The 139910-nt window shown below is 53.6% G+C and overlaps 5 protein-coding genes across 24 annotated transcripts; 3 read left to right on the top strand and 2 right to left on the bottom strand.

Moving 5' to 3' along the window:
* The first annotated feature begins 11566 nt into the window (after nt 1-11566).
* Nucleotides 11567-14849, top strand: MFAP4 (microfibril associated protein 4). Its single transcript, XM_081028321.1, has 6 exons — nt 11567-11811; nt 12108-12186; nt 12455-12609; nt 13098-13194; nt 13269-13451; nt 13799-14849. The coding sequence occupies exons 1-6, from the start codon at nt 11806-11808 to the stop codon at nt 14044-14046; spliced, it is 768 nt and encodes a 255-aa protein (XP_080884447.1). The 5' UTR covers nt 11567-11805; the 3' UTR covers nt 14047-14849.
* A 180-nt stretch (nt 14850-15029) lies between these two features.
* On the bottom strand, nt 15030-20641 carry MAPK7 (mitogen-activated protein kinase 7). Of its 6 annotated transcripts, none has more exons than XM_081028317.1 (7): nt 20186-20641; nt 19429-19665; nt 18632-18797; nt 16908-17989; nt 16142-16800; nt 15575-15708; nt 15030-15446 (listed from the first exon to the last, which is right to left on the bottom strand). In XM_081028317.1, exons 2-7 carry the CDS (start codon nt 19658-19660, stop codon nt 15293-15295), a joined length of 2427 nt encoding a protein of 808 aa, XP_080884443.1. In that variant the 5' UTR covers nt 19661-19665; nt 20186-20641; the 3' UTR covers nt 15030-15292. The 6 variants fall into 6 exon arrangements, with proteins under 6 accessions (XP_080884443.1, XP_080884441.1, XP_080884446.1 ...); XM_081028315.1 differs by having other exon boundaries at nt 19493-19665; XM_081028320.1 differs by lacking the exon at nt 20186-20641 and adding an exon at nt 20057-20124 and having other exon boundaries at nt 19493-19665.
* Nucleotides 20642-36978: 16337 nt separating this feature from the next.
* On the top strand, nt 36979-40132 carry LOC308488645 (tryptase gamma-like). Of its 2 annotated transcripts, none has more exons than XM_081028557.1 (5): nt 36979-37060; nt 37856-38000; nt 38081-38340; nt 38868-39034; nt 39654-40132. In XM_081028557.1, exons 1-5 carry the CDS (start codon nt 37030-37032, stop codon nt 39879-39881), a joined length of 831 nt encoding a protein of 276 aa, XP_080884683.1. In that variant the 5' UTR covers nt 36979-37029; the 3' UTR covers nt 39882-40132. The 2 variants fall into 2 exon arrangements, with proteins under 2 accessions (XP_080884683.1, XP_080884682.1); XM_081028556.1 differs by having other exon boundaries at nt 36999-37060; nt 37850-38000; nt 39654-40128.
* Nucleotides 40133-41012: 880 nt separating this feature from the next.
* B9D1 (B9 domain containing 1) lies at nt 41013-62387 on the top strand. Of its 12 annotated transcripts, XR_013991845.1 has the most exons (11): nt 41013-41235; nt 42835-42903; nt 45227-45338; nt 49897-49993; nt 51542-51604; nt 55281-55348; nt 55681-56334; nt 56986-57131; nt 58214-58458; nt 58878-59122; nt 60414-62387. XR_013991845.1 is itself a non-coding variant. In XM_081027383.1 (7 exons), exons 1-7 carry the CDS (start codon nt 41173-41175, stop codon nt 58246-58248), a joined length of 507 nt encoding a protein of 168 aa, XP_080883509.1. In that variant the 5' UTR covers nt 41013-41172; the 3' UTR covers nt 58249-58458. The 12 variants fall into 12 exon arrangements, 3 of the variants coding, with proteins under 3 accessions (XP_080883509.1, XP_080883510.1, XP_080883508.1); XR_013991846.1 differs by lacking the exon at nt 60414-62387 and having other exon boundaries at nt 55681-58126; nt 58878-59976; XR_013991848.1 differs by lacking the exons at nt 58878-59122; nt 60414-62387 and adding an exon at nt 58005-58126 and having other exon boundaries at nt 55681-57924; nt 58214-58318.
* EPN2 (epsin 2) lies at nt 60921-137948 on the bottom strand. Of its 3 annotated transcripts, XM_081027378.1 has the most exons (10): nt 137822-137948; nt 105656-106419; nt 103622-103792; nt 85980-86092; nt 83672-83764; nt 82559-82733; nt 68573-68731; nt 67983-68069; nt 65786-66001; nt 60921-63658 (listed from the first exon to the last, which is right to left on the bottom strand). In XM_081027378.1, exons 2-10 carry the CDS (start codon nt 106248-106250, stop codon nt 63360-63362), a joined length of 1908 nt encoding a protein of 635 aa, XP_080883504.1. In that variant the 5' UTR covers nt 106251-106419; nt 137822-137948; the 3' UTR covers nt 60921-63359. The 3 variants fall into 3 exon arrangements, with proteins under 3 accessions (XP_080883504.1, XP_080883505.1, XP_080883506.1); XM_081027379.1 differs by lacking the exon at nt 103622-103792; XM_081027380.1 differs by lacking the exons at nt 103622-103792; nt 105656-106419 and having other exon boundaries at nt 137822-137931.
* Between the last annotated feature and the right edge of the window lie 1962 nt (nt 137949-139910).

Here is a 139910-nt window from a genome sequence, read left to right as displayed (position 1 = left end):
TTAAAAGGAACATTTCAAACATCGTTTTATCAATTTATTTAAAGTAACAATAACAAATCCATTACATGTTTACAGAAATAACATGTTTTTATGAAAAAACCATATTTCCTAACACAAAAACACAATACTGAGAAGAACGGCATTGACGGTACACTTTTGCAAATCTCTGTTACCCGGCTTCACCAAGAGCAGCAGGCTCTCCTGCTCCTTTGTTCAGTCTGTTGAGGAGACACACGTCATGCAGCCTCTGGAAAGCTCCACGGCACACTCATGACAAAACCAGAGTGGACAAGGTAAGTGGTGTTTTAGTACTATTGTGAAAATCACTGTCATCTCTCAGACACCCTGATAGGGCCTGGGAGACCCACAGAGGCCCCAGATGACACTTTGAGAACCACTACACAAAGTAATGTTTATTTAAAAAAAAACAAAAAAAGCTGTTCTGTTAAGCAAAAAAAACACAGATCCCCAAGAGTATATACTGAATTATTCCATTAATAGGAAGTTCAACACCCACCTAAACAAATGTAAGATGAGAGGAGTCAGAATAGGGGCAACCTCAGGCAGGCATTGGGGCATATAGACTTGGAGGGGCACAAAGGAAACCTTCTGGGTGTTGGAAATGTTCTATTTCTTGACCAAGGGTGGTGGCGGGCACAGCTGTTTACCCATGTGATAATTCCCCTAGCTGCACACTTGACTTAATACACCCTGTCCCCTTTCCCATACCATTGTTACACCCCAACAAAACAGAAACATAATAAGATCAGGCTGACCTTGGCTTCAGCTGCATTAGAAATGCCAGGATGCACTTGCCCTTTAGCTTGTGAGGATCAGAGGTCATTTGTGGGGGTCCCAGCCGCCAAGGGCATGAGCACTCCCCATAAGAGCCGAGATTACCCTCATTCAGCAAGGGCAGACCTCAGAGGTCACAGGACACCCACCTGCAATGCCACTGCTGGATCAGAGAGACTCAGGCCCTGCGGGACGTATCCCCCACTCCTGCCCCGGGCCCACTCTGTTAGGTCCTGAGCAGGGGTGTGTGCCCTGTGACCCTACCAGGTCTGAAGGGTGGAAGAGGGCATTAACACTGGCTTTGGTTTTTCTCATGCTGCTGAATCTCTTCTTTGACTCGTGACCAACTCTCTTGGCAGGAAAAAGAACCTGTTCTTAGTTCTACCTCAGGCAGGAACTAGACATTTAGTCTTGGTATACGAGATGAACACAGCTATGCATGGGCCTTGGACTCCCCCACAGCCCTTCCTGCCCACAGTTCACAGTTACACAAGCCAAAGTCCTTCCTACATTGAGAAGACTCTGAAGAATCTGCCCCATCTTCTCATGACCTTTCCTACTATTCTCCTACCTTTGTCTCCTCTGCTCCAACCCTGCTAGCTGAATCATTGTCCCTCAAACATATTGGCACACTCCCGTCTCAGGGCTTTTGCTCAAACTGTTTTTTTACTTAGAGATCTTCATGGTCCCCTGTCTCATTTCCCTTAGGTCTTTATTCCACAGATGGAATACAACGATGGACCACATCAGCCCCCCACCCATTATTTGTGGGTAACACTCTACTGGAACACAGCCATACTCAGGTGCTTGTGGATTGTCTAGGGCTGCTTTGGGGCCAGTGGCAGAGCTGAAGAGCTGCAACAGAGGCTGTATGGCTCCCAAAGCTTAAAATAAGGCACTTTACAGAAAAAGTGTGCGGACCCCTGCTTTAATCCCATCTTACAGTCTCACTGAGCCGTCCTTGGATCAAACTAGGTAAAATTTCAGTCTGTTTCAATCAATTCCACTTGCACTTTTGTTTTCCCTTCATTACGCTCATCACCACCCAGCAAGCTATGGAAGTGACCTATGTGTCTTGTTTATTGTCTGTCCTCCAACCCAAATGCCAGCTCCAAGAGGGCAGGTGATTTCATCTGTTTTGTTTCTTGGTCTATTCCCGTCACCACAAGAAGGGCGATTTGTCAGGGCTCGGTAAAATGAATGACGGAGGATATGCATGTGCAGGACTGTTTCTTTCATTTCTGTCTTCCTAACTGTCAGCATCATAAGCACGTTTCAGCGCTGTAACCCCACTGTTTGCACAGTGACATCGCAGGTGCTCCATATACTGAAGGGTTGAAGAATGAGGGGATAAGTGTGCAGGCGAATGTGCGTGTGCATGTACTTACACAGTTTGGTGATGAGAGGACTTGTTGGAAATAGAATTCTGAGCCCTTTAGTCCTTTATATCAGTAGGAATTACACTTGGAACTTGAGTTCAGGATTCCCAAATGCATGCTCTTCCATTCTATTGTTTCTTTCTAAAAGATCTCCAGGAAGAAACCCTTGAATACGTAGGGCACTTTACAGTTTACAAAGCCACGTAACTTTCCTTCCAGTCTTCCAGCCTCCCTGAGCTATGGGCCAAGCCCTGCACTTGCTCTTTCCTTCTTCACCCTCCCTTCCGCTAAGCCCCTGGACCTCCATCCCCTCCATTGCACTGCTCCTTTCTTTTCCTCGGGGTCCCACAACCCAGGCTTCTTTCCTTCAACAGGTGCATCTGGTCACAGAGCTGCTCCCACCCAACCATGAGCACCTCAGGGTGGCTCCCTGGTGTGTGCCAAGTGCTGGGGAACAGGCTCAGAGCCAGCGGCTGCCCTCAGGAGCTGACAGGCAGGCAGGTGCAGGAAACAAGGCAACAGAATCCAGAACCTGGCCAACTGGGAGTCAGGGAGGGGCACTGCGGGGCAGGCACCACAGAGAGCACCATGAGTACCCACCCACATGGGCCTGTGACATGTCAGTCATCCAGCACCCTCAAGAATCCTCCCACAACGTGGGCTGGGGGCCCTTGCTCTCCTTCCTGCTTGGATCTCCCTCTAACTGTGTCCTCACTGTATGTGGCCTGCTGAGCTCCCATAAGCGTCCCCAAGGACCTGTTGTTCTCCTGTCCCATGGGATCAGAAGGCTCTTAGGGCTCCCAGGAATGTGGAAAAAGAACGAGCTTCAGGTTCTAATCCCGCTTCTGCTGCCTCTTGGAACATCAGTTTCCTCATTTATAAAAGGCAGAACATTGTGCCTACAACAGGAAATTATTTAGAACAAGATTAAGTGTTTAAATAACCCAGGGGGTTAAATCTGGTGGATTCATCGCTCATATTTATTTCCTCTTCATTCTAAAACCCACTAAAAAAGACAGTAAGGAAGTGAATAAAGATATAAATTCTCTTCCCATTTCTGTGTTTTGTTTATTGTGTGAAAATAAAAACAAAACACCTGTGGGGACAAAGCCCCAAAAAGCAGTTTCCAGGCTCTCGGCCTCACATAGAAAGGTGCTGGCTCGGGTAGTAAATGGCCATCAACTGTGATCAGATGGCCATCAGCTGTGGCTAGTTGGCCTTCAGCTGTAACCCGTAAGCCATTGGCCACTAATATAACGGCTGTGGCTACGCTAGCAAAAAAGAATGGGGGCTAGCAAAAAGATGGTGGCTGGCAAGCGCGGACTGCTGTTAGGCAGATTATGTAGATCCTGCTTCCTGTGTCAACAGCCCAGCCGCCAGCGAGAATATATTGGTTTGACTCCCCTATCTATGGCTCCGTGGGTGTTCCTGTTTGGCCTCACCGTGTCCTGCGTTCTTATGTGGGGAGCGGGAGCAGAGACCCCGCTTGACGCCCCGCATGACAAATGGCGCAGCGAGCAGGGTCCCTGCAAGACAACACCTCCATCTGGTCACACTACAGGTTTTCTGTTCTGTGAATAACACGCTTCTGACCCATCAGCGACAGTGTGGCTCAGCCTCACCCGAGTCCCTACCAGGTTCCAGAGCCTCCTCCGAAGTCTGAACAAATAAGCAGCAGGCATTCGAAGAAAGCCTCAAACACAAATCAAACAAACAAAGCAAAGAGAGACAATGCAGGAAACAGAAGACAAATTCAGATTATAATTTATATCCATAAAGAAATAAATGACATGCATGCGTAAGACAAAACAAATGAAAAATACTGCGTGGTCTGAGGAAGGAGCAATTGAGTGAGCAACAAGAACGTGATTTAAAAATGTGTGGATAATGATCTGAACAGACACCTAACCCAAAAAGATATGCAGGTGGGGAAGAAGCACACGAAAAGATGCCCCACATCATCTCATTAAGGAATTGCAAATTAAAGCAATGAAACTGTACCGGTATTAGAATTGTCCACTGATGGTTGTTGGTGCCAATTCAACACCAACAGAAATCCCCAATTTGGGGTGTGGCGAAGAGAGAAACTACTCTGTGTAAACAGCTCAAGTGGGATAGAGCAAAGCTGTGGAAGAGCTCAGTAGTGTCACCGCTCAATCACGAAGCAGCTTGGCTGTGAGGTGGCCCCAGGGCGAGCACCCTCGCCAGCTACACAGCTCAGCCCTGCCCTGCCCTGCCCTGTGCCAGCCTGCTCTGCGGAGACAGCGTCAGTGTCTCGTCTTCAGTGTTTTCAGCTCCACTGGGGAAACACAGTCTGGGGAAAACATGCTCTCCCAGCCACAGGGGAGTTGCCTTATAGAGAAGTCCCTACCCCTGGTCCCTGACTAGTCCATCCTCGTGCAAATGAAGACGCCAAATCCTTGCCGTTTCATCAATCCTGACTGGTCAGAAGGGAGCCACTCTGACTGACCAATGAAGATGCGGCTAGGCAATAGCTGCACAGCTCCGATCGGACAGGGAGAGTCTCAGTCCTCTTGGTCAAAATCCGATTCCAGAACCCCTTTATAAGGGCAGGCTCCGAGGGCAGGAGCACAGTGCGGGCTTCTTCCCTGAAGTGTGGTTTGCGGGAGAGGCCTCTGGGTAGAAATGGCTGCTAGGCTCTGTTTTTATTTGTTTGTTGTTTGTTTGTTTGTTTGTTTGTTTAATTTGAGCCCAGTTAGCCACCAGGAAGCCTTCTTAGTAGGTATCTTCTTTCTCAGGGTACACAGAATGTTGAAAACTCAGAACACTGACAACGCCTAATGCAGACAAGAATGTGGAGCAATAGGAACCCTCGTTCATTGCTGGTGAGGATGCAAAATGGAACAGCCACTTGGGAAGACAGTTTGGCCGTTTCCTACAAAACGAAACGTACTCTTCCCACACAATTCAGCAATCACACTCCTTGGTATTTACCCAAATATAGCAGCTTCATGATTCCAAAAACGTGGAAGCGTCCAAGACGTCCTTCAGTAGGTGACTAGATAAACTGTGGTCCATATAGACAATGGAATAGTATTCAGTGCTAAAAACAAATGAGCTATCGAGCCACGAAAAGACATGGAGGAGACTTAAATGCATGTTACTAACAGAAAGCAGCCAAGCTGAAAAGGCGGCATAGTGCATGATTCCAATCACACCATACTCTGGAAAAGGTGAACTATGTAGGTTCATTTATTGTAGCAAATGTCCCCCTCTGGGGAAGGATGTTGATAGTGCGGGTTGGCTGTGCCTGTGTGGGTGCAGGGGGGTAAATGGGAGTACAAGGTCTGACAATTAAGTTCGCAAACTCATCCCAGCAAAAGTGCTACATACCTCATTGCTGACTATCACTATGGTGACCTTCGAAGTCCTCCCCTTGGCAAGCTATGTACCGACACCAGAGCCTAGTCCACCCTTCAAAGCAGTGTTGGAACTCTTTTTCTGGAATGGCCATCAGAGCTGTCGTCGTATTACCCTTGATGTCCTGAATGTCATCAAAATGTCTTCCTTTCAACATTTCCTTTATCCTCGGGTAAAGAAAGAAGTCACTGGGGGCCAGATCAGGTGAGTAGGGAGGGTGTTCCAATACAGTTACTTGTTTACTGGCTAAAAACTCCCTCCCAGACAGTGCCCTGTGAGCTGCTGCATTGTCGTGACGCAAGAGCCATGAATTGTTGGCGAAAAGTTCAGGTTGTCTAACTTTTCCATGCAGCCTTTTCAGCACTTCTATATAGTAAACTTGGTGAACTGTTTGTCCAGTTGGTTCAAATTCATAATGAATAATCCCTCAGATATCAAAAAAGGTTATTAGCAATATCGTTGCAACAAGTTTGCAAACTTAATTGTCAGACCGTGTACCTTCTCAGATTTGCTGTGAATCTAAAACCTTCTCAGATTTGCTGTGAATCTAAAAGTACTCTAAAAAATAAAGTCTATTTGTTTCAAGGAGCAATTTTTGAATTGTACGCTTACAGTGGGTAGATTTTACAGTATGTAAATCATACCCCCAATAAAGCCTTAAAACAAGGAAGAATGGGAAAATGAAAATAATAAAACAGCCAATTTTTTACATCAATAGGAGTGTTGGACGTAAAGTGTGTGCTCCAGAAATTAGATTTAAAAACACAGAGACGGGAAATGTCAGAGAAGAGAACAAACAAAGGTTTAATTTGGAAGGTCCAGCACCCAACTAGTAAAACTATCAGACAGAGAACAGAGAAAATGGAGGAAAAGAAGGCAGCTAAGAAAGTGGTAATAGAAAAGAATTTCTCAGAATGAGGACACAAGCCTCCATCGTGCCAGGGTCACCAAGTGCCACACAATGGAATGGAAAAGACCCCCCCAGGCCTCCTCAAACACCAGGCAGGGAACTGCTGTTTTTCATAATAGGACCTTTCAGTACCCTTTTTTCCCCAACTCTGTTCCTGCATTCATTTGATTACTTAAAAAACAAAAAACAAAAACCTTTCATCTGTATGTTTTCTCCCCAGTATGCAGCATCTACAGATCTCACACATCAAAATAAAATCAAGCACGTATGTGACATAAATCCCAGATGGTAAACGGGATGGGAGTTCATATCTCAATATGTCCTAATCCCAAAGGCCTTTAAGGTCGACTCCAAACGTCCTAGCCTGCCATTCCATGCCCTCCCCATCACCAACCTGGTGCTTCTCTCAGCCACACTCTGAGCTCCGTCAACTGAACTTTCCCCAAACTACAAAAAGAAGTGGAGAGAGACACCAAATCCCTCCCGATCTCCCTTTTACAAAGAAGGAAAACATTGGGAGGGAATGTGTTCCCCACCACGAAACACCCTATGCCGGGCCTTGGACCCCTGTCAGCCCCTACCTCTGCTCACCATGGTCCCTCCCACTCCACCCACTGTCCCTTTCGTTTTCACAGCCCTTGTCATCACTTTATTTTCCCTCTCTAGCTCCAGGAGGGCGGAAAGCTGCGTCTGCCTGTTCACTACTGCCGGTAAAGGGGTTAGCATGCCTTATACGTCCTGGTAGGTGCTTATTATGGGCTGACACATGTCCCCAAAAGCCACATGTCAAAGCCCTAATGCCTAGCACCTCAGAACGTGACTCTGTTTGAAGACAGGGCCTTTAAAGAGCTGAGGTCGTTAAAATGAGGCCACGAGGGTGGGCCCTAATCCAACCTGTCCTGATGTCGTGCAGCAGCCACTGGGCCCCACGGAAAGCCCTCCGTGTCCTGCCGGCGACTGCACAGGCAGACCCCTGCCCTCCACAAGGCAGCTGGGTTCATGCCTGTCTGTTTTCCTCATGGCCCCTCTCACCTGTTACAGCAGCCGCCTCTAGGGAACAGCCTGGGTTTCGGGAGCTCAGCCAGCCTCTCCCCCTGGCAGACAGCCCTGTCTCTCTTGGAGCCCCCTCACTGGCCTGGGTTGGGGGACACACCCTCTCCCCTCCTTGAGTGCTCTCTGCTCCTAGGAGTTCCCTCCAGAACGCCCCCCCTCAGCGCCCTCCAGCTCAAGCTGAAGGTGGGGTGATCATCAGAGGAGTACTTTGAGGTCTTGTCCTTAGCTGTTGTTCCAGACATTCCACAGGCTGCTGGGCTTTTAGAAGAAAACCAAAGACCTTGTATTAATCAGGGTCCTGGCAGGAAACAAAGGCAGACTCAGCTGTTTTGTTTGTTTTTAAGAGAATTTAGTGAAGGGACTGTTTATTTGGGGGTGGGTGTTAAGGAAGCAGCATGAGTTGCTGAGGCACCCTGGTACTGGTGATGGCGGGAGCCTTGACCATCCCAGGCTACAGGGGAAAGGGGAGGAAATGGGGTTATCAGAGCCAGTGAAGGGGGTTACAGCAGGAGCTATAATGGGGGGGGGGGCACAGCCATTGCCAAAACTGCAGTCCTGGGCAGGTGGGAGCCAGGGAGAAATATACCCCAACCTCCCTATTCTCCCATCTCCTGCCGGGGCCTCCCACTGGCCAAATCCAGGGCCATGGGAACCCAGGCACGCCCTGGGACAGAGCAGGACAGAGAAAGGTGGAGTGGAGCGGGAAACGCCAAAGCGGTGGGCAAGTGCCCCAAGCAAGGCCAAGGCGGTGCGTGCTCTCAGCGCCTGGAATCTGGCTCTTGACCAGACAAAGGCCCGGCCCACGCAGTGCACAGCAGCACCCTGAAACTGGGCCAGGACAAGCCACTCCTGAGGGCTTCCCAGAGCCCTGCAGCAGCCTCAGCTGCCCACCCACCCTGCTCAAGCAAGTTCTCCAGTCTCGCAGCAACTCCGAGGCCTTGAAAGCCTCCAGAGAAAGCGAGTCAGAATCGGTAAACATCTTCACCCATGTGATTTGGGGGTCTTTTTCAGAGAACAGGCAGAGCAAACCAGTTACCAGGAGGGCTGAGCACCCAGCTCAGGGCTGTGCAGCCAAAGCCGGAGCCAGAATCACTCATCAGTGCACTTGCAAAGTCACTGCACTACCAACCAACCAGAGATCCTAGAACCCAGACACCCCTGGAGTTACTACTACCCCAAGAATGGATTCTTCGTGTTCCTGCTTCTCAAATCAACATCTCCCAAAACGATGCCCAAGGCAGTGCATTTGATTGGCTAAACCATGTGCCTCCAACCAAACTGCAAAGAAGCCTGGAAAAGTGAACACCCCCACATTCCAAATAGGGGGAAACCCCTAGACATGGGAGGAAACGTCACATGCTGGGCAGCCAACAATGTCCACTAATACATGCACTTTTTCGATACTGGAGTGTTTCCTTCAGACGCTGTCTCCAAAGTCAGTGTCCACCGACTGGACTCTTGGTATGTAACGCCAAGTTTCTTTCCCTAAAGAGTTAAACTCCTTCACAACCGCATCCGGGAACAGTGTCTACTTTGCGCAACCACATACATTAAGTTGTTTTTAAAAACTAATAGACAAAATATGATTGATACTTTATTGCTTTTTTTTTTTGCTTCCTATGTTTGTTTGTTAGTTGTAGTCTGCAAAAGACTTTGATACTTGAGTTAGAACACATTTTATTATTTGTTTTGACGACTGACTTTTCATTATTTTCCTTTTTGCAGCCTGTGCTAAAATTAGCTGGCATTTGCGAAAAGATGTATTAGGATTAGATTCAGCTGTAACAGGAAAAACAACAGAGGCTTAAACTAGATGGACACTTCTTTCTCTTCCAAATAAAAGAGATCTAAGAGGCAGTCCAGAACTGGCCGTGGGCCCATCCCATGAAGTTATGAGGGACCCATATCCTCCCTGGTCACCCCTCTACCATCTCCTCATGGGGTCTCTTCCTCCCCGTCTAAGGTGGAAGCTGGAGCTCCAGCCGCCATGCCCAACAAAAGGACAGAGGGCAAGAAGAGGGAACAGCTGGGAACCAGGGAACACTTGTTTGCATCTTACCGGCCAAAATTCAGACATGTGGCCTCACCAAGGGAGGCTGGACAATTAGTCTAGCTAAAGATCAGGACCCTACTACTCAGGACTAAGGTAAGACTGGCTATTTAGAGGCAGGCAACCGTCTCTTCCATAGACAAGTATAAAAATCACGTTGAAGACAATCCACTCACGTAAGAGCAATCATTGTTTGTGACGAAGATAGCTTATATTCAGCAAAGTTACCAGCTGCGGGCACGTGATAAGATTACGTACTCCTTACCACGGCCCTTTGAAGGAAACACTATTAATATCCTCAGTTTTCACGGTGGAAACAGGCACAGAGCGGCTAGGTAATGTGTCCCGGGTCACCCACAAATAGATTTGAATGCAGGCAGCTTGGCTCCAGAACCCCCCAGGACACAACGCTACCACGAAGAGAGGCAACTCTGACCAGCAACTATAGATCCAACCCACGAAGAGAGGCAACTCTGACCAGCAACTATAGATCCAACCCAAGGAGGCCGGCGAGGCTTCTCTAAGGGGCTGATGGACTCAGGAGTGAGGAGAGGAGACCTGAGCAAGAGCTGCTTTCCCACTGTGGGCCTCTGAATGTTTCACTTTTCCATCCGTTCAACAAAGTTTCTTTCATAACACGTAGCACATTTGCAATGAACTAACACCTGCGTTTGCCACTCCTTGGGGGCACAGAGTAGGTGCTCAGAAGATATTTCTGAGTGAGGGCATGGCTAGGCCTACTCTGTGCTGGGCTCTGTGATGTTTGCCACTCCTTGGGGGCACAGAGTAGGTTCTCAGAAGATATTTCTGAGTGAGGGCATGGCTAGGCCTACTCTGTGCTGGGCTCTGTGATGGCTGCCGAGAGTCCAGGAATGTGACACAGCCCTGCTGTCGGCACTTAGGGCCAAGCAGAGCCCAACAGGTGGACCTCACAGAGAACAGAGCAGGCAAAGGCCAGGGGAAGGTCTGGTGTGGATAGATTGTACTTTATGAGTCACAAGCAATAAGGGATAAGGTTCCTAAGGTATGTTAGACTTAAAATTCCTCTCAAGCTCAAGGTGAGACATTTAGCCTCAGCTCTGAGGTGACAGGGAGCCAAAGAAGGCTTTCAGCAAGTGGTGAGAGAGCAGCCATCTGGAAAGACTCTTCTGGCAGCCCGTGCAGAGGATGGGAGGTGGGGGAGACCGGAAGCAGGGAGACCCACCAGGATGCTGGATGAGCACCCTCGTTAGAGGGCCCCAAGGAGGGATGTGACCTGAGTGAAGAAAGGCACAGACGGGCTTCAGGGACGGTTGGGAGGTGGGCAGGTTAACACCTCGGCTCAATGGAGGCAAGAAGGGAAGAGGTGGGCTTTCAAGGCTGGGGAAATGGGACGCTGGTTGAGAGGGGTTTGGAGGGGAGAGTCTGAGGTTGGGTGGAGGCCAAAGTGAGGGGTTTGGAAGAAGGAAGGGGGTGGGGTGAAGAAAAACAAAAGAGGCCCTGTGCTTGCCAGACAGATCCCCAGGGGAGTCTGGGAAGAGAACGAAGGGGGCCTGAGGAAGCCAGAGCAAGGGGGGCTGGAAGGGGCTGGAGAGGGGCCCTGGCTGGAGCAGGGGCTGGGGCAGACGGCGGTTGGACGCCTGCAGACTGTGCTCATGGCTCAGAAATGTCCCAGCGCTGCCAGGAGCCTGCCTGGCCCCTGCTGCCTCTTCACCCCCGCAACCCCAGCCTAGCCCTGACACCAGGAGCTCTGAAGCTGTGCCCCCCCCCCCCAGAATGGGCCTCCCCACCCAGAACCCAGGCATACTCACACCCTCCCCACCAACCCTCAGCTTTCTCCCAGTGGCCGATGGCACAGGCCAGGGGAGGAGGGGGAGAAAATAAACACACATCTGCGGGTGGGGTGGGGTGGGGTGGGGTGGGGGGTCAGGAAGCAGGGTCTGGGCTGCTGGTGCCACGGGGCGGGCGCACAAGTCCAGGGGGCGGATGGGGAAGGGGGTCCAGGGAGCGGTCTGAGCCAGCCGGTTAACGTCTACAGTCCTTTGCCCCTGACAGGCCTAATGAGACACAGGTGGTGCCCTGGCCCCAGCAGACGCTGGTTCAGTGCCTGGGAGGGGGCGGAGGGGGGGAGGTTCTGCTGCTCCAGGGGGTGGGGCTGGAGCGGCTGGCCGGGGGCCCAGCACATAACTCTGGGCGGTTGCAGTCTGGGGCAGCAGACACTCGGCGGACACCGGGCCACTCGGAGCTGAACTGGCAGCATGAAGGTACCGGGCGGGGCACTCATGGCATTAGGGGACTGAGCCCACTCTGTGGAGAGGGCACTGACCAGAGAGGGGGCTAGGAAGGCACAGGGGGTTCTCGTGATCCAGTAGAAATTCTTTAGCTATGAGGGTGCTGACCCTCCCAGAGTGGGGTTTCTTGGGAGAGGAAAGAAGGCACGCAAGGGGTTTCTGCAGGGGGTCGTTTGTGTGTCCGGGTGAGTGCAGAGAAAGTAGTGGGGGGGGGCTGTCGGGCTGGAGAGAGGGGCTGTGCTAAGGTCACCCTGTTTTCCTATCACCAGGCCCTCCTGGCCCTGCCGCTGCTGCTTCTTTTCTCTACTCCCCCCTGCGCCCCCCAGGTCTCCGGGATCCGGGGAGATGGTAAGCAGCCCACGTTTGAAAATGTGGCCTGGCCAATAGGCTGGGCAAGCTGTCCTGAGCCCCCTTTTCTGGGAGTCAGGGCTGAGCCCCAGCTTGGCAGGACTCAGTCTCCTGCTCTTTAAAATGGGGCAGGTGAATTAAACGACCTTCAAGCATCACCCCTGTAAACGACACCTTACAAGTTCCTATGACAGAGACAAACTGTGGGGTGCTGAGGTGTGTGGTGTGCCTTAGCCCCCTTCTCCTCACCCTCCCCACCCTCCCCCAGCTCTGGAGAAGTCTTGCCTTCAGCAGCCCCTGGACTGCGACGACATCTACACGCAGGGCTACCAGGCAGACGGCGTGTACCTCATCTACCCCTTGGGCCCCAGCGTGCCCGTGCCTGTCTTCTGTGACATGACCACCGAAGGGGGGAAGTGGACGGTGAGTGGGAGGAAGGGAACACAGGCCCAGTTCTAGTCCCAGCCGTGTGCCCAAGCTTCACCTCTGGGAAGCTCAGTTTCTTCATCTCTCAAATGGGGTAATACCCACAGCATAGTTCGTGAGCTTCTGCCAACACTGAATTCTAGGCGCTTAAGACACATTAGTGCATATAATGCTCACTAACCCTGGGAGGAAAGTACATTTCACAGACGAGGAACTGAAGCCAACAGGTGAAGTCACTCTCCCAAGGTCACAAACCAGCACAAGAAACCCCCACCCCCTTACCCCCGGCCCCCAGCATTTGACCTCAAGAACGCCTTCTTTCCCTCTTCCCGCACTCAGCGGCTGCTCAGGGGGGTGCCCTGTGAGCCAGTCTAGGACTCCAGCTCAGTCCTGTAACAAACCGCCTAGCATCACAGGGTCCACGCCTGGGTGAAGCCCCTGCCCACTGGACCCTCGATCGTCCAGGCTCGTTCTCTCTGCTCCAGGTTTTCCAGAAGCGATTCAATGGCTCAGTGAGTTTCTTCCGGGGCTGGAATGACTATAAGCTAGGCTTCGGCCGCGCCGACGGGGAGTACTGGCTGGGTAAGGCGGGGCCCAGGTGGGCTGGGGGCGGCCGCAGAGCCAGGTCCTGGCTGACCAGCGGCCCTGCTCCCCAGGGCTGCAGAACCTGCACCTCCTGACGCTGAAGCAGAAGTACGAGCTGCGAGTAGACTTGGAGGACTTTGAGAACAACACAGCCTACGCCAAGTACATCGACTTCTCCATCTCGCCCAATGCCATCAGCGCTGAGGAGGACGGCTACACCCTCTACGTGGCAGGCTTCGAGGACGGCGGGGCAGGTAACGGCCTCCTGCCAGCCTGAGGAGGGGCCGTGGGGGGAGAAGGCAGGGCAGGCACTGCCCAGTGGGACCCGGACCCCCTTCAGGCCCCTCCTTTCCCCTCCTGGCTCCCAACCAGCTTGGCCTCGGCCCCGGCCACTCCACTGCAGGCCGCCCTGTGAGGAGCAGCTGTTTCTCTTCATCGCAGCACAGCTACCCAACATCTGGCGCAGGGAGGGTGCCTCATGCCAGCAGACTGACACGTGGTGTCTCTCACACACCACTCATTACTGCTGTCACCTCCCACCCGCCAGGCGAGGGGCTCAGCTCTCCGCCTCAGCGACCCCATCCCTCTTCCTCTCCACCAGGTGACTCCCTGTCTTACCACAGCGGCCAGAAATTCTCCACCTTCGACCGGGACCAGGACCTCTTCGTGCAGAACTGCGCGGCCCTCTCCTCGGGAGCCTTCTGGTTCCGCAGCTGTCATTTCGCCAACCTCAATGGCTTCTACCTGGGTGGCTCCCACCTTTCCTACGCCAATGGCATCAACTGGGCCCAATGGAAGGGCTTCTACTACTCCCTCAAGCGCACTGAGATGAAAATCCGCCGGGCCTGAGGGGCTGGCCCCATCAGACCCTAACGCTGCCCTGGCTGCTCGGGGTCTGAGTGCTCCCTCTGCTGTGCCTGTCCCCCCCACCCCCACCGCCCAGGTCAGTTCTGCTGCTCTCTTAACACCTGCTTCTCACAGGGGGCCTATGGCTCTAGCCCCACCGGATCCTGTCACACCCACCTCGAAGCCAGGCCTCTGCTCCCCTCCACCTGAGGCTACGCTGCCAGCAGCTTCCCAGGCCTCCTCTGAAGGGCACAGCCGGCCTGGACCCGGCTGGACGCCACGTGACTTAGTAGCCTGCACCCTATCCCAGAGGCTGAGAACCAGGAGCTTCAGGCTTTGTGATCCACCTCAGTCAGCTTCCTTCCTGTGCGCTGCTCCATCTGGGGCCACCCTAGCATGCTACTCTGAGCTGGCATGGTCTGACCAACACCCAGAGCATGTGGCCACCACTGCCACACCCCAGCAGCACCCCCGCCCCTGCCGGCTGTCCTCACAATGTCTCTCACACTTCACCTCTCCCCCACCAACTTATTCTCTGGCGGTGAGCACCATGGACTCCTGAGCCCCACCTCACTGTCATACTGTTTCCTCGACCTGCCTGCCCCAGGCCCTCAAAGCTCAATGCCAAAACTGTATTCTACCACAGCTACTGCATGCCACCCGTAAATAGCCACAATCAAGGTAGGCATAGATACCTCCCACCCACCCCAGGGTTGAGGTCTGACCATGTGAGGGGGCAGAGGACACCTTCTGTGGGGCTGGACGCAGGTGGGGAGTGGAGGTCTCAATAAACCTCAGGACCTGAATGAACTGGCTTTGGCTATTATGCACGCAAATGTGTTTGCTTGGCCCCAAATGTGGGGACCTGGCTCCGCCCTGCTCCCCTACTGACAGCACCTTGCCCTCCACTGCACAGACACCTGGAGTTAGGTGCTACAGGGAACGTGATATGTCATAGACCTCATTTTGATGGCAACAAGACCGACTAGTAATAAAATTATGTAATACCAATAATACCAACAATAAGAAGTACAATACAAGGATCACTTGGGAGGAGGGGTTTTCCGATCCGGCTGTGGCTCAGCGGTGGCTCAGGTGGCTACTTAAGGCTGAAGAGTGGGTCTGAGATGAACCTGCAGAGTAATCCAAGCTGAGCTTCCCCTGCTGGGCCCAAGGCTCCAGCCCGGAGAACGCTCATGAGAGCCGTGGAGCTGGGTCTGCCCCTGGCAGAAGGCACAGGCTGTGGGCCTCAGGGCTCCTGGAGGTCAGGCAGGTCAGCCAGCAGCATTGGGGAGTCCATCTGGATCTCACGCTGCAGGGACTCGATGTCCGCAGGGTTCATGCCGTGGCCCTCGAGCCAGTCAGCAAGAAAGGAGGCTGAGAGCGAGGCTGAGTCTGCCTGGCTGCAGGGGAAAGGGCAGCAGGGAGAGCTGTTAGCCTAGGCCGGCTCCTCGCCTACCCTCTGAGCTCCTCCCGCATGAGGAACCACTACCCACAGCCCCATTCTACAAAGTCAGTCCAGCCGTCTCACCTGTCCTGAGGCCCGTCAGCCACACCCATGTCGAAAGACTGGTTTAGAAATTCCTCCAGGTCAAAGCCGACACCATAGCCAGCCCCACTGCCCTTTGGAGTGCCTGAGAACACGGGGGGCAAGGGGTCCTCCACCTGTAGGGGATAGCAGCAGGTTACTACGCAGGCACCACCGAGAGCACGCTGAGGTGTGCCGGGCACGCCCCCAGCCCCATCGCGCGATCGTCCAGCTTCCCCGCCGAGTATGCTGCGGGTGAGTCTCCTGGGTACCCGTGGTTCGGGGCCAGCCACGACGATCGCAGATCAGCTGGGGCCCATCTCCAGGCCAGGCACTTCCCAGGAGGCATCCTATTTATCTCCCCACCACCTGCTTATCAGAATTATGCTCCTTCCACGCGCAAGGGGGCAAGTTCAGAGATAAAGCCCTACCTGCGGCTCAGTTTTCATGGAATAAGGGCACACCAAAGCCGCTCTCATCCCCGTCCCCACGAAACGGCAAGGACTTCCCAAACCCATTATTCCTGGGCCCAGATTCAGGTATCCTCCCAGCCTAGGCCTCTTCTCTCACCTGAGACTTGGACAGCCGCTGGGTCACCAGGTTGACATCGGGTGACTCTGAGGTGGAGGGCTGAGGAGTCCCCCTGAGATCTGAAGCGGGTGGGCCAGATGGGAAATAAGGCAAAATACCCTGGGTGCTGGGGTCAGGCAGCCCCGCGGGTGGCACAAGCGCCTGAGGGGCCAGGAGGCTGGAGGAGATGGCAGTTTGGAGTGGGGTAGGGCCAGGGACCGGCCCAGGAGGGACGGCAGGGCGGGGAGCAGGACCGGCGGGTGCACAGGCAGGCTGTGGGGCGGGACCAGCGGTGGAGCCTGCAGGCTGCAGTGGGGGGCCGGTGGGAGGACTGGTGGGCTGGGCTGGAGGGGGTGTTGGTGCCGGGGCCGGGGTGGGAACTGGGGCCGGGGTCGGGGCCGGGGGCCGGGCCATGCGAGTCCAGCGCTCCAACAGGCTGCGGTCATTGTCACTGAGCACCAGCCCAGCCAGGGGATCGGTAGACGGGACCCCAGAGGCCCCAGCCCCCCGCTCCTTGCGCTCCCGCTCCTGCCGCCGCTTCTCACGCTCCTTGGCTCGTTCCTGCCGCCGCCGCCGCTTCTCCTCCCGCTCCCGCTGGCGCTCCTGAGCTGTCACGGGCTTCCGAGGCTCAGGTGCTTCCAGTGGGACGCTGGGGCCATCTGCAGGGAAGTTGAACAGGGGGAAGGTAAAGGTCTGTGGTCCTGTCCAAGCCCGCAGGCCCCCTTGTGCCAGCCCGTTCCCGTCAGTGGCGGCCTCCGCAAGGCACCTCTGAGCCGGCTCCGCAAGGACTTGAGCAGGGCAGCTTTGAGGGCCGCCTTGGTGTTGTCTGAGATGGCACCCTCCCTCTTTGGAGGGGCGGGTTCACTCGCCGGTGGGGGCGGAGGCTGCAGAGTCAGATCAATGGTGTCAGGTACAGGGCCCGGGCACGGCGGTGGGGCTGGCGGAGGTGACTCCATGGCACAGTCCCCACTGGGAGCCCAGGGACTGGGCATTTCAACGTCGGGGCAGCTGGGCTCACTGGCCACAGGCTGCAGGGAAGGCTGGAAGCGTATCTGCTGGCGGATGCCCTCACGCCGCGCGTGGAAATCCTCGATCTCGGCCACAATGGCCTCCTTGATCCGCTCCCGGGTGAGGGCTTCCCGGTCAAAGGCGAAGTCAAAGGGTGGAGCACAGTCAGGCTCATCATCAGGGTCATGGTACTTGGCCAAGAAGGGGTGGCGAAGGGCGGCAGCCGCGGAGACGCGGGCACTGGGCTCAAAACGCAGCATTCGCCCCAGCAGTGAGAGGGCCTGGCGGTCAGCACCTGGGTACACTGTCTCCCAGGGCACAGGCTGGCGAGGGGGCAGGCTCTCGATGTACGCCCGCACCCTCTCAGCCCCCACAGCTTGAATCACAGCTGGCGATGGGGTGCCCAACACCATCATGATCAACTGCAGCTGGTGTACATAGTTTTTGCCTGGGAAGAGCTGACGCCTCGCCAGCATCTCACCAAAAATGCAGCCCACAGACCACAGATCAATAGCCTGCGTGTACTCATGCAGTGAGAGCATGAGCTCAGGGGCACGGTACCAGCGCGTGGCCACATATTCGGTCATGAAGTACTGGTGCTCAGCAGGCGAGGTGCACAGGCCACGTGCCATGCCAAAATCACCGATCTTGAGCTCACAGTTCTCATTCACCAGCAGGTTTGAGGGCTTGAGGTCGCGGTGGATGACCTGAGCTGAGTGCATGTACTTGAGGCCCCGCAGCAGCTGGTACAGGAAATAGCGTACGTGCTCCAGTGTGAGGGGCTGCGAGGAATGGATGATTTGATGCAGGTCGCTCTCCATCAGGTCCAGGACCACATAGCTACGAGGGACAGGGAGAGAGATATGGGCTGTCCTGTCTCATCCACACTCCAGCCCCACCCTCACCACACCCACCTGGCTCCAGACAGGGAGCGGCCTTACCCTCAGAGCCTGGAAGGGCCAAGAGCATGGTATGAAGGGTCTAGATGCTCTACAACTTTTCCATAAACTTAAGTGAAGTTACATCACTTTTCTCTCCAGATCTAGTTCCCCGTCAGAGCAAAAATGAGGGTGGACCAAATCAGGACTAGCGAACAGCTACAGTTTGGGGGCTGTCTCCATTGTTTGGTAATGGCCACTTGAACAACTGCTGAACACTGTGGCGGTTTGCCCAGTGTCTGTCGGTAAGCGTTCTGTGATTGCTTAGTGATGACGGCTATGGGAACAGGCAGCTGTGGTTATCGTGTGTGAGCGGTGCTTACCATCCTCTGCACTGACATTCTATGAAGTTGTAACATCTGTACTCTTCTCCAGAACCAGCTGTCCCTGGCAAAACCCTAAGGGAGCACCGGTCCTGGAATTATGGGAATTTCCCCCGTGGGCCTTACATTAGGTTCAGCGGTCCTTCCAGAACTTCAGCAATACGGTCCTAACCTCCAGAAAACTCCCATCTCTGCCTGCCTCTCCCATTCCCATTTCTTACACGGATTTGAACTCGCCATAGGGCACAGTGGGCCTCAGGATGTCCTTGATGGCGATGATGTTGTCATGCTTGAAGTGTTTGAGGATCTTCAGCTCCCTGAGGGTCCGCTTGGCATTGGTCACCACATCAAAAGCATTAGGGATCTTCTTAATGGCCACCTGTTGGCCTGCGGGGCAGAGAAAAGCCAGACACCATGGGGGACCTTGCCGCAGCTGCAGAGTGGCACAAGGCCCCTTTCAACATCTCCCGTCTGGGATGCAAATACTAGCTGCCACGTACTGAACGACAACAGCTACTGTGTGCTGAGTACCTACCGCGTGCCAACCCCTGTGCTAAGCACGTTACATGCACTTCACACCTGTCCCGAGACAGGTACTAAGAGCTGCAAGACGGAGATGCGGACCCCGTGGCGATAGCTTACGGGGGTCGCACAGCTCGCTGGTAGAATCGAGACTGCAGGCAGGCCACCTCCCGACCTTCTCCGTCCGGCTCAGAGCTTACCCATCCCAGCCCCAGTCCTTTGTGCTGGGCTGTGGCTGCGGAACACCCTTCTGTCACACACACAGACAGGCTCTCCAGCTGGGCTCCCTGGACTGTCACTTTTCTAAGGGGGAAGCGGGCGGACGTGCCGGCCACACCCCGTGCCCGAGTTTCCGAGCGCCGTGCACGACACTGCCCGGCGCCGCAATGCACACAGCGGCGTGTGCCGACTCGGGCCAGGACGCGCGCGCGCGGGGGTCTGTCCCCCTGGGGGACCCGGTTCCCACACCTGCGCGCGGCCACGCGGGCAAGCTCACCCGTGAGACGGCGGCGCGCAGAGGACACCACCCCGTAGGCCCCATTGCCTATGGTCTCAATGACCTCGTACTCGTCCCCCACGTCGAAGGTCACGTCGAAGGACCGGGCTTGGAGCAGGGCTAGGTTCTTGGCCGCCACCGACGCCGCGGTGCTGACGGGCTCCGCCTTCGCCCGCCCCGGGGGCTCTCCGGAGCCGTCCTCGCCGTCTTCCTCCTTCAGGGGCTCGGCCATGGCGCCTGCGCGGAAACGCTGGTGAGCGGGGGCCCGCCCCGCCCCGCCCCAGGCCTCAGTTTCCCCTTTGGGAGGCGGGAGCAGGACCCCGCGATTCCAAGTTCCCGAAGCCCATGGGGACCAGGCGGGGGGCAGAAGCCGGCGGCCGGCACGCAGTACACGCGCCACCCCAGGGAACCGGAGCCCCAAGCTCAGGTCGCCGTGCAGCGCAGGGTCGGAGGTGGGGGAGGTGCGGCGAGGCCGGTTCAGGAAGGAGGGGGCGGGGCACTCCGCGGCCCTCGGTCTGCACTCACCGAACCGCGCCCCGCCCCGACGTCCCGTCGGGGCTTCCGAGGGTCCCCGGGGCCCCTGGCCTCCCGGCCCCAGCGGAGGGGGCGCCCGGAGCCACCCGCTCACGTGTTCAAGGCCGCCGCCTCCACCTCGGCACAGAGCTCAGCCCCGCGGGTCCCCTCTGCCCCGCCTCCCAAGACCACGCCCCTCTCAGCCTCCGGCCAATCGCTGGGCGGCCTCGGAGGTGGTTCTCACCCCTTGTGCTCGCGTCGTCCAATCCGAGCCCACCTGCAGAGGAAGCCACGCCCGTGTCCTGCGCGCGCCCGCGCGCGCCACTGCCCAGTTCGCCCGCGGGAGCCGCCCGAAGTGCGCCCAGCGCTTCTCAGGGGTGCGGTCGGCACCCCGCGCCGTCTCCCGACGCATGCGCGCCGGCTGCCCCGGGCGCCGCCTGCAGGGAAGGCAACGCCCCCGCGCGTGCTCGCGCGCATCTCCATTGATCGGCTGCTTCTCCTCCCGCAAATCGCCGCGGGTCCTGGCAGCTCCGAGGGGCTCACGTACCTGGCACTTTTAGCTTGGCGGCCGGCTGGCGAAGTCCCCCCCCTTCAGGCCCCTCTCCCCTTTTCAGTCCCTGTCGCTGGGAGAGCGTGCCCGCCATGTTCCCGCTTGGTGCCGGGAGCCCGGCTCCGGGAAGGCATCGTCCCGGACGAGGGCGATCCGTCACGTCCAACCACAGAGTTCCCGGTCCTCCCGGATCCTAGAGCGTCACGCCTGAAGCCGCGGACGGGCCATGGCTCGGCCTCTCTGCCCAGCTTCCGGCGTCTCGCCGCCTCCGCCTGCTGTCAAGACCAGAAATGAGTTTTGGTAAGCCGACACGCTGCTTACAATTCTTGTTCTGTGTACGTTCCCCACGGTTGTGGCTTTGGCTTTTTTGCTGTTTACTGAAGCATGCATAAAGCTGCACCGATTTTCACCAACTTAGTACAGCAGGGGGTCGGAGTCAGGTGAGAGGCATCAGCAGCACTTCCGAAGAACCTTCTCTTCTGCAAGGCTGACAGTCCTTTCTGCTAACTCTTTTCCGTGCTTTTTTTGTGTTTCCTGCAGTGATTTTTAAGAGATCAGTCGGGATCCGGACATTGTGATACTCCGTCTTTAAAGACTCAGCATAAGGAAAAACACGTGTAAGGGTCTTAGGTCAATATTAGGACAAGTAGATTCCGTGCGTAGACGCATACAAACCACATGTGCCGCCTGATGAAGGCCGAACTATAACACGTGTTCCTGGTTTTCCCGAGAGCATGATAAAAAGCCAAATTATCGGTTGCATGGTTTGCATTCAACGTGAACAAAGAAATCATATTCGTGGGAAGAGAACGTGTTTTTCTATCGGTGAGATGGGGTAGCCTTCAGGTGAGTTTTCCCTGACTCTGAAATACATGCTAGAAGGCCTTCGGTGTCCCCCGCTGTAAATAGAGGGCATACAACAGCGGGACACATGGCACGTCTTTTTAGGGGACGTCTGGGGGGGTCCTGTCTGGTCCAGGAATAAATAAAACAAAGGACCAGAAGAAACTCAGAAACTGTCTTCTTTAAATTCCCTATGAATATTTCAGCTAGGCCGGGGACGCACATTACAGACTGCCACATTCTCTGCAAAAGCTTGCTAATTCGCTTCATTTTCCACCCACCAGGAGCTGCGTTGCCCTTCCCCCACTAGGCCTTTATTCTGCCCTGGAAAAGTCATCAATGCTCTAACTATATTAAACACAACAGACACCCTTCAGTCCTTGCCTTCCTGTGCTCTGTTGCATATGGCACAACTGACCGCTTCTTCAAGAAAAAAATTGTTTCACGTGATTCCAAAGGTTTAAATGAAAAATCTTGGTCCCACCCCCAGGTGGCCACTTGCATAATGTCTTACCAGAAGTATCAATAACCAGAGAGGTCCCTCTTTATTTTTTTTATTTTTTTTTTTAGTAACAGCTCTTTTGACATAACTCATATTCTAAAACTTTTTTTTTCTCCCCTTTTTCCACTTCCCCCCCACTCCGGTTCAAGCCGTTGTTTCTCAGTCTAGTTGTGTAGGACACAGCTCCCTGGCCCTGGCTGGTGTTATGAGCCGTGTGTGCCCCCGGCTGAGGCAGTCGGTCGGTCACCGGTTGTTGGTGGCTGCTCATGGTAGCTCTTGCCGGCTCGGCGGCTGGCCGCTCACGCTGGCTGCCAGCCACACGCTGGCCACCGGCTGTTCATGGCAGCACACAGTAGCCTGAAACTGCACAGCAGCCCGTGGCAGCTCACACCAACCTCCAGCTGCTCAAGGCAACCCAGCTCCAGGGAGAGCTGTTGTTCACAATCAGCTGTAGAAAGAGCAGCTCACTGGCCTATGGGGGAATCGAACTGGCGACTTCCGCTTTAGGAGGAGTACAACGCTCCAACCACCTGGGCCTCCAGGCTGGCCCCTAAAACTTCTAGTGTGCAATTCAGTGTTTTTCTGTTATGGACAGAGTTGTGCAACCATCACCACTACCTAATTTTAGGACCTTTTCATCACCCCAAAAAAGACACCCGTTTGTAATCCTCATTTCCCCTCACCCTGCCCCCAGAAACCACTGACATACTTCTGTCTGTGGATTTACCTATTCTGGACATTCCGTAGAAATGGAATCTTACAATATGTGACCTTTTGTGTCTGTTCTTTCACAGCATATTTTCAATGTTTATCCTGGTAGCATGTAGCAGAACTTCATTTCTTTTTACTACCAGATGGATTTGGATACACATTTTGTTCATCCACTCATCAGTGGATGGACATTTGGGTGTTCCACTTTTTGGCTGTTATAAGTAATGATGCTGTGAACATTTATGTACAAGTTATCACATGGACATGTTTTCGTTTCTCTTGGTGTACCTAAGAGTGGGATCGCTGGGTCATGTGGTAAACTTTATATTTAACTTTTTGAGGAACTGCCAAACTTCCCAGTGGTTGCACCATTTTACAACCTGACTAGCAATATTTGAGGGTTCAATTTTTCCACATCTTCACCACCAATTGTTATTCCCCCCCCCCTTTTTTTTAATTATAGCCATCCTAGTGGGTGTGAAGTGGTATGTCATTGCGGTTCTGATTTGCATTTTCCTAATGATTAGTGCCGCTGAGCATCTTTTCATGTGCTTATTGGCTATTTGTCTTTTGGGGGAATGTCTATTTAAAGCCTTTGTTCATTTTTAATTGGATTATTTGTCTTTTTGTTGAGTTGTAAGAGTTCTTCATATATTCTCGATGTAAGTTTCATCAAATACATGATTTACAAATATTTATTCCCATTCTGTGGGTTGCCTTTTCACTTCCTTGATGGTATCATTTGCAGCACAAAATTTTCAAAATTTAGAACTATTTAATTGCAATGAATTCCACTTTATTTTATCTTTTGTCACTTGTGCCTTCGATGTCATATCTAAGAAACCACCACATTCTTTTTTACAGCTGTCCCTTTATGAATGTAATCTAACCAGCACTGTGTAGGTGGATATTTACGTTAGTTCAGAATTTTTGCTGTTGCAAACAATGCTGCAATAAATGATCTTGAACACATCATGTTGCAAACTGCAAATATATTTGCAGGATAAATATCCAGAAGTGGAAGTGCCAAGTGCCAAGTTGAAGAATATTGAACTTGTCATTTTAATAGTTAATGTCAAATTTCTGTCCTTAGAGATTGTACCAGTTTAGACCCCCACCAGCAGCCTGGGAGAATGATTCACACAAGCCTTTTTTAAAAGCTTGGAATTATTTGCCTATGTTAAAAACGGGGAGAGAGCTCGTAAAAGTCTGATTGCTGGTTTCTTTCAGAAAATTGGAAAAATCTGTCAACATCAGCCTTCCATTCCCACACAGCAGTAACGGGCTGTAACAGCAGCAGCCCTGCATTGGAAGGGCGTGGGCTCTGCAGTTCACCGCTGTCCCTTCCCCTCCCTCAGGGCTCCCCAGCACGCTCCAAGTGTCAGATGCCATTTGTCATTGTACTTACACCACTGCTTTCTAAATGTTATTAAAAGCAAGGAAACAAAAGAGGCTGAGAGGACATGGGTCTCAAAAAGAGAGGGTGGAGCACAAGTACATCTCTGTGGGAATGAAGACTTTTCCGTGTGTTACACACAAATATTCGGCTGTCTAGGCTCCTGTCTCCTGCCTGACCACTGTGGCTCCTGGGAACCTCTGACGATTTTTGAATAGGAAAACACCCTTCAGAATTGACTTCCTGAAAAATAATTTTGGCAAACAGTGTGGAGGGTGTACTTGAGGGAGAGAGACTGGAGGCAAGCAAATGATGGTGACAGTCCGAGGGACAGCGCTGCTAGGGGCCTGGACGAGGCTGTGGCAGCAGGACTACGGAGCGTGGAAGTGTGGGTGGTGTCACAATTTCTGGGGTGACAATGGAGATGTCACCAAGATGGGGACCTCAAAAGAGAACCAGGTTGGGCGATGGGTGATGAGCTCAGTGTTCGATGCTTTGAGGTTTGTTTAGTCACCCTGGAAGCCTTCATGAGCTTATTAACCCTCATCATCTCAGGAGCTTGGGGAGCTCTCAATGTCAGACTCCTTCAAACAGCCGAGCCAGGGCCCCCTCGTCAATCATTCCAGCAAAGATGCCCTCTTATTGGACACGCTCAGCCAAGGGGAGGGAGTATGCTGATTGGCCAGACCTGAGTCACCTATCCTCTTCTGGAAAGGCGGGGGACTCCAAGCCCAGCCAAGCTCTGCAGATGGAATGGCTGAGGGCCATTTTCCCGATGGAAACCTGGGCTTTACGGACAGTGGGATGGATACAGGGCCAGTGGAAATAGCAGATGTGTGTATTGGCTTTGGCAGCACATGTACTAACATTGGAACGATACAGAGTTTAGCATGGCCCCTGCTCCAGATGACATGCAAATTCGTGAAGCGTTCCATTTTTTTAAAATAGGAAGTGCTCCAAATGGAAGAGATTAAAAGCAAATATCTATCGGTACTGGCAAGCTATGAGATCATTTTTTAAATGGAATCTCAAATAATTTAAAACTTTGTTGTATATCCATTACCCATTAACGTATAGAAATGATTTTTTATTGCCAGAGTTTCAGAAAAGTTATAATGCATTTTTAACGTTCTCAGTGAATATATGTAAGAACAGTGCAATGGCCCTTTCAAGTACCATATCTACTTTTTAATTTCATGATGAAAAAAGAAAGAGAAGAAATGGCAGACGTGCCCTACACATCGGCACCCCTCTGCTACCAGAGGAGCTGTAGTTAAAGTCTGAGGACCACAAGGTGGGTCTCCATCTGGGGAAGCTGCTATGGTGATGTTACCGCATCCCCGCCATCCCAAAGCTCCTTTGTTTGAAGAAGACACAAGTTGGAGTCGGAAACCCCTGGGTTTGAATCCTGCTCTGCCACATTGCGGCCAAGGCATGCTTTCCTGTCTGTGCTGTGTGCTGGGGTCACGCATGAACGTGCAGGCCCAGCCCACTCACAAGGGACACCCACTCTTACCCAGGCAGCTACTGGCCCCTGTGGTAGGTGCCAAGGTGGGAGGTGTGCAGGCACTGAGCAGCCAGGGAGGTCAAGAACGGACATCTAAATCAGGACCTAAAGGACAAGCACGTGCCAGCCAGGGGAAGAAGCCAGGAGAGGGGAGGAGGGAAGGGGCTGGAGAGGTAGGCAGAGGCCTGATGGTGCATGACCCTGCGACGGGACAACCCTGATCTCAATACCCTCATCTGCGAAGTGGGGGTATCCCTGGTTTGGTTGTTCTATGGATTCGAGAAATGATAGGAAAGCACCTAGCACAGGGCCTGGCCCTTTGGAGGTGCTGGACCAGCCGTCACATCCACTCATGTGGACTTGCCCCACACACCTGGAGGCGTTTGAGTAGCGTCTTGGGTGTTTAAACACTTCCACCTTCACCTTCTAGAGAGTCATTGTCATGGTTTGCAGCTGAGAACACAGGCTCATCCAGGAGAGGGAGAGAGTGAGAGACCCAAGGCCTGGGTGTGGGGATGGGTTGCCTCTGCCCCCAGCACTCGCTGTACCCAGTGCCCATTTTTTACACAAAGACACACCTCTCTATCATCGGCAGCCATGAGTAATCTGGTTCAGTCACCCAGTGAGTGGCTGGGGCACCCAGTGGAGGCGGGGTAAGCCCGTGTGGCCAGACCGCAGCTCTGCAGAGGTCTGCAAGCTCTGACCACGTCTGCAGAGGTCGACAAGCTGCTCCCACGACCTCAGTCTTTCGAGGACAGGCAATTGTCAGTGTACAGGGCCCCTTTCCTTCTTCTCTGCTTTCCTTGGTGGGCCTTCCCACTCCTGCTCCTGGTGCCACCTGTCAGACAGGTGGCCCTTCCCAAGAAGGGGCCAGTTTCACGGATGAATCTGCAAAGGACACTGCCTGTTCTCTACAGGGGCACATTAGATGCCAGTGGAACAGGTTGGCAAGGGGTTTGGGAACGGGAACTCCCTCCATGCGCCCGTAGAACTCGCCGGAGGCAAGGACTGGGTTGTGCTTCCCTCAGGTGACCTTAGGCAAACCTCAGCCCTCTCTGAGCCTTGGTCTCTTCTGTGAAATGAAGGTAGCGATGTGTTACCCGTCATACAGGAAAGAGTCTCCTCAAGACTGGAAATAGGGCGTCAGTGAACGTGACTGGTTCCAGGCCTGATTTGCACATGGATCCCGCTGTTAACCACCCAGATGGCAGGGGCTGGGGAAGGAGCCCGTGGCCGTGGGGGCGGGGAGGGCAGGTCCTGGCGACCTATTCTCCCTGCCCTCCACCTGGAGCGATAAGTTAGGACTGCCTCCGCCTGCAACTACCAAACCCGCCAACCATGGCTTAAACACATGAAGGCTTATTTCTATTTCATCATCAGAATTCCAAAGGACTCCATTGACTTCGATTTAGCTGCTCAATGATGCTTGTCATGGACGAAGGCTCTATCTTTCTGCTTTGCCATTATCCTAATGACGTTTGGCCTCTCTTAACTCATGGCTGCAAGATGGCTACAGCACTCCAGCCATCACATTCATGCTCCAGATAGGATAAAGGAGGGAGAAAAAAACATGGTGCTATATCCGCCCCCTATCATTACAAGAGCAAACCTCCCTGGCAGCTCCCAGCAGACATGTACTTACCTCTCCTTAGAAGCATGTCATGTGGCCGCCCTCAGCTGCAAGAGAAATCCAGAATATGCTTGTATAGGCATATTGCACCCCAAATCAGGGTGTTAGGAAGAAGTGGAGAACAGATATTAAGTAGGTGGCTCACGGGTAAAAGGCAAAGCCAGATCTACTGGTCAGAGGGCAGCTGGGAGGTGCCCTCGTGCCCAAGGCCAACACAGGCCTCCTATGGGGGACCCTGAAGGCTGGCAGCCCTTGGTGGGGGCCTAGATTCCCCAGCTCAGAGTCCATCTCCCCAGTGCAACCACCTTCCTCACCTCTCCCAGCCCTGGGGGCTCCCATGCTCTTTCCAAAAGGTGGTGGGTGCCAAGGCCTCACTCAGCCCAGAGCCTGGTGTCTCCCAGGTGACAACAGCCTGGCCAGGATTGGCTGTGAAGCAGGTACCGGCTGGCAGCTTCAGCCCGCCCCTCCACTCTCCACCCAGCCCTGCCCAGCCCAGCAGGCCACACAGTCACCTCGTGACAACCTGCCCACTGTGCAGTCACACTACAATGTCACGTGCACACAGTCCACTTAGGTTCATAGACACAAGGACACGCTATGTCCACACCACACGGGGATACACGAAATACTGGCGCCGCTATGCACACACAGTCACATGCACAGGGCTGCAGGCACACACAGATGACACTCTCACTTTCACACAAACGTGCACAGAGGTTTGCATGGGCGTGCACACGGGCACACAGGAACAACACACACAGGGACACGTACACGCAGAGATACACACTGCCTGTTCTCAGCTGTTGGGACATGCACTCTGCAACACACACAACCTCTCCTCCCCCCCTCCATTGCTTCTACTTGTTCTGTTTTTGCCTCAGCACACAGAGTGGCCGTAACAAGTTCATCCCCGCAGCGCTGAGGAAAAGGAGGAGGAACGATTTCTGCCTGAAGGTGCCTAACAGGCAGGAGACAGCGCATGGGCCATGCTTGGCCTAGGTCGCCTAGCGAGATCAAGGCCTGCTGAGAGGGACGGGGCTTAAACTCCCAGACTCGGGGAGTCGGGAGGGGGCTCCGGGGACTGCTGCCTGAGACCCAGCAGCCAAGCGGTGTGGTGTGACGGCAGGACAGACCCGCCCACAAGACACAGGGCGTGGCAGAGCCAGGCCTCCCTGCACTCAGACCCGTGGTGGCTCAGTCCGGCCAGCAGCATTTGCGTGCCAGTGTCCCCACAGGAAAGCGACTACCGCAAAGCCAGCCTGTGGGTTGAGTGTGGTTTTGGTGGAGGGGACAGCAGGAAGCCTGCTGGGAAGTGGCTGTCACTGGCTGCCAGAGGCCTGGGTGGGTGGGCTGACCTCACGGCCAGAAGGCTCCAGCTTGGGACCACTTGTGGTTTTTCGGGAAGCCTCTCACCGCTGCTTCCACAATCCAGCACACCAGGCCCACAGCGAACCTGGGTGGGGAGGTCGGTCATGTTCTGTGACAGCGCCTGGACGTCCACCATTGGCGCTGCAGCCTTTCGTGGTCCCAGCAGCTGAGCAAACACACTGAGGTTGATATTGCCCTTCCCCGAATATTGCTGAGGCCTGCTCGTACTCGCCTGGGGTGTGAGGATGGAGACTGACATCTGCTCTCTGTCCTCAGAAGGATCCCAGGTCTGCAAGGGAGACTGACACAGGATGAACGGCATCTGGGGTGCCAGCCACATGGCCCCAGCCTCTCCTGGTCTTCTGCCCTTCCCTGGAATGTCAATACCTCGAGGCACGACCAGGGACCCTCTCCTCACTCTGCTCCTCCTCCCCCAGTTTGCACTGACCACTTTCAATCCTGCTCCAGCCTGGCCCTTTCCCGAGATCCAGACCCAACACCGAGTGCTCCTCAGACATCTCCTGGTGGACACCCCACCTGGCGCTCCAACTCCTGTGACAAATCCCACGGTCACAGCTTCCCCCACCTCAGGCCCCATCTCAGTAAATGGCACCTCCATCGCAGCCAGGCACCTGGGACTCACGCTCGTCTGACATGCCACTGCAACCTACTCCTCCAAAGCAGGCCCCAAGTCCAAATCTTTAGTTCACCCAACAATACTGATGAACTGTGTACCAGGTACTGTTCCAGGGCTGGGCATTCGGCAGTGAAATAAACACACAAATACCCACCCTGGAGGAACTGAGATTTTGGTTGGGAAAGAGCAACAAGAGAAATCACTCAATTACACAGTGTCTTAGAAGGCGACAGGCACCGTGCAGGAAACTAAAGCAGGGAATGGAGGTGGGAAGTGCTGATGGGGGTGGGGGGACAGTGATTCTCATCCTAAATAGAATGATCAGGAAAGGACAACAGAGCTGGGGACATTGGAGCAAGGACTTGACAGAGGAGGAGAGGACGTGAGCTCTGTGGAGAGATTTGAGAGTCAGAGCATTTTGGGCGAGGGAACGGCAAGCGCAAAGGCCCTGAGGCCAGGAGTGCGCCTGGCGTGTCTGAGAAACAGCGATGAGGCTGTGGCTGGAGTGGAGTGAGTCTGGGAAACGGGGCCGTTAGTCCCAGCCAGCACTGGGACTAACTGCCTAGTCCCAGCCTCCATCATTTCTCACCAGGACCGTCACAGTTGCCTCCTACATCCTCTCAACTTCTTCTCTTGCTCCTATAACCTGTTCTCTGCACAGTGATCTTTCAAAAAACACAAATCAGATCGTCTCCCTGCAATCACAGCCCCATCTCATGGAATAAAGGCCATCACCCAGGCCTGCAAGGCCTCGAGCGTGAAGAATGAAAAGGAGATGAAGGAGGTGTCAGTCAGTGAAGGGACCAGCCTCTCTGATGCTTGGTGCAGGGTGTGACCACAAGTCCAGCTAATCTGGTTTCCTGTGAAATCATCCTTTTCACCCATCTGTGGTCTGCCCCCTGCGTGGCTTCCTCTCCCAGAGGACACGGCTGAGGGGCGTTTGCACGTCCAGGCTCAGCTGAGGTGTGGGCTGGGTGGTGAGGGTGGGGTTGGTATGTATCCTGCTCTGAACACCCCAGGGACAGGGAGTGGCCATGGGGGGGGCTCCCTCCCAAGCACTGGGGGTGGGCGGTGGCAGAATCACGCAGCAAGCCTTCCAGAAACACTTACGGACCTCACCTTCTCTCCCCTGGCACCTATAGGTAGGGTTGCCAGATAATATGCAGGACACCTAGTTAAATTTGAATTTCAGATAAACATAATTATTTCATTATTATGTCTCAAATATCGCATGCATCTAATATTTCCATTTGCTAAATCTGGCAACCCTACCCGGATAACCACATCTGCTTCCTCACTGGCCTCCCAGCTTTCCCCTGGCCCCACACGGTGGCCAAAGAGACCCTGTGAGAACCCTGTTGCTTCACATCCCTCCTCAGCTAAAAACACTCCAGCCACTCTGAGGCCCTAGGTGATGTGGGCCTGGTCAGTTTTCTAACCCTGTCTCATACTCCCAGTCTCCTTCCCCCATGGTCTGTCTGCTGGTAAAGTGGCTCTCTTAGGAAAAACAAACAAACTGTATTTATATTTATATGTATATTTATTATATTTATATTTATATTTATGAGGTTTGACAATTAAGTTTGCGAACTCATCCTACAGAAGGTGCTACATTCCTCATTGCTGAATATCACTACGGTCACCTTCGAAGTCCTCCCCTTGGAAGCTATGCACTGACGCCAGCACCTAGTCCACCCTTCAAAGCAGTTTTGGAACTCTTTCTGGAATGGCCATCAGAGATGTCCTATTACCCTTGATGTCCTGAGTGTTATCAAAATGACTTCCTTTCAATATTTCCTTTATTTTCGGGTAAAAAAGAAGTCACTGGGGGCCAGATCAGGTGAGTATGGAGGGTGTTCCAATACAGTTATTTATTTATTGGCTAAAAACTCCCTCACAGACAGCGCCGTGTGAGCTGGTGCATTGTCGTGATGCAGGAGGCATGAACTGTTGGCAAAAAGTTCAGGTCGTCTAACTTTTCCATGCAGCCTTTTCAGCACTTCCAAATTGTAAACTTGGTTACCTGTTTGTCCAGTTGGTACAAATTCATCACGAATAATCCCGCTGATATCAAAAAAGGCTAGCAACAAGTTCACAAAGTTAATTGTCAGACCTCGTATACACACAGAGAGTACCAAAAAAAGTATACACATTTTAAGAAAGGAAAAAACTATTAAAATTGTAATACTCAATATATACCGATAACAAAAGATGAAAACAAGTCACATCTGACTTCTGCAATGACAAGAAGTGCTCAAGGGGTTACCATCAATGGTGTAGATGTCTGCCCACTGCACTGTGCACCTGGAGCTGAAGCTGAATAATACTGTATGTCGCCTATAATTTAATGTACATATAGTCATTGGATGTGGAGTGTAGTATAGGGAATAGAGTCAGTGGAATTGGAACAGCTGTACATGATGAGGGGTAGTAGATTGGGGGAGGGGTTCTCACTTTATGAGGGGTGTAAATGTCTAACTACATTGTCTAACTACATTGTTTGGGACACCTAAAACTAATTTTTAAAAAAAGTGGTTACCATCAGCATCCAAACACTTCTGATTACGGGGAACTACCACTTTGAGCAACGTTGACCAAAGTGTCCACTTGTATACATTTTTTGGCACCCCTAGTGTATATGTGTGTGTGTTTGTGTGTGTGTGTGTGTGTGTGTGTGTGTGTGTATTCAAAAGCCCTGATTTTAGCTGATTTCCATGGTGTAAATCTCTCCATGACTGATGCAAGCCCCCAACATGACATGACTGAAGGCAGAGTTGTGCACAGTTGCCTGCTGAGGGCCAGTGTGCAAGCCAGTGTGAGCAGGTTCCAGCCTGCCCCTCTGTTCCAGCATGTTCCTCCTCAGGGCCTTTGCATTTACTGTGCTCGGTGTTCGGAAGAGCTCACCACAGATCCTTGCCTGAGTCACCCCTTCGCTTCTTTTGGAGCTTTGCTTAAAGCCTCCTCAGAGAGATCTCTGTGCACCCGTCTATAATAACCCTCCCCACCCCCATCATTCTCCAGCCCTTTTTCCCACTTTCATTTTTTTCTTCGTAGCACTTATCACGATCTCAAATCATTTTGAACACCTGTTTACTTGTCTGTCTACTTCACCAGGAAGTCAGCTTCATGAGGGCAGGGGCTGTGTCCGTCTTGTTCTCAGCTTTGTCCTGAGCACCTACACAGTGACTGGCACACAGTAGGTGCTCAATAAATACCTGTCGAGTGATAACTCTAGGCTCAGTAAGCTTGGCTCTCATGATCTTGATGTTCATTTTTTATTCTTGATTGGAGCAATTCAGTACACCTACGAGAGTCCCATCTGAGGTGTCTCGGACGAGGTGTCCCATTCTTTCTACTCGCGTCCCCCACCAAGGCCACTCTCCCCACAGAAGCCAGCCTGACACAGACCCAGATTCCAATCCAGCTCCATTCCTGCTTTGCTGTGCAACTTTGGTGAGGCTCTGTCCACCTCTGAGCCTTGTGGTTTTGACCCCTGTGAGAGAAGTATTAACTTCCACCCCCCTGGGTTATTGTGGGGACCATGTAGCTGAATAGATGAGAAAGCACTTTGCATTATCTATAGCCCCAAAATGTAGCACCAGGAACCTCATCCACCCCACCATTTCTCAGAGGGAAAAAACTTTTTATAGCTATTAGAAATATCCTAGAACTGTCAAAAGTATTTATAATCAGCTACGTACGGTGTAAAAACATAACACGGTATTGGGCTTTTTCCGCCCTTTCAATTCATTTAATTTCAACAATCTGTCAAAAGAGCCAATAAACAAATATTGAATTACATTTTGTTGGGTTTAGTCTATAACAACATTTTGAAAATATCACAAATGTTCATCAAGTAGAAAAGAAAACTGAGGAAGTCACGTTGATGACACAATCTTCATTTAGATTCTTCTTGGCCAACATTTAAGTGGCTTTGTCTCATCTGTGACACTGAAAAAAAATCATCTTTCTGTTGTCCCTTTTCCCAGCTTTGGTGACTTCAGTCCGTTTAAAAATTATGTCATTCTCAAAGGATTGGTGGTTTGGGGGTGGGGAAGGGTGAAATGCATAAAGGAGGTCAGTTGTATGCTGACGATGGAACTAGACCTTTGGGAGTGACCACACTATAGAGCACATAAAGTTGTCAAATTATAATATTGAACACCTGAACCTTATATAATGTTATAAACCAATGTCACCTCAATTTTTCAAAATGTCATTCTAATTCTCCTACTTCTCAGCAGCCTCTCTTCCACTATCTCCTGACCCCTTTCTCCCTTCCCCTCACCACCTGTTTCTCTCCTGGGCTGGAACTCCCAAGAGAGACAGAGAAGGAGGGGTGTCTCAGAGGAAGAGAACCATCTATCCAGGACCATGGAGAGTGGCCAGCATGTGTGGTCCCCTCCCAGCCCCGAGTCAGGCCACGCCTACACCACCCCGACCCAAAGATAAGGGATTAAACATCAACAGCCACTAATGGGCTTTCTTTGACCTACAGAGTGTCATCAAAAAATTCAACCAACACGAGAAAATTAGGAGAGCTCAAGAAAAATGGAGATTTCCCAGCCATCTTTTAAGAAGCAGAAGTTCAGGCAACTGTGCACTCAAATGCCTACAACCAGGGCTGGTATTCTGCCGGTCCATGCCAGCAGACTGCTAATGGCAGTCCAGCCCATTAGCAGGCATCCATGAGGATTGGTTGGGCATATGTTTTGATCAACTGGCCATCTTATCAGGTTGGTTGGTGCCTGTGCCACGTGAATTATTCAGTATTTTAAATACCACTCATATCCTCACCAATTGCCTAGGGCTAAGCTTGCCCAATCGTTCCCTTGATAATTTTCATCCCTGAACTGTTGTGTTTTCTTAAGGCAGAGACACACTTCTGGTAGCTATGTCTTTCAACAGAGGAGGGAAGCTAAAGCTAGATGTGGAAATGTGCTTATTAAGGTTAACAGAAGTGGGGCATCCCTGATGGCTCAGGTGGTTAGAGCGGGAGCGCTTAACAACAAGGTTGCTGGTTCAATTCCTGCATGGGATGGTGGGCTGTGCCCCCTGTAACTAAGACTGAAAATGGCGACTGGACTTGGAGCTGAGCTGTGCCCTCCATGGCTAGATTGAAGGACAATAACTTAGAGCTGATGGGCCCGGAAGAAACAGACTGTGGGGACAAAGTCCCAGAGGGCAGTTTCCAGGCTCTCGGCCTCATGTGGAAAGGTGCTGGCTCGGGTAGTAGATGGCCATCAGCTGTGACTAGATGGCCATCAGCTATTACCGGTTAGCCATTAGCCACTGATATAACTGCCGTGGCCCAGCTAGCAAGCGCGGATTGCCGTTAGCAAGTGAGGTTGGTTAGCAGAGAAGCAGACGGCAGGTTGCAGATCGTGTGGCTCTTGCTTCCTGTGTCTCCGACCCAGCCACCAGCGAGACTATAGTGGTATGACTCCCCCATCTGTGGCTCCGTGGGTGTTCCTTTTGGGCCTAGCCATGTCCTGCATTCTTGTACCGGGAGCGGGAGCTGACACCTTGCATGACACACACTTTTCTCCAATACTCCCCAACAACAAAAAAATTAAAAAAAAAAAAAAGATTAACAGAAGCAAATAAGAAAAGGTGGAAAGGATATTCCAGGTATGAAGGAACAACATGTGCAAAGATGATGTGATGTACTGAGTGCCACTGAATTAAGCACTTAAAAACGGAAATGAAGAACTGGTTAACTCAACTCTCATTCTAACTGCCTTTTTCCATGTTGTTTCATCCTATGGAATCTGGGAAGAAAAATGCTCAAGTTCCCAGACTCCCTTGCAGTTAGAAGTGGCCCCGTGACTCAGTTCTGGTTAATGGGTTGTGTATGAAAGTCCCCATTTAGTCAATGGATTGTGTAGGGTATCCCGTCCTAGAGGAAGTCTTGCTTTCTCCTGCCTTCTTCTGTCTGGGAAGTGGCACACACAACCGCCTTGTGATTATGAGCCCTAATTGGGTTTTCTGTCACATGCAGCCTAATTGCCATGCCATGTGCCCAACATGTGAACTCTTGGCATGCTTCACTTATCTGCCTGGCTTTGGCTGACACTGAATGTGTGTCCTCTGGATTAAAGATGAATGGTTTTTAAAGACCTACAGTATCTTCCAGAATTTGGCCAGCAATTCAACTAGCCTGTCTGCAAACAAAGACTCTAATCACATCGTCATCTTCACTGTGGTGACCGTTGCTACCATTTATTGAGCCCTGTTACGTCGGGGTTTCCTAGAAGCTGAGACTAAGAAAAGTTAAGCCATTGGCCCAAGGTCACACAGGCAGAGAGCCTGGGTTGGAACCTAGGGTTGTCCGACTCACTTCTCTACAGCTCCCTCTACTGGTTAAGTCCTGGAAGAAGCTGCTCTACTAGGGGTTTCCTCCCTTGAACTTCAGGAGTAGAGAGATGTAGAGTCCGGTTTGGAGAGGCCAGACATTCCCCCAGACCTTCAATGACTTACTGGGAAAATGACATGGTCCAGGCAATGCCTTCCTCTGCCTAATGTAGACGTTGAGGCCAGAGCCAGGCAATGCCTTGCCCAGGGTCACACTGCAAATCGGACACAAGCTGGGGATGGAAACCGTGGGCCCTTCCCCCTATCTTGGGCTCTGCCCCAGACCCAGACCCGGTTATTCTGTTGTACTGCTGGAGGCTGGGGAGGCTGGAGTCCCCGATTCTTCTTCTCTCCCTCCTCAACTCTAGACCCTCCCCCTGGCTGGAATCTGAGGGCACGGGAGACTCAACCCCCCAAGTGTCTCCCAAAGACCCCCACTCACTCATTCACTCACTCATGCTGTCATTCGATGAGCATTTGAGCATTTAGCGAGTGGCTCCAACATGCCTTCCCTCCGTGGGTGCCCAGGGAGTTGAGTGTGGTTTGGTAGAGTTGTGACTGGGGGGCTGAGGGGCTCAGAGAAAGGTCCTGGACCAACGTGAGGGGAGGAGGCGGAAAAAAAGCGGTCTGGCGGAGGGGATACTTACCTTGATCTTGCAGTTCCATAAGAAGCTTTCAGGCAGTGAAAGTGGAAGTGATCTTCCAGGTGCGAAGGAAGAGTGTGTGTAAAGGCAACATGATGTACTGAATACCACTGGATTGTACACATAAACATGGTTTTAGGCCATGTGAATTCCACCCCAACAAAAACAAACGCGTACGGTTTTTAATCGGCCGGTGTGTGTGCAGGCATTTAGTACTGCCAGGCTGAGGGGCAGGGAGGTGGGGCAGCAGCAGGAGGGTCCCGAGGGACCCAGCAGGCCACAGAGGGTCTTGGCTTTGTGTCACTTGTGAAATTCAGCTGTGGGCCTGGCCTGTGCCCCATTCCACAGGGAACCAACAGGCATTCCTGCCGTGGCCCCAGCTCTCTCTGCTGGAGAGCTGAGAGGTTGAGCCAGGAAGAAAGACCTGGAAGGGCTGTGAGAGGAATAATCTGGGGACTTAGAGTCACAGCAGCCGTGCTTTGAATCCCAACTCTGGTTCCAACTCATTGTGATCTCGGGAAGTCACTTCACTTCCCTGAGCCTCGACTTCCCTATCTGTAAAAGGGGGTGGTAGCACTGCTTTAGGTGTTATGTAGGATTGTTGTAAGGAGCCCCGTCCTATGGATGCTACAGAGCTTTGTGGGATGGGAAGAGGTGGGGGGAGAATTATTATTGTTGCTGTCGACACTCACCTGAGACAGAAAGCAGGCCAGGGCTAGGAGGCCCCTGGCCCCAAACCAGGAGGGGTCAAGGTCTGTAAGCAGGATGTGTGCACCGTGGTTCAGGCCCTGCCTGGCGGCTTCCTCTTCCCCAGGCCAGTTCCCCTGTGCCCCATGACGTGGGCCGCATGGGGACGGTAGGGAGGGGGCATTGGCTGGTTAAATTTCCTGGGCTGACAGGGAGGAGGCCACACCCAGTGGAGTCAAGACTCGGGCCTCCTCTACAAATGCTGCCACTGCTTCTGCTCCTGCTGTTTGGTAAGGAGCTGTGGGTAGGGAGCCCGGGGAGTAGAGGGGGAAGGCATCCATCCCTTGAGGGCTGAGAATCCAGGTCTCCTGGGTGCCTGACAGGGCAGGTGACAGGTAGTGGGGGTGTCTGGCCTGCAAGGAAGAGCTCCATGTAAATGGGGCCTGACCTTCTAGATTAACAAGGTGTGGGGAGGCCCAGCAGCCTTAGCAATGATCCCGTGAGAGAAAAGCAAGGAGAGCTGGACCCCCACCTATAACGAGCTCCTGGGCAAGAAGGGGAGGAAATCCTCCCAGAGGGCGGATTGTGGGAGGATGGGGAGAGATCAAGAAAGACTTCACAAAGGTGGGGTTTGAAGGCTGAATAGGAGTTGTCTGGGGGAGCAGGTGGGGGTGACACGCTAGGTGGAAGGGACAGCATGTGGACACCTGGAGGCATTAAAAGGCATGAGTAGTCCAAGAACTACCTTTACTAAGAAAAACAGCTAAAAACGTATGGAACTTCAGCTTGTTTTAAATATTGGACATATATTATCTAACCCTCACCACAGCCCTGGGGGTGTGACGAAGAAACTGAGACTCTGGGCGCTTACTAGCCTGCTCTAAGTCACACGGCATCCCATTGCAGGCAGTGTGATTTCAAACAGGGGCGGGGGGGGGGAGGGCAAGAGGTGGGAGCTGGGGCTGCAGAGGTTAGCAGAGGCCTGGATGGAAAGATGGGGGACAGAGAGGAAAGAGATGAATGGTAGGCGTCCAAAATGCCAGGCCCCAGAGCTGAGCTATGAGCCTCATTCTCCCAAGGTGCAGGGCCAAGGCTGGCTGAGAGCCACAGCAGAAAGGGCCCAGACACGTGGCCTTGGCAGGCAAGCGTCTTCCTGGATACCCGGTACCGCTGCGAGGGGGCCCTCATCTCCCGAGAGTGGGTCCTCACGGGAGCCAACTGCTTTGGCAGGTGTGTGCAGGGTCGGGGAGGTGGTGGAGCGGGTCTCCAGGAGGGAGGACCCTAGCCTCATTGCCTCCCGCTCTCCACAGCTGGCCTCTGTCCCACTACAGTGTGACCCTGGGCACAGATCGACTGGCACTGGACACTTGCAAGAGCAAGTCCAGAGTGGAGGAGCTGCTGCTGTCCCCAGGAGGGCCCAAGGGCTCTGGGTCGGGTGGCCTGGCGCTGGCCCGGCTGGCGAGGCCCCCATCTCTCAGCAGCGCTGTGCAGCCTGTGCCTCTGGCCACCTGGCCTCAACCTTTACTCAAGTGGCAGCTCTGCTGGGCCCAAGGGTTCGAGCCTGATTTCGGTAAGGATGGGAGCAGGAGATTGGGAGGGTGGAGGGCGGTGGGCGAGGCTGGACTGGATGAGGAGCACTGCTAGCGTGTTGCTGGGACCCTGCAGAGGTAGTACTCCTGAGTCCCTGAGCCCCGGAGGACAACCTTGCCCGGGCCAGCCGCTGTCAGCATCACAGACACAGACCTGCGAGGGCGAGGCGGGGCCCTGACACCCTGCTTCGCGAGTCAGCTTCCAGCTCCCCCCAGCCCAAGTGGCTGGCACTGGGCACTGTCCCCATCCGCTCCCCAGGCCGAAGTGTGTCCCAGATCTCAGTGGGCTTGAAGCTTTCCTGAGGGGACTGTGAGAGTCTAAGAGAGGACTGTTTAAGAGAGAGGCGGGGCTGAGGAGTGTCGAGAGGACTGGAAGCCTAGGAGGGTGTGTGGGGGTGGAGACGAGGCAGGTAGGGAAGTTTTGCAGTGTTAACAACTGCTGGGCAGGACTGCTGCAATCCTGCTGGATATCAATCAGGGCTGAGGGTCTGTGCCCACCCCCCTACAGATCCCTACGTGCCACCCCAAGAACTGCACAGTGTCCCCTTGAGACCGCTCCACATCAGAACCTGCAAAGATGCCTTTCGCCTCCGACCTGACTGCCCTGAGCTGAACGTCGGCCTGTCCAAAGGCTCCCAGTGCTCCAGGCCCCTGCCCAGGGCCCTCAAACTGGTGGTGAGGATCCCCGCCTGGCACTAGCTGGTCCCGAGGTGCCCCCCCACACACAGTCCCTTCTAGTCCCACTCGACTTGATTGAGCTAGGCCTGGTTACCCTCTCATTCCACCTGGGGTCTCCCATTCCACAAAACCCAGGGAACCGGCTTATCTGCACCCCTGATGGCCACCCCAGAGCTTCCCACCCTTGGGGTGTGTCCCCCGTTAGGTCCCATTCAAATGTGAGGCAGCCTTTGACATAGCCACGCTGTAAACTACTGGGAGCCCCCGGGTATTTGATAATCACAAGCATTTTGTTGAAAAGTGACTTTTGTGTAATACTGAGCCTCAAAAGCCACAAGGAGGAAAAAGTTGGGCGACAGTGGTAGAATTTGTGGGGGAAAGCATTTTACCTGGGAAGAGACAGTGAAGGACGGGGAAAGGGAATACGCGAGTCCCCGGGAGCAGAAATCCCTGCCGGAGAGCCTTGTGGTGCACAGGAGCCCCACTCATTCCGCCTCTCCCGACGCAGGCAGGAACACGGGCTGCCCACGCTCCCCCTGATCAGGTCCTCGCTCACGTGGAGGGAGGGGTCAGTGGGTCTGGCTGTGTGTAACCTGCCCGTTCCTCTCCCGCACAGGTGTCTGATGGGACTCCCCTAATCTGCTCCCAAAACAGCAGCTGGTTGCTGCAGGGCGTAATGACCTGGAGCCCCTGCATGGGGCCTGGACTCCCCGAGGTCTACAGTCCTGTGCATCCTTTCGTTCCCTGGATCCAGGACAAGGTCCCTAAGGCCACCTCACCGGCTTCTACAGCTCAGCCAGGAGGCGCCCTTGGGCCTGGCTCAGGCCCAGGAAGGGGCACTTAGGGCCTTTACCTGTGGAGCCCTGGGTTTGACTCCTAAACTTACCTGCCCACTGTGTCCCAGTCGCCTCCTCTCCTGACTGCTTCCTTCTTGCTGTAATGGAGAGGGATTCAGGTGTTCCCCTAGCTAACGAGCTGCTACACGACGTGCCACGGAGCCACAGATCAGGGTGGCCCCGAGTGGGGGGCGGGGGAGGCGAGCCTCAGTCCGAGTTATGACAATAACAATAAATGTGCCAATACAAAGCATGAGAGTAAGAGCAATCGGATCAATGTGTTAATAGTAGCTGCCACCCACTCAGGGCAGCCGCGGAGTGACTATCATTTGCACAACGTCCTGACAGAGCCGTGGGTTCCGCACTCCGTGGGCTTCAGTTTCCCGCCTCACACTGAGGAACGGGGACTTGTTTTTAAGTATTCTCTGAGGTTCCTCCATCTTTGTTTAATAAACGTTCTGGAGCCGGCGGTCTTCAAAGCCCCACGGGAGCACCCCCCACCCCCAGCGGACGCGGGAGCCGCCTGGCCCAGCCGGGGCCTCTGCGGAGCCGGCCGCTCAGAGCCTGGCGCCGCCGCGCCCGCCCGCGCCCCCACCCCCCCCCGGAGGCCCCCCCCCGCCCGTGCCTACCCCTGCCAGCCCCCCCCGCGCCCCGCCCCCCCGCACGTCCCTCCCCCGCCCCGCAGGCTCGTCCCCCCCCCCCCCGCGTACCCCCCGCCCCGCAGGCCCGCCCCCCGCACGGCTCCCCCCCGCGCCCCGCAGGCCCGTTCCCCCCGCCCCGCGTACCCCCCCGCCCCGCAGGCCCGCCCCCCCCGCACGTCCCTCTCCCCGCACGTCCCCCCCCCGCAGGCCCGCCCCCCCGCACGCCCCCCCCGCGCCCCGCAGGCCCGCCCCCCCGCACGCCCCCCCCGCCCCGCAGGCCCGCCCCCGCCCCCCCCACCCCGCCCCCGCCGCCGTCTGCAGACGAAGCCGCAGCGCCGCCCCCCGGCCGAGCGCTTCCGAGGGCCCGAGTCAGGGGCGCGCCCCACGCTCGGGCGGGGCCGGGCTGCGGGGGTCACGGGACCGGGCGGCGGGCGGGCTTCCGCATCCCGGCCCCCACTCCCGCCCCCGCCCCGCGTGGACTCTCCCAGCATTCCCGGAGAAGGGGGGGCCGCTGACTGCGCCTGCGCACCGCTGGCCGTCGCGACGGTCGGGCTTTCAAGGAGCAGTTCCGCGCGCCACGCCATCCGTTTCCAGGGCAACCGCGGCGCCTCCGAGCAATCGCGCGCGGCCCCTGGGGGGTCTCCGTGCGCCCCCTGCCATGGCGGCCGCGGGCCCCAGCGTCTTCCTACTCATGGTGACCGGGCAGGTGGAGAGCGCCCAGGTGAGCGGCCGTGGACCCGCCGCGGCCCGGCCCCCACGCTCCCCGGGGCCCCGGTCCGCAACCTCCTGGGCCGCTGTGTAGCCCCGAAGAGGCTTGTCGTTCCTCTTCTGCGGGGGAGGGAGCCAGCACGTGGGCGTCTCGGCGCGAGGTTGCTGGGAGCCCTGCACCCCGATGCAGGGGCGCAGACACGGGCGCGGGGGCGCTCGCGCTCGGCCCGGCCTGCGTGGGGCCTGCGTGCGCGTGGGGCCTGCGTGCGCGTCCTGTGAGTCGCAGCGGGCCCACGCGGGTTTCAGCGCAGGAGCGGGGCCGCGGCCAGCACGCTGGGCCTGGTCCTCTCGTAACGCAGCTCCCGCGCGCGGCGGGTGCCCCGCGTGCCCCGCACTCGGAACCCTCAGGTCCTTGAACTTGGGTTGGAATGGAGATGATTAGGTTAATTAATCCAACGATGGTGGTGGCCTGGAATGACCCAGGGAGGGTGTGCCTGTCAGACGCTACGGATGCTGCTCGCCTTTATCCATCCTCCTACATTTTACGAGAACCATTTGTGTGTGTGTTTGTGTGGCGTATAAAGTTTACTAAGTACGTGTTCATTGTGTGCCATACTCGAAGCTCAGCATTGCTCATTCAGTGCTCACAACCCTGTGAAGTAGATCTTACTTCATTTTACTTCCCCATTTTACAGATGGGAAAACTTGCCCAAATGAAGTGGCAAAGCTGGAAACTTGAATCCAGGTCTTTCTGACGCCAAAGCTTTGTTTGCTACACTGCCCTTCCAGGCTGTTTGTTATTTTATTATTGTGAGGATTAATGCAGATGGTTTAGATACAGTTCTGCCAGGGCCTGTTAGGTAGGTGCCTTGCTGCCTTCCCGTTTCGTCAGGGATGCTCCTCAGTATTCCCACCCTGTCCACCTGCTCCTTGGCCTAATGCCCCAGACCATCGTCCCCTATTCTGTCTCAATTGGGGCTCTCAGCTGCACTGGGTCAGATGTGTGCATTCTCAGCACCCGGCCCACTCCCACTCTGCCTCCCCCTCTCAGAGCTCTGGGCCCCTCCCATTCTTCAGGCCTACGCTGGGTGTCCTGATAGCACCCTGGATTGTCAGACCTTTCACTTCAGCACCATTCCCTTAGACCTCTGTGTCAGGTGCTGGGGACACAGAAAGGCATCAGACTTGTTCCTTGCTCACAGTCCAATGGGGTTGACAGGAATAAACACAGGCAAGTGCTTTGCTGGAAGGAAGCACCAGGGATTGAAGGAGCTGGGAGGTGACCCTTAAGACAGCCTGGAAGTTAGGGCAGGCTCCCCGAAGGGTAAGTTTTGAAGGATGAGCAGGAGTTTGCCAGAGGAAGGAATGGGAAGGGCATGTCAGACAAAAGGCGGAGGCTAAGCTGAGGCCCAGGGGCGGTAGAGTTCGGGACCATGGAACTCCCACATCTCGAGCCCCAGTGCTGAATTCCATGTCCACATCCCTGGTTGTCGCTTAGGTCCCAGCCCAGGGGTCTCACGTTCAGAATTATTATTGGGTACACCTGCCTAGCTAACACGTTGGCCTCCCACAAGTTCCCATAAACAGACCCTGTGTGTGCTTGTTTCCACAGTTCCCTGAGTATGATGATCTCTACTGCAAGTACTGCTTTGTATATGGCCACGACTGGGCCCCCACAGCGGTAAGCTGGGCCGTAGGCCTCCTTTACAGCCTTCATGACGGTTGGGGTTTCTGAAGATGTCAGTCGTACCCCTTCTCTTCCCAGTTTAGAACCCAGTTCAGGGGGGACCCATACATGAGTTGGTTCCTGGTAAAGCTGGAGTGGAAGACACAAACATTGCTGGGCTCACTGATCTGTGATCTGAGGCTGTGCTCCCTCACGGGCCCTCCTGCACATGGCAGCAATCAGGAATGCATGGGTCGTGCAGGCAGGCCCCAGACAGCCATCCTGGAAGCGGCGGAGCTAATAGACACTGCCAGTCCATTCATTGTTTGGCTTCTCCTCAGCTTGTGGGGAGGACGCAGGAGCTCTCCTTTTCAGACGTCCCAAGGAACACTCTGTCTCCACCAGGAGCAGGACTGTGGGGACAACTTCGGCTGCATCACATTTTATGGTTTGCAGAGCTCTTATTTAATCCTCACAGCAGTTGAGGAAACGGAAACCCAACTCATTTAACCTCTCTGTTTCCTCATCTGTGCCACTGAGATGACGGTTCTTATTTTCTGTACACCCATTTGACTGAATAATTATTAAAAGTCTTCTGGGTGCTGGGGATACAGTGGGGAACAAAGTCAGACAAAAGTCTCTATCTTCCTGGAGTGCACATTCTTGTTGGGGGAAGACAGACACATTCCAGTATGTTAGCTAGTAGTAAGTGCTGAGGAGGAAGTAGTCAGGAAGGGAAGGTGTGATGGGTAGATAGGTGGTCAGGTAAGGCCTTGCTGAGAAGGTAGCTTTTGAGTAAAGACCTGAAGGAAAGGACGGAATAAGCCATGTGGAAATCTGGGGAAAGAATTTGTCAGGTAGAAGGAGCAGAGAGTGCAAGGGCCCTGAGGCAGGAGTGTGCCTGGCACGTCTGAGGAATAGCCAGGAGGCCAGAGTGGCCGGTGTCCAGAGTGAGCAAGGAGAGTAGTTGGGGATAAAGCAGGGAGGTCACAGACAGGCAGGTCTCAGACGGTGTGGTAGGTCAGAGTCAGGGTCATGACCTTTACTGGGGGCGGGATGGCACTCCCTCAGAGAGTTTTGAACAGAGAGAAGAGGTAATCTGACTTGTGTTTTTAAAAGATCCCTCTGGCTTCTTTATTCAGAGTAGACTGTGGGGGAGCAGGATCAAAGCAGGGAGCCATCGACTGTTACATTAAACAGATGGGACAAGGGACAGCAGTAGGTTGGTGAGAGCTGGCTGAATTTCAAGTATATTTTGGAGATGGAGCCAGTAGATTTTCCTGTTGGACAAATGTGGGGACTGAGAGAAAGTGGAGGTAAGAATTTAATGCCAGGCTTTTTAGCCTGAGCACTTGGGAGTAGAGTTGCTATTTAGTGAGAAGATTGTGGATAGAGCAGATTTGGGCGAACTCCCCAGAGCTTGGCCTGGCATATGTTAAGGTCGAGGTTCCTACTAGATAGCCACGTGAAGACACGGAGTTGGCAGTGCTGCTCTGGAGTTCAGAAGTGGGGAACAGGCTGGAGATACAAGTTTGGGAATTGTCAACACAGACCACATTGAAAGCCCGGAGACTGATGAGATCCCAAGTGCAGATAGCAAAGCATCCAAAGACAGCTTCAGGTGCTTCTGCGTGAAGGAGAATGTGCAAGAGCTACAGAGTGGGAGCCACTGGGAGGAGGAAAGACCCAAAGATGTGAGGTCCCCCAGAAACCAGGCGGAGGAGGGATGTCAGGAAGTGGTCAGCTGTGGGAGATGCTGCTGGTGGGCCAAGGAAAATGAGGCTGGAGAAGTGACCATAGACATAGCAATGCCGAGGTCACTGGTGTTATATACAGAAATGCTTTGGTAGAGTGGGGGCCAGTAATTAGCTTGGAGTGGGTTCATGGAAGAAGAAGGAACTGGAGCCGGTGAGTATTGACAGCTCTTTCAAGGAGCTTTGCTCTAAAGGGGAGCAAGCATGGGTTGATGGGGGCAGGAAGAAGTAGAGCCCAGAGATAGAATGTTGTAGTAGAGAAAATAACATACACATAGATGCCGATAGCAAGGATCGAAAAAACTGGTGCTAGAGGAGAGAGTAAGAACCTGTGGGCGCCGTTTCCTTCAGTGAGGCGAGAGGAGACGAGGCCTCAGAAACAGGTAGAGGTTGGCTCTTGAAGGTGCCAATCTCTAATGAAGGAAAACATTAAAAGACCCAAGAGCTGCTCCGGTATCTCTTAGTTCCCTTTGTTTTGGAGAAGGTAGTGAAGGAAACGGTCCTCTTAACTGCATGCCCAGGTAAGGGGAAAGCATGGCACCCTGGAGTTTGGACACGAGCTGTCTGTGTCATTGTCCTCACAGGGTCTGGAGGAGGGGATCTCACAGATCACATCCAAGAGCCAAGATGTGCGGCAAGCGCTGGTGTGGAACTTCCCCATTGATGTCACCTTTAAAAGCACCAACCCTTATGGCTGTGAGTCTGTGGGCCCCTACAGGGATGGGGGGAGCAGGCACCCCAGGTCGGTCTCAGCCTCGTCCTGCCCAGCACCGGCTGCACTCACATCTTCATTGCCCATCACCTGGGCCCCTGCACCAGCCTTGTAGTGGGCTCTCACCACCGGGCCATGTCCCTCCACTGCTTCTCCTACCCCAGTTCATCTCCATGCTGTGCAGTTAACCTTTTGGGAATCAAGAGTGGATCAGGTGAGCCCCGGCCTGAAGCCTTGGACAGCCCCGTGCCTGTGAAGGGCAGAGCCTGGTGTCCAGGGCTGCAGATCTGGAGAGCTGGTCCTGATGTCTCAACTTTTCATCACCTGTTGTGCCAACCCCCAACCACCTGTTCCTCCTGTGCAAGTCCTTCACACCCATCCCTCCTCTGAACAGCGGCTCATGCCATTCCCCGCCCAGGACGCCCGTCCCACATCCTACCTCTGACCTCCTTCCCAAAGCTTTCCTTGCTTGCAGTATTTACTTTCTACCATGTCTGGTAGTTATTCTTCACACGCACTTAATAAGCACCTACTGTATGCAACACCTGGGATTACCTCCATAGGGGCTATGAATACTCTTCCTATGTGGGCTTGTCCAAGCTCCTTAATCCTGTCCGGTGGAGATGTCTTTCCATTTCTTTCCATATTAGGAAACTAAGACTGAAAAAAAAAAAGGCATCACTTGCCTTCAGCTTTACACCTAGTAGCTGAGCATGGAGTTGATTTCAGGATCATCTGATTTCACAGTCCTGGCCTTTCTGCTGCACATGGTCAGGCCTAGGCTTCCTGGGGGCACAGAGTCTGGAGCAGGCGTGATCTGGCTGTCTTCCTGGGCAGGGACTGCCATGCTACTGTCATCCTCCACGAGTAAGAACCTTCCACAGGCCTCCTGGAATGGGCCACTAGATAATAACCAACTTCCTTCTGCTGAGGACGTCTAGGAGAGGCAAATAAAATATTAAAAGGTTAAAACAAAAACAACTACTTGAGGGTATCAGAGAACTAGCAAAGTAGTCATTTAGCAGGCCAGGATCCAGGGAAAAAAACAATCCAGAAAAACCAATTCAACAGGTGGCTGAGACGAGGATCAGGACCTTTGTTAGCCTCTCTGGGTTCAGCACGAGAGTTGGTGTTCAGAACTCTGGGAGGGGTTGGTGGAGGCCCTCGGGTAAATCCTCGCAACTTGGGCTCAGACCTCAAGGAGCTATGCCATGGGAGTGCGGGACAAGTAGAGATTGCAGCGCGGCTCCTGACCATCCCAGAGCCTGAACGTGACTGCAGAACTCCCAAAATATTTGCAAACTGAATCAAGGAGGACGCAAAAAAAATGGTAATACATCATGAGCAAGTAGTGTTTATTTCAGAAATTCCCCATGACTACTCATAAGGAATATTCATAATATTCATAAGGAATATTGTCAATAATAATATAACTATGCATGGTGTCAGATGGGTACTAGATTTATTGGAACAACAGATGGGAGGGGTTGGGGACAGGGTGAAAAGGTGAAGGGATTTAAAAATACAAAATGATAGTTACAAAATAGTCATGGGGATGTAAAGTAAAACAGGGAATATAGTTAATATGTATGTATGAATGTAGTATGTATGTATGTAATATGTATTAATATAGTAATAACTGTGTAGTGCCAGGAGGGTACTGCACTAATCAGGGGGATCACTTCATAAATTATATAGCTGTCTAACCATATCAGACGGTTGCTGGACTTATCTACACTTCTTCAGGTATATAAATGTTGAATAACTGTGATGTACTCCTGAAACTAATACGATGTCTGACAATTAAGTTTGAGAACTCATCCTTAAAAAAGTGCTACATGCCTCATTGCTAAATATCACTACAGTCACCTTCGAAGTACTCCCCTTGGGAAGCTATGCACCAACGTCCACCCTTCAAAGCCATTTTGGAACTCTTTTTCTAGAATGGCCATCAGAGCTGTCATCATATTACCCTTGATGTCCTGAATATCATCCAAATGTCTTTATTTCAATATTTCCTTTATCTTCGGGTAAAGAAAGAAGTCATTGGGGGCCAGATCAGGTGAGTAGGGAAGGTGTTCCAATACAGTTATTTGTTTCCTGGCTAAAAACTCCCTCAGAGACAGGACGTGTGAGCTGGTGCATTGTCGTGATGCAAGAGCCATGCATTGTGGGCGAAAAGTTCAGGTCGTCTAACTTTTTCACGCAGCCTTTTCAGCACTTCCAAATCGTAAACTTGGTTAACTGTTTGTCCAGCTGGTACAAATTCATCATAAATAATCCCTCTGATATCAAAAAAGATTCACAACATCGTTGCAACAAGTTCGCGAACTTAATTGTATAATCTTGTATGTTAGCTATGTTTTAGCAAATTCTTTTTTAAAAAATCAACATCCATTCATGACAAATACTTAGCAAACTAGGACTAGAAGGAAACTTCCTTTATTTGATAAAGTCTATCTACAAAACACTTAGAGCAAACCATTTTCTTTTATTGAACTGTCAGAAGATTTCCCTCTGAGATCAGGATGCTTGTTATCACCACCAACATTGTACACATAAATGTATAAAAATTAGAAAGGAAGAACAAAACTCATTGTTCATAGGTGACATGATTATGTAGCATTTTCCAAAATTACCTACAGATAAAGTATTAGAATTAATACATTGGCATGAGCGCTGGATATAAGATTCATATATAAAAATCAGTTGCTTTCTGTATAAGAGTAAATAGAATATTTATGTATTATGTATAAAAGGTAAATAGAAAATGGTATTTTAAAAATAAATTCTTATAATATCAAAATATAAGTTCTTTTGATATTATAAAATATAATATAAAATATATAAAATATAAGGCCTTTTTGATAAATGGTGCTGGGACAATCGGAGATGCACAAGGGAGCACTATCAGAGTGCTTCGTGTCGACCACACACAAGTCCGTTCCAAATGGGTGTCTAAAAGCAACTGATAAAGTTTCAGGAGGACTGCACGGGAGACTAGAGCCATAGCAGCATAAGGGAAGACTTCTTAAAGGTGAAGATTCACAGATTTGACTATGTTAAAATTAAGGGCTATTTATCAGAAGATACTAAGAGTGAAAAGACAAGCCACAAAATTCACACACACTACAAATCCATGAGAAAGAGACCATCCTGTAGAAAAAGGGTCAAGAGACTTGAGCAACCACTTCAAAAGAGAGGACCTCAAAGTGACCAAGAAACAGGACAAGGTCTCAACCTGATTTTATAATAGTAAGAACAATTATAATCAAGGAAAGCGCAAATGAAACCTAAAGTGAGCCGCCCTAGTCCCCAGCATAACTGAGGTTAGACCGGGACAGCGAGCTTTGGTGAGGACTCAGGTAACACGGGCAGCCAGGTGGCTGCCGCCCCTTTGGAACACAGCGTGGCATTGCCTTTGAAGCTGAGCGTGTGTGTGCCTGGGGCAGTTCCCTCCTTGGATGTGTGCTCAACAGACCTGGGCACCTGTGTGGCAAGAGCTTGTACAAGAGCAGCAACGTGCCCCCGGCCTCCCCACCTGTGAAAGCCCCAAAGGAGAAACAGTGCAGGTGTCCACCAGCCATGTTCCTGTGGCCTCTCCACAGGTCTGATGTCCAGCACTGAAACGGGCAAACCCTGTATGTGAAACGATTTGAAGGACTCTCACAAACGTTGAATTAGAGTAGCTGGATACAAAAATACATGTACTGTGTGATTCCATTTATATAAAGTTCAAAAAATGGGTAGAACCAAAGTACCCATTTGTTTGGGATGCATTCTTTAGCAGTGAAACCTTAAAACAAGTGGTTTCATAAAATCCAGAGTAGTGGTTACCTTTGGAGGGATGGCGACAGGGAAGGTACGTACCTCTCCCTAACACTTACTGAGCACTTACTCTGTGTCAGGCCCTATTCCAAGGGACTTAGAGATGGAGAAACTGAGGCGCAGAGAGGTGAGGCCAGTGCTCGTGGCTGCAGCCCTGCCGGGACCTTACCGCTTCATGCGTCACCTGGGCCAGGTGACAAGTGTACTGAGGTGCCTGGATGGGAGCAGGGAACAGGTGCCATTGTTACTAGCTTAAAGGAAGGTGCCTGGAAGGCCTTTGCCTTCTCCCACAGACACCCCAAAGCAGCCCTGTGGCCCGAGAGCCACGTGTTAGGCACTTGAGTCTGACTGCTTCCATCAGAAAGGAAGCTCCCAGAGCAGGCCCTTGGCGCAGCTGCCAGCTGGGTCCTGTCCCTTGATGAGAGCCTGTGGAGGTGCTGCCTGGGTTTGTCCAGTGACACAATTGGTGCAGCACCCTGGCTCTGGGACTGCCAGACATCCAGGCCGAGCACAGGGCCTGGCCAGCAGGTTCTGGCTCTCCCCCACTTCCTCCTCCCCCAGCTCCCTGGACTCTGGGCGGAAGCCCTCGGTACAGAGGGGGTCCGATGTCCCCACCTGTCCTCTGTCAAGCCCCTACCCCTAGGGCTTTGAGCCCCCGCCTCCATTCCCTGCCCTGAGTTTCCCACATGCTGACTCCTGCCTGTCCTTCCCCAGGGCCACAGATTGTGCTCAGTGTGTATGGACCGGACGTGTTTGGCAATGATGTGGTCCGAGGCTACGGGGCCGTGCATGTGCCTTTCTCACCTGGCAGGTAAGGTGCTGACTGACCTGCTCCCGGGGCCACGCTGGCATGGGGCCTGGGCATCCTCAGCAGGGCTTTTCCTCTAGGAAAAGACACTTCACCTCTAGGCCAGGACTGTGCTGGGGTCTCCAGGGGCCCGGGCAGCTTGGCTTGGGTGGGAGACCCAGTGGATGAGGTTTGTACTGCCACCCAAACACCAGGTGGGTGGGAAGGAGTCCAGCGCCAGGGGGTCCCACAGGGAACTTGGGGGCATCCTGAGCGGGGTGTCCGCTGCAGTCCTGGGCAGTTAGGGTCTGAGTTTGGACACGCCTGCCTTCACCTCTTCCCTCCCTTGATGCCCTAGACGTCCTCACCAGTGCCTCTTCTGTGCCCGGCTCTGCTGGCATCAGGACACAGACGTGTCACACACATCTTTGACTCTGTGGGCCCTGCCCCCAAAAGCCCCCAGAATAGTGGACACAGATGGAGAGACGCAGCTCTTTGTTAAGCATGGTTGACAGGGTGCAGACATGGTGTTCTGGGGCACAGAGGAGGGCCTGGGTCAGCTGGCCCTTAAAGGATGGGAATCCATTGAGAGAAGGCAGAGGGAGGAGCAGGAGCAGCAGTGGGCTGAATGCTCTGAGTATTGTTGAAGCAGAAAATGCGGGGCCAGCCCAGTGGCTCAGGTGATTGGAGCGCCGTGCTAACACCGAGGTCACTGGTTCGATTCCCACATGGGCCAGTGAGCTGCGCCCTCTACAGCTAAGACTGTGAACAACGGCTCTCCCTGGAGCTGTGAGCAGCCGGAAGTTGGCGTGGGCTGCCCTGTGCTGCCAGGAGCAGCCGGTGGCCAGTGTGAGTGGCTGGGAGCCGCCGTGAGCTGCTGTGAGTGGCCGACTGACGCCCTGGTCACGGTCTGCCTCAGCCAGGGTTGGGGGGAGCTCAAGGCCCATGGGCCAGGGAACTGGGTCCTAGACTGAGAAACGACGGCTTGAACCGGAGTTGGAGGATGGGGGGTTGAAAGAAAGGGGAAAAAAAGGAAAGAAAGAAAATGCCAGATGCCAGGGGCGGGAGTGGGGAGGGGAGGAAGGGTGGAGGTGGGGTGAGGGGAGGGTAGGTAGGACCCCAGGCTCTGAGGGGAGACTGGACTGGAATGGGTGACCGCAGCAGGGGTGAGGGCCAGGGATTTGTCGTGGGCTTCCTGGAGGAAGGGCAGCCACGCTGGGCCTTGAAGATGACAGAGCATTTGGACATGTGGAGAAGGACGCGGGCTCTCTGAGGAGCACACCGGGAGCCCGGACCTCAGGTGTGAGGTTCATAACCCTCAGCACCCTCCTGACCCTGTCAAACAAACAAAAGTCTCACAGGACTCTGACAATGGGCCTGGTCTGCTGCGTCCACCACGCCCCCCAGCGCGTAGCCGCAGCCCAGGCGCGGCAGCTCGGTCAGGCGGCTGGCCTGCTTGGCCTCTGACGGCACCACCTGGTCTGAGCTTGCCTGCCCCTGCTTGCTGGCGACGTGGGGACTTCTGTCACTTCGGTTACGCAGCATATCTGTCTGTGAAAACATTTGTTTCAGGCACAAAAGGACCATTCCCATGTTTGTCCCCGAGTCTGCATCTACGCTGCAGAAGTTTACAAGGTGAGTTTTCTGCACGTCACCCCAACCCCTCCTTCTGACCTGGGTCGTTGGAGAGGAGGGCGAGATGTCACATTCACCCTCCTGGTGCCAGCTAACCTCGCCAGACCTTCAAGCTGCGCCATCTTTGGGGACAGGTGGGTTGCTGAGGGGTCACGGGGCTCCCTTCACCCAGGGTTCCAGGGGCGTCAGGCTGTGCTCTTTTACTCCGTGCCCTAGAAGTCTGTGTGTCAGACAGAATGCAGGAAGCACTCGTCAGATGGGAAAATGCTCGTGACGTTGTATGACGTTAAAATGGTAAGATATAAGAGGATAGGTACATCAGTGAGAGCCAAACAACTTAAAACAGTAGTAAGAATCATAGTATGTAACGCCCGTCAGTTGCTAACTGCCATGGAGATGACATCTGAGCAGCGTAGAGCCGAGGTAAGGGACCAGCATGGGCGATTTGGGAGAAGAACATTCCAGGCACAGGGTACAGCACGTGCAAGGCCGGAGGAGCGTGAACTTGTCCTGTTAGGAGCAGCCAGGAGGTGGGCGTGGCTTATAAGTGGGGAGCAAGGGGGAACGTGGGGTGGTGGGAGCCAGCAGGGAGCAAGGGGACCAGGACACCGGCTAACAGGGAGTGTGTGGCCAGATGAAAGCGGACACTGAGTCAGCAGTACAGTTGGGCCCTGGCTGGCTGACTGGGGGTTGGGGACAGAAGCCGCCATCAGCTCCACTCCAGGCCACCGCTTCTCTCCAGCAGGTCAGCCAGCAATGGGCCCTGCACCCTGTTCACAGCCAGGACAAGGGGAAAATGGAGGTTCCAGGGGGAGCTGGCAAGCAGCCCCCTGCCGGCCTGACCCATGTCGGGGTGACCTGGGCATAGGGACAGTGTTGGGCCTGAACAAAGGAAGCCTCACGGAGGCCCGGGGAGGGGAGAATCTGAGTGCCCGCTGCTCTAGAGGCGGCTGGAGGCCACCCTGACAGGAAGGGGTTTATCAGCCAGATGCCCTGGGCCGATGGAAGCTGGAGGTGACAACACCCACCCCACGGGGCTGTCGGGGACGGGGGCAGTGCCCGTCAGTGGGCACAGGGGAAGTCAAGGGCTGGCAGTCCACACGCCGCCCCGACCGGGGTATCTGTGCTGAACATGCCACAGCTGAGGGCAGAGTTGGGGCCCCACAGGGCCCTGCGGAAAGGGTTCTGTTGCTGAAGAAATTAGACCTTACAGCTTGCAAAGCAGTCGCCGTCCTTGCCAGTGCCCTTTGCAGGGGCTCTCCACTGGGTACGGCCGTACGTGCCTGGATTCCCGACACTGGGGAAAGGTCTGTTAGTGAAGGCAGTTTGAGCAACAAACTTTTCCCAGACAAGGGGTCCATGGAGGCCGCTGTGTAACTGGCTCCGGGAGCCCCCTTTGCTCGTCAGGTCAGAGACCTGGGGTCACTGCAGCCCCTCCCTCCATGCCAGGCGTCCTTCTCTGCTCTCCCACTGCCTCCCCTGTTCTCCTCAGCCTAACCGGCCTGCCCATTTCCACTCTCGCCTGTGTTAGTTTCCTGTGGCTGCTGTACCAAATTACCACAAAACTGATGGCTTAAAACAATAGAAACTTATTTTCTGACGGTTCTGAAGGCCAAAGCCCGAAGTCAGCATAGCTGGGTGGTAACAAGGCTGTCATAGGGCTGCGCGCCTCCCCATGCTCTGAGGGAGACCCCGTCCCCGCCTGGTCCTGCTGCTGGCCGTGGCGCAGGCCCGCGTCGCGCCATCTCTGTCTCTGTGGTCTCAGGGCCTCCCCTGCGTGTGCCAAACCACACTTGGGATAGCATGGAGGCCCCACCTGGATAACCCAGGGCCATCCTCTTCATCTTAATCACATTTTCTAAATAAGGTCAGCCACCGGCCCCAGGACCCAGGACCTGCTGCCTTCGGGGACGTTACTCAGCCCGCGGCAGCACCTGAAGTCTAGTCTTCACATAACAACAAAACAGGTTTTGCTAAAACAGCTTGAGGAACTCCTCAGGCCCGTCCCTGCTTTAGGATTCAGTCCAGCTAGAAGGCTTCCAGGCCCGTGTCCTCTGGCCCCACTGACCGCAGGCCCTCGCCCCTGCTCGCCGCTCCCTGCCTGCTGGGTCCTTCCCTGCCTTGGGCCCTTGCCTGGAATACTGGCCTCTGAATAGTCTGCCGCTTCCGCCGTGGTCCACAAGCAAACAGCCCTCGCGGGCCTCGGAGAGAGACGCAGCGGCTGTGGTCGCTGTGTGTACTCACACTTGGGGTGTGCAGGCTGCTGGGGGCTGCTCCCCTGCCTCAGTCATCACAGCAACCTGGGAGGGGTGTGCTGTTAAAGCCCCACTCCTCAGATGAGGTAGAGCATAGGCAGTGACTCCCCATCCAGCCCCGGCTGCAACCTGGGCTCCCCCTGCCCTCCCTGTCTCCTTCCTCGGGGCTGGGAGTCCGGGAGCCCCTCACTGTGTCTCCATGCAGCTTGTGGACAGACTGGGTGTTTTGTCCAGCAGCCGGGGCCAGCAAACGGGTGGGTGCTGATGCCCTCCTCGAAGGGGGCCTGGCACGTCAGGGTGGGCTGGGCCCGGGGGAGACCCACCCAACCTCCTGCAGGTCAGCTGCTCTTCCAGGAGGGTGCTTGTGGCGCTCCCAGCTGCAGAAGCCAGGCTGCGCCACGGCGCAGGAATCTCTGCGGCTCATGCACCTTGCTGCTTCTACCTGGGTGGTCCCGAGGCCACCCAGCGCCTGCACTGCCCCGGTGATCCCTGAGTAGCCCGAGAGGTGGTTCTGGGACGACGCCGAGTCTGCCTGACCCACCCAGCGGGGCGTAGAGTATCATGTTTGTTTCAGGCTCAGTGGGTGTGTAGGAGGCGAGGCGGCTGCTGGAAGGAGCTGCCCTGCTCAGGGGTAGGGCCTGGAGCCAGGAGGACAGGCTCCAGGACAGTGGAGGCGGGGTCATGTCCGGCTGGGCTGCCCCCTACGGGCCTTGGCAAGTGTCTGCGGGATGTCAGGGCCCCTTGCTGAGTGCTGCACCCCTCACCAGAGGACGGGTTAGAGGACGGGGCTTCTCAGCACAGAGCAAGGGGTCAGAGAGGTTCGGTTCCCCATGGCGGTTGGCAGTGCCTTCACCTCCGAGTCCCACGGGGTAGGTACCATGACCATCCCCGTTACAGTTGAGAATATTGGGGTTCACACATGGGAAGTGACTTGTGCTAGATGCCACACTGTTATGAGGACAGTGGGTAGCTCAGATCTGGCCTCCTTTTGCAGGACTCTGAGATGGGGCCCTCCTTCCTGGGTCACAGCGGCCTCAGGTGCCCACCCCTCTCCCCCCTCAGCTGCTGTCACCTTTCTGGGATTTGTCCTGGGTTCAGGACAAGCCCCATCCTGACTCCAGCCCAGAGTCTCCCTCCGCTTTCATCACCAGAGAATCAAACCCATGGATGACTGATGGGAATGGGGTTGCAGAGTCCTGCAGGTCTGGCGGACACCCCGCCAGCCCTCATGGGCGCCAGGGCCGTGGCACCAGGCCTCACCTTTCCGACTGGCCGAAGGCGTGGTGTGGGAGCCGCTGCTCAGGGCCTGGCCCTGGGGAGGACTGCTGGTTTTTGAAGCCCGGAGAGAGTCCACGGCTCGTGTTTGTCTGGCGGACACTAGGCCAAGACCTCACTCACCTGCTCTTGTCCTGTCTTCCCAGCTGGTTCATGGGACGGCGGCCCGAGTACACAGACCCCAAGGTGGTGGCTCAGGGTGAAGGCCGAGAAGGTAAAGCTGGATTCCCCAACCCTACCTGCCATCCCACAGGCAGGTTGCAGCCTGGGAGGGACTAGGTGGGCCCCTGGAAACAGACGGGGTGGGCGCCAGGGCCTGCCAGGCGTGCAGACACCTGTGCTGTGGGAGCGTCTCCCAGACATGGACGGGCCTGGTTGCTATGACACGGAGGGTTTGCCATGTCCATCTGTCCCCACTGCAGTGAGGGATACGGGCCAGGCACTAGCATCCCCATTTTACAGGAGAGAACACTGAGACTGAGAGATTCCCAGAGGAGCCAGGCTCTGGCTCTGCCCAGCCCAGCTGACAATGCCTTCTGTCCCCAGTGACCCGTGTCCGCTCCCAGGGCTTTGTCACTCTCCTCTTCAATGTGGTGACCAAGGACATGAGGAAACTGGGCTACGACACTGGACCCCTGGATACGCAGGTTGTCTCGGGGCCCAGCCCACCCCAGGGCCTCCCCAGGTGAAGGTACCGGCCGCTCCGCCATCCAGCAAGACGCTGAACAGCCGTGCAGGCCACGTGGCTGCCCACATGCCAGGAGTTGCCCACCGATTCCTCGGCTTGACTGAAGTACACTTGGGGGTGGGGAGAGTATTTTCATAAAATAAAAATGTCGCCTTTTCACAGAGCACAGGCCTGGGGCTGCCTCCTCTCCCTTTAGCACCGCCCCTGTTGGAGCGGGCCACCACCGGGCCCCTAGCCTTCCCTGAGCTGGGCCAGGCCCTGCCCTTGTTCCACGCTGCTACTGCCAGCACCGCCTGGCGCATGGAAGCACTTGTCACGTCAGCCGTGCTCCGTGACCGGCAGCCTCCCTTCACAGAGAATATCCTGTTGCCAGGAGCTGGATGGAGAGGCCCCAGCCAGCCCTCTGCTTGCCCCCAACCTGCACAGCCCAGGGGACAGGGCTGAAAACCCCCTAGCCCAGGGAAGCCGCGGGAATTCCAGCTTCCTAACAAGTCTCTGAGCGGGAGAGGAAGGTGAGCCTTGTGGCCAACACCCTGCACTCAGTCCCATGGCGCTGCTGTGGTGGGGTCACTGCCTCAGCCCAAGGTGGGGCCGCCTTCTTACCTTCTCCCCACGCGCACCCTGGGTTGGGCAGAGGTGAGGTCCCCCCACCTGTAGCTTCAGGTGAACCCTCGGGATGGAACACAGAGCTTGCCCATTCTCCTCTCCAACCTGCACATGACTTAAGGGAAGCCACCAAGCACCTGCCCTGGGCCCCTGGTCAGCCCAGCCACGACACGGCCCCAGCTCTAACCGGAAGTTGCTCTGAGACCATAGGAGCTAACCCTGTTCTGCCGTTTATCTCAGCTCTCTCAGCGCCAGAAGTTTAGCTGCTCAGGGTGCCCCCCGAAACCCCTGCCCCCAACTCACTGCACGCTCTGGAACTCATGGTCTGTTGTCAGCAAAATCCGGGATTCCAACCCTCTCCGGCTGGAAAGTTCCCTCGACCTCTGGCCCTTATAAAACTCTCCCCTGCAGCCGTGGCTGCCACATGCCATCGCCGTGGGCCTAGAGCTGGCGCCCACGAGCATTTCCTCCTTTCCCGTCCAGCTCCCTGATGCCCGGGCACCACACTCTACCTTGTAAGGCCACCAGACCCTTGACTGCCTCGTCTCCTCCCCTAGCTGTTCGCGGCGACCTCGCCACCCGCCCCACGACCTGGCTGCTTCCTTCTCCCTTGCAATGCGTGTGACCTGTGCCCCTCAACAGCCGCCAGCTCGCATGGTCAGAGCCTGTTTCTTGTGACCAATGACAACAGCATCTCCAAAATGTGCGTCCAAGCGTCCTCCCCCAGACCACTCGTCCCCGCGAGCAGTTCCTTCGCTGCGGTCCCCACTCCACCAGTCCTTCATTCCATCCAGCTCCTCCCGGCCGCTGACCGGCCCCTTCTAACCGGCAGGCGTTACCTTTCCTTCCTGCCCAGTTTACAACTCAGCAGTCATTGATGCACCTGCTCCACAGTCACCGTCAGCTCCTGTGCCCAGTCCCTTGCTTTTCCTACGTCTGGTCAAGCTCGGCCCTGGGGAAACCTCGCCATCTGCTGAGGCCCAGGGCCCGGTCTGTGTGCAGCCCATGACCAGGTCTCCCCCAATGCTGCCACGCAGTCCCCCTTATTTCCTTACTCAACCCCCTCATACGTTCTCAGAAAACTCACAGCTTTCCTCCGCTCAAACCTCCAGTCCCCTGTGCCCCTCACCTGAAGTGCTCATGAGGAAATGGAAATGACCAGAGCGCCCAAGGTCCCACCACATCTGGCCGCAACCAACAGTTGCTCCAGACACCCAGGTGCTACCTGAGGCCACCTGACGTGTGTACGTGATGCCACGCCCTCTGCCTTCTCCTGGGCGCCACCCCACAGCCCCCCGGCGTGCTCTTGTATTACGGACACCCCTCCCCTCCCACATCCCCGCCACATGCTTCTCTCCTGCCTCTTCTATCGCAGCTCCCCGAGCGGCTGAATTCTCTGCCCACTTCCTCACCTCCCCGTGCCTAGCGGCCTTCTTCCCTGTCACAGCTCGGAAACCCCCATCCTGTGAAGTCCACACACAAGTCTCAGGTTGCAGGTACCCCGTCTGTCAGCACCTTTGTTTAAGTTTCTATTCTTCGTTAAAACAAGCAGAGAAAATCTGAAATAATTTTACAGTGAACACCCCACATGCCAACCACCTGGAGTCTACCACCTGGAGTCTGCCAACCAGCCGCTCCCGTTACCACCTCCCGTGTTTTCAATCTGAGCGACTCTACCGCGCCTTCAAGCCGGCTACTGTTAGTGCATTTCAGCATGAAACGCAGATGTCAGCACGCCTCCGTGCTCCGCATGCCTACCCTTCACTAGAGTTTGTTTGTTTTTAGGTGGTTTTCTTCTGCGGGACCTTTACATGCAGTGAAACGCATAAATCTTACGTGTACCGCACCCTGAGTTTTCATGCTGCATGGCCAAGCCCCAGGACGGTGCGAGAACGCTTTCATCGCCTCGGCAGCTCCCTCTGCCTCTTCCCGTCGGAGCAACAGGACATACCGTGTCTCCCCGAAAATAAGACCCAGCCGGACCATCAGCTCGAATGCGTCTTTTGGAGCAAACATTCATATAAGACCTGGTATGTTATTATATTAATTATATCACATACCCAGCCTTATAGTAAAATAAGACCGGGTCTTATATGAATGTTGGCTCCAAAAGACGCATTGGAGCTGATGGTCCGGCTGGGTCTTATTTCGGTAGTCAGGAACTTTGGAGGTTGATGGCGGCTGTTCCTGGGAAGCAGGCCGCAGGGTGGGGCCCCATGAGCATCTCCTTGAAGAACAGTTAGGGCATACAGCCCCCAAGCCCACCCTTCCCTGGTTCATTCTGTCCTCCACTGTGACAAAGCTGCGTCACAGGCCACCTCCTTTTTCTCCCAGGCTTGCAGAAAGACTGCATTTGCCCGCCCCCCTGTATCTCAGTGGGTCCATGTGACTAGCTGCTTAAGGAAATGTGGGTTGAAACATGATCCTTCTTGCTCTGCCTTCCCCACAGCACAGGAGGCCAGGTGGCGCAGACCGCCCATCGTAAGGGACATTCTAGGAACATCCCCATTGGGCATTTTGTGAGAGACTTCCTACGTTCAGCCAGAGCTGGGGTTGGTGCCTGTGGAACCCAGTCTGTTCTGATGTGGAAGTTGGTATCAGAAGTGTTTGTGCGTTGGCTGAGCGGCTGGGTGGCAGGCAGGAAGAATACAGATAAAAGGCTGGACAGCAAGACAGCCGTGACGTGAGCTGCAGGTGAGACACTTGTGCTAACCTGGGGAAGCCTCGTGCCCGCCGAGCCATCAGCTCCAGGGAACAGGGACAGCTGCTGGGAGGGGTGGGGTCTGTCATCTACCGTTGGCTGCCATGTGGAACGCTATCGCAGTCAAGAGATGAGTTTAGGAAAGAACTGGCCAGTCTGCAAGCAGAAGGGACAGGAAATGGAGAATCCAAAAATACTGGGCATCTAAAGGCTGGAAAAAGAAACTTTCTAAAACTCATATGGAAAGGGATATGATTGAAGAATGGTTTGAGCCATAAAGGACCATTAAAACATCTCATTTTGACAGGCAGCTCAGCCTTTTGGTAAGTATCAGATGAAAAGGGTGGCCTTCCCGCCATGATTCCAGATGGCCTCACAGGAGCTACCATTAAGGTGAAAGAAGCATGGAGATAGGGCAGCAAGGAAATAAAGCAGGCTTCTCCAGAGAATTGTGTGTGTGTGTGCGCGCTCATTACCTATTGCTCTGTAAGAAACTACCCCAAGACTTTGTAGCTTAACCATCATTTACTATCTCCTATGATTCTATAGATGACTGAATGGGACTCCATGGATGTGTCCCGTGGGGCTTGGGTATATGGTCTGTGTGTGGGGAAGAGAGTGAAATCAGTATTTGGTGACTTCAGGGCAGCTGTGACAGAGACTGGCCATGTGTTAAGCAAACCCACTTCCCGTCCCCCTGGGCACAAAGGAAGCCTGCCATCCTCATTCCCCTGGGCACCTAGCTGGAGCTACGGGACGAGTTCTGGCACTGGGACGAGGGTGGAAGTCATGCCCTTCCAGGCCTGGCCCCTAAGAAATCTCACACACTAACTACTCTGCTCACTTGTTCCCTTTCACAGCAACTTACAAAGCTCTGTGTTGAACGTGGCAGTGTCACAAGATTAAAGCAGCTGGGGACCCCGGTCACTGCTTGGAGAGCTGCCTGACCAGTATAAATACCCTACATCACCCTAATACACACCCCACCTGACCTGAAAGGAGGCCCCTGGCTGCTCCAGTCTCTGGCAAACCCTCCCCAGCCCGCGCTAAGCCCTGATCCCTGAGTGGGCACCAGGAGGCCAGGAGTTCAGCACAGAAAGATGGGCGGCGGGGCAGCCCCCGAGTAGCGGCTGGCGCTCGGGCCTCACAGGACAAGCTGCAGGCCTGCCTCCCGTCTCCCTCTGCCTTTGTTGTACCTGCTCCTAGTCAGAACAGCGTTCCCACCTCTGCCTGCAAAGGAACTTCTGCTGTCCTTCAGCTGTGATCTACACTCCCTGATCACAGGTTCCGAGGGGACGCGGACCCGTCAGATGTCGCCACAGTAAAGATGCACGAGCCACCCAAGGAGCAGCGGCTGTGACAATCACTACGCTGACAATATGCAGGACGGCCAGGGAGCTTCCCAAGGAGCAGCTCTCCTGGGGGCACGGACCCAGGACAGGAAGCAGCACTCAGCAGCCCGCACACCTCACGCAAAGCACGTCTGTGGCTGGGGTAAGCCCAAAGCACACAGGTGGGGACATGCACCCACCAGCGACACAGCAAGGGGCACGGGGCTGCGGCCAGCACCCCCACGCCCTGCGCCCAGCGGGCACGGCACCGTGAAGGCTGTCCCCGGCCCGTCCTTCCCTGACATTCAGAGGCTCACTCAGGCTCCAGGACCAAGCCAGTGGCCTCGTCGACCACAGGCCAAGCTGGGTTCCAGGCAGGACGCAGCTCCCTTGCTGGCCCACCCCTCTCGTGTCGTGGGACTGAAAGACAGGGTGGGGAAGGACACAGCCAGAGACCGCATCATGATACAAATGATAAATTATATTTACACAGTAAATAAGTATCAATAGTCAACACAAGTTCAAAACCAGCCACCGGCCCCTGGGACTGAGAAAATGGGTGGGTGACACCCCCTACCACAGCGCCCATAGGAGGGAGCACGGTGGCATGTGTACAACGCGCGTGGCAGTGGCCGGTGGCTTTATGATCAGTGCAGCGGGCAACAGGGATGAGGCACCTGGGGACGGGCCTGTGCTGGGGAGTGGGCCGGGGGTCTTCTTGAGCCTCTGTGGCCCTATGGCTGTCACATTGCGGCCGCAAAGTCATGGCAGGAAAGACTGTTACAAAAGAATCACTGACCCAAGAAGTCGAGTTTGGTCCGACCAGGAGGTGGCCGGGCCACATGGGCTGAGTGAAAGCACCTCCCTGGGCAAGCACCACTGGCCCCCAGGCCGGGAGAGGTGGGCCGCAGCCTTCGGAGCCCAGTGCTGCCCCAGGTCTCGGCTCTGGCAGAGGCAGGTGGCTCCTGGGGCCAGAGGATGACTCCGGGCAAGCACTGTGAAGTAGGAAAAGGAGAAGGGCCTGGGCGGCATGCCTCCTGGCATTTTCTCTCTCTCCTGTGCCCAGTGCTAAGGGGCAGTTCTCCTCCTAGAACCAGAGAGGGGCCCTGTCCCCCGCTCCGCCCAGGGACTTCTCGGGGGTCAGCTGCTCTTGGGGTGAGAATTGAGAAGTCCACGGTGAAACGAGAGGCGAGCTGACTGGACACAAGGTTCAGGGGAAATGTCCCTTCCCTAGGGAGAAGCTAGTCTTTTCTGGTCTTTGATTAGCGACCTAATACTTTCTTTATAGTGGGAGGGGAGGAAAGCAGGAGGTGGGGGGAGGAAGGTAATATTAGTGCATGTTTGTTAAAATCTGTTCCCTGTGAGAATTTTTCTCTTTCTCTCCAAAGTAAGAGAAGATTTTTGTGTCTGCTGTGTGTGTCTGGAGTTAGCAGGAGGGCGGGCCAGGGCCAGCCCTGGTCCCTCCCCCTTCTCAGCCAGGAGAGCCCCAGGCTCCAGGGGCACAGACGTGCCATGGCCCCCAAGACAACTGCCATATCCACGCTGTCCCCAGCTTTACCCTGAGCGTGGATTAAGACAGAGGAGATTACAGACACACTAGGTCTAAGGTGTCTCTTCCATTTCAGATTCCATCGTAAACAGAAGTCCTGGTTACTCCGTGCATGCCTTCAGTTGCAAAAAGGAATTAGCTGATAAAAACTGGTGGGACGCATTCATACATTAGATTTTTTTCTTCAACTTTCTTGAGGTTGGTGTTATCAGTAAGAAAAAATAGCCTCTCTCTTAGGTTCTAGCCAAAAAGGCTAAAAGTTGATCAGTTTGGTAATTCACCAAAAAAGGGAGTTAAAGAAAGGAAAAGGCAACTGAAGGCTAGGGTTTTTTTTTTTTGTTCCTGTTGTGTTTTTTTTAAATAAACATCATTTATGTGTAATCAAATTCCCATATTTTTTCTATAAAGAATTTGCTTCGGTTTTTCCATAAGGCATTTTTTTGTCTATTCTTATTTAAATTTTCTTACAGAGTTAAAACCATAAATAAGAGAATTTAAACTACTAACATGACATGTGCCAATATCTTAATTCATCCAGACCTGGTAAATTCTATCAAAACTAGACAGTTAAATAAGAACCACGTTATAAAAATATTAGCCAAAAAAAGACTATTAGATAATTCTGCAAACTCAAATATGAAACTGTACTAAACAAAATATGTGCAAACGTATACAATCATAGAGCCACGTGGCAGGGTTATGCTCAGATTAGTTTAAAGCTTGCTCTAGTGGATTTAATTCAAGAGTTGTTCCACGGCGGTAGTGTTCACTTTGAACTCATACACGAGTCAAAGAAAAATAAAATATGCACAACTCCTTCCCCAGAAGGTCAGTGTCATGGAGCCAGCACTTCATTCTGTCCACAGCTGGGACTGCTTGGGGGACACCAGGGCTGGGGATGAAAGGAAGCGACGAGGCAGGCACGCCAAGTCCTGGGCGAGGCAGTGACCCCAGCTCAGGCTGAGGCTTGGGGCAAGGGCAACACTGAGGGTTCCGCCTCCTCGTCCAAGGCCCCTGAGAACCGGCTGCTCCCACAGAGGCCAGGACCCTGCCCTTGGGAGGAGGCGGCCAGGCCGGGGCGGGTGCTCCCTCGAGACACGGAGCTACAGGCTGGGGACAGGCGGGCGGCCGGGCGGCCGGAAGGCTCGGAGAGCCACGTGCTGGGTGTGCGGTGGCAGCAAGGCGGCCCGGCTCCAGTCTGAGGGCTGGGCTGGGCAGACAACTCCTGCTCAGGAAGTCGGAACTGGAAAGCGCTAATGCCCACCCCGGCTCTCAGACACCATTGCACCGACGAGCGTCCCTGCTCGGCATCCTCGGGCGCACGCTCAGGGTCCCCCGCAGGCCCAGGCACTAGAGGAGGAAGGGGTTGGTGGCGCCGGTGGCCTGAGCTGCCGGTGGAGGCATGGCCACGCTGCCCACCACACTCATTGTGGCGGGGCCCAGTGGGGTCAGGGAGGCACTGCTGGCCCCCAGAGCGGCGTGCGCGGCTGTGGAGGTCACGGAGGCCATCGCCATGGGCTCCGCACCCGGGCCAGGCCCGCAGGACGTGCTGGCCCCCAGCACTGGGCTCCCCCGTAGCTGGTTCAGTGTCAGTGGCTGGGGCTGGTTCACCTGGAAGGGGTTCACAGGGGCCGAGGCCGCGGCTGCACCTGCGGAGAGAGCAGGAGGGCCGTGGGGTCACCACCACCTCCACCCCACGTCCCAGGCTGGCAGACCACAGCCACCAGGGGCGTGGCCCCCCGGGACTCGCGCATCCTGACCCCCGCTGTGCCACAGCCCACGGCAGCGCCAACCAGCACGCGCCGGACACGTCTGCTGACTCAGATCTCCACTGTGTGGTGGATGAGACTAAGGCTGTGACTCGGAAAAGCCAGGTGACGTGCGCAGGGTCACAAAGCCTGAGCAAGGCAATGCCCGGAACGTGCCAGGCTCGTGGGGCTCCCGCCCCTCCTCAGGGCTGGCACCCCAGGACTCCTTTGGCAGCCAACAACCGACTGTGCTCCCACATTCTGTGAACACGGGTGCCTGGGAGAGAGGAGAGCAAAGGGGGAGGTGGGAGCTGCAGTGTGTGGCTTGAGTGGCAGTGTCCACGCTGCATGCTGGGACCCTAAAGGCGCTGAGAAGTCCTGCCGTCAAGAAGCAAATGCAGCGCTGCCTTACACGGTACCCCAGAATGTGTCACATCAGAAAGGCTTTACCCCTCTGTGCAAACACACCTATTAGTACTGTGCTGAAAAATAAAAACCGGGAGCCGCCAGCACTGAGTGTCCAATGCAGCCCGGCCCCGGCTCACAGGCTGCCGGCAAGGGCGCCCTCGGCCAGGAGGCGCTGTGCTGTTCGCACCCCACTGCCGAGGGCACACACGACACGCTTCCATCAGCCCCTCCTCCTCAGGCAAACCTAGGAGGCAGGCTCTGAAGGTCACCCCCCCAGTGAGAATGACCAAACTGAGACCACGGAGCAGGGCAGTGACTAGCCTGAGGCCTCCAGCCTGGAAGGGTCAGAGCCAGGACCCCATGAATAAAGACAGCACGGAGCCACCCGTGAGGCCCGCCTGAGCCTCGTCTTGGCTGCAGTCCCCAGGGACCAGGACCTGTTTGCAGACAGAACAGCGGCCCCGGGGCCTTGACATGCCCCCGGCCCCGAAGCCTGGAGGAGGCTGCCGGTGGGGACAGCCTGCCCGTGGGACTCCTGCAGGGCCCCTGGGTTCTCGGGCAGAGGCGGCAGGAGCTGCCTGGGCGAGGGACAGGGCTCCACACTGGTTTAGGGACCTGGGTTTTGATCCAAGTCCCACCCGGGGAGCAAGGAACCATGGAGCCAACCTCCCTGGGGGTGACCTCATCCCCACCCATCTCAAGACTGTAAGGTTCAGCAGGACCCAGGCACTCCACACGCCCCACTTCTGCCTGAGGGCCCCCCCAAGTCCTTAGGTCCTATGGGGCAACAGTCCAGATGACACCCCTTCGTCGTGGGGCAGGTCTGCAGCTGCACACTGAATGTCACACGTTCCCACTCTTGGAGAGACTAGGACCCTGCTGGGAAACCTGTGAGGAAGGAAGGAGGTCGTCTGGGCCGTTCTGAAGGACGGATACCATTTCCCAGGAGGGAGGACGTTCCCGGCAGAGGGGACAGAATGTGGAATGCTGCATTCCCAGCATGAAGAATGCTGGGAGCTCGGTGCAGCTGAGGGAGAGAGGGGGCAGGCGGGGCGGGCCACAACGCCACAGACACTAAAGCCGGGCTGGGGCTTGTCCCACAGTCCAGTGAAGCCGGAGGGTGGAGAGCAGGTCTCTGGGCAGAGCCCAGCCGCAGGAAGGACGGAGTTCCGGCCCCGGGAAAGGCCGAATCTGGCACCAGAGGCAAAGTGAGGGTCCTTGGGTCCCTGCAGGACGGCACAGCCCGGGGCCGTCACACTCCATGTGACAGTGTCTGGGACATGGAGCAGCACAGCCCGCCGCCCCACACCCCTCCAGCTGGCCCAGGACTGGCGCTCACTCGAGGGTCTCCCGGCCGAGGGACCAAGTCGGGCAACCTGGCTCAGTGGTCTCAGCGGAGAGAAGAGCTGCTCTCCATCCTCCCCCCAAACGGAACAGCAGCTCTCTCGCCCCACCCCAGGCACTGTTCAGCATCCCAGCCGGCTCCCGGAGGCCGGGCACCCCTCAGGCAGGATGCTCGTGAGAGCGGCACAGTGGGCGAGAGCTCAGGGCCCAGAGCGCGGCACAAACCCCCTCTGAGGAAGAGCAGCCAGGCGAGGCAGCCCTGAGAGACGAGCATACCTGGTGCCAGGAAAGGGTTGAGGGACTGCGCCGGCGGCGCTGGCCTGGTCACCAGCGAGTCCAGGTTCACCAGGGCCGCGTTGGGGCCCAGGAAGGACTCCGGCGTTTTCCGGGCGCCGCTGGGCTTGCTCGAGGGCACGGTCAGGGGCTGAGACTCAAAGGGGTCAGGGCTTGTAGTTCCATTGTTCTGGGGTGGCGGGGAGGCCACCACCTCGGCTAAAAGACAAGGACACACATGGGCATGGCGAGCGTGTCGGGCGGCCCCGAGACTAGTGCGTCCAGCGCTGCCAGCCAACCCCCGAGCATCCCAAGCAAAACACAGACATTCCCGGACCCCTGAGCCCCCCACCACCCCCCGAGGCTGCAGAGGGTGGGGATGTTCATTGCAGTGTCGTTTCAAACAGCCCCAAACTGGAGACTGGCAGTCAGCCATTAGGCAGGGGACATAATCCACTGTCCATACTACCCCCGAGTACAAGGGCAGACACTAGCTGAGGAGGAAAGGGCTGTATCCATGTATCAGATGAGAAAAGCAGGGACTAAACCGTATGTCCAGCACAATCCTTCAAACATAGTAAGACGTTATTTTGGGTTGGTGGCTAGGCACGGGTAATTCCCATTTTTTTTAATGTTTTCATTTTTCTATATTTTCTACAATGAACATGAATGTCTTGATAGTAAGAAGAAAGCAAATTATTTTTAAAAATTCAGCCAACAGAGGGTGTGCTGAGACAGGCAGGTGGGAATGTGTCTGCTCTGCCAAGATGCAAAGCGGCGACTGGCACAGAGGTTCTTAAAAATGGTCATACTCTGCACTCGGTAAGCCCATTTCTAGGAATCCAGTCTCGGGAAACAATGCAAAACATGAACGGGATTTAAGCACAAAGATGTACGCCACAGCATTATTACTGTAGCAAAACTTGAAATCAACCTAAAATGTCCTCCCAAAATTAGAGTCATTGTTGCTGAGCTACAGAGACACTATATAGCTCTGACATATTTTCTAAAGAATTTTTAATGTCATGACAAAATGTTTTCAATCTGTTATTCCATAAAAGGGCGGGGGGAGGTGGTGGGTCAGGATTCAACTCGGACAGTATGAGCTGAACGGTAAGAGCTCAGAAAAAATACGGGAAGCAAACAGTGGCTCACAGCAGGTGGAAGGATTATCAATGATTTTGGTTTCCGACTAGAGCTTTCCCAATTTTTCTACAATGGGAATACTTCTAGACTTGGGGAAAAACACTGTGCAAATCCACAGAAAGCTGTTCACGTAACAAGCCAAGCTGCCTTCTCCCTGAGGCACGGAGGGTGGGCAAGGACAGTTAGGTTGTACTTTGGCCTACAGGGGACACACCTGGAAACCTGTTGCTTTTTTAATGCAGCAAAAGAAAGACCCCGAGAAGCAGCACGTTCTAAGTTGCCTCTGAAACCCTGAGCTGAGAAAGGGGGCCAGGCTGCTCGTACCTTTTGACCAGGGCCAGCAAGGCCAGTAGCTGCAGCTGCGGGGGGAGGCAGATGATGGGGGGGAAGGAGGTGGTGGGAATGGGGGGGGCAGAGAGAAGCCGAGAGAGGAAAGAAAGGAGAGAAGTTGCTCTGTGTGACTGGGAGGTGCAACTCTGAGATGGACAGAGGCTGCCTGGCTGTCCCCGGCTCCACTTAGGGGTATATAAAGAATGCGTCCCAGGCCGCCTCCCTTTGCTCCCTCCAGGCTGTCTCTCTGAGCCCCACCCTGACAGCCTCCCAGTCTGGGGGCTCTGATGAGCCAGGCAGGAGCCGCTACCTGGGGTGAGAAAACGGGACAGAGATGCCCTGTCCATGCCCAAAGCCGGGGTCTGGAAAAGGTGGCAACTTGGGGAGTGGGAAGTTGGGAACATGAAGGTGAGCAGAAATCATGGCTCAGACCTGGGGGTCCACGCTGGGGCTGGGGGCCCAGGGCAGCCACGGGCCCTGCGGGGAATGAGGCCAAGACACAGAAGTGACCCAGACAAGAAACACAGGCCCAACGGTGTGGAGAAGGTGAAAGGAAACTCAGCCGAATGACTTCACTGGTAACATGTGATTCCTGCCATTAGACGCTTACGCTTCCAAGTGCAAAATGCAAAGAAAATACATGAAAGTGCTAGATTCTGAAAGCTGATTATTGTTTCTGCAATCACTGGGCTGGTCAAACACATACAGTCCCATCTTTACGTACCTGTTTGTTTTGAAGTTCGGAGGTTGTCAAATTCAGAAAAGTCATCTTTTATTGTCCCATTCAAATTACTGAAGAGCTCAAAGGCGCCTGGGTGAACATGAGAGCCAGTGACCAGGGGCGGGGCGCATCACGACCGCCCCACGCTCCTACTCCCCGTCCACAACCGCGGGGGTGGCACGAGCAGGAGGCCAGATCCCGATCCCACGTCCTGGGGAGAATGCTGAGAGCCGGGGGACAGCGTGGGCTCGGAGCCCCCTGGGGGGCGGTGAGGGGACCTCGGCCTCCCTGTGCAGAGAGGAGTGCTAGGCTCCCACTGCTCCCACCATCCCCACCCCAAACTGGAGGAGCTAACGGTGGTAGAGACGCACCTGAGCTGGGTCTAGAAACTAGGGTACGGCCACAGGAAGTGACCTGAGGAATGTGCAGAGGGCAGCCTGCCCAGGGGCCCTGGGGACACTTCCTCTGGAGGCGCGTGAGCTCAGCCCCCACACTGGGTACGTGGCACGGGGAGCTGGGGGCAAAGGGCGGCCAAGTGCAGGCAAAGCAGGCCGGAGGGACAGTGGCGGGAGCCGGGGAGTGTGAGGTCTCACCGGAGGTGGGCACGGGCTTGCTGGCCAAGGCTGCTGCCCAGGCGTCACTGGGGGCAGGCTGCTGCGGGGCTGCCCAGGGATCTGAGCTCCTGGAGACGGAGTGTGTGCTGGCTGCAGGGGGAGCTCCCCACGGGTCGACAGAGGCAGCTGGCTGGGCACCTGTAGGAAGGCAGGGGAGGGCTCACAGATGCCCTCAGAAAGTTCTGGGCAGCTGGGGTGAGAAGGGAAAAGACACTGTGGGCCATGTATGCCCTGCGTCAGGAGAGGCGGCCCCCCAAAGGGTGCTGTCCCACAGCGGCAAAGCCGCACAGAGCTGGAGCCCAGGGCCCACAGCCACTGGGACCTTCCGCCTGGGAGAGCACTAGATGGGGCGTGGCTGCGTCGGGGCCAGAGGACACAGCACACGCAGGCCTTGCAAAGAGCTCCCCAGGCTAAGCCCCAGCCCACAGGCTTCCGCCTCACGCAGCAGTTTCCCTGAGCTGCATCCACAGGCTTCGAGTGGTTTCTGCTTTGGACAGAAGGATGGCTAACGCAGCTGGACGCAGCATACACAGTGATAATAACGTAAGCACCTGTGTGCTGACCTCCCAGCGTAAGCAATAAACGCCTTCGAAGTAGGAGTGACCCATCCATTACGTAGGTTACCCAGCACGGGCTTTTGGGTTTTTTTAAGGATCATACCTGGGCGAGCTAACGTTAAGGTGCCCCCCCTGTCGTGTGAATCTTCCACTTCAGGTAATGCAGACACACGTGCATTTGTGGACTTGTGCGTGCACAGGTAACGCCTCGCACATCTCCTTTCTTCCGGGGGCATCACAGGAAATGTTTAAGAGCTGCTTTTCAGGGAGAAGTGCCTTCCCAGTGGCACCCGACCCCCATCACTGTGGACGCTGCTGGCCCTGCCCTTGGTTTTCCTTCTGGTTTTGCCATGTGGAGGTACCTTTAAACAACAGTGGTTAGATGTGCCTGTTTTCCAAACTTTATATAAATGGAAACATACTGTACACATTCTTTTGTGGCTGGCTGTGTCCACTTTACATTTTACGTGGGAGATGCACTGTGCCGAGCTGTGGCTAAAACGGGTGCATTTCACTGCTGTGTACTATTTGATGCCAAGAAACAGGAAGGCCACAGTGCATTAGTGCGTTGAAGGCACTGGCCTGGTTTGGGCTTTGCCGTGCGGCACTGTTCTCGCGCCCGCCTCGGCGCACACGCGCACCTGCCCTCACGGAGTCACGCCAGGTGGTGCCCACGGGGTCAGCCCAGCTCACAGACCCACCAGCGCAGCTCCCAGTCCTGCTGCTCGAGGAGCTGCCTTGCCACCTCACAGATGCTCTGCGCCGTCTCACTGTTTCACGGGTGCCAGTCTGGGGCGCGTGGGATGTTGTTTCGTCGTGGTTTATTTCGTTTGACGTGCACCTCCTTGTTCCTTAGTGAACGAAGCTCTGCATCTGGTATTTCTTTGTGGGCCCTTGCGGACTCCTCTCCTATGAACGCCTCTCCTCTCCTATACAGACTGTTTACTCTTTATCCTTTGGAATTGTTTATCTTTTTCTTATTGATTTGACAGAGTTCTTTCCATATTCTGAATACGGACCATTTCCTTGGGTTGCAAATATCTTCGCCCAATTTGTGGCCTTTCATTTTACTCTCCTGCAGGTACCTTTGGATGGAGATCAGTTCTTAACTTTAATGGAGAAGAACCTCTCAGTATTTTCGTTTGCAATTTACGCTTTTCCTGACATTTAGGAACTCCCTCCCTGTACTGGGGCCTCAAAGCTATTCGTCTATAGTAATGTCTGAAAGGTTTACAGTGTGCCTTTCAGGTTTCCATGTTTGATCCATTAGTAATTGATTTTTGTATATGGTATAAAACGAGGATTAGCTCACGTTTTCCTAGATGAATGATGAACTCACAAAGTACCTCCCATAACGGAAGTCAAGTCTTCATGGACTCATTACTGGGCTCTCTATTCCATTCCACTCACCCATTCCTGTCTCCACCCTTGTACTTTTTAGTTATTCTAACACAGTTATAGGTAAGATAATAAATCTTGACATCGGATACAGCAAATCCCAAGCCTGGTCTTGTTCTTCAGAAGTGTCTTGGTTATTCCTGGCCCTTTGCTCTTCCACATTCATTTTTAAATCATCTTGTTGGGTTAAAAAAATATAAAAACAAACAAAAAAAATTTAACCGTTGTTGGGATTTTGATCAGAACTGCATTGAATCTCAGACCAATTTGAAGAAAATTGTTATTATTATGATAGCAAATCTTCCAAACCCGAATCACAGGATATCGCCCCATTTAAGTCTTCTTGAGTATCTTTCAATAAAATTTAATTTTAAAAATTTATCCTTTATTTCCAGAAGGATTTATAAAACTTTTGTAAAATTTATTCCTAGGGACTGGTAGATTTAAAATTTTTCATTTTCCAAGTATTTATTGTTATGCAGAAAACACAATTTTGCATACTGATTTTTGTATCCATAAATCTTGCCACTCTTAATTCTACTTAATTGAAATTCATCCTAATTATTTATCCTTATAATTCTAATTCTTAATTCTAATAAACTCATTTGTAGACATTTTTTGATATTCTATGTATATGATCATATCACTTGCAAATAACGACGGTTTCATTCTTTGTGGCCCTGACCCTTTACTTGCCTTTCCCCTCTCACTGTGCCGGCTGCAGTCAGCAGTCCAGACATGAGCTGGAGTGTGGAGAGTACGTGGCCTTGTCTTGCTCCTACAGCATCAACAACTTCCAATATTTTCCCATTAAGTGGTACCGTTTTCCATAATAGATTTATTTTCCATTTAGGAGCTCTTTATCAGGTTATGGAAGTTCCCTATTATTCCAAATTTGCTAAGACTTTTGCAGTTAATAGCTGATAACTTTTATCAACCTGTTTCTGTCTCCATTAAGATGATCACATGATTTGTCTTTGGGTCTGTTAGTATGGGGCATTAATACATTTTCTAATGACTTGGTCCTTGCAAATAAAGTTTTTCATGATGCACCATATCATCTTTATATTTTTCTCATTTTGGTTTTGCAATTGTTTCTTTGCTTAGGGTTTTTGCATCTGCATTCCTAAGTGGGACGGGTCTGACATATCTGTTCTTACATATCTTCTGTCTGGTTGTGGTGTTAAGGTCATGCTGGCCTCATCCAATGAGTAGGAATACTCCATTTTCCTATCCTCTGAAGGAGTTTGTATAAAAGTGGGATTGTTTTTTGCATGGCATTAGAATTTGCCAGTAAAGCCCTCTGGGTGGATTTCGGAGGTGATCGGGATTTTAAGTAACTGAGTCGGTTTCTTTAATTATAAGATTGTCTCTATGTATAGGTTTTCTATTCTTCAGTCAGCTTTGCTAAGTTGTCTTTTTCTCATTTACCCAGTAGCCTAAGCATTCAGATCTGTAAGCACAGGGTTGATCAAACAGCCTCTACTCTACTTTGAATCCTGGCAGTAACTGTACTTACGTCGTTTCATTCCTAACACTGTTTGTGCCTTTCCTCCATTTTTTAAAATTAATCTTGCCGAAGATTTGTCTATTTTATTACTCTCTTCAATTACCAACTTCTGTCTTTGTGGCTATTATTATTTGTTCTAATTCATTTCTGTTCCTAACCTTATCATCTCATCCCTCCTGCTGATGTGAGTGGAATGCTGTTATAACTTCTGCGGGTACCTCACTCATCCTGTGCTTTTCTTCTAGACGAGTGTCAGTTCTTACAGCTATAAATCTCCCTCTTACTCCTGCTTTAGTTGTCCCACAAATTCTGATATGAAAATACTTACATTATTATGTGGTCCTAAATATTTCTAATTTTAAGGATAATTTCTTCTTTGACTCAGGAATTTAGAAGTATTTTTAAAATGTCAAGTGTATAGAGTTTTTCTAGTTATCTTTTTGTTACTGACTTTTAACTTCAGGGTATTGTGGTCAGAAGAAGTGTTCTAGATGATTCGTGGAGACTAGCTTTTTTGTTAGTATTCTGCAACTGCTGGGAACAACACGTTCACAAGCTCACGAATCGCATTACTCGAATTTCTTCTTATTAGTTTAAAATTATTCTCCCACATCATTTCCCACTTCTGAGGTTCTTCATGCCTTCCCGAAGATCGGAATTTCCACCTGGCTGTTTTCCTATCAGCATGAAGAACTTTCCTTAGTGTTTCTTGTGGGGCAGATGTGCTGGCAACAGATTCTCTGAGTTTTTTGTGACCTGGAAGTGTTGTTATTTCACCTTCATTGCTGAAGAACACCTTCACTGCTGAGTCTAGAATTCTGGAAGATGCCAGTTTTTTTGTTGTTTTGAAAGTTAAAGTGTCGTTATTTCACCATCATTCTTGGAAGAAAGATGATTTCGCTAGACTGCTCCGTTGGTAGTGCTTCCCTTTCGGCGCACTGAAGACGTCACTCTGCCGTGGTCTGGCACCTCTCAGCGCTGCTGAGAAGTCAGTGTCAGTCTGCCTGCCCTTCCTTTGTTCCCTGTCGCTTTATTTCGCATGTTCTTCCTTGGGTTTTCTGATGACGTGCCGAGGTGGGGATTTCTTTTACTATCCTGCTTATGATTCACTAGGCTTCCTGGATCTGAGAAGTAGCACCTGACACAATTCTTACAAAGCCTCAGTTATCATCTTTCCAAATATTAACTTCTCTAGAACTCCAAACAGATGTGTGTGTTAGATGTCCTCATTCTGCCTCCATGCTTCCCCAGCCACCTCGACCTCCCCACTGCTCCCCAAGCACACCAAACGACACATCCACCACCTGCCACCTCTGGCCTCCAAGGCCCTCCATTTTACGCCTCTTTTTCTTGCCTTCATGATTCCTCCGCTTGGCTAACTTTTGGAGCACTTATTATAACGCACCATAACTACTTACATGCCTAAGAGTTTCCCGTGGACCGTGACCTTTGGGGCTAGAGCTATCTCTTCCGTCTGCACCAGGAAGTCTTAGAGAAGAGCAGGGAATACTCCCCTAAGCCTCCAGGGCCCCCATTCCCACACATGCCCCTCTCAGCAGCCCTAGCGACAGTGCACAGGGATGGGCATGTAGGCAGGGTGCTCCCGGGCTTTCAAAAAGACGAAGCCTCTGTTCAGTTGTTCTACCACGCTGGCTTCGTCCCTGCTGACTGGCTTTAGAGTGGGCTATCAAGCTCACACCAGCTACTGCCTTGACTGCCTTTCAACTTTGGCAGGGTTAGCTGACAGAGCAGCTCAGAGAAGGGGAGAGTGCTGTTTTCACTACTTCCCAGCATGCCACAGCGATGACAACTAGATGTGAGCTAGAAACGGACGAGGGCGGACTTGGACGTGAAAGCTTTATTCCCACCATCCCTTGGCCATGCACCCCTGTCATTTACTCATGGTTTCCCAACTCCTGTGTGGGCTAGGGCTTCTTCTCTGCTGCCCCCAAACCCACAATGCTCCAGAGGCCTCCAGAAACACCTGTCTCCTTCCAAAAGCTCCCCTGACCTTTCACTCACAGTCTTCCCAGCATCTCGTGGAGAGCTACCTTCCCTGTGACTGAAACCGCTCTCCCCAGGCCCACTTTTGTGGGCTGTACAAAGGGCGTATCAGGACACAGAACCTGGTCCTGGCTGGAATCCCACAGGGAGGATAGGCCCTGAAGGGGCCTCAGTTCTCCATCTCAACTGCAGGGAAGTCATAAGGTACAAACTGCACCACGGAGAGCTGGACTGCAAGTCAAAAGAGCTGGGAAGTGTCTTCAGAGCCACCCAAGATGCATGGGGAGACACGGATTTAGTCCACAGGAAGACCTGGGCCCGGTGTGTGCGTGTGTGTGAGTGTGTCTGTGTGTGTGTGCGTGTGCGTGAGTGTGTGTCAGGGTGTGTCCGTCAGGGTGTGTGTGTGTGCGTGTGTGTCTGTGGGGGTTGTCTGTGTGCGTGCGTGTGTCTGTGGGTGTGCGCATTTGCGTGCGCGTGAGTGTGTGGGTGTGTGTGTGCATGCACGTGTGTCTGTGTGTGCATGCATGTCTGTGTGTGCGCCTGTCTGTGTGTGTGTCTGTGTCTCGGTGTGTGTGCACATGTGTGCATCTGTGTGTGCATGTGTCTGTGCGTGCATGTGTGTGCATGTCTGTGTGTCTGTGTGCATGAATGCGTGTCTGTGTGCATGTGTCTGCACGTGTGTGCATGTGTTCATGCGTGTCTGTGTATGCATATGTGTCTGTGCGCCTGTGTGTGTGTGTCTGTGTGTGCATGTGTCTGTGTGTGTATGTCAGTGTGACGGTGTGTGTGTGCACATGCGTGCGTCTGTGTGCGTGTGTCTGTGTGCGTGCGTGCATGTCTGTGTGCGTGTCTGTGCATGTGTGCATGAATGCGTGTCTGTCTGCATGTGTGTCTGTGTGCGTGTGTCTGTGTGTGCATGTGTGCGTGAATGCGTGTCTGCATGCGTGTGTCTGTGTGTGTGTGTGTCTGTGTGTGCATGTGTGTGCGTGAATGCGTGTCTGTCTGCGTACGTGTCTCTGTGTGCGTGTGTCTGTGTGTGCATGTGTGTGCGTGAATGCGTGTCTGCATGCGTGTGTCTGTGTGTGCGTGTCTGTGTGTGCATGTGTGTGCGTGAATGCGTGTCTGTCTGCATGCGTGTCTGTGTGTGCGTGTCTGTGTGCATGTGTGTGCGTGAATGCGTGTCTGCGTGCGTGTCTGTGTGTGTCTGTATGCGTGAATGCGTGTCTGTCTGCGTGCGTGTCTGTGTGTGTCTGTGTGTGCATGTGTGTGCGTGAATGCGTGTCTGTCTGCATGCGTGTGTGTGTGTGCGTGTGTGCGTGAATGCGTGTCTGTCTGCGTGCGTGTGTCTGTGCGTGTGTCTGTGTGCATGTGTGTGCGTGAATGCTTGTCTGCATGCGTGTCTGTGTGTGCGTGTCTGTGTGTGCATGTGTGTGCGTGAATGCGTGTCTGTCTGCCTGCGTGTCTGTGTGTGCGTGTGTCTGTGTGTGCATGTGTGTGCGTGAATGCGTGTCTGTCTGCCTGCGTGTGCCTGTGTGTGCGTGTGTCTGTGTGTGTGCATGTGTGTGCGTGAATGCGTGTCTGTCTGCACGTGTGTCTGAGTGCGTGTGTCTGTGTGTGCAAGTGTGTGCGTGAATGCATGTCTGCATGTGTGTGTCTGTGTCTGTGTGCATGTGTGTGCGTGAATGTGTGTCTGCATGCGTGTCTGTGTGTGCGTGTGTCTGTGTGTGCATGTGTGTGTGTGAATGCATGTCTCTGCATGCGTGTCTGTGTGCATGTGTGTGCGTGAATGCGTGTCTGCATGCGTGTGTCTGTGTCTGTGTGTGCATGTGTGTGCGTGAATGCGTGTCTGCATGCGTGTCTGTGTGTGCATGTGTGTGCGTGAATGCGTGTCTGTCTGCATGCGTGTGTCTGTGTGTCTGTGTGCATGTGTGTGCGTGAATGCGTGTCTGTCTGCATGCGTGTGTATGTGTGCATATGTGTGCGTGAATGCGTGTCTGCCTGCGTGCGTGTGTCTGTGTGTGTAGGGGCTCGCAGGGACGGCACGGTCCCCACCCGGCAGCCTCCACATCGCCCCATCACACAGCATCTACGCTAAACCCAGCCAGAGCCTCACGAGGCACTCACTCCGCTCCTGCTCATGTGAGCACCTGTGCATCTCCCCTGCTAGGGCACCCGCGACGGGAGCAGGGCTGGGTCTGCCTTGTCCACACTGCTCCCTAGAGCTCAGAACCGAGCCTCATATACAGAAGGTGCGGGCTGTAGTCAAGACAACCACAGACCCTCAGGGCTGGAAGGGGCTTTGCAGTTTATCTGCTCTAATGGCCTCCAGTGAGGTACCTTTGAACACCTGTAGAGTTCACTGACCACCTCTAGAAGGTTCCTGGTAAATGTCTGATTCAGCTGCTAGAAACATACAGACAGATAAGAGCTATTCCGAAATTCTGACAGTCTGCACAGGAAGCTTTCAAATATCTTAGATTTAGTGACATGTCACTCACCATGCAGCTTAGGGAGTACCGGACCAGTGGTTCTCAACTGCAGCTGTTCCTGGGAATCTCCTAGGGGATTTTAGAAAAATCCTAATGCTGTCCCCTCCCTACCCCCTGCTCAGATTCTGGGGAGGGCCTGGGCACCTGGATGTCCGGAAGCTCCCCAAGTGACTGGAAGGGGCAGCCAGGATGCGTGAGAACCACTGAGCTCCTGGAGCACTCCCGGCCTTGGCCGACCTCTGCTCGGTGAGGGCCCACCGTCGGATGGCCCAGCTTGGACACACAGGCCTGAATGGAACACCTGGTGGGGTCAAGTCCCGCCTCCCACAGACAGGCGCCCGTGGAGCCACCTCGCTCCACCTGAGCAGCACCTGGACAGCCTCCACCAGGCCCAGGCCGAGGCCCTTCCTCTGAGAGAGACAGACAGGGACCTGAGTGACCGCAGCTAGCATGGGAGTCACGGGCAGCCAGCGCCCGCAGGATGGGGTGATGGGGTCCTGAGAACCGGGTGCCACATCTCCCTGAGCAGCAGTATCTGGGCCACATTTTCAAGAACAAACACGTTTACTGGGCAGACGACAGGACGTGACGCACAGGGTGAGCAGGCATTTAAGGGAACACAGGCTGCCCGGCGTTTAAGGGAACACAGTTGTGCGGCTCTCCTCAGCCACTCACTGGCCTGGGGCCTAGGCGCTGCCCTCCTGACCTCAATCAGGCAAACCCCGCAGCAACTGCATGTGTGTGTGTGTCTGCGCGCACACGCAAAAACAAACGGAGACTTGCTTCTCTGTCCAGGCCTACTCTTGGGTCACGAGGATCTAAGCACACCAGTTTCCCCCAAAACTGATAAACTCATGTCACTAAGAGTTAAAACCAAGTACTGCAGGATTTCTGGAAGGGCTCCTTCTGTATGAAGGACAGGACACGCGGAGCAGTGAAAATGCTTTCTCCATGAGTTAGCATCACGCTGAGCCGTCGTCATCCCAGGCGCATAAGCAAGGCTCCCACCCGGGGAACCCCCACTGCTGTGTACCCTGAATTGTTCCGAGCCTTTCCTGACACCTCCGGTTATTTCCATGTACCCTGCTTCCCCTTTAGAATCTGCTGAAACAACAAAAACAACAGCATGGCGAAGAACTTTAAATTTCAGCATTGTATCTGATGCACAATGTTGACACTAATCAGCTCTGGACGGGAAAGGAAGCCCTGCTCCTGTACAGCCATGCCAGGACAAGGACAGGCCGGTCACAGCTCAGAGAGCTCTGGGCGGGGAAGCAAAGATACGTGCAGCTCAGACTGTGACGACCCCTACATCAGCCGGATGACCGTGGAGAAGCCACTTAGCCGCAGTGGCTTCGGTGGGTTTCCATCCTGTAGGTGGTGTTTGGGGACGTCTGTGCGTACAGGACACAGTGCCAACTTCCTGCTCCGCTGGGTGAATGGTGGCAGTCTTCACAGGAGACCATGCACCACAGCACCGCACTTTCCTCAAACCTAACCTGGGACAGGTATTTCCTCCACCTTCCCATGGGTGCTGCCAGCCTTGTAGGCCAGCCGTGGGAAAGTGGGCAGCGGGGCGGGCCAGTATGCCCCAGGAGTGCCACCACCTTCCTTGGAGGAACAGTAGGCGTGCTGCGAGGCTCCTCTGTGCGCTGCCTCACATCCTCCGCAGGGCCCACACCGTGCCACACATCCGATATGTAAGTGCCTGTTGAAAGTGCGAGTGAATGAGAGGAAAGGAGGAAGGAACCAAAGGAGCACAGATCGAGCAGCTTCCGGCCTCCTCTGTGGGCCCATTCATAGGGAGCGCAGCCTCTCGCCCCCGCCTGCTTCGTCCTTAGCCCTCACACATGAATATTCATGTGCTCAGGGAGGCCGGCCCAGAACTAAGCCACAGGGGAGGGGGTGTCACCGAGAAACGAGCAGCACCACCTGCTGCCTCCAGAGCGGAAGACGCCTCGGTCCTGGCCCGAGAGAGGCGCAGAGCTGGCCAGGGCCTTCTGAATCACCAGGCTGTGAGCCCTGCTCATACCAGGTGGCTTCTTTGTGTGTCTGAACAGTGGAGGAAGTGCCCCGCTGGCCTGGCAGGCTCCAATTCCCCCTCAGCCCTTAGCATTTCCTCCCAAGGCCACTTGGCCAAGCTGCCCCAGTGCTGCTTGGAAAGAACTGGTAATGACAGGGCTTGCTACAAACAGTGGCTTTCAAGACAGCGTTTCTTTCATCCAGAGGGTGCAACTAGCGAGACTCTCTAATCTGTCTAATTTATGAACGTGTTTCGGGGCAGTGGGGTGGCCCTGAAAACACACATAGCGGATTTTACTGGAGACTAATTGGTAACCCGACACTACATCTTGCTTTGTAGCTGTGTGTTGGAAGACAAGGCGAGGGGACTGTTACCACGCTCCAGTGAGCTTGGGAGCTGGTAACAGCTAGTGTCCTGCAGCGCAGTTGAAAGCCGAGTGCTGGACGTGCAAAAGCACCTGGTACGACAACGGGCCACTGGGAAGGGGGGCATGGTCCCGGGCCACCCTTGGGTACACTGGTCAGTGTCTAACGCCTGCAAATGTTCATCACATAGTACAAATGGAAGTCTCCCTCTCTCTCTCTCTCTCTCTCTCTCTCTCTCTCTCTCTCTCTCTCTCTCTCCCCACACACACACACACACACACACACACACACAATTGTATATACAATATGACCCCAACTACACAGAAACATAAGCGCCCAGAAAAACCCGGAAGCAGACAAGCTAACATTGTAACACTAGTGATCTGTCAGGGGTGGAGTTTGAGGTGACTTCTCCAGGACACGCGATGCCACAGGCGGTCTCTGCAGCAGTCTAGGATGGTGTGATGACTCCAGCACTGGGGGCCATAAGCACCGAGCCTGCCTCTCATTTGCTGTGTGAGCCCAGAGGATGAACAGCCTCTCTGGGCTTGGTGGCCTGTTTTCTCTCCAAGTCACCGGGAAGAATGCCAAACGCATCAGAACCAAGGAGAGGGCGCCGGGTTGGACAAGTGGTCAAAGACAAGCGGCAGTCCACGGACCACATGTGACCACCCGCGGATTAGTCCCAAACACAACCTTAATTTTTCAATTCATTGCCAACATTTAAAATTTAATAGATGTCAAAAATTCAGTTTTTGGGGCGGCTGGATGGCTCAGTTGGTGAGAGCGTGAGCTCTGAACAACAAGGTGGCCGGTTCAGTTCCCACATGGGATGGGGGGCTGCGCCCCCTGCGACTAAAGATTGAAAACAGCGACTGGACGTGGAGCTGAGCTGCGCCCTCCACAACCAGACTGAAGGACAACGCCTTGACTTGGAGCTGATGGGCCTGGAGAAACACACTGTTCCCCAATATTCCCCAATAAAACTTTAAAAATTAAAAAACATATTCAGTTTTCAATCTTGTCTTTAAAAAAATGAATTCATACTAGCCCCGAAGTGGAAGTAACCCAAATGTCCATCAAATGCTAAACGGATAAAACTAAACGTGGTGTCATCTATGAAATGGAGTATTATTCAGCCAGAAACAGCAATGAAGTAGGGATACAGGCTACTATGTAGATGAACTCTGAAGACATGCTAAGTGAGAGAAACCAGTCACAAAGGCCACATGCTACAGCATGCCATTACGTATATGAAATGTCCAGAACAGGCAAATCCAGACACAGAAAACAGACTGTGGTTGCCAGGGGCTGGGAGAGCGGCAGCAGGGAGTAACTGCTTATTGGGAACAGGGTGATGAAAACTTCCTGGAATCAGGGCTGATGGCAGCACAACAGTGTGAATGGCTAAGAACCCCGAACGATCCACTTTAACATGGTGAATTTTACGGTATGTGACTAGAAGAGCAGACCCACGTGGGCAGCACTCCCACACAATGCCCATCTGCCTGTGGGCACCAGCTGCCTTTCCCAGCTCCTGCGTTCCGACGCCCGCAGGTGTGCGAGAACCCCAGCTGCTGGAGGAGGGTCGTGTCACTCAACAGACTCCAGGGCACAGCCCTGTCCCCCAGCCAAAGGAAGGACTGGGCAAACTTGTTCACTTAAGAAATATTTATTTACCTCTCCTGACCAGGTAACACAAGCAGTAGAAACGTGGGGAGGGAATAGTCTGTCTCCCTCCTTCCACCTTGGCCCTCAAAAGCCCTCCCCAGAACCAACAGCAGGGTCAGCATATTTCAATCTTCTTAGTCTCATCTGGCTCCCGGGGGGAACACATTCTTTCCTCGGCACTGAGCACACTATCCATCAGTTTATGATGGATGATCAATTACCAGTGATCAATTACCAATTTGAAAGGGACTAACAGTCTTTCCTGAAGAATATTCTATCCATGACTTCAGGTGGCCATCCCTTTACAGAAGGATCGCTTTCCAGATTTAAAAAGAAAGTCAAAGCCACGCTCTGGAAGGACCTGCTATCCCCTTGACACTGCTGAGCGGGTGTTTCCAGTGGACCTGCCCGCGCTCCCCCATCTGTGCTCAGCAGGACTCCACACTGCAGGCTCCCTGGAGGCACAGCGGAAGGGCCGCGGACCATGTGGCCCAAGCTCCCGGCAGCCCTGGCGCAGGCCTGCAGCGAGTGACAACTGTGAACCATTTGGCCTAGACTTTGCCCCAAGGCTCCGAGGGCTCCTGCCAAAGGAGGTGTGGGACTCTGCCCGGTTCCCTGAGGCCAACAGCACGGCCCAGGACACATGGGGCCAACACTGCCCTCTGGACAAGTGCAAGTACTTGGCAAGGCTGCCAGGCCCTGAGTGACCAGGCCGTGTCCCTTCCCACCCTAATTCCCAGCACCTTGTCCCCCTCACCCCCGCCCTGCTCCCCTGCTGCCCACTCCCACAGGTCAGGTCCCCAGACGTGTGCCCACTGCACTGTTAGCTGAGCCTCCTGCTGGGAACGCCCTTGCCTCTTGCTGGCCGGGACACTCCCGCTATTCTCTGAAGATTCCTCCAGGACGCCTGCTCACACCGCTGGACGCCTGAGCTAAGCCCCGCCCCGGAAGCTCTCCAAGACTGCCATGGAAGCCCAGCCCGCACACACCGCCTCTACACGCTGTCCCTGTCTTGCCCACACCTGCCCAGGACCTGAGGGCAGGACCATTACCTGTTCATGGCAGGACAGAGCCTGGTGCTTGGTAGACCAGCAAACATGCAGGGAACCAAGCTGAACACAAAAAATGATTCCCGTTGGGGAAACAGAGACCCCAAGAGATATAGGCAAGTTGCCACAAAATATACAATTCCAAGTTCCCTGACAGAAAACCCACAAACCCAAGGCCGGCAGGGTTCAGTGCACCCAGAGGGCCCTCCCAGAGTACAGGCTGGGCAGGAAGCCACGACGAAGCCTGCAGGCCAAGCCCCATGTCCAGCAATCCGGAAACCCACGTACCCAAGATCTCCACCCAGATGAAATCGATCAGATCGCATTCACATTTCAAATCTCTTATCACAAATTCTCTCACATGTAAACAGAAGTTTAAAAAGTTTAAAATATTCACTGAGCCTAGTAAATCGATTTACTATTGCTTTAAATAACAAGTCAGAAGAACTACAGCAAATATACCCCCTTTTCCCATTAGCAGTCGTATTAGGTACATCAGGATTCCCAGCTAATTATAGCAACTTAACTTACGTTTCATGCTGTGCATTACTGTTTCTTAACCTGGTGCTGGACGCCACTCTGAGGCTGAGACAGTTGACAGGTGTCCCCGAGGAGGGACACGCCATTTCTGATGCTCATGGGAAGCAGAGAGGAAGTCAGCTTTCCCTCTACCAAAGCAGAAAACCATTCAACACGAATGAAAGCGAGCGCTGGGCCAGCCCTCAGAAGGGGAGCAGCAGCCTGGTGGCGTTCCAGTTGGGGGCTGCAGAAGCCCGGACACCCACTCCCACTGGCCACATTCACCCCTCCTCTGCCAGGTGGGAGAGCAAGAAGTTCTGCCTGCTGCCCCTCAGCCATTCAGCAAGCAGGCATGGGAGACAAACAAGGGGCAACTTTACCGAACGATGGCCAGGGCTCCGAAGTGCTGGCAGGGGCTGCCTGTCCGCCCCAGGGGTTGGTCTGGTTAGCTGAGGCTGCAGGGCCCCAAGGCTCTGCTTTCGGGGCAGCAGGGCCTGAGCTGGGGAGGGCGTCCATTAAGTCCAACAGAGTGGTCTGCTGTGGGTGGGAGCCAGGCTTTTGAGACAAAGAGAAGGGGACAGGTTTTACTTTGCGGCAGTAACAGCAAATACACACGTGTTAGCCGTAAACAACTGCTATGCCTCTCACTGGAGTAGAAGCACTATGGGAGGGGCCAAGGGGACCTTGGAAAGTAAGCCGCTCCATCTCCTGGCCTGTCCCACCCCCTTCCCATGTCACTAGAGTCACATCGAGCTATTTACTATGTGTCACGTGCCTTGCCCACTTTCAAACAGTCTGCGGGGCTTTCCAGGAGTGACAGGCTTCGCCCTGGCTCCCTCCTCCTTCCAGGATTCTGTCCCCCACACCCCCACACCCTCCTTGTTTCCCCAGCTGCCAGCTTCACCCTGGACCCTCTCTCCCGTGGGCTGCCTCACGCTCCCACTCCCATGGCTGCCTTCAGGGACACCTGGCGGCCCTGTAACCTGGGTGGCCGCTGGATGACGAGCTTGTCAGGAGTAGAGCCATGTCCTGGTCGCTCTGAGGTCCCAAACAGGAAGCCTGGCCTAGAGTCACGATGATGGTGAGGCAGCCCGACACCAGTGAGGGCTGACTCTGTGCGAGGAAATTGCTCCAGAGCACAGAACATTCAGCCTACGGAACAGCCGCCACAACCACAGGAGGTGGGCTCTACTCTGTTCGTTTTATGGAGGAAACTGAGGTAGCGGTCAGTGGGGGAGTGAAACCAGGCGATCAGGCCCCTCGCCCACGCCCAACTTCTCTCAGAGTGGTCTCAGGAGAGGCCGATGATGGCCGAGGGAGATGTGTTTTCACTCTGGCTCGTCACAGGCCCCAGGATTAGTTGTTCAATGAAGAAAGCAATCGCCATGTATGTGCTCCCACGCATGTCACGTGGACACTGTGGGTTGGGTTGGGGCCACTAGCACAACTGCGGGGCAGCCTTACAACACTTACCTTCCCAGCAAAACACTCACCTCTTTCTTTTTTGGAAATTTGACGGTGTCTCTTCGGCTTTCCTCCAGTGCCATCTGCAATCTGAGGTCATCGCCCCGCCTCAGCCGCTCTTCCTGCAGAGGACAATGGAACCTGAAGCTGGTGGCAACTGCAATGACATCACCACACAGAACCAAGCAACCCTGGCCAGAAGCGAGAAACGGAAGACTGCATTACGGGTTATTTCAGAGGAGGGCTGGGAAACAACGTGAGACACACTCACGCCCCGGAACTCCCTGCTCCACCCCCCCACCTCCTGTAGTCCCACCTGCTTGGGGTCCCACCAGGAGGACGGGGCCCAGGCACCACCAAACTGAGGAAAGGGAATACTTATTCTTCTCCAAAGGAAAATGACTGTCTAATTCCAATTATAGAAGCAATATGTCTCTTTATAAAACTCACAGATCCGACAACCCAGCAAGGAGCTAGAAAGAATATGAAAATCATGTCATCCCACCTCCCACTGTGTCTTCTTCCAGAAAGTGAACTGTGTGTTTATTTCTATGATTTCCAACAGAAATAATTCATTATATTTAATTTATATTTATTTAAGGCAAAGCTACCATACGCAAAACACTGGGTCATCCTAGCGTTTTAATATGATTAAACATAAATATATTAATTATATTTTACTTGTTATAAATATAATAAATCATACACGAGTTATTAATGAGAATGGGCTCAGACCATCCATCTGTACTTCCATTGAACTATCTCTAATACTTGTCTCTAGACACCACTTCTAAGCGAGAGGGGGCCCCATCCTACACTTGACTCCATCTACCATTTTGAAGCAAAGGTCAGTGGAGACAGACCTAATAACTGAAACTAAAGGGCTCATAACTTTGAAAGGTCACTTCAATCACTCCTTTCCCTCCTTCTCCATTTTGAAGAAATTCAAGTTTATTAAAGAAAAATGGAAACTAAAAAAACATTAGAACTACACACACCACACACACTTCCGTCATCTACAAGGTGTGATCAATACAGTGAATGTTTGGGTTAAAAAAACCTTATTTCAGTAAAAGACACCTTGCCATTATTCCCCTCTCAAAACACCCCCCCTCGCTCCGAACACACGTATCCCATCGTTCTTGCCACTTTCTGAAGCGGTTCTGGAAGTCCTCTTTCGTGAGTGTCTTTAGTTGCACTGTCATGGCTGCCTCGATGTCCTGAATCATTTTGACTTTGGGGAAGAGCCAGCAGTCACGGTGCCAGATGCGGTGAATAAGGTGGGTGAGGACACACCGTCATGTTTTTATTGGACAGAAAATGCCGTATACCAGAAGCGACGTGTGACACGGAGCACTGTCACGATGGAGGAGGATTCACGGCACGCTTTAACACACACCTCCTCTCAGCCGTAGCTCACATCCGACTGCACCGAGCACGCTGAGACTTGTCACACACTGTTACTAAGGCTCGATGTGCCGCTTCCCCTATCGAGGATCCCCGCCTTTCCGTTGGGTGGCACTCGGCAGCAACATTCACCATATTTTGTCATCAGATCAGAAAGGTTCCGTGTCACACATCGCTTCTGGTCCAGCGATTTCTGTCAAACAAAAACATGACGGTGTGTCCCCATCCACCTTATTCACGGATCTGGCACCGTGTGGCTTCTGCCTCTTTCCCAAAGCTAAAATGATGTAGGACATCGAGACAGCCACGACAGAGCAACCAAGAAACTCACAAAAGAGGACTTCCAGAACCGCTTCAGAAAGTGGCAAGAACGATGGGATAAGGATGTTCAAAGCGGGGGGAGTGTTTTGAGGGGGATTCATGGCAATGTGTCTTTTCCTATAAAATTTTTTTTTTAAACATTCACTGTATTTTCTGATCACACCTCATAACTCTAAGTACTCATTTCCTGGAGCATTTCCTGCTAGCCTTTTTTCTTTTTCTTTTTTTTTCAGTGTTTAGATGCTGCTGATTGATCTTACCAAGCTTCCCAGGGCTAAGCCCAACTGCCCACCGGGCACTGAGGAGGCTGCGGGCACTCCACTCGTTCACGAGGCCTGGCCATGTCTGCAAAAAGATTTCTGGAAAGCACTTTTGACTGGTTTGTCCTTTGGCAATGACTTCCCTGAAAACCTTTTCTACATGTAACTTTGCATAGGACCCTTCCTTGACTGGGGGCAGTACGGTAACACAAACACACTTGTGGCAACACGAGTCACATCCAAATCGAAAATGTGGAGGAAGGACACACGTGTGTCCCCACTCTGATCGGTGCCCTGCCTGCCCCCTCACAGGGCAATCACACAGTGGCAGACCCGCGTGGGCACCAACCTGCTCAGCCACTTCTCTGCTCATGGCAAGTGCCAGCTGCAGCTGCAGCTCCTCTTCTCCACTGGTCTGGGGCCGGGCCTGCTCCAGCTCGGAGGACACCCGAGGGGACGTGGCTGTAGGGGGAAGGCAAAGTCACCGCGTGCAAAGGAAGTACCCAGTCAAACCTCACCCTTTCCCCATCTCACACCCACAAGGTCTGGCAATAGCCCAACAATAAGGGGATTGAAAGGCTTTTGAGTATTTCAAGGTTAAAATCAAGTAACGTCAAATGCGCTTTCGTAACGGTCACACGGCACCGACCTAGAAAAGATGCCTCAGGGTACATGCCCAGGGTCAGGCCTCACAAGGATTAGAAGCTCAGTCTTCCCTGCAGAGATGCACTGCTTCAGAGACAGGAGATCACTGTTTAACGATTCAGAGCACAGTTCTTGAAAAGCTGGATCAAAGAGCATCACTCAGACAAGTGCAGGGCACCTGTGACCAAGAACTCCACTCAGGACCCCCCGGCATTTAAGAACCCCACTTTGTCTCGTGTGGTGATAACAGAAAGTGAAGCCAAATGTTTCTGCAGGAACCTGGAAAGTTTTCATTTTTTAAGTAAAACTGTACATTGACTTGGAAATCCAAAAACCACACATGCAGGCATTTTTTGCTGTAAGTAGTTAGCTCGTTTAAACACTTGTAAACAGCTCCTGGAAAGAGCTTTCAATGAAAGGGATGAGATGTGAATTCCTAGCTGATGTGACAGACCCCAAAGAAAGGAGTGATTACTATGACACTGTAAGGCAGGCTGGGACCCCCCATGTGAAAATGCTGTGGGCGTACAGGCCATCAGCTGTGTGTGCCCAGGGAACTTGGTGCCTCCAGAAATTAGGCCTAAGGCTTTGGGAGCATATGCCTAAGTGTGTGCCCTAACCCCAGGAGAGGGTCCAGAGTGTCTCTGAAATTCTCAAAGCAAGGTCTGCCATCGGGAAGTGTGGAAGCACATCACAGATGGTTCTGCGCACGTCCTCCCTCAGCTGCCCAGCTCCTCCTCCGCTCCCGTCCAGGTCTGCAGGACACCCTCCCCACTGGGTCAGCATTCCTCTCTCACAGCACTCAGCCCCGTCTGCAATTCAGCAGGTCGTGCCAGAAGGGACGCTCCTTGGGGGAGGCTAGGGCCTGTCTCCTCACCATTGCACCCACCCCACCTCCAAAGTTTGACAGAGCAGCTGGCAAATACCTGCTGAATGGATGAATGGATAGATATATGCAGAGATGGACGGACGGACAGACAAATGGAGAATTCAATTTCATGGTTGATGGGTAGTTTGAAAATGCTCTGATTGTGTATTAGTTTACTTCCTTCTTTCACTGTGTCCATTCTACAAACCCAACCATCAGGACTCACCCAAATCCTGCTTCTGCCTCAATCTCCAATCGTAATTTGCTTCTTGGGATCTGCCTCTTTCTGAGAAAGCAAAATGTGGGGAGTGACTCCTGACAGATGAGGTTTCTAGAAGGCTGGGTTCTGGCTGCAGTGAACAAGACAGGACGAGGGGGCTGACACAGTTACACAGGGGTAACCCACAGAATCAGGAGAGGCCGCAGAGGCCGTTCTGGGCAGAGGCTGGGGCAGTGCAGGGCAGGAGGTTGTAAATGGCACTGTTTTGTCCCACAATTTTTAAAAAACACGTAACACGTATAGCAGCACGATTTCATTTGGAACAATTCAGTGATGTGAAATTTTCAACCAAAGAATCATAAACAAAAAAAGCCAGCAACCAATTGCCTCATCTCAACTGTAAGCAACATGAAACAGCAAAAATGCTGCCATTACAAAAAAAACACAAACATATTTTTCTAAATAAAATCAAGTCAAATCGCAGCCTAGTACATCACTACAACTATATTTTTCAAAGCATTCTTTTAGAAATAAAGCTAGATGGTAACAAAATGTCCTCAAATCCATCTTAATCACTTGATTTAATAATATGCCAAAATAAATGTACATTTTTGTTGTTGTTGGTTTTGTCTCAAACATCACCTGTGTTCACCACAGGACTTAGGTTTGGGCTTTTTGTGCTCTAGAAGCAAACACGTCACCATCCAGGTTGGCAGAGACAAAGGAAGTTGGACTGTTCTGCGGGACACCTGTTGGGGACAGTTCTGGGGGGCAGTTCTGGGGGATGTTTCTGGTGGATGGTTCTGGGGGACGGTTCTAGGGGACTGCCCTGTCCAGACCACTCAGGCTGCCCGTTCCCACCGCTTTCCTGAGAAAGCCTCTCTGAGGCTTGCTTTATAATGGCCTCAGTTTATGTTATAACAAGCGCAGCACATCTGACATCCTTCATTTACTACCAAATGGAAATCATGAGTGAATAAAGGAGAAGACCTCGTATCTTACCCCACACCACAGAAAGTGCTCTGAAAAATGAGCCCAGCTTGGCAGGGAAGGCTGCTACTTGGCTGTGCCACCACAGGGCCTGGCACAAACAGGCCAGGGATGAATGGGCCGGGCTTCTGAACAGGGACCTCTGGAGAAATGAGGCCGCCCTCTCTCGTCCTCTGAGCCCTTCAGCACATGTGCAAGGCCAGGCTGGCTTTCAACGCAAATGGACACGTTTGTATGTACCATAACCAGTGCTGGCAGAACGACACATAGCCAGACGGAAATAGCTTCCCACATCAACGTGGAATCAGACACAAAGGACATTCCCCTACATGCTGTGGTTTTTATAAACGGAGGTGCAGCTCTCAGTTCCACAGACGGCAGAATTCACAGCCACCAGCCCCGAGCATCAGCAGGGACGCACACAGAGGTCTCAGCTGTGAGGGAAGATTGCAGCATCTCGGCCCTACAAAGGGCCTTTTGTGCCGGTGCATGTGACAGAGAACACAGCCGGGGTTGTGAGCTGGGCCTGAATGGACGGACCCTTCTGACCACCTGAGCGTGGCCCTGGCCCTGCTCCGAGGAGCTGAAGCTCACAGGGACCCCTGGAAAAAGCAAGTGCCCTAGAGACTGCGGGCTCTGGGTCAGCCGGCTGCTTTCTGACCCGCCACCCTCTGAGGGAAGAGCAGGAAGTGCTGGCGTAAGCTAATCACTGAAGGACCCCTAACACGCCCCTCTGCATACGATGCCCCTGGAATAGCACTACGAACAGGAGTGGGCCTCGTTTTTATCCTTTCCAGTCCGCTATCTGGCCTGAGAAAGCCTAAGGGGAGAGGTGGAACAGAGAGCCTGTAAAAGCCCAACATCTCCTCAAAACACAGGCAGACAGCGGCCTCCGCGTGCATTCACCACACTCCGCCTGCTCCAGGGGCCACCTGGGTTGAACCCGCATGCCCACACCCAGTGCTGCAGAGGGTCCCCTTTCCCAAATGTGCTCCCACCACTAAGGCTGAAAGACGCCCTAACAAAGTTGCTTCAGCTGGCCAATTTGCGGTAATTCTGAAAGAAGACAGCAAAGCAGTCAAGGTAACAGAAAAACAGGAAATTGCTTCTTGTCATCGGCTATGTTTTGTAATTTTCCTAGAAAGCACTTAAGCAGCTTCTGCAATCACATATGCTGATTAAAGGGAACAGGCCTGTGGGACATGGTTTACAGGCAAACAGCTCAGTGAGGTGACCAGCATGACTTCTGGTAAAGCTCTGTGGTACGTGGGGCTCATGCAGGGTGAGGGTCTCATCTCCACGTGTCCCCCGCTGAGGCTCGGCACACAGGCACATCTGACATCCTGGCAAGGCAAGGCTGCCAGGCCTAAGGGGCCCGAGAAGACCCCATCTCGGCTCAGGCACTGCTGCCACTTATAACAGCCCTGTTCCTGCCACTACCATTCACTAGCAATGAGACCACATGCAAGTGGCCTGACCTCAATGGGCCCCAGTTTCCACATCTGTGAAATGGGGCTGTGGAAGGGTGAGGAGGGCCTAAGGCACAGCTGGCTCTCCCCAGGTAACTGCTCTAAGCCTCATCCCACTACTGCCAGACCCCCTGGGGGCCAGAGCTCTGTCGGGCACTCCCACTTTCCATCTCACCGCAGCAGAAACCATAAAGGGTAGCCCACAGGTGGAGACAGGGCTGTGGTTCCAGCCAGGTCAGGGTCTCTACCCTCCTTTCTGCGGCTGCGGCCCTTGAGGGAGGGACTGGGGAGCCCACATGGAGCCCAGGGCCAGCGTCTGCCGGTGACGCTGAGTGTTCAGTTCCTCAGTCCAGTTAAGTTCCTTCCTCATTACTCAACGACGGTGAAATGCTCACCAGTGAGCATTTCTTCCTCAATGTGGCGACATCTTCCTGTGGTTCCACGGGCCATTTCCTGACTCAGTCCCTGTGGCCCCCAAGGACACGCCCACCCAGCTGAGGCTTCTACATTCATTCCCCACGGGAGAACCTCCAGGGTCCTCACCTTACAACTTCCTCGGGAGAGGCAGGAAGGACTGCTTTTAGCTGAATGAGGCAAATGATGAGAAAATAAGCTCAGATCACCCCAGGTAAACTTAAAAAGAGAAAAAAAGATATATATAGATGGTGAAAAAGCCAAAACTGTACAAGATGAGAAATGTACCGTACCATCACAGCCTGATTCTCTCAGGCTGCAAGGAGCGGCGGGCGTGGCTTCACAGCAGAGGGACAAGCCACAGGCACCTGGTGGCACAGCCAGACCGCCTGCCAAGGGCCGTCACCCACCACCCATGGCAGTCCTGGCAACACCTCGGACTTGACTCCAATCCAGACTTTAGATCTGATTCAGTTCCCAGGAGCAGAGGGCAAGGACTGGGCCCAACGCTGTACAAGGCACCGTGTGCACACAGAAACCCAGACCAGGGGCCTGGTCTCGTCACACTAGGGTCACGAGGACCAGGGAATTCGCTGCAATACGACTAAAGGGACAGGACTAAAGCTGCACCCGTGACGGGTGGTCTCGGTTTAAACAGATCAGCTGAAAGACTTTCAGGACAACTGGCAAAACTGAACATGGGCTGCGCATCAGACCATGGGAGTAGGACTGATTCTGGGAGCTGTGCTAATGGCTTTCTCACTCACTCGTCACAACGAGACACATACTGAGCGCTGACGTGTAGAATGCGATGGTCTCGTAACTCATTTTTAAAAGGAAGAGAGAGCCACTCCTCTCCCAAGAGGAAATAGCTGCTGATATTTTCTTGTGATTCCGTCCAGAAAAAAGCTTTGTACTTCATACTCCGTGTATGGATGAGTGGGTGCACTTCTGAGGCATTTGCCCACAGGGAACCACGTCCATTCCTTGTTGCGTGCTGGTGTGTGTACTGTGTGAGTGTGTGTGTGTGTGTGTGTGTGTGTGTGTGTGTGTGTGTCTTGCCTGGGTCTGACCTGGGCTGTGTTTTTTGGCATAAGAGAGGCAGCCCAGCATAGAGGACAAGTCTGAATGCCTGGGCTCAGATGTGGGCTCTGCCACCTCTCAACACATGACCATGGCCCAGGTAGGTAACTCTCTGCCTCAGTTTTGCCATCTGCAGAAGTACCACCCTGCCTCTTAGAGTGACTGTGACGACTGAACGAGTTCATATGTGAAAAGCACTCAGCCCAGTGCCTGGCACATGACACCTGTTCGACACTACTGGTATCTCAGGGAACGCTCAGCCCAGGAGGGGCACTGCCCCCCTTCCAAGACTGAGGGATTAGAGCTGAGGCGACTTGCCAAAGGTCACCTAGCCCGTGAGAGCCCGTGTGACTGAGGGTCTTGCTCTTACTCTCAGTCCCTTTCACGAGGACCCCGGAGGTGAACAGCTCAGTCACAGCAGGCGGAAGTCAGAGCCACATCTTAGAGCCCAATCTCAGGCTTGCTCCCAGCCCCTAAGGGCTCAGACACCTGTCCTTTACCCCCCACACGGCCTGCCTGACACGTCCGTGGGCCTGAGGAGAGCCCACTGTCCTAGAGCTTGTGTTGCAGTGAGGACAGACAATGCAGAGGGCCCGGGCCAGGGCGCAGGACAGTGGCTCTGTGTTCGGAGGTCAGGGAAAGCCTTTCCGACAGGGGATACTGGAGCCAACGCTGAGGAGGGGGCAGTCAGGAGGCCAGCCAGGGAGCAGGTGGGAGCTTCGCTCATGGGTGGACAGCCCCAAAGCTGGGTCACAACGGAAGGGCCATGGCAGTCCCAGGGGCCCTTGGGGGACTGTGGGAAGGTAAAAGCAGAGCAGCGGTGCAATGTGACCCGGCCAGGGAGCAGGTGGGAGCCTGGGCCAGGATGGGAGATTTGAAGGAGGTGAGAAGTGGCCAGATTCTGGATTAACTGAGGCTCTATTTGTTATCCCTGGACACGTTCCGGGACCATCTGGCCCGAGGCCTGGCTCGCGCTGACCCTCAGCAGCACAGCCTCGCCTTTCCCTCACAAACAGCACGGCGTGTGCTGCTGCCACAAGGAGCAGGCTCAGCACTGGCGGCTGAGTGCTTTCTTCTGACCAGGGGTTGTGGCAGAATTGGGTCCCCCAAAAAGACATGTTGAAGTCCTGACCCCCCCAGGATCTCAGACTGTGACCTTATTGGAAACAGGGTCGTTGCAGATGCAATTAGTGGAGATGGGGTCAGACAGAACAGCGTGGACCTTAATCCAGTGTCCTTACACTGGAAGAGACAGTGTAAGGTCTCGACTGGTGTCCTTACAGGGAAGCGTCACAGGCACAGCCACACCAGGGAAGACCGCGTGCGAGATGGGGGCGCGGGCTGCAGAGCGGCAGCTGCCGGCCGAGCAACGCCACGGACGGCTGGCTCCCACCAGAAGCTAGAAAGAGGCGAGGGAGGATTCTCCCCTGTAGGTGTCAGAGGGATCGCGGCCCAGACACCAGCCTGACACTGGACTTCTGGCCTCCAGAAGGGTGACACAATCCTTTCCGGTGTGCTGAGCTGGCAGGTGTGTGGCACTTCGCTGCAGGGGCACTAGGAAGCTGCCGGGTGGAAGCCCTGCCCAGGGCACATGGCGGTGCCCTCCCACCACCGCCCACGCTCACCGAGTGGGCACCCTCACCCACAGGGACCGGAAGCGCCCCCTGCTCTGCACTCCATTCCCCAAGGCCCACCCTCCCCGGGACACCTGCCTCACCAGCCTCCACGCAGTTCCCAGAAGCCTCCCGGTGCTTCCAGCCTCTGGACTAGGCATTCTCCTTCCATCCCTCAAAGGGGAGAAACATGTGCTCTTTCACGTCAGCTCCAGCACCGCCTTCTCCAGCGCGCCATCCCTGCCATGCCAGCAGGACCGCGTGCGGGGCAGAGGTTCTCACGGGCTTCACCCGCCACGGACAGCCCACCCCCGAGCACCAAGAGCAGGCCAGGGGCTCTGCGAGCACACAGCGGACACCTGCTCGTCTGCACCCCTCACACTCGGCACTTACGCATTCTACACTGCGGGCCTGTTTGCCGTCTGGCCATTTCCCCGACTTGGCCAAAGTCTCTACATAGGCAGGGCGCCTTTGTTCCAGGCACAGAGCAGGCGTTCAAACACCTGGTGGTTCATTTTAAGTTTCGTTTCCAGTGAACACGATGGCTGCAATTTCCAAGGACTCACCTCACACCCTCGTCAGCACCACCCTGAGACACTGACACAGAGGCGGAAACCAGGGAGCACGGCCCGCATCCCTGCCCGACCAGCAGGGGGCTGGAGACTGGAATGGAGGAGGCTGGAGCAGAGACAAAAGGTAGCCCTTTTATTTGTCTGTGTGATTCAAAAGCCCATCGTCTATCTGAAATCAAAGAACTCGTTTGGGCTGTTCTCTTTGGGCTACAGATGAAGCCGTCTCCGTTACCAGATCCCAGCACGTGTGGTGGGGAAGGGAGGGCTTGTCCAACCCCTTAAGCAGCTTTTTCTCGTTGCCCTTTTCCCAAGGGTCCCCTCATCGCTGCGCAAGCTGCTCTTTGGGTGGAGCACGGGCGAGGGGCTCTTATAGCTGGGGGCCACCCACAGCTCTCCGGCCAAGGTCAGGGCGGGAGGAGGGGGCTCTGAACCCTGGCACCCACACCGGCCAGCAGGCACGGGCAGGGCACCAAGTCCAACAAAGACTAAGTGACTCTTTTTTTAACTCAATCAAGGCTTAAAGCACTTAAATGCTGATAGCCATTTCTTGGAATAATATTTATAAACAGGAAACTCGCCTTTAAAATCAGTGTTCCGATAGCAATTTCCATCTATGAAATTAGTAACGACCTCTTAAAAATGTGCAGTACCCCTTTTGTGCTCAGGGCTATCCACGGGCACTGCACGCATGGCGGGGGCGCTGCCAAGGGGCACAACCCATCTGGAAGGCATTTGCGAGGTTCCAAGAGACAGACTGATGTTCATACACTTGCCCTACTAGTCTCCCTTCTGGGAACTCCACATGGAAGACATAACCTAAAGAATCCTTAGGAAAGCAAAGACATGTAGCACAGCATTACCTCCGGGGGTGGAACCTGAACACAGCTCTGATCAGCCCGATGACAATCCACGTCCGTTTACAGAGCCTTCCTTTGTGTAAGGTGGTATGTGTGGGGCATGTACTAGCCCATGTCATTTACAGCGTAACCCAAGGGGAGGACGACCCTCACCCTCATTTTAGAGATTACAAGACTTAAACTTTACAGAACTATACACCTGAAATCTATGTAACTTTACTAACAATTGTCACCCCAATAAACTTTAAAAAAAAAAAGACTTAAACTTGCAGAAGTTAGTAATCTACTCAGGTTTAACCTTCAAAATGAAGTACAACTGTGAAACAGCATGGAAAAGGCATCTAGAAAGTTAGGTAAACAAAATCAGACTGCGTAAGTGCATAATTTCTCGTGGGAACCCAGCAGTCAGCTGGAGGGCCACCTCTGCAGCCACGACAGAGCCCGCCTTGGCCCAGCCCTTGCAGGTCAGAGCTCTGCTGCGCCCGCCCAGCCCCCTCCACGACTTGGCAGAATATCAGTGTCTGCCTCTCCTGAGCTGGAAGCCCACCGAGGGCAAGGCCTCAGCAGCCCATGTGAGCTCTCACCGCTCAGCAACAGCCCTGGCACGACGGACTCACAACATAAGCAAATGAACAAACTAAAAGTGTGCTGTGGAAATGCCGCGTGGCTATGAAGGACACTTACAATATTGTTCTATTATCTGCGTAAAATAAGACATTCAATTGGTTCTGATTCCATAGAACACTCACTCATCAGAACTGCGGCCCAGGTCGGCCACTGCAGCCACCTCTGGAGGACGTGGCCTTGGCCTGGCCTTCGCCTCCTCCCCAGACTGAGAAGCGGGTGCTCTGCCCACAGACGACGGCCATGACCAAACCTCAGAACGGGAGCTCCAGACTGCCCAGCTCCTGGTGCAGGCAGCCAGGGCCCAGCACTGCCACAGCCAGACAGACAGATGGACTGTCCGTTAGGCAAGGATGAGTCAGGGACTGTCACCCAGTGGAATGTCCAGTGTCGCTGTTAAACAATGTGCAGGATGGTGCAGAAACGAGAAAATGCTTGTTACAATGTTGAGACAAAAAGCAGGGGTGCAGAGTTGCATTTACAATGTCACTGCAACCCTGAAAAAGAAAATGCTTAAGAAAAGAAGTCCAGAAGGAAATACACCAACATGTGAACGACAGCTGTCTTTGTGCAATAAGATGATGGGATACTTCTTTCATCTTCCTTTTGCGTTTTATACACTATCATGAATGGACATGTATTACTTTTATAATGAAAAAACTAGTAGTTTCTTATTTCGTATACATACCACACTTATCAGTCAGAAACATGAAAGTGAACATAGAAACACAGAAACTGAACCTCCGGGAACTTGCCTGAAGGGTGTCAGGTATTCCGGGCTAAGCTTTCCACGCGCAGTCAGCAGGAGGGGACTAGTCCAGTCGGCTGCACGAATTTCAAGGTGCTGACAGGCGGACTATCCTGCTGACTAGACAGCTTTCTCAAAGGGCACCGCGACTGGTCCTCAATTGAAGGGAGAGGGGAGGGAGAAGCCTTCAACTGAACAAATCCCGACACTGCACTGACCACGGGGCAGCGGTGCTCAGCCCCAGGCGCACACTGCAATCCCAAAGCGTACACCTTCTGTGCTGCCTGGGCCTATCCCAGAGGTTCCATCCTGACTGGTCAGACATGTGTGGCCCAGGCTCTGAGACATTTAAAAGCTCCTGGGCAGCCAGCTGGAGGGCAGTGACTTAGGGAAAAGAGGAAAGGAAGCTGGCAAATGAAGAACAGCATTTTATTACTAAACAACTACTAGCAACGATGAGTCATATTGTTGCTAAACTCAACTTTAAAGCATGGAGAAACTACACAGTGATGTAAAATGTTTGTGTATTGCTGGAGAAGCCCACAATGTATTTTCCAAAGACTAATGCTCATGCCTGGACAGACACCAACAGAGACAAGCGCATCACATAAATATCCCCCCCCACCCCCACCACTAAGGCTTGTTCAGCATTCATTCATTCATTCATTCATTCATTCATTCATTCAGTGTTTGCTGAACACCTCTCCTGAGCATAAACAAGGCCCCTGCTCTTACAGTGGGTCTCAGTGCAGCAAGACAGAAAATAAAGTTAAGTGATCATCTCAGGTAGTGACAAGTACTCTGTGAACAGAATAAATGAACAAACAAAACAGAAATAGACTCAGAGATATAGGGAGGAAAAAAACTGATGGGTGCCAGATGGGAGGGGGTGGGGTGGGGGAGCAGGTGAAGGGTTAGGAAGTACAAACTGGCAGTCACAACATAATCACGGGGATGTGAAGTGCAGTATGGGAACTATACCCAATAGTGTTGTGAAGACTACGTAAGTCAGAGGGACACTGGACGTACGAGGGAGACCACCTCACAGATGGTGTAGATGCCTGACCACTGCAGTGTACACCCGAAGTAGACTAATACTGTGCGTCAGCTATAGCTAAACATAAACAGTCACGGGATGTGGAGGCCAGCGTAGGGAACAGAGTCAGCGGTATAGTTAGGGTCACGTAGGATGTCAGAGGGCTAGCCGATTGGGGGGGTATCACTTTGTGATGGGGGGGTAAATGGCTAACTAGTACATTGCTTTGTACACCTGAAACTAATGAGAAAAAACAGTATTGTGAAGATAATAAAACAGAATGACATGATAGGGATTATCTGTAAATTACGCGCTCTATATTCCCATACAAAGAGAAATCTTTAGACCCGCCCTCTTATTTTTATTTACATAATTTTTAAGTGCCCCCTTGAAGTTGACTATTTAAAATCAGCCACTAAACAGCCATGAATCAACCACTTTCACAGCTGTGTGACTGTGTAATGGAACCTGACTTAAACTCCCCTTTTCCGTTTTTCATACTCCACTCCCGACAGTTTATAAAAAATACTTTGTTTACCTACCCTACAAAGGATGCTTTAAAGACAAACGGATAAATACAAAATATTGCATTCATAACTTCCATTTTCTACGGCAGAAGTCAACGTCACTCACTCAGTAGCGGCCAACACTGCCCCGTCAGCCGCGGACAGGGACACCGCAGAGTGCGGACAGGGACACCGCACTCTCGACTCTGACAATCCGAGGGGCACCTTCAGATCTGGGTCCCCATTAAGTAACAGTTTAAACAGGTATCCCTGCTTTTAAAAACCATAAAAGTTAAATAAATAAAAGAAAGCATTACAGGAGATGGATGGACCACACAATTATAAAATTCCAACAGGTGTACACTGTATATTGAAACACTTTGTAAAACAATTTAGAAACTTTCCTTTACAGCAAAGTAAAAGAACCACAGTTCTAGAAAACCTGGTTTCCAATTCTGCCGTCACCACTTATGACTGAGTGGATTGGGGTGAGGGGGTGTCCCCCAGTGTCCTTACACCTATGCTGCCCACCTCCTCAGCAGGTGAGGGGAGCAGGGGGACCCCTCCTAAGGGAAAGCAGAGGAGGGGCACTCGCTACGCCTGCTGGCCGTCATGGACAACCACCCCCTTGAGCAGCTCGGCCAGGCAGCAGCCTTACGGTGGCACATTCAGAGCCCACCGAAGTCCCCAGCCCTTGTGGCAAGAACGAGCCTCTTTTACGTGTGACCCTTGGATAGATGTATCAATGAGCTGTCAGCTCCGAGTCTGCTGGCCTCACTGGCGCTTCCTCTGTGATTCCACTTCCCACTTGAGGAGACGAACTCCCCCCCAGCCTAAGCTAATGCTGCCAGCCCAGCACCTGCCTCTGCCCTTGGGACTTACTGTCCGCCAAACATGCAGGTGTCCTATGACTTACAGAACATACTTGTTTCAACAAAATGCGGCATCAAATGAATCCCATCTCCCACCAAATTCCTAGTGTACCCCCTTTGGAAAACAATCTGCTGAGATGCAGCCCAAAGAAAGGTGGACGGTCCCTGAGGGCTGGCTGTCCCTAGCCGTTCTGACACCGGGGTGTCACCTGGCTGGCAGCCACCACCCACCTCTTAGCCCCTCTCGTGTCCCCCGACCCTGTTCCTGGGCAGGGTCACTCAGCCCTGTGCCTCAGAGCTTTGCTCCCCTCCACCTCCCACGTTCTCTGGAGGCTTCAACTGACCCAGGCTCCTTCTGAGTCCCCACCCAGAAGGGCTCCCGAGGCATGCGCTGGCGGGGTGTGGGTTTTTTTTTAAGCAATTAATGCATTTACCCACATCCTCAAGTTTTCAAAAATAGACCTACGAAGACTCTCTTCTCAAATGCCTCATTCTTATGAAAATGTTCTCCTCCGTGTGTGCACACGCTCCAGCTCCACTCCCACAGTCGGGCTGGCAGGGTTGGGGCCACAGCGACTCTCACTTACCCCTGAGATTCCTGCACTGTAGGGAACCAGCTTTCCTGGAGAGTCTAGGACGGCTGGCTGTCTCTGGGGCCTTCCCAAACACACTGGAAAGAAGTGTTGCACACAGAAGCTTTCAGAGGCTCTCAAATATGTTTAAGAATGGCCGGTCACCATGGAGGGAGTGGGAGAGCCATGCGTTGTCCCCTCCCTGCGAGAGCTTGTGCTGCCCTGGACTCAGGCCAGGCCGGCAAAGAGCAGGGCCGCGGACTGGAGTCCCGCACAGCCTCAGGCCCTGCCCTTCCTCCTGCACAGCGAGCACCTGGCCTCCCGGACCCCGGCTGGGTCCTGCACTCTGGTCCAGCAACTGAAGGGAACTGTCCTCTTTGGTGCCAGCGGCTGACAAGTTCAAAGCCAAACCTGGATTTACTTCCAGCAGTTATAAGTGACCCTGGCCTTATCTTATTTTCTTACCTTCATTTTTTCCTTTTGCCCCAGTTTTTCCTGGTATCTATTTCCTCCTCTGGTATTGCATGTGTTTTGTAAGCCAACTCCAATCCTTTCTAGAGTGAAGCAGGGCAAATAAATGAAACGGTCATAATCTCCAGTAATCAATTGGTGAATCATTGTCGATGGTGTTTGAGGGGCAGCAGCCCTACGTATGCGGCTCCCAACCCAAAGGGAAAGGTGGCCTGAGGAAGTACTGCAGTGCCCCTGGGAACAGCCCTGAGCCACACCACACATGGCTTCATGGCTTCTCTGTGGTGCTGAAGGGGCACCGAGGCGGGAGTCCAGCAGGACAGCCGCAGGGGCAACACCCACCCCATGCAAAGCATGTCACTGTCCACCTCGGTTCTGGGACTTCAGGTTGGTTCTGATTCACCAGAAGTAGTCAGAGATTCGAGGATTTCTATTCTCTGTCCTCCTTCCTTTTTGTTCCTTTTTCTAAGCATGGGAATGCTGACCTCCCACCCAGAAATCCAAGGCACCCAGAACACGGGACAGAACCATACCGCAGCAAGGCAAGCACAGCTCGGGCTCTGCGTCCTGATTCAGGCTGCCGAGCAGAGGGAGCTGAGCAAAGAGAGCCAGCTGGCAGTGCTTCCTTCTCCTGGAGACCCACCAGGCACAGCGGTATGGGGAGCAGGGGTCTAAGCCCCTGACGGTGGAGCAGCCAGGACAAAGGACAGCAGTGATGTTGAGGACCCCTGTAGCACCGTGGATGAGGGCTCCTGCCACTTCTCCACAGCCTGCTGCAGGATGTGGGAGGGCGGACAGAGCCCTGGGTGGGGGGACAGGCGCTGCCCTGTCTGCGGGGTTGCTGGCCATCCTCCGACCCACCCCAGCCCCAGCAGCCTCTGGTCCCCTCAGCTTTGCCTGCACACAGCTGTCCTGAGCACCACCTATGTGCCAGGATCACGTGAAGCAGCCGAGGACCCTGCCCCAGGGGGGTGGGCAGCCAGTGCACCAGAGACAACGAAACACGACCGTGAGTGCAGGTGAGGCCCAAGTGCTGAAGGCATCTCCACCCAGAATTCTCGCTGAGCCTCCACTTCTCAGACCTTCTCCACGTCTCCACCTGCGTGTCTACGGGACTCGTCAGCTTGTCCAGAACGTGCCCCCCGCTCTGCTCAGACCTGTGCCACTCACAGCCTCCCTCACGCCAGGCGCTTCTCTCCGACCCGGCCTGTCGCTGTCCTGTGCACTCACTGCGCCTGCACAGCCCCAGACGGACGTCGCCTGCCACCTGCTACGGCTGCTCGTGTCTCCCTGGTCTCCCTGGGCCCGCCCTGCTCCATACATAGCCGGAGGGTCCGCGTCCGCCTTCTCATCCTTAAGTCACATCAAGTCCCTCCTCACTTCCAGACTCTCCCGCAGCCCTTGCTCACCGAGTTTTAAAAGCCAGTGGCCCTAAGGCCCTGCACCAGTGGACTCCGCATGGTAACAACAAGGTAAGGGCCTGAGATAAAGGTTTTACAGACTGGCAGAGCAATCTGACATTGCTACAAAATCTAAACACTGAGAGGAAAGTATCAGTCTGCGGTGGACTGGGAAAGGGAAACACTGCTCCCTGCCAGGCAGTGCGAGCCGCCGCGAGCCGCCGCCGCACAGGACCCTCAGGCCCGGCCTCTGCCACGCTCCCTCACACAGCCCCAGCCATGGCCGCCTTCCTGTTCGGAAAACACCCTGCGCACCCCGCCCCCGCCCGCCTCAGGGCCTTTGCACTGCTGCTCCCGCCCTCCCCATGGAATGCTCTTCCAGACCCTCACACAGCTCCTTCTCCCCCCCCCCCAATCCTGCTTCAATATCAGTTTCTCAGAGGCTTGTTCTAACACCCCCTGAGCACTGCAGACCAGCTTCCCTGCTCCTCACACCAGCTGGGTTGTCCTGGACTGTTGGCGGTTTTCCAGAGCACTGTCACGTAACACATATAATGTCTTACATTTATTGTCTCTCTTCCCAGTCATAGTGACGGGGCTCTGCTCTGTGCTTAGCAAAGGCCTGGCACGCGATGGGACTCAATACACACGTGGTGAATGAAGGAGGGAACGGGGGAGCCAGAGTGCGGTGGGGCCGGCTCACTCCAAGCGGTGCCCGAGGCAGAGCAGCAGGCCTGAGCTGGCAGGTGGCAGCCAAGGGCCACCGGGGAGGGAGCTGTCTGCCGGGACAAAGCTCTGGGCCGCACTCCGGAGGCACCAGAAGAGCTTTCTGAAGCCCAGCATCAGGGCATTACTCAGAAACGCACCCATGGAGGGTGCACGGGGAGAAGGGGGAGCCTCACGAGGAAACCAATCAGAAAGCGGGCACAGATTCACGGCCATGGAACTAGAGACGAACAGCACTGGAGGGGTTTCCAAGGTCAGATGTGCAGATGAAGGTGGGAGGGGACAGGGGGAAGGGAACAGGGAGGACGCAGGACGCGGTGTGGGAAGGGAAGCTCTCCTGCACCCTCGCCATGACCACTATCGTCACAGCAGCAGCCAAAGCCTCCCCACAGCGCTGGCGACCCCGGGCAGGGCCTTGTCGGCAGTGGCCTCACCCGTGCCCACCAGGCCTCCACTGCAGGGTCTGGGGTCCTAGGCGTGCCCCTCACAGATGTCTCCCCTGACTCCCAGCCTGCATTTCACGAGACCGTTTCTGGCTAGCTGGCGTCAGTCTGACTTCTCCTCTGCTGGACGTCAAGCCAGTCTGTTCAAAGCAAATCCGCTGATGTGCCCAGACCAAGCCTTCACCTCCCACTCAGCACCTCGCTAGGTGCTAAGGAAGAACAGAAAGCAGTCAGTGGACGGGGGCCTGAGCCCAACGCCCCCCATCATGGGGACAGTGTGATGGACGGAAAAGAATGCACACACTAAATGATTAAAGGATTAAACGTGACACCACGTGACACTTGTTTGCCCAGAACTCATCTAGGGCATGAGAAATTGTCAAAAAAAAAAAAAAACACCCCAAAAAAAACAAAAAACCAACTCATTTTTATCCTTAATTTCTACCAGAGCTGAAGAGAGAAATCCACATGGGCGCTACACCTTGAGAAACTTGCCAGATGTTCAGGGGACGCCCCCCCAGTGCAGGGGACTGCACGGCAAAGGTGCAGAGGTGGAGGAGACCGGCTGGGGAGCGGAGTGCCACGTCCTGGCCACAGTGGGAGGCAGTGGCAGGACGGCGGAAACATGGTGCCTGATGTTACCATGCAAATGTCCCCGGAGAGTGGCAGGGCCAAGTGAACACCAGTTACCCAGACTCAGAACCGCTCTTACTAGTTACCAAATTAGCAGAACCTGGGAAACACAAAGGGGGAGCTCCTGGAGTTCTGGGCAGTACTGAGAACCTGCCAGGAAATAGCCCCCAAAATCTAGTGGGAGAAATGGGCAAGCGCCTCAGTACCTCTGGGAGCTCCTCGAAAACACACTTTGACCTTTTTGCCTTCTCTCCATTGCAAGGCTGGCCCCTCCTTACAAAATCCTGTATAAACTGTTAGGAGAAGATGGGAACACAAAGGAAAATATCCCAGAGTTCAATATCGTGATCAACAAATGTCCATGTCAAACAAGCTGCAATACTAATGAGATGTGAATGGACACTAACTGTTTCCAGGGCTGGAGAAAGGCTGGCCACCTTTTTGGGGAGCCCCATAAAGGCTCTTCATCGGTGCCCCTTCTCTGTCGCAGGGCCCCACTGAGGACCAAAAGTAAATTAGATTGCGAGCATTTTCTTGTAGGCAACAGTGAAATCTGTTTTCAGTTCACCTGCAACAGCTGTAGACTCTGACGAGGATACATTATTAATCAGTCAAAAGAGAAGGCCCATTTTTCGTTCCCCATTGAATTAGGTCTCCTCCAACCCGTGACCTAGAATTGACAGTACAGCTAACTCTCTGTTCACCGTGGTAATGGGCATTTCAGGCAGGACAACGGTTAATTGAGAAGCAACAACAATCCCACTTTGTCCTCAGCAAGGCACGTGTCACTGCACCGAGGTGACGACTCCCAGCCACTGTGCACTGAGGCCCTCGGCCTCGCCTGGTGCTGTGAGATTTAAACCACACCTTTCTGGCTCAACAAGCCAGTGGGCTGAGCGTCCACCACGCCTGGCCTGGCAGACAGCAGAGCCCCCTCCAGGTTTCCAGGGCGTGGGGAGGCAAGGAGAGCACAGACAACCCCCCAAATAGCAGCTCCCCTGTCAACCCTGCAGCACAGCTTCTAGCAAGTCCTGTGGGATGGTGAGGGGAGCGTGGCCAGGACACGAGCTCCTAAGGAGACAGCAAGAAAGGGGCCCTGGGTCCCCCGGAGGCTGGACCACGAGGCCCAGAGCAGACAGGGAGAGAGTTGGCTGTACTGACACGACAAGCACACCCCCAGGAAGCTGCCCAGCATTTCTAGGAAGGAGAAAAGCAAACCGCCGTCCCACCTCGGGCTGCGCGGTCACAAGTGAGGCAGGGCTGGGACCAGTCACCATTTGGGCGGGAGGCCAGCCCCAGGTGCGGCAGGAAGGGGTGACGCTGGCTCAGCGGCTGCAGCTCCTCACTCTGACCCAGCGGGGCCCCTGCGCGGTGCTGGGGGCACAGCGAGGCCTCGGGTGCTGTCAGGCAGGGACACACACACACACACACACAGAGAAAGACATGCCATTAGAGGGGGAGGCAGAGCAGAGGTTGGAGCCAAGGCCGACGAGGGACAGCGCGGAGGCAGTGAACTGCTTGCTGACCACATTCTGACCCTGAGGGGACCAGCAACTATTAGAACTGGGGCCATGGCAGCAGCAGTCAGCCAGCACACGCCGGGCAGGACCTATGACTGGGCCCGATGCAGGCCCCAGGACTCCTGCACCCCATGGCCTCCCCCTGCACCCGGGACATCCCACAGACTCGGATGCAATGGGACACTACTCCAGTTCCTCGCCTCATGTCCTCTGGCAGAGAGAGGAGCAGCTCCCTGTGGCCACGCAGCTCAGCCACCCGCTTCCCTACGAGCAGGCCCACGAGGGTGGAGACCCACGCAGCCCACAGGGCCCTTTCTGGGGGATGGAGAGAGGCTCCCTGAGGGAGACAAACACCTTCACTTCTTACAGGGCAGTCTTCCTTTTTATAGGTGCACCCTAGCCCAAAGGAAGACCTCTGCAGATTTAGGTTATATTTTTATTTTTTCCCAAGTGCATTCATGAAGGTCACAACATTTGCTTAAGCAGAGCAGTGCACACTAAGTGAGGAAACAAGAACTAGAAATGGGACGAGAAAAAACTAACCTCTCTAAGCTTGATAATCACTTAGAATTCTTAGAGGTAGGAAGTCTGACTCTACTATGTAAATCTCCCATTGGACACATTCCTCAAAACGTTGCTGGTGCCTGGACAATGTCAAACTGAAACCTGCAAAATCAGGAAATGTTAGCAAGTGGTCTGGTAACAGAACCACTCGCCAGCAAAAGTTGACAGGGGTTTGTCAAACTATAAACAACTTTCGGGAAAAAAAAAAAACGCTGTGCTACGCTGACACGGTGTTACTGATTCCAAAACGAAAGGGTAGGAGGACCTGCCCTTTCCTTTTTATGGACAGAAGAGGCAATTTCTACATGTCCCCTCGCCCCCCCCACACCACACCGCAGGCCAGCCAGGACCACCTGTCTGAGCACGCAACTGTGGCGGCAGGGGGGCCCCACTCCTGGGACCACTTTCAATGAGCAACCAGGATGCCAGCTCAGAGACCAGCTTCTGTCAAGCCCGGAATTCTACTCTGTTCCCTGAGCTCTCTTCTGAACACTGGGCAAAGACCCCGAGTAATCCAACATGCAAACAAGAAACCAGAGCAGCGCTACTCAGCACAGACCCAGCCAGGCAACCAAACCAGCCCCGAGGCCCGTCCACACGCTGGGACAGGAGGCCTCACCACACAAACCCCTGCAGAGGTCTGGCCTTCTCCCTCCCTCTGTGAGACGGACACACACCACCTCGTGCCCTGTGATGCTAAAGGGTATGACTGGGCCAGTCAGAAAACCTGCAGCCCACTTATTAGAAAATCATTCGCTATGACATTAAAGAAACAAGATTATCGAGAAAGAGCATTTGTTTCCCCCTGGTTACCCAATACACTGCTTGTGCTGCAAGCCAACCCCTTCACTGCAGCCCTTCTCCAAGGAGGAAACAGGAGACCTGTCTCTAGGCCTGCCTCTCCCCGAGGGCCAGTCCTGCCCAGATGGCAGAATCAGACCACAAAGCAGCAGAGGGTCTCGAGACCCCCAGTCAGGGCAGCCAAGGGGCTGAACACCCCTTTGTAACAGTAACTTGATAGACCAAGGGCACGGTTGTCTGGGCTGCCAGAAGCTGAGAATAAAGGACAGAGGCGAGACCTCACCTAGCCCAAGGGCACCCACGCTACCTGTGGCCCAGCGCTACCGGGTCTGCAGGCAGCGTGCTCTGGCAGGGGCGGGGAGCGCGCCCACTACTCACAGCCATGGTAGGAGGCTGGCGATCCCCCGGCCTTGCCGTGCTCCTGCTCCGAGTAGCTGGTGGAGAGGTTGGGCTGGCTGGAGCCGCGACCGAAGGCGATCTGGTTGCTGCCCATGCCGGTGGCGACCTGGGCCATGCGCTCTTTGGTTTTGAGAGCCTGGACCCTCTCAGCCTTCAGCCGCTCCTCGTCCTTGAGCAGGGCCACCAGCTGCTTCGACCTCTCACGCACGTTGATGCCCTGGTCCTTGCCGTCGCGGTCGGTGTACTGGAAATCCTTCAGGGTCTGGATGGCGAAGATGTTCTCGCGGCACTGCTGGGCCACGCGCTCGGAGCCCGTCTTGATGAGGTAGTCCAGCAGCGTCAGCGCCTTGTACACGTGCCGCCAGTTCTTGCCGTGGTCGTTCAGCCGCCTCCACACCATGCTCATGACCTCCGAGAAGGCCACCACGTTGTACGTCAGGTCCGCGACCTCCGTCATCAGGGAGCTGGACGGGCCCCACGGGTCATTGGAGGTGGCTTCCCGGACTTTGATTTCGGCTTCTGAGTAGTTGTTGACAATGTTTTTCATCTGCCTTCTGATAGATGAAGTCGTCATCTTTGTTTTCTTCGTTACCAACGTAAAGCCCTTCAAAGAGAGAAACGTTCCCGTCCCGGGCGAGTGCGCACCGTGCAAAGGCTTCGCCTCCGGAACAGGCGTGGGGCAAGGTCCCGGACACTCATCTCCTCCGCTGCAGCCTCCGGGCCGAGGAGTCGGAAGCCATGACCTACAGAAAGAAAACCACTCACTGTGCCACGAGCTCCCCGGACACAGCCGGACGCTCTGGCGCAGACGTTTTATAAACAGCAGGTGTGTCAGGGAGGCAATAAGAGGGCCCACTCCAGCCTCCCTGGGGTGAAAGAGATTCCATCTTTCCTTCAAAACGAAGGTACGATCAATATTACAGGTTAATACTGAATAAAATTTAAACTCAAGTTTAAGCCTTTGGAAAAAAGGAAGTAAACATTATGGCTATTTTCTCTTTTTGTTCTGTTTTCAAAATGCTTCCATTGGAATGGCTCGTCTATGGGTTGCGTTTTCATGGCACGGCAAAGCCAGTTATAGAAGATTCATAACATTGGGGGAGGTTGGTCCTGACACATTTTAAATTATCTTTGAGAGCAGGAATGCCTCTCACTTCAGGTCTATCTTAATGCAAAAATGCCTACCTACACCTTTAAAACGGCTTAACCCCTGGCTTCAGTCCAGTGCTTTTAACTGGGATTCTCCGTGAGTGAGCGCGGCTTTTCTCCTGACTTTTTGCAAAGGTTGCCACCTACTCTTTCAGAGCACAGCTAAGGCCCTGCACTTGGCTTTCAAAATTCTCCAGCATCTGACCCGAGCTGTGTAACGCACCTTAGAACTAATCTGGTTCTAGCGCACCGCCCGCGCGTGCATTGGAGGAGACGGAGGCGCAGGGTTCTGCAGTAAGTGGCGGACCCAGCCCTACGCCACAAACACATGTACTCCTCTCCCACCCTTAGCAAGCCGGAGTGAGCTCCACGCCGCCGACAGTGGGACCCTGCTTAGCCTCGTTCCCTAGGACCACCCAGCGCCTAGCACTGTGCCTGACATGGATATCAACTCTTTGAATAAATTGATGAAACGGATAAAAGACCATGTGCCTTTCCTCAGGAAGACCACCGTCTGGCAGGGGACGGAGCTGCACACAGGCATCTGAACACGCAGAGCCGACAAGCAACCCAGCTGGCTGCTGGGGGCTGCAGGGGAGGCTCGGAAAGGGCCTTCTGTCCGAAATAACCCTCAGTATGGTCTTCAAAGCTGAGGAGACCTGCTGAAAGGGATGAAAGAGAAGGCGCGACGGAGGTTACCCCTTCTCTATGAAATCAGGAAACAGGCCCAGAAGACTCCAGGGCTGCCAAAGAGCAAGCAGCACAGCTGGACTCTCACACAAAGCTCCCTCACCACCCACGGCCCCTCCCCAGCTACCTGCGGGGCTTCGCAGGCCAGGCTGTCTCCGCGACCATGAAAACCTCCTGTGTAAAGATTCTTCTTCCCCTGGTACAGAAAGGAACCTGAGACCTGGAGCAGACTCAGTCCCCGGGCTAGGGCCCTCCTCCCTCCTCTTGCAGCGGCCCTTACTCTGCCAAGCTGCTCACTGCTTGTGCTAGAGAAACAATGAGCGGCCCCCACCCACCTTCACCTAAAGCCTCAGGCAGGCAATGGGCATGTCAAACGAATCCGTCCACAGAAGGTACGAGAAGGAAATGCAATCAGGGGTCACTCACCACACTAGCCATACCAGTAAGAAAGGGACAGCTCATCGAATTTCATCCTGATGACAATCAATGTATCTGCTCTGGCCAGCGAGGCCTTCTCTGCGCCCTGAACCCTGACAAGAGTTTGCCTCCACAGAACGGAGCTTCAGCTGGAAGCAGTCATATCCTGCAGTCACTTTCACAGTGACCTGCATGTTTGATTTCATTAGGTTTTTCATTCACAGAAACATTCCCTGCTGGTAAAGATGGGATGGGCCTCAAAAAGGGAAAAAGAACACTTTGATTTTTAATGGGCATCTCCCAGCTTAAAGCACAAATACTCGTCAAAAGTTACATTCAGATGAACTTAAAGCCAAGGACCACCAGGCACTTCCATTTGTCATTCCATTTGGTGCACAGCAGGTACTGCTCTGCTTGTTGGAGAAGCAGGTGGAGCTGGAATCCGTCCCCTAAAGAGACCCTGGGCCACGTTCCTCCAGGTCAGGAAGCAGCTGCAAGTAAGCATGAGCACAAACAGTCCTGGTAAAAAGGCCCCAGGGGTTGAGAATATAATTTAAAAAACACAATTTCCTGAGGGAGAAATGATGTACGGGGCTCCGCTGACCCTCCTCTACTCCTGCCACCTGGGGAGGGAGGCACGGGGGGCTAGAGCAGCTGCTCCTGGGGTCTCCCAGGAAGAGGCCAGGGCACCCACGAGCCTCCCAGGTCTCTGATGGCAAAGAAAAGGCAGCAGTTCCTGTGAGTGAGGGGGGTGCCTCTGCCCTCCCAGATACAGGCTGGGACAGGAACTCCGGACAATTTAGAAATGGGGGCTACAGACCAAGTCAGTGGGCTTCCTCTAACCGGCTCCACTTGCAAAGACATCTGTTAGCAGTTAGAAATAGGTTTTCAGAAGAAGGAAAAAGCTAATAAAATATGTCAGGAAAAAAATACATAAAGTCTATGTGATTTGAATGGCTGCCTGCCTTTTTCTTAAAGCTATAGACAAGGGCTGCTTTCAGGCCCAACAAATGGTAAGAAGGGCGAGATCTGGAGATAAGAAAGTCCTGATAGGGGAAAGGGCATCAAAGGTACCTCTAAGAAACTATTCTCAAGGCCAACTAGGTTACGCGCGGGACTCTGCAGACCGAAACCTCCAATTCCGGCCGCGGTGATGCGTGAGACGGCTGCAGGGCCAGAGCTGTGCCAGCCTGGGCACGTGGCCCCCCCAGCCTCCTGACCCTGAAGACGGGGACCTCCGTGCTTCTGTCACACTTGTCCCTGTGGACGTCACACCTCCTTTTCCCATTTTAAAACTTCTCCTCAACCTCAAGTCTGGGTGGTCAACACTTCAGCTGTTCCGGGTGTGCCCCCACAGAAGCCAGCCCCAAGCGTAACCACCCTCAAGTACATATCATGTCATTTCTAGTATCTGAGTCTTGTTTTGTTCTCACTGCCCTTTGAATAGTTTGCATGTTCCCCTTTCCGAACTTTCCTTCTCAATCTGCTGGTTTTGTTGTTTCCAACTTGCTGAGCCTGAACTAATGTACATACACAAAAGCAACTAAAACAGGATAATTTGTTACCTTCTGGGCTCTTCACTCAAGCCTGGGGAAATGCGGTCAATTCATAAACATGTACTCATTTATTAAGGACCTCCTCTAGGCCAGACATGGGGAGGACAGAGGTAGGGGGACATTGTCAGAACAAGAAGCAAAAATAAATTTTGTTAAAGTACAGACAAAAAAAAAAGTGGGAGGACTCATTTTTATAAAATACATACTGACAAATGAAGGGACAACTGCCATTAGAACGACAGTAACTAGAAATGCCTTTAGAAATCTACTTCTGTTATCAGGTATTACTTAGAAATATTTCACCTAAGGGGTAAATGAAGCACGTGAGTTTGTACAAGTCTGTTACAGCTTTAAATATTTCTGAATGGAGACAGCAAAATGACTCCAAGTTGGGATTTACTTGTCAAGGCAAACAAAGCTTTCTCCACCTACCAAAAGGAGCTGGAACAGGAAGCACAGGACACCTACTGATTTCCCTGGATGAGACGACCAGGGGCTCCCAATCACCACACCCCCAGCACACCACCCCACTCCAGCCCAGCCCTGAAAAAGCCTGTTTTGAAACTGTATTAATAATTCATTTTAAGAATCAGGGTTTCTGATGCACATGAGATAACCACTGGTAACCACGCTGAGTTGATAAAATCCAACCAACAGCAAAGAAACAACACAACAGCTGGTGTGGGGGAGTGTCACAGTGGGCAGTCTGCACTTCTGCCAGGCATTGCAAAGGGCCCTGGGAACACTCTAGAGACGCAGGTCAAAAGCCACAGTCTATTCAGTATGGAATAGGACACTCACTTGTCTACAGCTGGTCCCCACAGCTAAGGGAGGTTCTTCAAGCCACAGTATTTCCTGGAAAGGAATCTGTCGTTCCTGCCTGTGCAGCACCCATGGCCCCTGGTGTTGGGAAGAGCCTCGGTCTTCCCTGGAAGAAGTGGCCAGGAACACGCCGGCCACGGGCCTCCAGCCAGCGCCTGGGCCACAGGCGGGCTGACCCTCCAGCTGGACCACCTGGAGACCTCTCTGGATGGGCCCTGAAACTCCTAGGAAACCAGCAGGGCTGCTAAGCTGCTGGAAGCCACCACAGGGCAGGGTTTACCTACTAAGACTGAAGCCGTCGCAGAAGCAAGCAAGGAGCCAAGAGGAGGAGGAGCAAGACAGGACGACATCCTTTTGCACCTCTGGCTCCACCTGTGCCTGAAGCCTTTAACCTGTGGGCTTCTTAGCCGCATGAGCTGACGGGGTCATCTGTAACCTACAGCAGTGTGTGCTTTTGTCATTTGCAGCAGTGAGCCCTGCTAGGTTTGGGGGCAGGGAGAGACGATTACTGTTATTCCCTCATCGCTGGTCTTCATTCCTGATCCCCGAAAAGCCACAGCCAGAATTTCCTTCGGGATTTGGTGTAGACCCTGGCGGACGGCTGACCATCTCCGCAGCTCATGTGCAACGAGCGCCGAGAGGAGGAAAGCCAGAAGCACGGAGAGCAGGGACCGCCCCAGAGCCTCCAACAGCGCCTCCAGTAGACGTGCCCAGTCACCAGCCAGGCTCTGCTCGGCCACCTGACCCGTGGCCCCAGGCTGACTGAGGGGCTGTGTCCCTTCCAGGGAGGCAAGTCACTGCTCACAATGCAGGCACCCGCAGCCAAAGTCTGGGATGATCGCTCTTCTCTGAGTGGCTTCTGACGGTGGCCCTCAAGTAACAGCTGGATGAGGTGACATTGGCAGGGGACAAACTGGGGAAGAAAATTCCGGTATATATGAAAACACATGAGAATTTGAAAGCCAGTGGAGACTGGAAATAGACTGGATAAAACAGCAAACAGAACAAAACTAAACAAACAAAAAATTCCAAGGCTAGGGTGAGGCCCCTGGAGGCAAAAAGAATTCCATAAAAATGTGCTCCAAGGGCTTCCAGAGCTGGGTGGGGAAATTCCTTCCAAGTCTGGAGTTCCCACTACGGTAGAAAGAAGCAGCTTTCGTGGCTGTGAGCCACCCACATGGGTCCCTGCTCAATGCCACGTGTCTACCAATGGGCTTCCGTGACACCAAGGCACATGGCTAACCATGTGCTGCGGAGACGGTCACCCGTCCGCCAGGGTCTATACCAAATCCCTAAGGAGATTCCGGCCGTGGCTTTTCAGGGATCAGGGATCAAGACGAGTGATGAGGGCATAGCAGTAATCATCTCTGCCTCCCCCCAAACCTTGCTCAGGTCAATCCATACTGCCTGCAGCACTGCTGTAAGAACCAATAAATATGACCAAGTGACGCAACTGAAAACTCTTCACTCCACATGGCGCTCAGACTCTCTGTGTCTGGCAGCCGCCTGCGACTTCACAGGACTTCCTTCTTCTCAAGGCAGATGACAGGGAGAGGAGCGGGAACACGGTACAGCCACCTGTCCTGCAGCGTCACACGAGAATGGCCCACGGACTGCACACGCCAGAATCTCCTAGGGACACTGTCCAGAACTCCAGACACACAGGAACAGGGGACACGACATTCGTACCAAGCTGCCGTGGTGATCTGTGGGCACAGCGGTGCCACGCGTCACTGCGTGACGTGCACAAACACATTTGTGGAAAGCTTTGCAAGGCTTGATTAGTTGGCTTTCATAGTCCTGTGCCTGAGTCCGTGAGTGAGGACACAGCTCCACCTTCCTACTGGGGAAAGAGCACCGCGAGCATCATCAGAAAGAGGCTCAGTGGGGGGTGGGGGGGGTCTGAGACCAAAGCGCTGGCGCTCCAGAAGACAAGGGCCCTCAGGACAACACAGACAGTGCCACTGTCTTCTCCATGGCAATCATTTCAGCCTAAAGAGAAAGGACGATTATGGCTCGCACCGGCCAAGCTAGCAGTGACTTAGCGCCTGTAAGTACTACTCATGCAGACGGGAAAAGAAAAAAAAAGGTTCCTTTATTTCACACATACCAGAAAAACAGAGAAATTCAGCAAAAAAAAAAAAAAAAAAAAAAAAATCCTCTTCACGAACTGAATGTGGGCATCTCAATTCCAATGACTTCTTGTTGAGTGGAGAATCAAATTTTATATCACTATCCAAAAAGTAGGCTTTAAAAAATGTTTGCATTCATATGCTGAAAGAATTCCCAGGGAGAACAAACATCTTAGACTTTTAGACTTGACTTGTCCATAAGAAAGCAGGTAAAGTTAAATTGCTCATGCACTCTCCAGTCACCCTTTAGGGGTGGAAGAGCCCCGAGGGGCTGTCGGTTAACCCAGGGTCAGGTGGGGACGTTAAAGACGCCTGGCACGCAACACCCTGCCCCCACACGAGCAACCGCCACCCTTCACACAAGGCAGGAGGTCTTCCCACCAAGAGCCAGCTGGGCGGCTGCTCCCAGGATATGACAGTCATTGGAACAAGCACAGCAGAGCTCAAATGAAATGTCAGACCGCCTCCTATGACTGTACATGGCCTTCATTTTTCTAAAAGCAGGAAGTAAGTATACATAAGGAATTTCCATTTTCTTTACCCATGTGCGCCGACCATTTAGTCTCTGGGAAGAGCAGCCTGTGGGGGCAGACTACGCGCGTGTTGAAATGCAGTCTTTTTCTTTTTAAGTGGTAAAATGTGAAGTTTATTAGAAAAGATAGTATACTCCAAAGAATTAGGAGCGGGTCAAGCACAAAGGCACGTGGCTCAACTCTCAGGGTGGCATTATTAGGAGAAAAAGTACACCTACCTGGCGGGACGCAAAGGGTTTGGAGAGGCCCCGCGCAAAGGCGAGGCTCAGGATGCTCAAAGCTCAAAGCTCAAGAGGCCGAAGTGCAGTCATTTGTAAAAGTTGCGTGAAGCAGGCCCAGGGTCAGGAGACTGGGGTCTGCCATTCCGGCTGCAGGCTGGCCATCTGACACAGTCACTTAGACTTCCTCCCCTGGCTAGGAAGTGGGGGGGTGACGAGCTTCGAGCTTCGAGTCCCTTACAGGGTCAAGGCTCAAAGGCCCTGATGCCTGGACCAAGGGGAGGCATAATCATGCATTAAAAAGCATAGAATTCTTTAATACCGACCCCCCTTCGGTATTTGCAAATGGGTCATTTCTCATTTGCAAATGACCAACCATGGACAGTATTCTTTAAAAACCATACCAAAAAGCAAACAGTATGGTGTGGTACAGCACTCAGAATCAGGAGGAAAGACACCAGGGATCTTCGTCCAGAGCTGTGACCACCTGCGGCAGCAGGCATGCCAGTGACCGACCAGGCTCCCCACTGCTACGATGACACGTGGACCCGATACTCTCCCCACACCCCTAATTCCCAGCCCCCCTTTCTGATAAATGGCTCAATCCCCTGCTGTGTCCGGGGTGTCAGGGAGAGCCCAAACTTCCCACCAGCCCCAGCCACAGGCTCGGGGGGGGGGGGGGGGGGGGGGGGGGGGGCAAAAAGGTAGCACTTCCCTGGGCCTTTGGGAGTACGAACAACAGCCCTCAGAACGCTTCCCTCCTCCAAGGACTGCAGCTTGTGGGCCAGCAAGTCTCCCTTTCTAACACGCCGTGACTTTGCTACTAGAAATACCCAGTAATGACAGATGGCAATGCCACCTGGAGACGGGGGACCATGCAGTGAGGCATCTGATGGCTTTACACCCTTTACCCCAGCCCCCCACCCCAGCTCCCCACACCCCCCCACCGGGCAGGCCCAGCTGCAGGCTACGATTTCATCGGTACAGTTTTCCAGCTTGAGACACTTGGAAAAAAGGCAGAGCTGCATGGGAAAACTTAGAATTCCCACGAGTCCATGCTTAATTTAGACCTGGCTGGTCGCTGTGGTGGCACTAAGTGCTGGGCTGTCACCATCTCCTGAGGAGCCAGTGAGAGAGTGGAAGCAAAGGGAGGGTGAACTGTGGGTCCCCTAGGCCGGGGCACCCGACTTGGTTTCAGGCACAGCAGTGAACTAACACTTCACTCAAAAGGAGCTCAGGATGCTTGCCAAAGGGAAGCCTGCAGGGAAGGAACAGGTATTTCCACACTATGTAAGTACAAAACCAAAGCCATGAGAAAAATGAGTTGTTTGCTCACCTCTGCCCTCAAACCAGGAGTTCCGGGAGGTCATGTCTAACTTTCCCCACAGCGGCTGTGGGGGAAAGAGGCGGGTGTCTGTGAGCAGCTGGGGGAGTGATGGGAGATGTCCGCTGACCCTCACTGGGTGGTCCTGCCCCCCACCCCGGCCCTGGGCAGCACAGGTGGAGAGCCAGAGGACAGGCTAGCGGCACCCAAAGGGCAAAGGATAAGCCAAATTCTCCTAAATGTGGGCCCAGGGGACGACACTGAAAGGTCAGCTCTCCCTGTGCCACCAGCGAGCTGCGCTCTTTTCCAGCCACTTTCCTTATTACTGGAACAATCTGCTCAGTCACTTCAGGGAAGCCAGCACGCCACACTGGCTCCCGCCGCACACTCCACCCCCATGTCCTCTGCCTGCCATCCTTCCCAGGGACTGTCACTAGACCTGCCCTTTCTTGTCATTTAGATCCCGGTGTCAACATGGTCTCCTCGGGACCACCAGCCAGTCATTCTAGCAAATAACCAGCTTTACTTTTCGGCAGAGCCCGTCTCTACCGGGCATGTCCTTCTTTTTATGCTGCTGTCTATGACCTGTGCCCCCGCCCCCCCCACGCCCTCTACGAGAGCAGGGCCCTGCCTGCTCCACCACTGTCTCTTCAGTGCCTACAACAGAGCCTGGCACACAGAGAGCACTCAGAAAACATCTGAGTGAATGAACACAGAGGCAAAAAACAATAAAAAATTATCCTTCATCCGTCTACGTGGAGACCCACCAGAGTGAACACCGTAGGGGCTGTTCTCCTAGTTCCTGCTTCCCTTTTGGTTACTATCACTTGAGTTAAAAACGACAGCTGTATTCCACTTACTGTCAGCCCAGCACACACGGAGTGAGGACAGGGCCTGTCCATACCTGATATTTAATAGATGTTCACCACACAAATGCAGAGCTGCCGAAGCCTGGGCCCCGTCGGGTGGCACACGTGCCCCAGAACGGAGACCACTGGATGCCCTTGAGAGCTGGTGCTCAGGAGCAAAGCCAGGGCTGAATGGTATTTCTTCTTCTGACCACACAGGTCTGCAATCTGTCTCTCCAGCTGGGTGTTCCGAGGCAAGTCAACGAGCTTTTCTGAACCTCTGTTTCTACAGCTGAGGGCTGCTGTGAAGAGGTGCCTAGGGAGGGAGCAGGAAGTCACGGATGTCTAAACATCCACTTCTCCTACCTGGCCCCGTCAAGGTGAGTCCATGTAGAAGGAGGTTTCTCAGCCGGTCCCTAGGACAACGGAAGGAGAACTTCCAAGGCCGGAGACGAAAGCCTATGGCAGCATTCCACAAAAAACACGCTGGGCGGTCATCGCCTCCCGTGGGCAGCTGGGACCGTCCCAGCATGTCTTTCCTGCCCATGCATACAAGGGGTTAAGCATGGCCACCAACTCCAGCGTGTTTCCTTTGCAGCTAGCACTTCCGAGAAAGGTCTGCTGGGTGTGCTAACTTTTTGATACCAGTAATTGTAACAGGACAGACTTAGAAGAGGAATAGAAAACAGAAGAGGCTCTCTAACCAGAAGCTAGCCAACACTGAGCCCAGACGGCACGCCAGGCGTGTTCTAAGGACTCCACAGGAGTTGACTCACTGCATCTTCGTAACCAGGCCACAGGGCGTTCCTATTGCCCTCTTCTCACAGAGGAGCGAGCCGAGGCACACACAGGTTACGTCACTGGCCCAAGCTACACTGCCAGCCAGTGGCAGGACCGGTATTGGATTCCAGATCTCCAGCTTCTGGTCCATCGTCTTAATCACTAGTTCTTATTCTGTCTGACTTTAGACAAACCCGGTGCTCAAAGTCATAAAGAGAATGAATTTTTCCTTGCTGAATGAATCTGCAGGCCCAGAAAGGCTCCTCCTGTCTGGATGTTTAAGAGGCCAGGAGGTGGCAGGAACTGGCAGAGGTGGCAGAGAAGGTGGCAGAAATGTTTTCTTACTCCCTCCTTGCTCAGCTGGCCACAGGATACCCTTTCCCCACAGTTCGCTCAGTCAAGCGAGAGGGGAAAAGTCACTGACACTGAAGGCCTAAGGACCCACCGCGTGCAGACGCCGAGGCCTGAGAGGGTCAGTGCCGCACGGAACACTTCAGCCTGAAATGTGTACGATTTACAGACTGGCAATCCAGTGACATCAGTCAGCGTGGAAGTCTGAAATACCAGAGGCTCCAAAACTATTTTTAAAACTGTTCTTTAGAACTCACATCCTTAAGAAATGACGTCTCTCTGGATATAACTGTATCTTCTACTGAATCCGTCACATCAACTTGAACAACCCAAGAAGCCTGCATTCCTTTCAAATAGCTGTCATCAACTGAAACACAACTCAGAAAAAAAATGGGTCTCGATGCTGAAAGGTAAAGTTCCTTTTTTGGTACAGAACAGAAATATCATTTCCCTCCTTCCTCTTCTGCTGGAGACATTCCCGGTGTTTTATTTACTCTGCCACACTGACTGGCTGCGTTAGGAGGAAATGTCCCTTCTAACTCTTGTATGTCAGAGTCTGCTTCAGAAAAGGCCTGAGCCAACCCTAGCGTCTCACTGCTCCTCTTTTCCAAATTGTTATTATGTACTATCGGGTACATATAAAAACAGTAAGCGCAAACCACACGTGAGGCACATACGTGTGCCCACGACCTCACGGCTCCTGCTAGGCCTAGCGCATGACCACAGTGCCCAACTAGGCAAACTGCTCAGGTTCTGGGGTGTCTGGTCCCGTGCTTTTCAAAAAAGAAAATAATTTTATAAAAGTGTTATAAAACTAAGCAACACATGGTCTTCTGCGATTGCTTTTGTCACTCAGTATGACTTTCCTGAGACTCACCCGTGTGCCTGTGTATAGCTTAGCTTTGGTTCATCCATTTTCACTGCTGTGTAACCTTTGACTATGTTCACATTTAACCGTTTTCCCACTCATTCCTGTCAATGGACACTTGGACTGTTTCCAACGTTTCACTATTACAAACAGTGCTGGCATGTACATGACAGTGTCCTGGGACACGTGCGCCACGGTTCTTTGGAGTATGTGCCTAGGAGTGGACTTGCTCCTTTACAGGGTACACAGATGTTCTCTGCACTGTATTTTAAAAATGGCTTTGCTGTCCTGCTTTAAAACACTGTATCGTTACCGTGCCAGGACATATCAGTGGCTTAGCTGATGCTGGTGTGGTACTCGGTGTGGCAAGAATGAAGCAGCAGGCCTGGGGACTCAGGGAAGCACACGATGGGGTTCCCAGCCTGCGCTGGGGGGACAGCAGCCCCCAAGGACGTCAGAAGCAGAGTGCACACGTGGTGCCCCAGGCAGCTCTCCAGAAGACCACAGGCGTGGGCTGCCAAGTGCACCTGAGGCCGCGCCGGCAAAGCGCAGTGTCTGAGGGCGGGCGGCCGGTCAGGCAGAGCACAGAGATGGCGAGGTGTGTGGGGTGCGGGGTCTCGGGAGACAGGCGCGGTCTTGCTGAGCCTCACTCAGCACACTGGGAAATCTGGACCTGCCAACCCTCAAGACGCTTCCACGTCCCCCAAATAACAACAACGGCTCACACAGGGGGTTTCTATGTGCCAGGCACGGCCCTGGGAATTAGCTCACTGAGTTCTTACCATAAGTGCCTCTATTATTGGCCTTGGCATGGGGGGAGCGCCTTTTTCTTTTCATTGAGATACAATTTACACAGCATGTCAGTCACCGTTTTCAAGTGTGCAATTCACACGCACAACTTAGTATGTTCACAGCGTTGCACAACCACCAGCACTATCAAATCCAGACCATCTTCATCACCCGGAAAAGACACCCTGTGTCGTCAGCAGGCAGTACCCATGCCCTCCCCCAGCGCCTGGTCACCGCGGATCCACTTCCTGTCTCTCTGGATTTGCCTACTCTGCATTCTGGACAGTTCCTATACATGAAACCACACAGTATGTGGCCTCTTGTGTCTGGCTTATTTCACTTAGCATATTTTAAAGGCCCATCTGTGTTACGTTATGTATCAGTACTTCATTCCTTTCTACAGCTAAATAATTCTCCATTGTATGGACACCCACATTGGATTTTTCTATTTACCAGGTGGAGAATACCCGGGTGCTTCCCACTGTGGGGCTATTATGAATAATGCTGCTGTGAACTTCTGTGTACAAGTTTTCACACGGATGTATGTCTGCAGCTCTCCCAAGTATACACTGAGGAGTAGAATTGCTGGGTCATGTGATAGCTCTATGTTTAGCTTTCCGAGGAACTGCTAAGTACTATGGCAGTTTTAAGATAAAGAACTATTAAAATGAATGACATTCAACCGTATACCATTTAAACTTATTATAGGAAATACTGCTGAAGGCGAAGCTCCTCCAGTTGCTTTCTGTTTTGTTTAGGAGCAGAGCACTGACGCTGCGTGGATGGCGTTTCTGAAATCCTGGTTACAGCCGCCGTGGGGCGAGAGGCCTGTGGGAAGGCGGGAAGACTGCTCAGAAGCCTGCAACAGGGGGAATGAGAGGACACCAAGGCATGCATGCAGGTGCAGCAGGGAAGGGGAAAGGCGGGCGACAGACATAAACATGGAGCGAGAGAACCGACCCGACAGCCAATGTCAGTGTGAGGAGGGTTAAGGGGGGGGCGGGTGGCCAGAGACACCTTTCACAGAACGTAAAGGTGGGGAGGGCGTGCAGGTCTCAGGAGAAGGAAAGAGGCAGGATCAGCAGTTTCACTTCAGACAAATGTGGCTGGAGACAGGCATGGAGATTGGAGAGGCCAAGTGGCAGATGGAATAGGGCCGGAGAGGACTGCTGGGTCCAGCATGCTCCTCTGGGAGAAGGTGGGAGGACCGGGCAATGACGCTTGTCATACGGAGGCAAGCGGCCATCATGGAAGTCCAGGCAGGGCCAGGAGGGGTGGTAGAGACCTTCCAGGGAGTGACGGGGGTCACAGGAACAGAGAAGTGTCCAGAGGATGTGGCAAGAGGCAGGCTCTCAGGTGCCATGCACAGCGGGGGCAGAGGGGCGGCTGGAGAGCCAGGCCTACTCCTAGGGGCCCAGCGAACAGCGCAGATGCCCCTGCGGGGGGCCCAAGGGGGCCTCCCAGGCCGATCGAGGCCGCACTTCACTTCTGTGCACACCAACTCCACCTCCAGTCTCAGGACAAAAGTGAACCCACCGCCCCAACTGCACACCTGCCCCCTTCCCTGTCCTCCAAGGGTGCTCTGCTGGGGGCCCCACCACCTGCTGCCCGCCTGCCTTCCGGCTCTCCCTCCACCTCCCACGACCTCCGGACTGCAGGCTCTGGGGTGACAGAGGGCCCCACTGTCTCTGACTGTGGCCTGCCTCACAGCGCCTGGCGCGGTGCCCTGCACACATCTGCCACAGGGAGGAATGACTCACAGGGAGCCGAGTCCACCCCCACCTGCTACAGGCACCCCATCTCTCTGCTCCTCTCCATCCCCTCACCAAACTTCCAAATCAAGGACCCACAGATGCTTTTAAGGAGTATAAAACACGTCCGTTCAATATTGTCGTAGTGTAAAAATAACACCTCGCTAGAGTGGAAAGATGGCTGCTCTCCCCACCACTAGTCAGTCGCCCGAATGAATCCGTTTCCTCCTTGGGGAAGCGGGCGGCACACAAGGTAAGGGGCATGAGGAAGCTGGGCGCACGGGCTGAGACGGGGACGGGACGCTCCGACGACAGGGTGCACGTTGGCCCGCCGGCTTCTGCCGGGCCCTCTTCAGGCCCCCCTGGACCTCTCACCACTCCCTCCCTCTAAAAGGAAAGCAAAATGGGAGCAAGCTGACAGGGAGGGGGATTTCTGAGGCGATGTCACACTACGTTCCACAAGCAGAAACAGCACTTCGCATACCATATAATTTTTTTTAATTCTTAAAAGATTAGAATGCTGCCAAATGTCAAAACACAAACACTAAACAGAAATTAAAGTTGTTATTTTCCTTTTGGTTTTATCTCCAATAGCCAAACGCTTTTGTTCAAATAATGTTTATCTTGCCATTGTCCTGCTCTGTTTAGAAAAATAATAATAAAGGGCTGCGTTTCCAGTACCCACGACTAAGCCTGTGTGTGCGTATCTGCTCAGTGTCTCCACTGCCCAGAAAACGCTCCAACGTAGAACTTCGTTGTGCCAGAGGCCGAGAACTGTTTATTTGCCCAGGAATGCTCACCAAATACGTCAATGCCACCACCCTCCTTCTCAGCCACCCCAGGGGAGCACCGGCCGTGAGAACAGGGCAGTCCTTCCCCAGGAAAACAGGAACCGAAGGCGTGGGGAGGGCCAGGCCTGCTCATTCAGGGACCACAGGCTTGGCCGCTGCTGGTTACATTCACCAAGGGGACAGGTGTAACTTACGCAGAGCCTACTATGTGCTACAATTCTGCAAGGGAGGCATTTTACAGGGGAGCAGAGAGACAGTGAGGAACATGGAGCAAGTCGCAGAGCCGGGGGGCGGGGGGTGGAGGTCTGTGCCCCCTCCCGAGCCGCAAGGCCTCCAGTGAAAACTCAGATGAGCCCAGTCCTAAACCAATTCAGCATTACCTCCACGGGACTGCCCCTTTCCTCGCCAGTATCTTCACACACTTCTAAGCTGTTTCTTGAAAGAGTCAAGGTCTTTCTACCAACCAGCTTTCAAGGTCGACCCATTAGTTCTAGGTAATTTCTCCCCTGGAATGCCCACGTTATTAATAAACATTTTCAGAGTAACCTATCAATACAGAATCATTCTCCTGGGTTGCAAGAATGTCCATTTCTCTTCTCCTCTAATTACTTCTACTCACACCAAATATTTCCTGTTCACCTCTTTCTGGGCCTGCCTGTGACAAAACTGCATTTTCCCAGCCCTCTGAAGTCAGCCACGACACTGGCCAGTAAAATGTGACAGAAGCAATGTGTGTCGCTTTCTGTCAAACTTTTTAAAAGCCCATGTGTAATTCTCCACATTCCTTTCCCAATGTGGTGGCGATGGCCGAAGCCTCTTATCGACCCAAGAGAAAGGAACACGTGTCTACACACAAACTTGTGACCCGTGCTCAGAGCAGCATTCCTTACAATAGCCAAAAAGCGGAAATCACTTTGTCCATCAACGGATGACTGGGTAAGTAAAGTGTGATGCGTCCGCATAATGGAATGACACTCAGCCTTCAAAAGGAATCAAGTGTGGGTGCGTGCTAGACCAGGCATGAACCTTGAAAACAGGCCGAGTGAAAGAAGCCAGACACAACAGGTCCCATATTGTACGATTCCATTTCTATGAAATACCCAGAATAGGCAAGCCCACAGGGATAAAACGTAGATTGATAGTTACCAGAGGCTGGGGCAAGAGGAGGAAAGAGAATGACTGCTTAATAGGTATAAAATTTATTTTTGAGGTGATGAAATGTTCTAAAACAAGAGTACGCTGCTGGGTGCCCAACTCTAAATATACTAAAAACTATTAAACTGTGTATTTCAAAAGAGTGCAATGTATTGCACGGTACTTAAAGTATACATCATCCAAGTTGTTAACAACCAAAACAAGATGGCGCCTCCGTCAGCCTGGGTCCGTGAACAGCTCTGACGACCACACACATCGGATACGCAGCGTGGAGGAGAAACGCGCCTTTGCCGTGTCTGGGCCACCGGAATGTGAGGGGCTGGTTGTTTCACAGCGTCATCTAACCCATCCCGATACAGCCAAACACAGCCATGCTATCTCATGTTCACGTTGAAAACCTGTCTGTGGACAATTAACTAAAAATCCTGGAAGAAACCCAACGTTGTGGTTCTGTCCCCACAGGGCCCAGACTCTGTCCCAAGGCCACAGTCTGAATCCTTAAAGACGGGAGACTGGGTGTGAGTGTCGGGTGGGGTGGGGGGTAGAAGGGGGTAACTTAAAGAATCCGACTAGATGAGAATAATTCCTAGCCTGAAACAGTATTTACAACTCATGGCCCAATGGATTACCCTTCCAAAAAGATGAAGAGCTCACAGGAATTGAGAAACAAGCAACCAATAACCCAAGAGAAAAATGGGAAAACAACGCTCCACGGAAAAATATAAATGGTCCTTCAACGTAGGACAACATGATCAGCTCACGCTTCAGGAAAATACAAATTAAAGCTACACTGAGATAGTCTTTACACCTGTCAGGCTGGCAAAACTCCACACTCGGCTACACCTTCTGCCGCGAGGCAGTGAGGACACAGACACTCCCGCTCCTCTTGCTGGTGCGAGTACAAAAGGAACCACCCCGTGGACGGCAACTGGCAAAATCTATCAGAACTACCAATGTGCTTCCCCTTCGACGCAGCCAGGACCCCAGGAGCCTCCTGCACACGTGGGAATGGGTGCGGGGATCAGACTACTCCTTGCAGGTGTGTTAGGAAGCATGATGGAAGCAATGCCCCAATGCCTTTGAATAGGGGATGGGATTTAAAACAAAACAAAAGGCACAACTTCTGTTCCTGCAAAATAAGGAAGAACTTCATAATACCAACAGGCCAGAGAGAGAAGGCCAGTGACTGTCCACCTACTGACATGCAAAATCTCTAGACTATGTTGATAAGTAAAAAAGCAATGCTTCACAGTAGGCTGTTTTTTATTTCACTAAAGGAAGAAATAAATATAAATTTTTGTTTGCTTTATTTACATAAAGAAACCCTGGAAGGCTATTCAAACTACTAAAAAGGGTTATCTGTTTGACAGAAGAGAGGATGGGGCAGAGGAGATCAGAGGTGAAGGGCAAGATTTCTCAAAGCATATCTGAGTATCTTTTCACTCGAGAACTGTGTGGATGCACTGCCTATTCAAAAAGCATTACTTAAAAAGAAAGTCCCATCCTCATTAAAAAGAAAATAGAGCAGAGCCACACAGGAGGCTTGGCACACAGGTCTCATCCCCGTGCAGCAGGCAGCACAGGCGTAACTGCCCGCCCAGGCCCCCTTTCCTGCCTCCTGTCAGTCTGGGTCAGCGCCCTCCACCAACAGCTGCAGGCACAGACCACTGGACAGCCTGTGTCTGTCCCTTCCAGCCACGGACGTCACACCTGGAAGGCGACGAATGGCCTGCGGTGGCTTCCCCCGCGGTCTCCACCCCTATGCAACCTGCCATCCAGCGGGTCTGAGCTGTCCTTCTCCTGGCACTCTCCCCTGCGCCGCCCGCGGATTTATGCACCCCCCCGCCCCGTCAGTGCAGCCCTGAGCAGATCTGTCTGCAATCATCAGGGGCAGGGAAGGGAAGAACAAGAAGCTCTGAGCTGCCACTTGTGCAGCAGCGGGGCAGTGGCGCAGCCCTGGGGACGCATGTCAGTCAGACACAACCCAGCTGCACAGCTCCCGTGGCACAGCCTACGGGGGCAGAGCAACCCAGATGGATGCCACCCTCTAACGGACGCCTAAAGGGTACAGGCCAGGCCCGGGACGGGCAAGGGGACTGCTGAGGTGGGCAGAGCAGGCAAAAGGCGTTCCCGAAGCCAGTCTGGCAAGTAAAGAGAGAAAGCAGTGAGAGGAGAGGCCAGAAAAAAAGACCACAGGCCAAACAGCAATGGGCCCTGGGTGCCAGTGACAGAACTTGGACTCTTCGTCGTCCAGCCACTGAAGGCTGCGGGGAGCCGCGACCTCAAGCCCATCTGTAAAAGTGCTCTCATCCCTCTCACTCCAGGCTCGTCCTGGCCTCTCACTCGGACCCCCCATCCCCACATGCTGGTCCAGCGCACCTGGCCTCTGGGAAATCAGGGAACAAAGTGTAAAGAGGAAAGACAAAAGCTGTAAGTGCAAAGGAAAGGCTTCTGTCCTCAAAGGGGTGCCATTCACGTATCTGAAATTTCCCTCTGTAGTGACTCAATGTTCCAAAGACGCCAAGTCAACGAGGCACCACATTCACATTTAAGAAAAACAACAGCAAAACCAGATTTCCACATCATCTACTGAAAAGAGAGAATAAGGCTGACAGATTCCAAATTATATTCTCATAAACCCCACAAGGGCAGGTTTTTTAAATCTCCTATTTCTACGAGCTTGATTCAGAAGCTAGTGTGTTAACGAATGAGTTTTTTATTTTAAAGAAGACATTTATTTCCCTTTTCAAGTTTTAAACCAATTTTTTCTTCCAGATGAAAAAAACACTTCATAATAGCCTTTAAATTTCTATTGAAAGGATTTCTTAAACACCCACCAGTTGGTAGTGTAATGTGGCACATAAATACAAACGCCCATGTGACAGTCCACACTAGGCGTCTGCACCACCCGGCCGGCACTGAATGCTGCACACAGCGGGACCGCTGCCGCCCCCCGCCCCACCCCCTCGGTCTTGTGGGAAGGCCGGCTCCTCCCAGCACTGCCATGCAAAGGAAAGCTCTGAGCCATCCCACGATAGTCACATCGGCCATGAAGACCCATGGGTACTAAACAAATACCCAACAACTTAGAGAAAATCAACCAAAAATACTAAGAGCAACTACAATCACAGACAATAGGCCAGGTTCTAGTGTGGTCCTTCTTACCTATATGAATTTTCTAAATTTTCTTTGATGACCATTAAAACAGGCATCCTAAGCATTCTCCATGAGACAGTACAAAACAAAGAACAGCAGCCAGGAAATACTACATTATACACAGTCTAGTTTGGTAGTGCCAACATTACAAAGTCTTTAGGAATTACTGATAATCAGATGGTGAAGAAAAAAGGTAAGATTGTTGTCAAAGGCAAAAGAACTAAGTGAAAATAATCTGGTTTGGGAATTTTTTTTTTTTTTTTGGTGGTGGGAGGGAATAATGGATTTGGTTTGGTTTCTTTAAAGAAACATTCGTTTCTCCTTCTTCAAATGTTAAAATCTGCCCAACACCTTGCAATCAGGTTACATAGTGATTTCTTGTGCTATTTGCCATTTTCTTCTGCCAATAAAATACATGCTTTTAAATCAAGAAAGAATGTGTTTTCTTTCATAATTTCCTGTTTCTCTTTAGAGCAGGGAGAGTGTTTTTTTAAAGTGCAGGAGGTATCAGATTAGTTGCAAAGACCACGTTTGAAATTTTCTCTTTTGTAACACTGGGTCTTCTCTAGCAACTGCATTTTGTGGCAAATGGCACTAAGCACAAATCAGGTCCCAAGTATGGGATGTGGGTCCTACATAGCCCACAAGACCTTGCTATGAGGCTGCACTACCACGAGGCAGGCCCACGATTTCAGAGCAAACTCTCCAGGGGCTCCTCCGGCTCCTCCACGGTCCTGGCCAAGAGGAGGCCCCCGCAGCTCCCCACTGCGGCCGCCGGTGAGAAATCCACTGGCGGCCACACCATCCTCTGTATCTGCTTCTCTGAACTCAGACCACTGTCATTTAGCTCAGCTATACTCCCAGACTGCCTCTTTTTCATCTCTTTATCCCTGCTTTATGGCTAAAAAGATGTAAAATAGCCTAACGCAGCGCTTCTCCACCTGAGCCACACGTGCGAATCTCTGGGGAGCTTTGGAAACACTACTCGGGCTCAGGTCCCATCCCAGCACAATCAAAATAAAGGTGGTGGGGACCAAGCGCTGACACTGAAAACGAATCTCCCCGGGGGATTCTGACTAAAGTAAAGTAGACACGTTGAGAATCACTGGCTTACAGGAACCCAGAGAACATGATGAAAAGCCGGTAAATGAAGCAACACAGGCAACAGGGAAATGGAAGGGGGGGGAAAACAGCCAAGTTAGAAGCCAAAGTGCAGGCCACACGGAGCTGGGGCGAGCTGCTGGCTCTGAGCTGGGCTTCCTGGTCACCAGAGCAAAGAGGATCCCTGTCGCAAGGCAGCAGTAAAACGGGGTCACAGGAGGATTCTTTGTGTCCCAGGCCTGAGAGGAACTCCTCCCTCACGCCCTCCAAAAGGGGACACACGGTGTGTATGACGCAGTGCAGAGAAGGCTCCCCAACTCCGTGACCGTAAGCATCTAAGAAGTGGAACAAGGCCACTTACCCCACACAGCCGCCCCCGAGAAGGGCACCCACCAGTCAGCACTGGCTACGTGGGGCTGCCCGCTAACTCCCCGAGGGAAGGAAACTGATGAAAATCAGTGTCTGCACATAAAACATGCTACCAAATCCACTTCGTTTGCCACCCTGACAACAATGTATCTAACCTGCCATCCTACACTCCAGCACGCTGTCACCAAAACACAAAGGCACAGACTTTTACTCACTGTGTAAAGAATGGCACTGACTTGGTGTCCAGCAAAACCAGCTCTTCTGTCACCGCTGGCATGAAAACACTAGTAACACCGAATCTGTCCCCACGTCCCGGGATAGGACGAGGCCCCAGAGACTGCCGAGCATTTCCCTGGACGCCAGCATGCAGGAGGGCCACTGCCACCCTCAGACCCGTGGCTGTGGCCTCTCAGGTCTAAGAAGGGCAGGGTTCGTCCCCGGATGCAGCCGGCCTCACAGCCACTGACGACAAAAAACAACCAGAAGACGCCTACGAGCCCCTTATGTGCTGACATTATGTACCTACCATGTGCCTTCCTGTGACACACATTACACTGCAGTAGTAAGTTCTTTTTAACTGCGTGTGTTGAAATCAATGAAATCAAGAGGAAGAAATCTCTCCTGAAAGAGGAACCACTTAGTGACCCTAAAGAGGCAGGAAACAGGAGTGTCCCCAAGAGGAAACTCTCTTCCAAGGAGAGGCCACCCAGCAGTGGACCTGAAAAGGCTGCCGGAAGCAAGAGCAGCAGCTCCAAGAAAAAGCAAAAGCTCCGAAAGCTGTCCCAGGAAGAGCAGAAAGCACAGTGGCCTGTGGGCATAACCGCCCACAGCGACATTTCCCCACCGCACCCGTGTCCCAATAAAAACAAATTCACAAGGGAAAGCAGAAACAAAGCGTAAGTCGGCCTCTTGCGCCCCCCGTACATGACATTTTCTTTCTGACCCGTGCACCGCATCCCATGTGAAAGCAAGCCCTGCGTGAGTGAAAATAAAGCAGCAGGTCCTCACAACAGTCAAAGGTGGAAACAGCGCGAGTGGCCACCCGCCACTGGGATGGATAAACCAGGTGCGGTCTAGACACACAGTGGAATATCATTCAGCCATAAAAAGAGTGAAATAATGACACCTGCTTCCAGGTTCAACCACGTGGATGAACCTGGAAAACACTCTGCTAAGTGAAAGAGGCCGACACAAAGGGCCACATACTGTGTGATTTCCTTACATGAAACGTCCAGCATCAGCAAATCCACAGGGATGAAAGCAGATCCGTGGGTGCCAGGGAATGAGGGGTGCAGTGACGGCTAAATCAGTATAGGTTTCCTTGAGGGGTGATGAAAATCTCTGGAACCAGACAGTGGTGAGGGTTGCACAACATTGTAAGCGTACTTAACGCCACTAAATTTTACACTTTAAAATGGTCAATTCTATGTATTAATTTTACAATGAAAAAATTAAAATAGCAAAACTTTCCTTGTTTTGCCCTGATATAAATGCTAACAAAATTCAACCTAAATCACGATTTTGTACACAGATGAGTATTCCACAACTGAAAAAAGTCAACTTCCAGCCCAGAGCATATGAAAATCAGAATCAGGATGGCTGGTGGTCACTCTTCACCGACAGAGAAGGCTCCCAAGAGTCCATACCTGTTAGATACACACCAAGGCACTAATCACTGAAGTGAAGCCTGGGATTTGCTTTGAAATAATCCACTGTGGGGAGGCACGAACCAAGATTGCAATTATTGGAGCTGAATGCTGGGGTTCACTGAACATTTTGTTTTTATATGTTTGAAATCCTCCATAATGAAAAGTTTTGCTTTGTTTTCAAGCAAGTTTCTTGGAAAAGAAACTCTACAGATCTTTAACACGCTGGCTAAAGACCTGGACACCCTTTAACTGTCAAATTCCGGGGACTCGCCCTGCTGCCCTCCACCCGAGCCCCACAGCGCAGGACCATCCTCAGAAAATAACGCGGCCCCAGTTCGGACCACCAGCCAGTGGCACATGGAGGCGTCTGGCCTAACCCTTCACACTGCAAACCCATCTGCTACCTGAGCCTGAGAAGCCTGCCCCCAAATCAGCGATCAGCTGGGCTCCAGGCAATGCCTGCAGACGAGGGAACCTTTCACCAAAATGCCTTAACAGACCCCCAGAATCCCCGACCACCACAAGCAGAGCTCACCGCCAGGCCAGGGTCCAAGGAAGCAGGACGCTGCCAGACCCTGCCTAAACGCAGTAGGAGATTGATATTGCAATTGCCTGTTGCTTCTCCTCCCTGTTCTAGAATTAGATTTGGCGGGGTGTGAGGGAGGCAAGGCAGGTATCTCCAGCTCTCTCCCCGTTGTCTTGTCTAGGAAAGTACGTGGCACACACACCTCCGACCAAATGTCGTGTGAGCCTGATTCGTGATGGATACTGCTCTAAGGGTACATCATAAAGACTTGCTTTTTTCACAAATGCCAATGCAAGACATAAAATGGAAGACACCAGAATGTACTAGTGTTGGGTGCCAGAAAAGGAGGGGACAGGAGACGAGGAGTTACGTACAAACAATACCACGCAAAATAGCATCAGAGATGCTCTGGAATGTAGAGTCCGGGTCAAGGAGGGGGGGCCTGGAGGGGCAGGACAGGTGAGTGCCAGGAGAGGCGGGTGCGGCACAGGGCGGGGGTACGGGAGCAAGGAGGAGGGCACTGAACAGGGAGGCCAGCAAGCTCCCCGCCCTGAACGCTGGACACTGCCATGCGGTCTCTGCATAAGGCCCTGGGTCCCTGGAGCAGGGCCCAGCAACTAGGGTAACTGAGCGGGCGCCCTGGGAGGGGTGGGGCTCTGGAGAACTGGTGGCGGAACCCCATCCAGAGCCTGCACCATCACTGGCGCTGACCCAGTGTTGCCAGGCAACAGTGCAGGCCCCCAGTCGCCAAGAGTTCCGATTTGTCAATGGAGCTGCAAGTCTGGAGTGCTATGTAAGAGCTCCTGATTTTCATGTTGGCAACTGTGGTCGACAGAATAATGGCCTCCCAAAGAGGTCCACATCGTAATCCTGGTTACACGGCAAAGGGGAATTCAGGCAGCCGATGGAATTGAAGTTCCTAATCAGCTGACCTTAAAAGAGCGAGAGGATCTTGGATTATCCCGTGGGCTCAGGTAATCACAAAGGTCCTTAATCACAAAGGTCCTTAAACGTGGAAGTGGGAGGCAGAAAAGTCAGTGTCGGAGTGACACGTGAGAAGAGCAGGACTGGCTATTGCAGGCTTCGAAGACAGAAGGGGCCAGGGATTAAGGGATGTGGGCGTATCTAGAAGGTGGAAAAGGCAAGGAAACAGATCTCCCCGAGAGCCCCCAGAGGAACGCAGCCCAGGACGCCATGGTTCTAGCCGGCTAAGACCCATGTTGAACTCCTAACCCATACAACTGCGCTGTTTTAAGCCACTGTGTGTGTGGTCATTTGTTATAGCAGCCATAGGACTCCAATATAGCAACCAAATTTAATTTTTAAAAAGACGCAGAGTACAGCCCCACAAAAGGCATGTGTAGATTGGATCGGGCATGGGCCACTTTTGTGCAGCCCACACTGAGGAGAGCTGAGGGCGGGGGCGTCTCCTGGGTACCCAGCACACAATCACTCTCTGCTACACAGTCCAAGTTAACTACTGGGCCCCGTACCTTTACGACCTGGTCATAACATTCTCCAGGGATTTCTGGCAAACAGCACTGCTTGCTGTAAGGAGTTCTATTCCCCAGGGCCTGTTCACCACAGCCTCAGCTCGCTGCCTACACTTTACCCGGGGACCTGAGAAACCAGCTGGGAGTAAAGGAGGGAACCGAATCCTTCTCAACTCCCCCTTCTCATGCCAACAGAACGAAGGGAGGGCTTTTCAGGTCCGTGGTGGCCTTGACTCCTTCCCAGCGGCCCCCGGTGCAGTCTCCTGCCGCCCACTGCAATGACATCACTTTGGTTTTTTTAAACAGCAAAGGACACTTTTCAAATGAGCTCCTTTTAGTTCCCCATGTTCAGACTAGAGCAGAGCTGCTCTGATTAGAGGCAGCGTGGGGGACCCACGGCCCCGCCCACTCCCCACTAAAGACTGCGTGAAAACCATAACCCAGCTCAATCTCCCCGCGCTCCCTGCCTGGCAGCCTGCAGCTGGGCCTCTGCCGTGTATCCAGCCCGAGCCAGACGCTTGGCCCTCTGGACACAGCGCTGTTCCCTCGCCCGCAGCCCTCGGTGTCTCTGTCGCCGAGAACTCCCACTTCTCCTTCAGGCCTCTACTTTCCTGAGCACTCCCTCTGAGCCTTCTCCGACCCCCAGGCCCACCCTGCCTGACACCACCTCCTGAACCCCTCTCTCCAGGGACTGACATTACTTGTCCCTACGGCAGCAGCCAGTCTGCACACCACAAACCACTTGAGGGCAGGAATTTACACCTTATCACTGTGTGTTCTCAACCTATAGAATATAATACACATGTGCTCAATAAACATTAAATAAAGGCTGAATGAACTGGCCTATAAAAAATGTTCTTCTGTAACTACTATAAATTATGGTATGGAATACGCATTCAATGTACCAAGTAAAACGTTACTCTTTAGCTAATAAAATGAATCTACCTAGATCAGGACCTCTAAATTCCAACTACCTGTAACATAATTACTTTAAGGAAAATGTAGTTTTACATTTCCAAGCAGCGTCTGGGGCAGTCCTTACAGCTGGGAGCACAGGCAGGACCCTGGCTGCAGGCTTGAATGAACAGATGAGAGCGTGCTGGGCCTGCCCTGTAGACCTGGCTACAAATCGGCTGAAGGAGGATTACCAAACGGGTCACATCTGTCCTCTTGCCCCACTCTTTGCCCAGGTGGTCGTCTGAGTCCCGCTCACCTGCCACCCCCCCTCCGCAGCACCCGTACCTCATTACTGTAAAGGCTTCTTGCTCTCTCTGGCTGCAGTTCTCCCCCACCTTCTAATCCTGCACTCCCAGAGGCTCCCCTGAGCACACAGTTCAGCTTCTCAGCCCACACAACCATTAGAATCATCGGGAGCACTTCTGAAAGTACTACCGGCCCCTCCTCCACGGTCCGGGGTGGGGCCCATCACAGGCATTTTCAAAAGCTTTCCCGGCGGGCGGTGGGCCCGTGTGGTCTGCAGGTGCAGCCAGGACAAGAAGTGCAGCTCACAGGGCGTCCCGTCCACACCTCCCGCCAGCACTGCGGGACCCCCTTCACTCTCACACACACCCGTGCGCTGCCTCTGGAACTGTGACCTACCCAGTCTCATGAAGCCAGTCCGGCCAGGCCTCACCCACAGAAATCATGCCGCTCTGCAAGGCCCCTGCCAGGGGGCCCCTCCCCAAGCCTGCTGCCAGGGCTCTGCGTCCTCAGAGCCGGGGTGTCTGGCCACGTCGGTCCTCCCTGCTCCTGGAGCCTGCACCCTGCAGGACCCACAGGCTCACAGGCGCTGGCCCAGGCCACCCCCAGCTTGTCTCTTGCTGTTCCCTCCATCTGAAATGCCTTCCCATCTGCCTTCCGCTCCTGAAACTACTCCCTGTCCTTCGAGGTCCAGCTCAAATCCTATCTTCTCCCTGACACCTTCCCTCACTCTTCTAGACTTTTCTCCATCTTGATCTCCTGACAAAGAATCACAGATCAACAAACCGCCAATTCCTAATTGTCTCAAAAGTGTTACCTGTGTCTTCTCAATTAGACTAAGTTCTTGGTGGCAAGAAACATGGCATTTTACTTAGACCCATCGTTTTGACTCTACAGTTCACGTGTTGCATATTTTCCAGGCTGACACTGATCCCAAATATTCTGCTCCACTATCGTGAAATTGTCTTTGATTTGATGCTCATAATTCTACATCAACCGGACTGGCTCTCACAAAGTGGTGTAAAAATTATTTCTGATCATGTTTCCCAACTTTTTGGACCCAAAGGATAGTCATTATATACCCTAGGACGGTTCTGGGTATCAAAAACGGGCACTCAGGGAGGACTTGCTTTCAAGTGAAAATGTGACTTTCTAGGCTGTCAGTATTTATTTATTGCCGTGATTATTTGGGGTGGGGGGAAGGGCAGAGAAGGGGGCAGACCTTAGCTCTCATGATTTATTCACCTCAGAGTCTTAAACAGTTTACGAAACAGCACATTCGCGTCCAAACCTCCAGGCCTCCAAGGAGCAGAGGGCAGGTTCTGACACATAGCTGGTTACCATCCCTGGGCTGGGGAGCTGCAGGCAATTCTCAAGCCTTGGGAAAGTGCTCACACCCCAGCCTCCTCCTACCCTGTAAGACCAGCAAAATGACCCATCTGCTGGAAGTCACGTGTTAATTGCCTCCTGAGGAAAGAGGTGCTTTGTATTTTTATTTACATGTAACTGTTGAAGACTATCCAGTTCTGTATGAATTCGATCACGTTATAAGAACAGCATGACCCGACGATCTGTGATCCTTAATTCCCACATGTCATGTTTGTAGAACAAATGTGCAGAGCTTCAGGGTTACAGAGCAAAAAAAAAAAAATGGCCCCTTTCCTCAAAGAGCAATTTAGGCAGTTATTTTAACAGAGCTTTACAAACACGGAAACCCTTAGGAGCCCACACAGACTTCCTCCCAGCCAACCGAGGGGGTGGGGGGCCCAGGTCCCTGTTGTACTCCTCCCTCCTGGCAGTTGGAGGTCCTGGAATTTACTCCTGTGGCCCTGGACAGGGAGGTGAGGTGTTGTCATAGAAACACTTTCATGAGGTTCCCAAATCCCAGGCGTGTGACTGAACTCAGGGTGGGTGCATGTGAACACGTTTGGCCTCTCTGAGCCTCATCTGTGAAATGCCGACCTCCCAGAGTTGTTGCGGGGGTACAGTGAGGCAATGGGAGCACCTGGAAAGGCTAGAGTGAGGTAGTGGAAATAATGTGGTTTTGAATCTGCTGAGGGAGCGGCGAATACCAGCTGGGGCACTCACTGACTGGCGCCTGGGACAGGCTGCTGAACCCCTCTGCGCCTTAGTTTTTGCATACGCAGAAAGAGAAATGGTGACAGGCCTTGCAGAAGCATGATGGCAATTAAATACTGTGCACCAAGGAGTAGCACAGGACCTGATACACAGGAGACAAAAACTGTCAGGGCTCACATCCCCACACCCACGTGTTCGGTCTCGACGAACAAGCTGGTAATCACCGCTGCAGGAAAAAAAAGTTTTCCCAAACTCTAAACACTGAAGAATATTAAATCAACCTGAATGGTGGGAGGGGGAGGAGTGACTTCCAGGAACGCCCGTGGCCACCCTCCTGACCCTGGGGGCATCTGCTCAGAGACCAACCCCTCTCCCCCTGCCCTTTCCCAGCTGCATTTCTGAAAGGCTTTGACAGTGAACATCTTGCCTGATGTGTGGGAATGAACTGGCTTCTCAAACAGGATCTTAGATTTATGGCCTCCTCCCAAGGCTCTGGCATTTTCTTTCCCTTTCATTGAGGAAAACACAGACCGACCCACATGGTGACAGGGCCTGTGACCACTGTCCAAATCAGAAGCACGTGAAGAACAAACTGAAAACATCTCTTTGAGAACCCAGTTCCGTGGCCAGTGTCATGCCACCATCTTCTGAGCGACCCTCAGAAGCATGTCAGAGGCAGAAAAGGCGTTTCCCCTCCACAGCAGCCCACGTGGCCCTTACCCACCTTCTCATCCAGTGCCCCGAGCCAGGGCTCGCAGGGCTGGGCACCAGCCAGTAGCAGCAGCAGCCCCTGGGAACTGGCCCGTCAGGCCTCCCCCAGACACACTGACCCAGGAACTCTGCGGTGGAGCCGTCCTGTGTCTAACACACTCTCTGGGTGACTCTCAAGTGCACTGGAGTCTGACAAACACCACTGCTTCGCTGTCAGACGGCTATTAGCCCCACTTTAGAGGCGAGGAAACCAAAGCTCAGTCAGTAAATGCCCAAGGCCCCAGCCAGGAGGCCAATATGTACCCACATCAGATTCCAAAGCTATTGGTCGCGGTTTTGCAGCCAAATTGTCTGCACCATTTGTTGCTCTCAGCTACTGCGCCATGAGGATACACAAGATGCTACCTTCTGAGAGGAGGGAGTGAGAAGGATGAAGCCTGCACTCAGAAGTGATTAATTATGGATGCTTTTAAATCCGCATCAGGCATCCGCCCGAGCTGACCAGCCACCCCTCAGGATGAGACCGCCTTTCCCTGATCGCTTAGCAGCCAGGCCGCCACGAAGAGAACAGTCGTGTGTGCACCCAGCTCCGAACAGAAGGATTAAATGACCTGTTGTCTCCAGAGGGCTAGCCAGTGCAGCCTGGACCCTGGCTAGACCAGGACCAACAGGGAGGCGTTTCTGTGCCCAGGCGCAAAGCGGGCTCCGTCCCTGGGAATGCTGAGAATGAGTCACCAGAAAGAAGCCAAGGGTGTCCAGGGAGCATTTTAACAATGTTGAAGATCTGCTTCAAAAGAGGCCAGTCTTTTGGTTAAAGCAAACCCTAAGTCTAGCTAGCGTCTGTCAGTTCAAGCAGTCTACTGAATTCTACAGTAAGTGCTTTCACAGATTCTAAGATTTAGGAGAAAGACAGAAATGTCCTCATTCACAATTCCCAGCCTTCTAAACAAACGTGGTGGTGATTTTCAGATCACGAATTTACCCTGTAATTTAAATGAGTCCCTATTACACTGTGGGGCTTCCTACAAGGAGCTGGTGAAGTGGGGGAACACGGGGTTGGGAATCGCACAGCTGCATTTAACTCCTGGCTGTGCCAGTCCCTCAAAGGCCACGTAACCTCCCTGGACCTCGGGTTCCCACTCACGGACGGATGGTCATCCCTATGTTACGCATCAATGTGAAGACAAAATAGAATTTTATGTTAAAAAAGGGGGGCTGCTGAAACAGCTTTGCAGTTCAAGACATCAAAAACTTACCTGCCTGATGGAAAAGTAGGTATGGTCAAAAAGTAGGTATAGCTGTCAGTGTCACAAGAGCCCCAGATACATAGACAACGTGATACATGCTCCAAAAGCCTGGGGTGGTGAGGCTTAGCGAGCAGAGTTAGAGGGGCCCAGACACTGGTGGAGTTGGCCGACAAAAGCTTGACACAAGTTTGTTTAAACTGAAGACATGACTTGAAAGTCCAGCAGAAAACAGGGAGTAGGCCTAGATATTTCCTCATATCCTCCCCAACCTCAAATTCCCCAAATCCAAGCCCTCCGATTTTTCCAAGGCCCACGGTCATCTGGCACTCATGCCATAAAATGACAACCTCCATGCAGACAGGAAGGCTCTGGGGAACAGTGAGCACGATTGCCAAAAAGCTTTGAGAACTTCAATGCACTTTCCAAGAGCACTCATATGACGATGACAATCCCATGCATGAGAATCTCTTAGCACTTTAGTCCACAAAGAACTGAAAGGTGCCACTCCTCCTAATGAAATCTTAAAAGAAGCCGCAGCCATCTACCGTTTAAATTCAGGAAAAGCCAAGTGTATTAAATCAGAACTCCCAAAAGTTTTCAACTACTTTTGCAGGACTCATCAGAATCCCAACTCTCGGGAAATCCATACCTTATTACGGAATACATAAAGAGGCTACTATTTCTACAGAGAATTTCTACAAAGGATGGGTCATTTTTCAAGACTGCATACACCACGCTGGGTATCACCACTTGAAAGTTTTACATTTCTTCACACCTCACACACGTGCTTGGCACAACATACATTGTTAGGAGACAGTTCTCCACAGAGCTCCCCACCTGCCAGATTCAAGGTTCAGGGAGGCAAAAAGCCTGTGTAAACCAGAAGCGCTCAATACATGCCACAGGACTATCCAAACTTGCTCCTGGTCCAGCTACTTGTGGGATGCAGTGTCGAATCATGATTTACAGTCATTTGCACTTAACCAAAGTCTTTAATATCCAGTATCTCATTCAATGCTAACAAAAGAATAGCCCGGTGACACTGGTAAGGATGACTAACCCAACATTAAAACTAAAGAGACAAATAAGCTTTTAAAATGTAAACACAAAAATACAGATAAATAAAAGATGAGAAGATTTTGGTGGTTTCTCCAACACAATCGCTGCAACAAGTACTGTTCAGAAAAAAATGTGGTGCCCTCTGATGCACATTTAAGTACAGATGAAAACTTAATCATCAGTGCAAACGCAGTCACTGCTGTGCAGGATTCAGCACATGACTTTTGTCAGCACCTGTCTGTCATCCAGTATCTATCCAGAGCTGTAAGATGCACGCGTTTTCTGCCAAATCTTCATTATCTTACGTAACTGGGGGGTGGGAAGGGGAGAGGAGGGCATGGATAACTAAAATGCACCTTTTAAAATCATTTTAACCCCTATTCCAATCCCTTCTTTAACAGAGCGTTTTCTGGAAGTGGAAATAAAGAACCCACACTTCTCATCTGTTCCTGCCCATTGAGTGAACGAATGCTAAAACTGAGAGCGGAGGGGGATAATCCTGAACATCTCTCTAAAAACAAAACTTCTACACCGTCCTGGAGAGGGCCCGGGAGCCCCAGCTTCCAGTTCTGGCGCTGACGCGTGTTGCTGTGTGACCTTGAGCAAACCACTACGTCTCTGAGCCTCAGTTTGCCCCCTCTGATGGTCAAGCCCCATCTTCTCTCCAAGCACAGACCTCAGGTGCTGTCCCCGGGGAGCGACCTCCGGGGGCAGGAACGGGCTTTCACCGGCCCCTGCTGGGGTGTCTGGGGAGGGGAAAGCTGCCCCTCCCGAAGAGCCACTTGGCCGAGTCCAGGTCGCAGAAAACACCAAAACGAAACCTGTCGGCACCGACCCCTCCAGGAAGGGCCAGCCTCTCCCGACGCGCTGGGCCCCCGGGGAGCCGCCCCGCGGGGCGGGGGAGGCAGGGTCTCGGGGAGGGGCCGGCCCACGCCCCCACGCGCCCACGCGCCACGCCCCCACGCGCCCACCCACTCGCCGCGCGGGGCCCGCGCCGCCCACGCGGAACAAAAGGCCGGCGCGGGCCCCGCCGCCCCGTCCCCGCGGCGCCGTGGGGGCAGGGAGAACCCGCTCCGAGGGGGGGGCCCCGCCGCCGCCGCCGCCGCAGGACGGGCGGGTCCCGGCCACTCCCGGAGCGCGCGGGCGCGGGGCGCGGGGCGGCCGCGGGAACGGGCCCACAGGCGGCGGGGCCACGCCGCGGCCCGACGGCGGCGCCGGGCGCACAGCGGGCCCCCGCCCGGTGCAGGCTCCGACTGGGCAGGGGGCGCACGCGGCGCGGGCTGCCGCGGGGGAGCCTGTGTTCTGGGGGCGGCCGCCCCCGGCGGGCGGAAGGGCCGCGCCCCGGCCCGTCTGCGCCCCGAGCCCCCGGGCCCCGGCTCACCTCCGCTCCTCCGGGCCGGCCCAGGTGCGTGGCTGCGGCGGCCGGGAGCGCTGGGGACCGAGCCGCCAACGCGTCTAGCTCCGTTTGACACCCACACACCAGCCAACATGGCGGCCGGGAGGGGGCGCGCCGGCTGCGTGCGCGCGCCCGCCGGCCCCGCCCCACCAGCCCGGGCCCCGCCCCACCAGCCCGGGCCCCGCCCCACCAGTCCGGGCCCGCCCCCACCGGCCCTGGCCCGCCCCCACCAGTCCGGGCTCGCCCCACCAGCCCGGGCCCGCCCCCACCAGCCCGGGCCCGCCCCCACCGGCCCTGGCCCGCCCCCACCAGTCCGGGCTCGCCCCACCAGCCCGGGCCCGCCCCCACCAGCCCGGGCCCCGCCCCACCAGCCCGGGCCCGCCCCCACCGGCCCTGGCCCGCCCCCACCAGTCCGGGCTCGCCCCACCAGCCCGGGCCCGCCCCCACCAGCCAGGACCCCGCCCCGTAGCCCAGCCCTGGCCCCGCCCCCACCAGTCCGGGCTCGCCCCACCAGCCCGGGCCCGCCCCCACCAGCCAGGACCCCGCCCCGTAGCCCAGCCCTGGCCCCGCCCCCACCAGTCCGGGCTCGCCCCCACCAGGCCGGGCCCGCCCCCACCAGCCCGGGCCCGCCCCACCAGCCCGGCCCCGCCCCCACCAGCCCGGGCCCGCCCCCACCAGCCCTGGCCCGCCCCCACCAGCCCGGGCCCGCCCCCACCAGCCCGGGCCCGCCCCCACCAGCCCGGGCCCCGCCCCACCAGCCCGGGCCCCGCCCCACCAGCCCTGGCCCCGCCCCCACCAGCCAGGACCCCGCCCCGTAGCCCAGCCCAGGCCCCGCCTCCCGCGGCGTCCTCCCCAGCCTGGCCACGACGCCCCGCGACCAACGCCGGAATGCCCTAAACAACTTCCCAAGCCCCCCACAGGGGCCGCGACGACCCCCAGCCGCCACACAAACCCTGGCAAATTCATGCCCGAACCCAAGCACTCGTCCACCTTCACTCAGACCCCCCACAAGTGCCCCCCACCCCGTACACATCCCGCCACTTCTCACCGCCCTCCCTCGCACACACAGAGCGCCCTTTCCTGGGCTCACACTCCCGTTGTTACCCTCGCAGTACGCACTTGTCAACCTTAGTCGGGTGGGGCTCCTCTGGGGAGGGGGCCCCTGGGGGGGCCGGCGGCGCTGGGGCTCCGGTCGTGCTCGGTTTCTGAGCTGGGTGCTGGGGTCACAAGTGTGTGGACTTGGTGAAAATCCGCTGATGTGCACTTTAGACGTGTGCACTTTAATGGAAGTGTGTTAGGCTTCGATAAAATTATTCTGAGAAGGGCTGCACAGGCTTTGCTCCACTGCCACACGGGTGGTGGCACTAAAACGACGGGGCTCCTTGGCTCACCGTGGCCCTCCACGCGTCCTCACACTCTCACCAGAGTAACAGGAACCGTCTCTTCCCTTTGGATCAACCAGTTCCCACAAGGAACCTACTATGTGCCGAGCATGCCGGGTCTGGGGAACTGCATCAGGTCTTCCTAGGCCGTCACACAGCGCCTTCCCTGTTGCCTGGTGACATCAACACTACGCCAAACTCTGGTTTCCGGGAAGTTGTGTCTGGAACATGCACTGTGCCCTCACTCGGGAAAGGACCTTAGGCAAGTCACTGCGCTTCTCTGAGCCTCCTTTCCTCCTCCCCATGAAGGAGCCAGATGGACCAAGTCATCCCTTCTGTTCGCACAAGCTGGCATCTAGACTTCCCTTCCCTGGCAAAAATATGAGTGTAAGAGGGAGAAGAGAGAGGAGGAAAGGAGAGGGGAGGGAGAAGAGAGAGGAGAGATAGAGAGAGAAACGCATTTGCAAACCCACAGGCCATATTTTTCTTTGAAAAGCCCCACACTGGTTCCAGATGCGATTGCAGAAACCCCTCCTGACAGTGTGCTGCCCTCCTGCTGCTCCAAGTCCCTCCCACTGCTCAGTGACCCTTCTCCACTAGGGGAGTGAATTAAGCCTTCTGTTGCCTGCCTTGTGGCAGGAACCTGAGCTCCCTGCTTTGAACTTGGTCCACCCCTATCCCAAACAAGTCTC

The sequence above is a fragment of the Rhinolophus hipposideros genome (genome assembly GCF_964194185.1).
Source record: "Rhinolophus hipposideros genome assembly, chromosome: 20".
Taxonomy (NCBI): Eukaryota; Metazoa; Chordata; class Mammalia; order Chiroptera; family Rhinolophidae; genus Rhinolophus; species Rhinolophus hipposideros.
This window is presented reverse-complemented; position numbering and strand designations above follow the sequence as displayed.

Bases quoted from the DNA above. Each gene is read 5' to 3' on its own strand.
- MFAP4 (XM_081028321.1), top strand. The intron at 13,195-13,268 runs GTAAGGCGGGGC...CCTGCTCCCCAG, and splicing joins CGACGGGGAGTACTGGCTGG to GGCTGCAGAACCTGCACCTC. The intron at 13,452-13,798 runs GTAACGGCCTCC...CCTCTCCACCAG, and splicing joins CTTCGAGGACGGCGGGGCAG to GTGACTCCCTGTCTTACCAC.
- B9D1 (XM_081027384.1), top strand. From the start codon at position 41,173: ATGGCGGCCGCGGGCCCCAGCGTCTTCCTACTCATGGTGACCGGGCAG. The intron at 51,605-55,280 runs GTGAGTTTTCTG...CTGTCTTCCCAG, and splicing joins ACGCTGCAGAAGTTTACAAG to CTGGTTCATGGGACGGCGGC. The intron at 55,349-55,680 runs GTAAAGCTGGAT...TTCTGTCCCCAG, and splicing joins TCAGGGTGAAGGCCGAGAAG to TGACCCGTGTCCGCTCCCAG.
- EPN2 (XM_081027378.1), bottom strand. From the start codon at position 106,250: ATGACGACTTCATCTATCAGAAGGCAGATGAAAAACATTGTCAACAAC. The intron at 83,765-85,979 runs GTTGGTGCCCAC...TGTCCTCTGCAG, and splicing joins GCAGAGAAGTGGCTGAGCAG to GAAGAGCGGCTGAGGCGGGG. The intron at 82,734-83,671 runs GTGAGTGTTTTG...TTGTCTCAAAAG, and splicing joins AATTTCCAAAAAAGAAAGAG to CCTGGCTCCCACCCACAGCA.
- LOC308488645 (XM_081028556.1), top strand. From the start codon at position 37,030: ATGCTGCCACTGCTTCTGCTCCTGCTGTTTG. The intron at 38,341-38,867 runs GTAAGGATGGGA...ACCCCCCTACAG, and splicing joins AGGGTTCGAGCCTGATTTCG to ATCCCTACGTGCCACCCCAA. The intron at 39,035-39,653 runs GTGAGGATCCCC...TCTCCCGCACAG, and splicing joins CCAGGGCCCTCAAACTGGTG to GTGTCTGATGGGACTCCCCT.
- MAPK7 (XM_081028315.1), bottom strand. From the start codon at position 20,424: ATGGAGATGCGCGCGAGCACGCGCGGGGGCGTTGCCTTCCCTGCAGGC. The intron at 18,798-19,492 runs GTCATTGAGACC...TCTGCCCCGCAG, and splicing joins ACGTGGGGGACGAGTACGAG to GCCAACAGGTGGCCATTAAG. The intron at 15,447-15,574 runs GTGAGACGGCTG...TTTCCCCTGCAG, and splicing joins GCTGACGGGCCTCAGGACAG to CCAGGCAGACTCAGCCTCGC.